Source organism: Sceloporus undulatus, chromosome 3 (assembly GCF_019175285.1).
Source record: "Sceloporus undulatus isolate JIND9_A2432 ecotype Alabama chromosome 3, SceUnd_v1.1, whole genome shotgun sequence".
NCBI lineage: Eukaryota > Metazoa > Chordata > Lepidosauria > Squamata > Phrynosomatidae > Sceloporus > Sceloporus undulatus.
Window position 1 is genome coordinate 222,039,404 of NC_056524.1, and position 115,217 is coordinate 222,154,620.

At 40.4% G+C, this 115,217-nt stretch overlaps 2 protein-coding genes across 2 annotated transcripts; one reads left to right on the forward strand and one right to left on the reverse strand.

Annotated features, from left to right (window-relative positions):
* Positions 1-11,145: 11,145 nt before the first annotated feature.
* On the forward strand, positions 11,146-54,053 carry KY (kyphoscoliosis peptidase). The gene is made up of 11 exons (XM_042456269.1): positions 11,146-11,344; positions 24,232-24,294; positions 27,115-27,162; positions 29,405-29,479; positions 30,722-30,778; positions 36,927-37,009; positions 40,160-40,268; positions 42,017-42,134; positions 47,276-47,464; positions 50,800-50,990; positions 52,308-54,053. Exons 1-11 carry the CDS (start codon positions 11,203-11,205, stop codon positions 53,210-53,212), a joined length of 1,980 nt encoding a protein of 659 aa, XP_042312203.1. The 5' UTR covers positions 11,146-11,202; the 3' UTR covers positions 53,213-54,053.
* A 13,271-nt stretch (positions 54,054-67,324) lies between these two features.
* CEP63 (centrosomal protein 63) lies at positions 67,325-110,941 on the reverse strand. The gene is made up of 14 exons (XM_042458785.1): positions 110,833-110,941; positions 107,751-107,819; positions 103,319-103,496; positions 99,672-99,767; positions 96,006-96,128; positions 91,064-91,177; positions 78,919-79,152; positions 78,300-78,445; positions 76,133-76,247; positions 73,197-73,394; positions 72,268-72,333; positions 69,233-69,438; positions 68,436-68,724; positions 67,325-67,801 (listed from the first exon to the last, which is right to left on the reverse strand). The coding sequence occupies exons 2-14, from the start codon at positions 107,792-107,794 to the stop codon at positions 67,643-67,645; spliced, it is 1,968 nt and encodes a 655-aa protein (XP_042314719.1). The 5' UTR covers positions 107,795-107,819; positions 110,833-110,941; the 3' UTR covers positions 67,325-67,642.
* Positions 110,942-115,217: the final 4,276 nt, after the last annotated feature.

A 115,217-nucleotide genomic window follows, 5' to 3' on the forward strand; every position in this document is an offset into this window, starting at 1 on the left:
CCTTCTTTCTCTCACCTTCCCACCAGGGCCCTCCGTTCTGGTAGTCAAGTTCTGCTGTTCAGCCCAGGATTTCTCTGCCCCAGCCCCGATTCGCCCCTTTCACTTGCTGCCCCTCACTCCTGGAACCTTCTTCTCCCACATGCAAGAGCCATCACTTCTTTAACCAGCTTCAAAATGGAGTTGAAAACCTCCTGTTCAGAGAAGCTTTCCCAGGCATTGCATAATTGTCGCTTACTATTTGATGTTCTTTTGGTGCCTATTTATCAAACCATTTCCTATATTGCTATGGTACTGTAAGTATATGTAATATCCTACTTGAGGTATGTATTTCCCTGGAAGAAAGATTAACCATCCATTATGAAGCCAAGCCCTCCCTCCAGTCCATCTGCCTGGTCCCAGGCCTTGGGACGTAGAGAGGAACTGCTGGATCTCTTACCCTTTCCCTCCACCCACTCCCTTCTCCTTCTGTGTCATGTTCTTTTTAGATTGTAAGCCCAAGGCAGGGAACCATCTAACTAAAAAGATTGTATGTACGCGCTGGTGTAAATTTACAGCGCTCATAAATAAAGGTTAATAATAATAATAATAATAATAATAATAATAATAATAATGAGCTTCAAGTTATATAATCCCCAGTAAATAGGCGATTAGTAAATGAAGCTGTAACACAGCCACATTTCAAAAGAAACACCAGGAAGAAGGGAGAAATTACCCTGTTGTGCAGTGATTTCTTAATTACTGTCTAATTTCTAGAAAACATATCCGGAGGTAGCCGTGTTGGCCATATAGCAAAGTACAATAACATCCAAAAGCCACAAAACAGTGATTCCTTTATTGGACTAACTAAAATGCACAATATGCATATTGCCAGCTTTCAAAGCTCCCCTGGTTTCTTCATCAGGCAAAGGTGTTAAAAATCATACAGAAGAAAGGAAAAAATGACAATAAATGCACAGTGAAAATATCTGAAACTGAGTCTTTCTGATTTACAGAAAGCCCCTCATGCCTGCAGTTTTCTTTGAGGGTTTTCCAAATCATAAGGCAAGATGTTTCTGTTACCAGTCATGATGGCTTATTTAACAAGGAGGATACAGTATGTTGGTCTTTTTTTTTTCTTTTCTTTTCCTTTTGCTCCAAAAGACAAGAGTTTCATAAATTTTTCTTCCAATCCTGCTGGAATTTGAATAATTTAGTTCCTTTGCTCTCACCCAGTCACATACATCAGGATATAAATATGATACCTGTATGTGATGAATTTATTTATTGTGTGTCCTGATAGCCTCCCTCTGCACTCTAATCCATCTCCCTGGGATTTATTACTAGGAATATCAAGCCCCAAAGCAAGATGAAAGATCTTCCTCCTTCTTCATTTAGATGTTGAATTTCTTCTTCAGAATTCAATCTGAATGCCAGAAGGGTAGGATTTCATACCAAATTAGCTTCTTCTACATACAAATTTAATTTGATGTTATAATGAAGGTCTACAGCTGTGATCCTAGGCATAATTACTAAAATGTTAAGTCCTGCTAAACCTGATGATTTCTTACAATACATATATAGGACTGAACTAAGGCTCAAAGTACATGGCATTCCAGTACCTTCCCACTTTGTTTTTGTAGAGACAAAATCAGAATGCATAGCCTGTATACCAGGTCAAGAAAGAAAGGAGAATATTGATAGCCTGTTTAATCCTTCCTCTGATTATTATTAATCTTAAAGTTACCACTCCAAGTTGCTTTTAAGCTCATGTAGGAAGGGAACAGATAGATATAATTTGTTTATACAAAGATTGGGGAGGGGGCATTACATAGGCATAATGTTCTAGTTTGGGAAAGTCTATCTCTAGATCAGTAACATGCACTACATACATGGACATCACCCGGCCAATATAAAAATCAAGTAGACTACATACCTGGAAACACAAGATGGAGAAGCCCCATTCTCTCTGCAAAAATAAGACTAAGAACAGATTATAACAAAGAACAGGAACAAATAATATAAAAAAGTAGAATAAAGCTAAAGAACAACACTACACCAACCATCATGCCAAAATGCAACCTGAAGAGCATCCCCATAGAATTTAAAGATAATGTGAAAAATAGATGTGTACTATTAAGCCTAACCACTCTGTATTGAAGCCAGAGACAAGGGAGACTTTCACATGTGCTCTCATCAATATTGCTTGATTGCATGAAGATTATCAGACACCGTTGTGTGATTTCACAATAATCGCATCATTATCCCATGAATAAAGAGGAATTCTAGCATCACTTTTCATTCATGGGAAAGTCTTGTGAATAAAAAGCGGCAGGAGAATTACTCTTTATTCATGGGATAATGACACGATTATCATGAATCATCTGGTAATCTTCGAGCAATTGTGTGATAGTGACAGTAGCTATGGTCGCATACTTTTGCCCATGTAAAAATTGCCATTATCAGGGAGAAATTCAAAAAGACACTATCTGTAGCCAAAAAGAAAGGGAAACCTCAATGAATGACAGATGAAATGCTTCAAGCAGTTAAGGACAGGTGAGAAGCAAAAGTAAAAAGAAAATAACAGAAATAGAGTCTGAACGCAACTGTTCAAAGACTTGTGGGAAAGGACAAGGAAAATTACTTTAATAATCAATATAAAGAAATAGAAATTGACAACAAAAAAGGAAGAGCAAGAGATCTCTTCCACAAGATCTGAAAAAAATAAAAAGGAAATGGTTCAAAAGATGGGGGATGCTCTACAACCAACAGTGGGACATTAAACTGAAGAACTATATAAAATAGATTAAAGGATGACAAATTTATTCAAGGAAGACCATATGAAGATGAATCTCCAGTTTTAGAAAGTGAAGTGGAAGTTGCACTTGGGAGAAACAGAGCACTTAGGAGAACCAAATCACCAGGAACAGATGGCATACCAATAGAGTTGCTTCAGGCTACAGAGGCAGAATCTACTTTAGTTCTAGTTCTAACTAAAATCTGTAAACATATATAGAAAACAAAACAATGGTCCATAGATTGGAAACACTTGATATATATTCCAGTCCACAAGAAAGGGGACACCAAAGATTTCAGTAATCACAGGACCATTGCATTTCTTCAAGGAAGTTGAATATTAAGAAAACAAAATAATGACTACAGATTATTTACATAACTTTAAAGTAGATGATGAAGACATTTAAATAGTTCAAGATGTTCCATACTGTGGCTCAGCCATTAATCAGAAGGGAGTCAAGAAATCAGAAGCAGACTAGGGAGATTATCACACTTCCTTTTTCACCTGATCTGGGCAAAGGCTGGGAACAGGCTTGAATGGATGAAAATGGGTATTATCACACAGCAAAACATTGCCGATGCCACTGGAAGACTACAAGCCATCCCTCAGCCATGCTTAACCTGCCAATTTTGAAGTATGGAAACTTTCCGTCCTTGCAAAAATGATGAGCTAAGCATGGCTGGGAGACGGCCTGTAGTCTTCCGGTGGCATCGGTGGCATTTCACCCATTCAAATCCCATGTGTAAACTGTAATGGATGCATCATTGGATAATAAGGGAAGTTTTTGTTATTACCTAATGACACATCCATTATAGTTTACGCACAGGGCATGAATGGGAGAAGTGCACAGGGATGTGATAATCTTCCCCCTGATCGTGCTATTTGTCCAAAGGTAACTTCTTGCCCCAGAGATTTTCAAACTCAGTTTGAAGAGCTTCCCTTCATAGTAGCCAAAACTGAGGCACCCCCACAACTGACCAATAACCAATAAAGAATACCTACAGGCTTACTTATAACATCCCTTAGATGCCATTCAGGGTATAGAAATACAACAAAGCAGAAATGCAAAAAGTTCTTATAGTACCTTTGAGACTAACTGTGTGAGAGAGGTTGTAGCATAAGCTTTTGGTCTACTTCCTTGGATGCAAAGCAGAAAGAAACAGATAAAAATATGCTATTTCTTCATAGCATCAGCTTCAATAGAATGGTAGTTAGGTATCATTAGCAAGTATGATTAATGAGCAGACATGAGGAAGTTATAAAAGGCAATTAATTTCCTTTTTAAAAAAACCTGAGAACAAAACACAACACAAACTGGCACAACAAATTTAAACTGGCAATATGGTAAACTAAAAATAGTTCAGAAAGACTTATTATTCCCCCCCAAAAAGGGGGGGGGGGGTGTCCCAGAACAGCTTACAAAAATCAGTACTATGACAGTCTTTGCCCTCAGGCTTACAATTGAAAAGGCATGAAAGGAGGGATAGGAGTGAGGAAGGGGAAGAGCATCATACACCATCTGCTTCTTCTCTCATATCCTCAGGGCAAGAATGATGGTATCAGAGTAGCCCTTCCGGTGGCTGTTGAAGGAAGGAGGAAGCTGGCACTGAGAACTGGATGAAAGTAGCTTACCAAGGTGTATTTATTCCTTTTTCTATCCCTTCAGGGCAGGACAGATGATATCTGAGTAGTCCTTACAGTGGCACTTGGGGGCAAGACTATTTCGTCAGTCTTAAAGACTTTTAAAAGAAAAGACCAGGAAATACATCAGGAGCAAGAAATTGGCTAGACAGGTAGTTCACCTGTTGTATGAATCAGTGAAAGTTTGCTAAATGGGAATGGGGAAACTGCAGATAGATATAGATATGGATATCTCTGATTTAGTGACAAGACATGAAATTTGGGGGCTATATAAACTGGAAACTAATAAGTCACCAGGCTTAGATGGCATATATTCAGGCATTCTTTAAAAATTCAGAAATGGAAGTGTTGATGTCCTAACACAAATATGTAGTTTTTTCCCCTCTAAAATCAGATTTTCTGCTAGAGATAGAACTCACCATAACACATTTTAAAGCTGGTATTTTAGTCAGTCAGTCTGAAATAGGATACCAAAGTGAAAACTGGAGATGACTCCTGTACTTGTGTGTAAGAAGGAATTTCAGCAGGTGTTGCCTCTTACCTGGTTCCCTCTTCTATACAGCCATTGAAGGTATAGGATCCATTTCCAATTTTCACTTTCACAACCCCATAAAATGGTGAGTCCTCACATTTAGCTAGCCAAGTGGTTATTGGATGCTGCAGATTTACCTCTTTGTCATCACAGAAGAAGGTCTGCTCAGGGCCTCATCCCATGATAGTGGCCTGTTGTGTAGCTGCCCTGCTGGTGGTGCTCCTTCAACAGTGGGGACCAAAATGGAATAGTTTGAAGGACTGTTATCCAGGATCATAGACTCCTTTGCTACCCTGTTGGGTCCCCAAATAGAACCAAAACCCATACAACTCTATGAGCTAGCACTGGTAGATAACAAGAGGGGGAAAGAAAAACCCACACTAGTACATCCATCCCAGGCTTATGTGAGCCAGCAAGACTAAGAAAATGGTACCAGCCTACTGTAGAGCTTCATCCACCACCACCAAACAGGACTGCCTGCCCAGGATAGATTAGAAATATAGAACCACAAGCCTTGTGGGGAATAATTGAACATGGTATCTGCAAAGGAAAATCTTCACCAACCTTGGAGAATTTTTCACAGTACCAAAAAGCATGTGAATAAGTAGCAGATGTTATATACTTGGGTTTTCAAAGAGATGTCAAAAGTGGCATGCCGCCGCCGATACTAAGGTTCAGGAGCACACAGTAACTGCAACCCTAGTATGTAACGATGGCGGCATCATGGCAGCATCTTGTCCACATGGGCACTGCCGTGATGACGTAAGCAAAGTGCAGCGTACAGAAGTCATTGTGCGTTGCTTATGTCACTGGTGCACCAATGGTGCATTCATGACGTGCACCAGGCGCAGAGGAATGCCATGTGGTTTGCCTGCTGCAGCGTCCCTCTGGAGTTTAAACAGACACCTCCAGCCCGCCCTTTTGAGTGGTATGTACTGTGCCTAAGTACACCTAGGATTAAAGGCCAGGTTGTTTTATGGATTAGTAACTAGTTAAACAAAAAGAAGACTAGTAAAAAGAATTCTCACAGTATTTTAAACTAAGAAGTGCAGCCTTCCCAAGGATCCGTGTTAGTGCCAGTACTTTTTCATTTACACATAGAAGATCTACAGCAGAGCTATTTATTTATTTATTTATTTATTTATTTCTATGGCGACTTTCTCCCAGAGGGGACCCAAGATAGTTTACAATATAAAAACACATTAAAACAACAAAAATTAAAGACAATTAAAAATTAGCACACTAATTTAAAATTTAAACATACAAAAGTTAAAAAATTAAATGCTCTAAAACAACTCCCCCCTCCCAAAAAAATAAAACAAAACAAAACCAGGCTTGCATGATTTTAAAAAGCCTGCCTGCATAGTGTGGTATTTTCTGAGAAAGACTTGTTTTGTATTTATTCCAAATGCTTAAAATGTAACTATGTGTTTTTTTCTTCTATTGATTCAGCCATGACTCTTTGGAATAGCTGAATGCCTCTTAACCTGGTGTCTCCACTTTGAGCATTCCTCTTGGGTGATACTAGGAAAAAATCTAGAATCTTGATGAAGTCTAGCCTCCTGACAATATTACTCTCTGCCTCTCTGACACACACAAACCCCTATCAAGGTGTGCATTCAAGAGAAGAAATTTCAGGGTTCCTGTGAAACTCCTTTTCTCAAGTCCCACCTGTTTTATTGTTTCATGACTGAGCAATTATTGATTCATAGCACTGGCTACCACCTATTACTTGTCCAAAGTTAGTTTCTTTTGCAGGAAGAACATTTGTTCTCTTTTAGTGTTTTAAAATAGTGATATTGTCTTATTTCACTTCAAAGAAAAATATAATAATGGGAACTAGAAATTAAATTAAGCCTCCATTTACTCATGTGAGGACAGGAACTGGCACCAGAGCAATCAAAGAAGATTCTTCTTAATTAAGAGATAATTCACAATAACTCTCCAACAGAGTACCCATTATGTCCTACCTTATAAAGGGTTGCTCTCCTTCTGAAGAGTTCTAAGAATACACCTATTTAAAAGTCCCCTCTATTTGAAGATCTGTTCAATCCATGTGTGTTTTAAAGATAACAAAAAGGAAGAACAGGGGGGTCTTGATATTTCCCATCAATATTTAACACCTGGGCAGCAAACTGAGCAGGGACGCAAGTCCCCTGTCACAGTCCTCCCACTAGCATGAGATGTTTAGTATTCCTATTCACAGTGGGCTCTTGGCATCTTCGGGGTTTGGTTCCAGAACCCCGCATGGATGCCAAAATCTATGGATGCTCAACTCCCATTATATACAATGGCCTAGTAAAATGGTGTTCCTTATACACGTGTATATAAAATGTCAAAATCAAGGTTTGCTTTTTGGAATTTTGGGATTTATATATAGTTAAATCCTTAGATAAAAAAAATCTGTGGATATGGAGGGTTGATGATTTTAATTAACTCTTTCTAAATGTGCATTCATATATGTGCATGACCACATAAATGTTTTATGTCTTTCTTTGGGCTGAAACAGGGCCCCCAAGCAGCTCTGCATCGCTCCTTTGCTCGCTGGATCAGGGCCGGCATTTTTCCACCCCCAAAAGAAGAGGCAAAATGCCACTCCTATTAGGAACGGAAAAAAGCTGCCCTTGCCACTACAGCAACACTTTTCGGTGTTCCTTTTGGTGTGCAGTGTGTAGTTGCCACGCCACCAAAGCACTGCAATGCTACCCACTGTCTGGTCAGGTGGGCTATGTGATGGCAGCTTGAGGGTGAAGTTAGGGTATATGGCGTGCAGCCACCACACCCCCTCTTCACCCCATGCTGGCTCTTTTGGGCGGTCTATTCAGCCCCTTAGTCCTCTTGCCATCTAGTTTGTTAAAGTATTATCTTTTATTTGGTGATGTGTTGGTAGGCACCCAATTTCTCAGTGAACAGAAAACAAGAAAACAGATAGGATTTATGAACAGGAAACTTTTAACTAACATGGGAAAGGAAATTTGCTGAATAGAATTTACCCATGAGGAACATTAGATATGGGGAGGACATTGTGGGACAATATAACAATATGTTAAGTGCTGTTGGGAATCTTCATTGAAATTTCAGGTCAACAACAGCAAACAAATGCCTCAGAACACTGACAGAATCTAGCACTAACACAACTTCAGCATGCAATGGCAACCGTGAGAAAAGACAAAATCCATACCAGTGAGTATTAGGAAAGGAATTTAAATAAGAATTACACAGACCTGCAAAACTGAGGATCAAAAAAACTTTTTAAAAAATGTATGCTGATTTTATAGCAATTTGATGTTCTAATCTAAACCCAAATGTGGACTCAGATTTGCTCCATCATGTACTTTTTTTTGCAACTTCCTTTGACATTTTTAAGTTGCAATATATTACCAGAGCTGCATATTTCTGCAGTGCAGATGCAGCCTGAAAGAACTTGTCTTGCAAAGAGTAAGAAAAGGTGTAAGTCATCTAACAGATTTTCAAAACACTTTAATTTGCTGATATAAACACACACCAAAATATCCATTCAAAAGCACTACAAGAAATCACACTGGAACATCAGTGTCTACATTTAATCAAAGCTCAGTAACAACTGAATTGACAAAAAATATTGAATTTGTGAAAGAACTGTGTACGATACAATATTTACTCTGCTCTTAAGCTAAAAAGGCATCTAGAGCAACTGACTATAGGGTGACCATCTATTTCCCCAAACTTACAGTCCAACTGAAGATATGAGATACTTCCTGGTGTCGAGGAAGGCCTTTTTGTTTGCAAGATTGAATGTACACCCCCCAAATGTGACCAGGGGCAGATATTTCCAGACCCCATTTTTGAATCATGTATGTCACTGTGATCAAGCTCCAGGTGTTCTCCATCTTATTGTATTGCTTTGTCTATTGTATATAATTCCGAGGGAAAAACTGTTGAGAAGGTTATTGGAAATGAATATCTGATTGGATGGATTATCAGTAAAATATTTACTGTAAGATCAGACTCCACATATTACCAGGTTAATGGCCAATTTTCTGGTGAAGGCAACAAGATTATGTCTTAAATTTTAATAACGATCCTGAAGTTTTATTTTAAATGCATGTTGTTTTTCTATGCCTAATAAAGGTTGACTGACCAACTGACTGACTGGTATGAGATACAATTTAAAAAGAAATGAGAAGGAGGGTGGTTGGAAAGGAGGGATTAAGCATAATACTTACAATGACTAGTTAGATAAAAACTGCCCAGGCAGCCTTCTGGATTAGCTGTTGCTAGTTGACATAGAAAAGCCGAGGTATCAGGGAGCTGTTAGCAACAGCTGGGCCAAGCACAATGGAGGTGTACCTTGCTGTTGTTCTGCCTCTGTTTAGCTCAGGGCAGTGGTGAACAGTTATTTCAAGATAGATTAAGGAAGTACAGTGGACGAACTGGGGGGATACAGGGAATGGAGCATTACCTCCCTGAAGAGGCTGCCTCATTCTGCTTAATTGTAGGATTAGCTCTGATGAAGGATGAAACAGACAAAAACAAATATAAGTATATTTTTGCACAAACATATTTTAATTTACCTTTAACTCCCACCATGGGGTATAATGAAAAGGCCAACGGGGGCTTTCACACTATATAACTATAATACTATTATTCCACTTTAACTGTCGTGATTCCATTCTATGGAATCCTGAGATCTGCAGTTTAGGGAGGACTATTTAGAATTGTTACCCAAAGAGCCCTAGTGCCTTCCCAAAGTACAAACCCCAAGATTTCATAGAATGTAGCCATGAGAGTTAAAGTGGAATCATAGTGGTATATTTGTGTAATGAGAAAGGGTTCTAGGTCTTAATTAGCCTTCAAAGAAAGATAAACAAGCTAGGAACGTTTGAGTGTGACCATGGCTGCTAGTCATGATGGCTGCATGCAAGCTCCAGATTCAGAGGTATTCAACATTTGTTATGTCTCTGACTGAGTCCTAGTTGCTGGGGAGAAATCTGGCTCTTGCTTCCTAGAAGCATACAGAATTGACACATGGAGATTGCTTTTCTCCCAGACTCTATCAGTAGCTGGTGCTTGATAACTCTGGGCTGATAGCATTTAAACCCTTAGTAATCTGTGATCAATCACATGGACTCATATTCAACCACTGAATGAGTGCTGCAAAAGTTTAAAAATTGGAGAGCTGTATTGAGCTGTCCTTCAGCCCACAGGTGTTCCAATCCCTACTGACACCATGAGCCAAACATTGCTCATCTGCCAGCTCAGGCTGTGACAGAATGGAAGCCCAAGATATATTTAGAAAAGATTCTTAAGCCAGCACACTCTGCCCATTACAGTGGCTAACTAAAGTAGGTCACTCATAATTGCTAAACCATGCCTCTTCTGTTTTTCTTGAATCCCATTTGGGAGATTGTACAAAACCATAGACATGGCCACCTTTCCCATGTTCTTTACTGGGATCTCCAAAAAAATTGAATCAAGCATACAGAGTGTAGCAGAAAGGGGAACCTTGTTGGAGAAACAGAATGTGTGTTTTTCACCTGCAAATACATTATTATTATGCTTAGCAACTCCATTGCTTGTCAAAAATAATTGCCCATTTTTTGTCAGATGCCCTAGTGTTTTGAAAAAACATTCATTCACAAACACATCTTCTGTCATTGCTGTCCTTTTTGCTGTTCTTATAATATTTGATTCCACCTCCATCCCCTCCCACCACAGACAAACACGAAGTCTTGTTTTAGGTTTCCACATCGGGTTTGGCAATCAAGAAGAAGTCCTTTTAGGGGCTGTACAAGCTCCACAAAGCAAATTCTCCGAGAGCAACAGTGGTGTTAGCAGGATTTACATGTGGGCAAGGGCTTAATGCTGAAAGGGCAGCCAGAAAGGGAGGGGGTTTCAAAGAGAACATGTTCTGAAACTAGACTCCTCTGTACATTTGTGTGTGCCTCTTTCTGATATGTGTCCCCTTCCTTGGGTTCAGGAAATGGATCCCTGCTGGGATTTCCTTTCAAAGGTGACTTGTAACCTACTCATTAGGGTTGTTTTCTGCACGGCACCTGAAACAGCATCTTTGGCAGGGTCAGCCAAAAGTTTTGTGTGTGTGTGTGTGTGTGTGTGTGTGTGTGTGTGTGTGCGTGTAATTTGGGTGAGGGGAAGCACTTGCTTGTCAAAGGGGGGGGGGAATATCCACGGCACCTGGCAGTGGTAGCAGCAACAGCAACAGTAAGCAGCTACAGGCACTTTGAGAAGAAAGGAAGAAAGGAAAAGCAATGCTCTGATGGGTACTATGGAGTTTAAAAAAGACCCCAGTCCAGTAGCTCTAGAAATGCTTCTTATAGTCCAGCCTGAGAAGAGGAAGACTGTGCAAAGGTTGCAGACAGACAAACAGACGGAGAGCCATGCTTCATGCTCCAGCCAAGGTAAAGAAATCTGTAATGATGGAGTAGTTTAGTTTGCAGGGATGGACAGTATACGCAGACTCAGCAAGTGAACAAGTGTTAAATGGAGCAGGACAAAGGGGGGAAATCAAGGGAATAGGGGCAGCTATTTTTGTACATATCCATTTTGTACATTACCCACAGAGAGAAACAGAGAGAGAATATTTTAACAAAACAGTGACCACTCTTTGTCTTGGTTCACTTTGAAAAATTTTAACATATTTCCTTCCTTCCAACCTTGATAGGGTGAATGCTGTTTCATGAGGCATGCAAAACAGAATGAGAAGGCATCTCTGTGTGGTACCCAGAGAGTAAACCTGTGGAGCAGGACATAGAGAGGAAGCATAACTCAGTGCCTCGTTGTTATAAGGATATGTGTCCAACATTGTTTCATAATGTGAGATTTTGCAGGGTGAGAAACCTCCAAAATGTCATTCAGAAAATGCCCTTAGTCTGCAGGGAGAGCCAGTGAGCAAGTTGGCTGAAATAGACCATAATACCCCCTCTCCATCTGCTGACATCATAAACAAAGAGAAGAAATGTTTGTGTCTGTGTGTCTGAGTGTGTCAATGTATGTGTGTGATTAATACAAGGAATGTTGGACTGAGCCATTTATAACTACAGTGAAGCCAAAAACATGAATCACATTTTGCAGACCAAATACTTCTAGAAGTGACTTAAGTACCTCACTTTCATTGTATTAAAGACAGTGAAAGGCATGACCCTAGCAACATCATTACCACCACCATCAAAGTTTGATTATCTAGTTTTTTAGTACATATATACTCCCATCCTTTTTTCAAGGAGCTCTGGGTAGTACATACAGTTGTTTGCCCTACACACACACACACACACACACACACACACACACACACACACTTCTACTTGCGTAACAAAACTTTGAAGTAGGTTAGTTTGAGAAAGAATGACTGATCTTAATTTCCCCAGCAGCCTGCACAGCTGAGTGCAGATTTGAACCTGAATCTCCCCAGTCCTGGTCTGACACTCTGGTCATTACATCACACCTAAGTATAACTACTAAATGTCTTCTTGCAGTCCTCTGAGCTATCAAAGATGTTAATGCAAATGGCTGAGACTGGAATTTTGTGTGCAAGAGCACCTGGCTTGTCATGAATATTTCTTAATTTTGTCCAGAGGCTCATAGCAAATGTTCTCCAAGTCATTCATATTAAAGAAAATCTGAAGTTTTGCATGCCATACAATAACAGTGTATAATATTATGTATAATGGAGTGTAGAAAAACAGTGTAGATCATCGTCTGGACTCCCAAGGACATAGATGCAGCTCCCCTTCCAAGGTTAACCACAGCAAAGAGAAAGGGTAGCTTTCTTTGATTTTGGCTGGAGAACAGAGAATCCCCTTTTCCATATGCACCACAGCCTTAATGAAGATTACAACATGTGACTATTAATTTAAAAAGCAGCCATAGCTAATGTGATACAAGATGAGAGAAAACATTAATTGCCCCAAAAAACTGAACAATAACATTGTGATTGAAAAGTACTGTACATGTCAGCTCTCAAACTACATACTTGTAAGTCATCTCCTTGGTCTCCATGGGGTCATTCTAGGTAAGGAGGTTACTGACAATTCTTCAACTAAACTCTATACACAGTGGCCATATAATAATCCTACAGGCATAGAGTTTGGTGTGAGTCCTACTAAACGTGAGATGTATGTATGAGCAAACATTCGTAAGACCTTCATTCTACTCTGGTCCTAGTCAAGGGACCATTGTTATTTCTCAAGTGGGACATAAACTATACCTAGTAGTGTCATCCATGTGTATAAACATAATCTGTCTCATTATTCATTTAGCAGGGCACATAAAAGCAAAAGATGAAGGATCCTCCAGCCACCCATGACATACTTCCTTATATATTGTATCCTCCCATGTACCTTTCTCTGCAGCTGATCTCTAACATCAGAAGTAAACACTGGTCATATGAAAGTCTACAGCTTCCCCTGAACAGCTAAAGGCAGCTGTGAAGGATGATGCCTCTGGGCCAGAACTGTGATCTAGGGGAAGAGTTAGACGTTGAAGCTTATCGCACACATTATTTTCCCCGTTATGGGAACGGGATGCTCAGGGCTGCACGCGACCGAGGAAAAACGGATTTTATCGCACAGCAAATCATCCTGAAAATGGCCCCATTCTATCCTTCCCATTCCCATAACGGGGGAAATAATGTGTGCAATAAGCTTCTATGTCTATTAGCCTTGATCAAAACGGGTAAGAGGGAAATGCTTTTACAAGCATACAACATTGGTAGCTTCAAACATGGCTCTTTAACTTAAATATGTAGTTTGGATTAAGCAGAGTATTTCAAGACAGTTGGAGGAATCTTGTTGATGCTCTGTGCTAAGGGATGTAGGAGAGGAAAAGCTATAGATGCTGCAGCCACAAAGGAAAGAATGCACTAGAGAAACATTGGCCCCATTCCCACTGGGCAAAAAAAAGCGTTTTATTTCGCTGCGATTCTGACTTGGATTCTGACTCGAATCTGACCCATCGTTCGCATTAAAAACAGGTGCAAACAGACCCAAATTTTTTTTACTCCTGTTTTCATTCCCATTGGTATTTTCCCTGTAGTAATTTGAAGCGGGTTATTTTGCTCCCCATCCCCATTGCCCTTCCGGGACCTCTTTTTTAAAAAAAATCAGCTTAAGCACTTGACATCACAGCCAGTCAGTCGCTTAGGCGCTTTTCCCCTCTGGGAAAGGAAGGAGGAGCCTCTATTCCCCTCAAATATATTCTCTGGAAGAGAGAAGGAGCCTCTATTTGTCTTAAACCCCTTTGCATCCGAGGCTTTTCTGTGTCTTCCCATAGTTCCTCTGGAAGAGAGAAGGAGCCTCTATTTACCCCAAATCCCTGGAAGAGAGGAGCCTCTATTTACCCTAAACCCCTTTGCCTCCGAGGCTCTTCGGTGTCTCCCCAGACTCCCTCTGGAAGAGAGAAGGAGCGTCTATTCATCCTAAACCCCTTTGCATCCAAGGTTCTTCTGTGTTTCCCCAGACTCCCTCTGGAAGAGAGAAGGAGCCTCTATTTACTCCAAACCCCTTTGCATCCGAGGCTCTTCTGTGTCTTCCCATAGTTCCTCTGGAAGAGAGAGGGAGCCTCTATTTATCCCAAATCCCTTTGCCTCCCCCATTGCTCCCTGGGCTCTCTGGGGGGCGATCAAGCAGGCATGTACTGCAAAGCCCATCTGCTGCTCAGGCAGAGGCAAAAAAAGAAAATAATAATAGTTAAAAATGGTGTTCAATGGCTCTCCTCACACATCGGTCTATGAGTGTGGAGCAGGGCAGGGGGGAGGTTGCAGGGGGCGTAATGTGTTTACTGCATTTGGAGCTCAATCTAGCACGATCGCCTTACCCTGCTTCCCACTCCACCGGGGGAAAGGCTATGCGAACGGGAGAAAATAGCGCCAGCAATGCAGGAAAGAGAACAAACGGGTGACACCCTCAGGCCAGCCCCTTGAGCGCCGCTCCTTCCATCTCCAGGTTCCCGAATCAGACACCCTTTTGTTCCCATTCATTTGCCCCAAATCAGACTAGTGAGGCACAGGAAAACTCGTTAAAAAGCCAGGTTTTTTTTATACCGGTTTATCAACCTATAATTCGGGTTTTTCAGGATAATTTGATTCAGATTCGAATTAAATAATAAAATAATAAAATATTTATTTATAGCCCGCCTTTCCACAGATCAAGGCGGGTTACAGACAGTGCCATTACAAGATAAAAACACAGTAATACAGCAAATATACATTAAAATAACAAAACATCAAATACAATCAAACAATGTAACAATATCCAGCTAGCTTAGGATGTACAACAACAATAACAGTGAGGGGGAAAAAGGGAGGCCACAAAAGAAACAATTAGGGGAAAGCTTGTTGGAACAGGAAGGTTTTTAGCTCCTTCCTGAACCAGTCAAGGGAGGTGGCCGATGGGAATGATATCGGAGCAATGCGGGCGAATGCACGCTCAAATGGAAACGATGCACCCATGATTTGCATCCTGATCCGCCTTATAAGCCAGTGGGAACATGGCCATTGTGTGGAGCTGGCAGATTTTGCCTGCATTTCCTCACCACCACTTCAGGACCCAGAAGAAAGTGCAACTGCTATTATAGTAAACCAAGGGAAATCTGGCTAATTATGTTGTACATTGGACTTAATGGTCACACTAATGATGAGGGGTACTTCAGCAGCTCACCTATTTCAAAACAGAACTTGGAAGGTTACTTTCTAAAGTAACTATTTTTGCAACTTATTACAAATAGCCCCTAAAATTAATTTTGTTCCCATTACCCAAAAAGCAGGTAAAAATTGCTCCTAACACTATTATTACTACCATTTATTTATATAGCACACTGACTGTACATAGCACTTTACAAGTAAAAGAACAACAAAACAGTTTCTTGCCCTCAGGCTCACAATCTAATTAAGACATGCCACAAAAGGAACAGGGTATGACAGTGTGACAATGGATTCAGCCCAGCAGGTACTGCTGTTTCTTCTCTCCCTCTGAGATCACAGAATTGGCAACTGGGATAGAGGGAGGGCCTTTCATCTGCTTCTGGGCCTAGGCCTGATGGAGCTATGCCTACCTCTTCTTCTAACACAACTAATTACTTTTTCATTTCTTAAAATAATAGCATCTTGGATCCCATCTTGGAAAAAAGGTGGTGTATAAATTCAATAAATAAATAACACAGCAAATAGAAGAGTTCTAGGTGTGAACAATGTTCAATGTCTCACTGTCTACAATGCTAGAATTTTTCTTTTGCCTATAATAGCAATGGCTGAGAATGCCTTAAAATTCCTTTAAAAGTAACTTTTAAAGGAACTATAAGATGTTGCTGTGCCAAACTTAACACGGTACTGTTGGCTATATTTCTTGTCAGTCCTTCCTTCCAAGCAAGCCAGACTTAGAAGTTTATTGCACACCTTTTTCCCCCCATTATGGGAACTGAAAGGGGACGTTCAGGGCCACATGCGACTGGGAAAAAACGGATTTTATCGCACAGCAAATAGTCCTCAAAAGGGCCTTGTTACGTCCCCTGGCGCCAAGCCATCCCAATTCAGTGCTGAGGAGCATTAAATGTTCTGGTCGGAAATCTTCCAACCAAAGAAAATGGCACCCCTCAGCACTGAATGGGGACGACTTGGTGCCGGGGGATGGAACGGGGCCCTTTTGAAGACGATTTGCTGTGCAATAAAATCCACTCTTTCCTGGTCACACACGGCCCCAAGTGTCCCCTTCCAGTTCCCATAACGGGGGGAAAAGAGTGTGCAATAAACTTCTTACTGTGTCTGGGTACTACTTTGCTTATTTTGCTGTGTAAGCCCTTCCACTTCAGTCCTAAATTCTGCTTAATAGCATCATGGTAGGGAGAAGAGCTGCTCATAGAGGTGAACAGGGGGTGCAATGCAAATTCAGCCTTCCAAGCAATACTTTTACTCATTAAACTGGACCCCCAGCTCTTACATTCTGTGTGATTTGGGCAGATTTGGGAATAGGAACTGAGAGGAAAATATATTAAAGAAAAGATCCATTCTATGCTGGTTTGTGGATATTGTTTATCACAAAAATGCTTCACTTGCAATATCAAACAATTCCAATGCCCTTTCAGCAAGCTGTTCACTCATCGCTCCCTGTGTTCTGTGCTGGTCAGCTGCAGCAGGGTGGATCAATTAAAGCATGCTAAGCTGTATTTTTGTTGCCAAACAAAGAAGAGTCAGAGCAGTGGGGTGAGGAACCAAACACGGAAGGCAATTTTTTCCCTTGAGCTGACACATTTCAGATGTTACGCTGCAGAGATTTTTATTTTTGTTTTTATTTCTGGACAACTCTTTGATTTTTTCATTCCTATAGGAAGTTATTTAAATTAGCAGTTAGAGAGAGAGAGAGAGCGCAACATGAAAATTTTGGGGGGTGGGGGTAAAGTCTCTTTGAGGAAACAAGTTAAGGTAAAGTTTTAGAGCAGAGCTAGGAAAGAACTGATTTTTCTAGCGACTTGTCAGCTAGTAACTTTTTGCAGTAATGAGCTCTAACAGAATTGGGTGGTGTTTTCCCCCTATAATAGCAACAGCTGTAATTATCTGTTTTTCAGTGGAATGGGAATGGGTTTTCTGCCTGTTACTCATTACTGGGTATGTGTACTGATTCTTCTGAGCCATGAGAACTGGGGAGGGGGGAATGCACTGCAGCCAGGAAGGATTGCTTTGTAATGTCTTTGCCATTTTTCTTGGAATTTTCAAGAAGCAATATCTGAATTAGCCCCTTGGGGGAACCATATAGCATTTTCCTTTATTTTATAATGGCACAGTAGTAACAGTAATGGTAACTCAGCAAGTTACCTTTCTGAACTATGGTAACAGTAATGAGTAATGATCAATAAAGTAATCAAAGTAGTGAGTAATTAATTTCTTTTTAAAGGTATCATACCAAGTTTTATTTTAGAGCAAGCTTTCCAAGCATTTTGATTGTTAGTAAAAGTCTGCCCTCCCCATATGCAGAGGATCCGTATCCCCCTGCATATGGGGGAAAGAGCATATGCTCAAGCCCCATAGAAAATAATGGGACACGTACTAGGGGCAGCACAGGTATGCACCCCATTACTTCTGCTGGGGTTTGCCTTCCACGTAAGCTCAAAGCCACGGAAAGCAAGCCCGCCTATGGGGAGGGCTGACTGTACTCGTATCTATTTGATGAATCATTTATCAATAATCATTTATCATCCACCATCTTGAGGGAGAGAGAGGCAGGCTAGCTTCATCAGGCCTGCCTGGAAGAAGACAAGCCCTCCCTTCATTCTCCATCTTGAGGGAGAGAGAGAGGCAGGCTAGCTCCACCAGGCCTGCCTGGAAGAAGAAAAGACCTCCCTTCATCATCTTGAGGGGGAGAGAGGCAGGCTAGCTCCAGCAGGCCTGCCTGGAAGAAGACAAGCCCTCCCTTCAGCCACCATCTTGAGGGAGAGAGAGGCAGGCTAGCTCCACCAGGCCTGCCTGGAAGAAGACAAGCCCTCCCTTCAGCCACCATCTTGAGGGAGAGAGAGGCAGGCTAGCTCCACCAGGCCTGCCTGGAAGAAGACAAGCCCTCCCTTCATCATCTTGAGGGGGAGAGAGGCAGGCTAGCTCCACTGCTGCTGGAAAGACAAGCCCTCCTTCAGCATCTTTGAGGGGGAGAGAGAGGCAGCTAGCTCCACCACTGCCTGGAAAAGAACAAGCCCTCCCTTCATCATCTTGAGGGAGAGAGAGGCAGGCTACTCCCACAGCCGCCTGCCTGGAAGAAGACAAGCCTCCCTTCACCTCCATCTTGAGGGGAGAGAGGCAGGCTAGCTCCAACCACCGTGCCTGGAAGAAGAAACAAAAGCCTCCCTTCATCCTCCACTTGAGGGAGAGAGAGAGGCAGGCTAGCTCCAAGAAGCCAAGTCCTCCTCCAGTCCATCTGCCTTGGTCCAGGCCTCGGAGGTAGAGAAGAACTGCTGGACCTGATCCCCTTCCCCACCACCACTCCCTTCTCCTTTTGTGTCGTGTCTTTTAAGATTGTAAGCCTGAGGGCAGGGAACCGTCTAATTAAAAAGATTGTATGTACAGCGCTGTGTAAATTTACAGCGCTTTATAAATAAAGGTTAATAATAATAAATTGCATTGCTCTTTGACCCTCTTTTCTTTCATCATTAAGTCTCTGGACTTAATGGGCAAATGATATAGTCTAGGCATACATATGCATTATTAATTCCTTTAATTATTAAATTTCCTTGGTATAATTTTTTCAAAAAGTATACACAGCTCTACCAAGATTTTCCTCCAACTTCATTGAAACTTTCAGTCATGCAAAAGATGAGTGCATTTTTGCTACCCTACTCAAGGAGCACACCTCATAGTCAGCCAAGCATGTAAAATATCTGCTGACTTGAGCTATTTGCAGAGAAATAGCAACAATGACAGAGCTGAGTAATTGGACTGAATTCCTTGATATCCTGGTGTTCTACCAGCTTGGGGCCAAATCAAGGGTGGGAATCATGTGCCCTCCAAATATTGTTGGACTGCCAATGCCAAGCATTCCTCACTTTTTTCCATCCTGCCTAAGGCTGCTGGGACTTTCATTCCAATAAACCTCTAGACTCCTGCATGACTCACACCCTTGAGTTAAATCCATCATTAATCCTGACCCAGAATATATATTATGTATGATATACTTCTAAAATAATAATTAAAAGTATAACTGACTGTTAAAAAAATGGGACCTAAGTTAATTGTGAATAACAAGTCCCATTCACTTCAGTGGATCCACTCTATGTAACTATTGAGTTTCAAAACAGTTTGGTTAGTGTGTTAGTTCATAAGACCAAAATATTCTATAACATTGCTTGTAGATAAGCATTAAATTGATCAATAACACTTTACTGACAAGAAAGATGTCCTTGAAATCAGCTGACTTCAAAACAATTTCAATTACATTTAAAACAAGTTGCTTTGTATATTTATGTTTTAGAGGAGAATTCTCTTGGTTTAGTGAGAGAGCAGGAAATGCCCACCAACAGTACTACCTTTCCTTGATGGTAGGATCACATGCTCCTGTGAGGCATGAGACTATGCTGATAATAGCAGTACTGTTAGTAGGGTTTCCCATGTCACCTAATATTCTTTTCCTTAGGAATCGTTTTATGAATCGTGTGTTGCTTGAGCATTCCTGTTTCTTCCCAGGATCAGTCCTCTCTAATCGCGATGGGTCTGAAAATCTTTGCTGCAATCTTGCAACTTTGCTGGGAAAATGCTTTTTTAATCCTGGCTTAAATCCTGGCGTTTCCCCCATGTGATAAAGTCCTATGATGAAACAATCCAAAATGAAACAAGAGATAATGCCAGAAGATGAAACTTCCAGGTCAGATGGCACTGAACAAGCTACTAGGATACAGCAGAGGTCAAGTACAAGTAACGCTGTGGTTAATGATGCAACTGGACTCAAGCCAAAAGAACTTGAACTGTTGATGGTCTCAAAGGCAAAACAAAACTTTGAAGCTGCACAACAGATATTATAGAACGTAGAATGTGAGGAGCACGAAGCAAGGGAAGCTAGACATAGGGTGCATCTACACCAGCTTCAGGAAAATGTTGACAGCCAGGATCACTTGTCCCCCCTCCCCCTCCCCCGTTTCCTCCCAAAGTGCTGGGCTGCTATCTGAATGTGTCTTCACTTCAGGAGGGAGGAGGAAGAGTGGCCCTGTCTGCTAACACCTTCCCGATCTCAAGCCTGCCAACCAATCTCTTTTTGCCCCACCCCACCACTTGATCTTTGTTCCTGCTGCTCCCCATGGACTGATTTATCTTCCCCCACCACCTGATCTCTCTTCATCCCATTCCCTGCTGGCTAAGCTCTCTTCCCCACCTCACCAAACCAATCTGCAAGCCTTGGGTAGGGCAATAAAAGGAAGGAAGGGGAAGCAGGGCAGAGCAGATCCCGGTGCACCATACCGTGTAGCACCATGCTGGTTATGGAAGCAGAGATGTGATTGATTGCTTCAATACCAGTATGTTTCCATGTGCTTCAAAACATGATTGCTGAGCTGTAGAAGCTGCATGGGATAATCCCCTAAACTAAGACTGTTGTACTTTGGCTATATCATGAGAACACATGACTCACTAGAAAAGTGAATAATGCTTGGTAAGGTGTTTGGTGTTTTTTAAAGAGCAATACTACATCCCAGATGGATCCCTCAATCAAAGAAGCTACAGTTTGGAAGCATTGAGCTGGGTGGTTAATGATAGCATGACTTGAAGGTCTCTCATTCATAGGTTCACAATAAGTCAAAGTCGACTTGATGGCCGTTAACAAGAAAATTCTGCTGAAATACAAGCATGTGTCATATACAAACGATATATATTTTATTTTATTAACTTTTTTTACTCATCCATATTTGTGCAATCAAATGAAAATGATTTCTGTAATCAAGTCATAGCTCTATTTTTAATAATGTATATAACTTTTGTGCTTCAAGTACTTGAAACAAAACAAGTAGGGAACATATTCCAGTTTTAAAATATTTTGTATAAAAATATAAAAGATTTATTGTGAAAATATAAAAATAAATTTACTTAAAATACATACTAATGTATTCCAAAATGAAGTGACTACAATACTATATTATTCTGGCATTTCATATAAAACGGCTCCTCTCATATTTTGTATTTTTACATAAAATATTTTTATAATAAACATAATGTATACACATGCAATATATGTGCATACACACTATCTGAAATGTGACCAGCACTGCCCAGATCTCCATAGATTTTTTCTTAGTAACCTAACTAGTAGTTCCTCAACAGGACAGCCAATGTGGCATAGTGGCTTGAAGGTTAGCCTCATCTCAGAAGGTGGCCCAGCATGAAAATATGGGTCCATACAGTCATCTATAAATGACATTTAACTCTCATATTATCAACAAGCATATTGAAGTTATTATAGTTATCAACAAGTATGGTAAAAACTTCACCTTGGCTGTTTTTGTTGTTGTGTGCCTTCAAGTCATTTCCAAATTATGGGGGCCTTAAGGTGAACATACCATGAGGTTTTCTTGGCAAGCCTTTCTTGGCAAGAGTGGGTTTTGCCGTTGCCTTGTTTGACGCTGAGAGAGTGGGACTTGCCCAAGGTCATCGGATGAGTTTCTGTGGCTGACTGGGGATTCAGCTCCAGATCTAACATTCAAACCACTACACCATGCTGGCTCTTTTCCCTTGTCTTTCTCATGCATTATGCAGCAGGTGGGGTGAGGGATTCTGGTTGCAGTCCTGAAAATAATTAATGTGCCACTGAACTCAGTAGGATTTTATACTAAGTAAATATGCATATCCTAAAAAGTAAAAATATACAAATGAACACTAACATTAGAATCATTCAAGCCATGGTATTCCCCATCGCTATGTAGGGATTTGAAAGCTGGACAGTGAAGAAAGTGGATAAGAAGAATATCAACTCATTTGAGATATAGTACTGGAGAAGAGTGCTGAGGATACCATGAACAGCCAAAAAGACAAACAAATAGGTCCGTGAACAGATCAAGCCTGAAATCTTCTTGGAAGCCAAGGGGTCATTCCCACTATAAAAAGAATCAAATCGCTGATTGAATTAAATGACCCTCATTCCCATTTAAAACCAGTTCCTGTCGCAATGTGATCAAATCTGTCATGATGAAGTGAGGCAAAGGCAAAAGAACCATTTTTTTTCCAGACACTAGCTTAAAAGAGGTTCTTTTGAAAAACGCAATTCCAAAGAGTGTTGAGCAAGTGGGAACGAGAGATTGGAATCGCAGCATTCTGGAGGGGAGAGACTAATGGCAGAGGCGTGTTTATCATCCCTCCCCATTTTTTGGGAGATGTCATTCCTGCATGCCCCACCCAGTGCTGCCTTGTCATTTATTGGTGTGATTTGGGGTACCTTTTTAAAAAATAATAATACAATTAATCGATGAAGTGACAGAATGGTTTAGCAACTACTTGCAAAGGTGCTAAACCACTCTAACACTTCATCGATTAATTTTATTTACAAAAAAGAAAAAAGATGCTCTGTCCTCCTTCCTACAAGCCCTCCCTTTGCAAGGATCCCCGGGTCCCTCATCCTCTTCACATTGAGTCCCAAGCACCCACCCTTTCCTCCCCCAGCCAGTGCTTTCCTCCCCCTCTTCCTTCCTCTTCCTCCTCCTCCTCCTCCTCCTCCTCTCTGGGCCCCACAACAAACTCCAACAGTCTTCCCCCCCCCATCCTCCTCCTCTTCCTCTGGGTTCCATTCCCCGGTGTCTGCACTCCCTCTGCCTGGCCTTGCCTCCATCCTCCTCCTCCTCCTCCTCCTCTACATTTGGGGTGATTCAGGTGGGGGAGGGATGGAGGGAACAGGAGAGCCAGTGGCAGGTGCCATCTCTGCCCTCCGGGGCGCCTCCTCCTCCAACCCACCGTGTTACCAGCCTCCAGCCTGGCACCCACAGAGCAACACACCGCTGCCACTGGAGCACATCCAGACCCTAGAAGAGCTGGCAATGCACGCACTCTGGCGTGGCGAGAGGGGCCAGGCCCAGCAGAGGCAGAGAAAGGGTTCCCCACCTGCTCCCCACCCATGTCCTGAGTCCCATTCAGGGTTCAAATCTTTGCCGAGCCACCCACCTGCCTTGGGCAAGTCACACTCTCTCAGCCTCAGACCCAACCAGGGAAGGAGCCAAGGCAAGCACAGAAGGGGCCATGGGTGGGCCAGGGGAGGGAGAGGAAAGGCCGGGGGAACGGCCAAGGCCAGGCCGGGGAGCAGGTGCCATCAAATGAGGACGAAGGTCCGTGCCAAAAAACAGCGATTCCAAAAGCTCCCCATTCCTATGTGGATGAGGGACCTTTTGGAATCAATTTGGCATAGCAGAGCAGAACCGGATTGAGATTCGGATCTTTCAGTAAGTGGGAATGACTCCCAAGATTATCAAATTTAGGCTGTTGTCATGAGAAGGCGTGAATCATTAGAAAAGTCAATAATGTTAGGAAACGTAGAGCATAGTAGAAAGAGAGGAAAACCACATACCAGATGGATAGACTCAATCAGAGAGGTCACAAGCCTGGATTTGCAGGACCTAAGTGGAGGATAGGGGGTCCTGGATACCCACAGCATTGCCATGAGTCTGGTTTGACTCGAAGGCAGTTAACAACAAACAATATATGCACTGCACTGTATATATGGAACATTCAACTATAAAATCTGCCATCTGCATTCTAAAGCTAGGAATTAGGAGAGATGGTAGCACATGCTATTTTTCTGCAAGCTCAAATGGGTTCTTGGAATTTCATGTTATCATTTATTGTTTATAGGTTTTCAAGGGGATGGCAATGGAAACAATGAACTACAACAATACCACGTAAATGGCATTCATGGTATGTCACTTTCTTCCACCGTTTGACTTTTCATGTGAGAAATGCAATTTATCTTGCACTGCATTCTGATATTACCTAGAAGCAACTATGCTATGTCGAGAGAAAAAGAGTCTGTTGGGTGTGGAAGCATTCTCACCTTGCCCATGTAAACCATACACATTCTCAGTTTGCACAGTTTTTAAGATAGAATGAACTCACAATATTTGAATGCCTGAAGTCTAAATGTTGCCTGTGCTCCCCGGCAGCCAATTCTAAATATAAACTAGAACAAAAACTAAATAATCATAAACAAAACCACTGATAGAGGGATGCTGATAGTTTGATAAAATGGTAACATCTCTACTTCCTTATACCTGGTGGTACCTCTAGCTTTGGTATGCACAGCAATATAATGGTGGTACACTTGAGTATGATGCACACATATTTTTAAAGGAACTAGGAAAGAACAAATACAGTGGTCCCTCCACACTTACTGAGATTGAGGGGTGAAGGACCCCCGTGAATGTGGAAAAACCACAAATAAAAAAACCCAGAATTAATTTTACCTAAGAGAACACGTCTCTAGGAATCTCCATGTCCTCCCATGCAATTCTATGGTCAACATCTGCCAGAAGTGATCCTAGAATCATACTGGAGGACCTACAAATGCCTAGAGAAGTGTTTTCTCTAGGAACTTCTAGATTCTCCAGCATAACTCTATTGTCAACTTCCAGTAGAATTGCACTGGAGGACTTAGAGATTCCTAGAGAGAACATATTAATCAAAATTGCAAATAATCAAATCCGCAAAAGTCATAGCTGCAAACGTGGAGGGCCAACTGTAGTAGCAATAGAGTTCTTTAGGACTGAGAGGAACAACACAGGGACATTTGCAGAGCCAGCCAGTTTTGGACTACAGGCAGAGGGATGGGTCCCAAATCCCCACATAGAGAAGGCCAACCAATATCAGTTATTAGGATTATTATTATGTTTTTTAACATCCCAACTTGAGGCCTTGAACACTATTCTATCATACAGCAAGTCAGGGAGGGGGATCTTTGGCCAGCTAAGTGTTTTGAACTTCAGCTGCATCATTCTTTACAATTGGCCTAGGTCCTAGTTGAGGTTGCTGAGAGCTGAATTGCAAAACACATTGACATCCAAAGATTCCCCACCCCTCAAGATTCTGTTAATCTTAGAGTTATTCTGTTCTTTATTTTATATAAGCTATATTATCCAGGACTCTGGGTGAGATATCATCAGTGTAGAAAGCTTAACAACTGGGTCTGCCACCTCTTAGGTATCTACTGATAATCTCTAGTTGCATAATGAGTTTCCAGAATCTTCATGTACCAAACATGGAGGTGTCAACAAATCAATTTCAGACACTGTCGCTGGATTACTGTACTTGTGAAGTCTGACACTGTGAAGCAGCCAGTGCTCCTGCAGTGTTTCTGAAAGTTATGATGTAACTGCATATTGAGCTGTATTAAACCAGACATGTGGCCATCGCACACATTGCAATGACATCTCATCATTCATGGGTCAGAGCCATGCCTGCTATAAGATATGTGGTACCCAGGAAAGGAAATGCATTTTTGAAATGCTGAAGATTCTCTCTTGTAACCATTGACAAACAAATAAAGGTGCAACTGCTTTGGGAGTTTTGGAAAGGAAAAGTTATATAGATATGTAAAAACGTTTTTTAAAGGTAGTATATTCATTTATGTAGATGGTGTACCACCTACATGAATATGAAAGGTATTAGGTTTATAAACAGACACATATGAGTGGTTTCTTGGACAACCACTTTATTATGAGATGTGGCTTTAAGTTACAAACCAAATAACTTAGAATGTAGACATGACAAGCAACAGAAGTGGGAAATATGGAATACTGTAATAAACTTGAAACAACATCTACGGACAAGGCAGAAATTAATCAGAAGCTTGAGCTCATGAATCCTAAGTACCTATGATAAGAAATACTGTATAGCCATTTAAATGAAACTACATCCCCACAAGAAGCAACCACTTATAATGGTCTATATAAACTATCTCTCTTTGGCATGAATCTTCTTGGCAATTTCAACTAGAATAGACCCACTGGATAAATTGTCAACATTTATGTAAATCTCATTGATTCAGTGGAACAACTATACATGGGACTAACAATAGGATCCAGGTCTTTTGCAGTAGAGTGTGCCTGTGGTAGCCAGTTTGTTGAACAGAATGGTGTTAGCAATCCAAAAAGAAAACTAAATATGAATATTAAAAAAATACAGTAAAGATCTTGCATTTGACATTCAGTTTGCACTGAAAGTTTTGGACATGTTAGCTCCAGCCTCATGTTGTGCTACCAAAATTCAAATGTTCTGTTTTATCAGTCATATTGCAACACCAATACAATAATTTGCAATGAAATTTAGACTTCAAATTTGATTTTTTTTCAAAAATCTTTTTTGCATATTTCCAATTACCGTCTGCTTATGTTGTCAGTACTTACTTCCTCACTCTTCCTTTTACCGCTGAGGTCTTCCACTTCACTCTTGAGTCTTATCAGCTTTGCATACATTCTTAAAAATAAAATTGTAAATCTGAAACTATTTCCTGCATTGCTGCTTAAGTAAAGAAATATATATATATAAAACTGAGGCAGCACAAGGAGTGGGGGAATGGAATATCATAAATGGAAGACATGGCTGGATGTTAGGAGGTCAGGGTATGCTGCAACATTTTGATCCTGGCTCCACTTTTTTATTTCACTGGCTTTCTGTGGGACAGATACAGAAGCCACAGTTTCAAACCTCTGTGTCAATGTAGTGCTTCCTTTTCACCTCCAGGCACTGCAGTTCAGATGCAGCAAGTCATTACTTCCTGTTCAGCCCAAGGTATGTTTCCACTGTTTTATGACTTTAAAAGCATAAATGTATTTTGGAAAATCACCATAGCTCTGTTTGGGCATTATTGGAGTATGCAAGCCTAAGGTTTTTCAGGGGACAATCAGTCTCTGAGGTCGAATAAAATCCAAAAGACATACTGTGAGACTAATCTATGACTGTATAGTGTCATAGGATGAGAGAAGAATGGATGGGGGGAGGACCTCCAGGCCAAACCAGTTTCCAATCCTGCTCAGAAAGGATTGTGATAAAAATTGTTTTCTGAACTTCTGCATTAAAAAGGTTTTAGCTGAACTCAAATAAAGTTTCAATGGCAAAGGCACTATCCCTGGTTTATCCAAGGAGGCCTGAGAAAACCTCATACCTCAAATCCCAAATTCACATTAGCATTTTTGAGATGAGTAGATCTGGGGAGATTCAATGATGCAATACCGAATCAAAGTTCCCACTATGTTTACCCAGATTGTGTGGCAATTTAATCCCGATGAAGTTCACGTTGCCATTTGTATCAATTTAAAATGGAGCCACCATTTTGATCATTCTTGATTTTGTTTGTTTTTAAGTGTCAATCAAATGATGTGCATCTACCTCACACTGTTTGGGGGAATCCTACCCTCCCCCCCTTGTCAGCCTTGGAGGATGGCAATGGCAAGCCCCTCTGAAGAAACCTTGCCAAGAAACCATGTGATAGGTTAACCTTGGGGGGAATCATCTTTCTCAGCCTCGGAGGATGGCAATGGCAAGCCTATCTGAAGAATCCTTACCAAGGAACCCCCAGGGATAGGTTAACTTCAAGGGAAGTCACACTCTCTCAGCCAAGAAACCCCCACATTTATGTGGGGTATAAATGAAATGTGTGAGAGAGCTTTGTTCGCACCAGCTTGGGAGCAGAGTCAGTTGTGGTTCAATTTCTGAGGAACGAGGAAATAACAACCCCTAACCCCCACCCCAACTGATAGGGTTTTTTTAAAAAAAAATGTCAATCAAATCATGTGCACCTTTGTCATACCAATGACACCAGTATTTAAAGGTGCTGACTACTGCGGCTGTGCAATAGAAAAGATGTGCATAAGCTGTCAAAATGGATTAACAGACCGGCACGATACGCCGGCTTGTAGGTGGCATGGGGGCCACCCTATGCCACCCCGAAGCCAGCGTCACACTGCTCACCTGACAAGACAGTGGGCGACATTAGGACATTTCTGTGGCATGGCAATTTGATGCCACACAGCACAAAAACATTGAAGAGCCACTGGTGCAGCAAAAGGGGCAGCTTTTTTCCATCCCAAAAAGGAGTGACATTTTTCCACTTCTTTTGGGGCTGGAAAAATGCCAGATTGGGGCCATAGCATACAGTTGCCATGGCCCCAATCCAGCCTCAAAGGTGCAGCCAGAAGCTGCTCCTTCGGGGTGCTCTGCTTCACCCCAAATGTTTTTTAAAGTGCACCATCTAATGGGATCTTCCTAGGAGAACCCCCTCCCTGGCTTAGGCTAGCAGGGAGAAAGCAAGGGGGTGGGCATGATCCAACCCCTGCACATTCACCCCTCCCTTCTTGTACACCAAATTGAATTGACAGCAAGTTCCCATTGATGGCTGGTTAAAAAAAAAGCCCAATTCTTTTGAAAAGACATGTGGAAATCCCTGTTTCCAAAAGAACTGAGTTAAGGAGGATTCCACCCCCACTAGAAGTCACCATAGGTGAATACAGACATTACATAAGTCCCATGTTGAATTCCAGATATGTTTTTCTAGAATGTCTTCAAACCTGTGCAAGCAGATGTCTGTGTGCTCAAGCAGCTTTCCTGCCTCCTTCCAGCTGCAGTGCCCTTCATTCCATAAAGTCCTGTAATGTAGCATAGGAAGCTGCAGTGGGAGAGGAAAGAAGTGGGGAGGAAATGGGTAGAGGCAGCTTGCATGCCCATAGCTTATTACATCACCAGTTGCTACCACCTGGTTTTCCTGGGTCCACTGTAGTTGTCAGCTTTACAATCCAGACCTTTCCTCATTGACTTGAAGCTTTCCAAGGTATGCAAAGGACTACAATGGAGAAGAATGGATGGAGACTTACATCTTGTACTTGCACTGCAGTGAATACAATGCAACATGTTCGAGGTGCCTTAACGCCCACTGTTGGGGAAAATACAAGATATAAATAGTGCTGGATTGACTCACATACAAAACTACTTTTACCAGGACTGACTAGTTCTTTAAAAAATATCTTGTTTGTTTTAGGAACCCATGTGACAGTAGAGGTACATGCTAGAAATTCCACACCACAGTTATTCAAGAAGCTCTCTTTGGGGAAAAGTATGTAAGATGTTTTATTTTATTTTTTTTACAATTTCAGATTAATTAAATTTTGTTGGGACTGGTGTCTGCTAGTGGTTGAACTATGAATCAGGAGTCCTTCCACCTACTTCTAGTTTGATTCTTGCTTCTGTCACTGCAAACTCTAGGCAACTTTATGGAACACTGCTTTCCTTCAGCCCCTATCCATCTGCAACATGTAGGAAAAATATGCTAACTCTCAGCCTTTGGGTCTTTGAATGTTTTGAGCTTCCACTCCCAGAACTTATGGCCATTTAGCCATTTTTGCTGGGTTTCTAGGAACAGGGCCAGTACATATGGAGAACCAAAGTCTGAGAACCATTGCCTTAAAGGACTTCTGTAAGACTAGATAATACAAAGGAATATGTCAGTGTGCTATGCTAGTGTTAGATGGTTGTTGGGAAAGGGCTTTTTCTGTTATAGCATGATCGCCCAATCCGGATATACAGCTGCAGACAAAACACAAAACTTATTGAATATTCAATAAGCAAAAATCATCTTCATGTGAAACAATACTCAGACACAATTGAGATGCCAGCTTTGAAAAGTTGTGATTGATGGTAAAAGAAGATTGGAATAGAAATCACTGATATATTAATGACAAAATAAATACTTGCACATGATGGAATTCTGTTCCACTCATACTAAACCTGGAAGGGAAAAGTCATGCTAGATATTAATATGATCGCCTCTAGGACAGCTTATTGCTAATAAAATAACAGCTTGCCTTACACAAGGGGTGGGGAAAGTGGGGTCTGTGGATCACATGCAGACCTTTGGGATGTTTTGTGTCCCCCAGGAACCCATTTTCTTGAAAAACACTACAACCCCTCAAACACCCTAGGGTATTTCATATGGGAGGCAATTTTTGCATGTTTGGTAAGGAGGGTCTATTTTATCCCCAGAAGAGGCCTCTTCTCCAAGAGGAAGTGATGCAGAGTTGGCTTCCCAGTCACCTCCTGTTTGAAAAAAGGCTTCCAGGGCCAATAGGGCCAAAAACATGGGTAAATCCCACCTCTGCCCTAGAGGGCATTGGGAGCAAAAGAAAGTTGAGATTTTGTTTTAGAGATGTGGTCCTCCCCAGTCATCTGGATGCATTAATGTTGCCCCGACCCCTAGTAGTTGCCCCTGTTCCTTAGACTCTCTTCCCCTCTTTTTTGGGACTTAATTCATTTTTATCTGTTGATCCACCTAGCTTACATTATTTTCACAATTTCATAGGTTTTCAAGAGAATGGAAAACGGAGAACCCGTCCACCTGGTTTGAAAGACCAGCATGGTAACTACAGAACTGTATTAACATATCTATCCCATTCCAACAATACAGACTGTGTAGGGAAATACAATATTCAAAACCAGAAACATATTTTTAATTATATATATATATATGTGTTACAAACTTTCAGTATATAATGCATATAAAGTATGCATGTATGTGCTTTCAAGTTGTCAGTTGGCTGATGGCAACCCCATGAATTTCATCAGGTTTTCTTAGCCAAGAAATGCTCAGAGGTGATTTTGCTAGTTTCTTCCCTGAAATATATTAGTATATACAATATATAATGACAACATAACAACTAGATACTTGGGAGATTTAACAGTAGATAGCATATGAACTTTTAAAGCACTATGTAAGACCCAAGCCCTGTTGTTAGTCCAAACTAGAAAAAACCCAATAAACCAATGGACACTTCCATCAGTTCCATTGAGTCAAATGGATTCAGTCAACTAAAGCATTCACTAGCAAGAGCTGACACTGACTGTCTCCCACTATCACTGGAAATGAACTAACTGCTGTTATACAGGAGCATGTCCTGGACAAAGCACACCCACGACACCCCGTCCCTTGTCATCTGATTCCATTGCCCAAAATCATAGAGAGAATATGACTCATACACACCAGTATCAAGAAGCAGAATTGTAGTATTTTGCTATGTTATATTTAACTGGATGTTTAAAGTCAGATTACAAAGAAAAGAACAGAAAAGGATTGGGAGAGAGAAAATAAAATTGGTAGAGAAGCACATAGGATACAAACTAGGGCTAGGTATACACATTGATAAAAACTGAGCATAAAATCACATTTTCTTGAAGCTGATGTCTGTAAAACACACATTTATGTGTAGCTGAAGGAGTAATATCTTCTAACTACTGAATGACAGATGGTGAGTATGAAGACACACCCAACTAAAGGTGGTGGCAGGTTTGGGTGTGCAATGCCAGTACCCTGGTGAGAACAAACTGTGATACCCAAAAATGGATCTGAAGCTGAATGTAAAGTTTAAAAGGGGGAAATTTAATTTAAAGGACAAAAATAAAAGGTCTTCTCCTCCCCAGCTCTAAACAAAACATACTTTACAGTTTCAGCTTTCTTCCAGATGACATCTTTCTGGGTTCGATGTAGTTTGCTCTCCTCACTCAATGGAGCTGGTGCAGGGTCTTTCAGCTCCTGAATTTCTCTATTTTCTTGCTGATGGTAACTAATTCGGCTGAGTTGGTAACTAATTCGGCTGAGTTGGTAACTAATTTGGCTGAGTTTGGTAACTAATTTGGCTGAGTGGTGTAAGAAATGCCCTTTCCGGCTGTCTGGGCCTGCTTGCCACCAAAAGACAGCTCTCTGCTTGCTCTCAGCAAAGACTGCTCCCCAACTAAAACTCTAGCTACAGCAGAGCATGCTGGGAAAGGGCAAACCAAACCTGGAAATAATGCAGGGGAAACCTACAGCTCCTCCCACAAACTAATACAATGAACTTTTCTACACTAAAATAATCTATGGCCTGAACCAACACAAAAGAAAATGCAGGGGGAAATTCAATCAGTCCTGGCAGGACATCACAGTGAGTGTTTATCTTTCCAACCTCAGAATACAAGTCTTTTTGCAACAGCAAAAGCACACAAGATCTAACACTGATCCTCAATTAAATTCCATGTCACATAGAAAAAGTGCATGTACAAATGCCAAATATTTTTCTAATACAAATTTAATACATGGTAACACATCCATTCAAAACCTCACACCATAAAGAAACAATGGCCAAGATTCTGCAAGGAGTTTGTCACACGGGAGGAATTTCTCTTAATTTTGAATGAAAAGAAAGGGGGCCAGAACGCATTCACGTGAATTCGAATTGCGTTCGAACTGACTTCCCATTGCCCGAAAATAGCTTGCCATTGCCCGAAATTGTGTGTGATCACCTCTCACGTAATATCATGAAACCCCATGATTGTGTTCGGACCAACTTCCCATGGCCCGAAATTGCATGTGGTGGTATATCACACAATAACATTAAACCCCATGATTGTGTTCAGATTGCCATTGGATTATACTTCCAATTTCCTTTGTTTGGTAAACTCCTATGTGCTGTGTTTCTCTTCTCCATCCCCTCCTCACTCATCACTTAGCCACTACAGGCCCCATTTGACTATTCACTGACTGGTGGAGACCAGGGGAAGAGCATTTGAGAAGGATGTAATATGTCACCATCCTCTGAGCTCCACTGGGGTCCTCTGGATTCTCAGCAGATGATGTAAGCATTCTCTCTCTGGCTACAGGGACACAGCCAAATGCTTCTCTGTTCCCCACCACCACCTTTCAACCAGCCAATGAATGGATGTGGTAGGAGGGCTGTCAGTGTCTAAAGAGCAAGTTGTGGCAGGGAAGAGAGATTTGGTTGTTGCAGAAGAACAAAGAGAATACCAACTTCTACCACCACTACCACAGCAAAAAAGACATACCGTATATACTCATGTATAAGTCAAGGGCAGTTTTTGGATCCAAAATCATGGATTTTGATATGACTCGTGGATAAGTCGAGGGGCAAACACTGGAGGATGTTACAAAAGATCTAAAGAGGGGGGGAACAAAGCACCACTTCCCTCCCTATATCTCATTCTCTGGACCTCTCCCAAGCATCAGTCTCAGCATGGAAAAGGGGAAACAAACCTCAGGGTGCACACACACACACACACACACACACACACACACTCTTCCCCTTACCAAAAGCATCTCCAAGGCACATGGCTTGCGAAAAGGACAGACCCCACTGTCTCTCTGCTTGTCACCCCCAGGACTCCCAAGGCTCATAGCTTACAGAAATGGAGGACAGGCCTTTCTCTCTTTCTGCTTCTCACCCCCAGAACTCCCAAGACTCATGGCTTTCAGAATTAGAGGACAGGGCTTTCTCTCTCTCTCCTTCTCACCCCCAGGACTTCCAGGCAAAACGGGGTACAAGCCTGGGCATACTTTCTTTGTGTTCCTTCTCTCAGCAGCAGCTTGTTAGCAGGAAGGCTGAGAGCCTGGGAAACAGACACACACACACACACACACAGAGGGTGAGAGGAGAGCCGGCACAAGGGCTTCAAACAGGGAGCCGTTACAAGGCTACAGAGGAAGATGGGCACTTCTTTTTTCACAAAATTTATTAGCATTAACTCATTGACCCTTCCATAAGTCTACCCAGGATTTTGGAGTTCATTTTGGGGCATAATTTTTTCGACTTATAGTCGAGTATATATGGTACACAGGTGTATGCTGGATTTATACTTACATGTGTCACTAACAGGATGCTGACCATTATCTATATTACATTGCCAACATTTACATGAAGCAGTCAGTTTTTTTCTGAAAGGGAATCATGATATCCAATATACCTGCAACATCAGTTTTGCTGAACCAAACATAATCTTGGGCTTAAAGAGATTTTAGATATTGAAGCTAGGACAATTGTATACATTTGCACATGTAACCCTTTGTTCACTTGACTCTAACTTCATTAACATCAAATTTAGTGCTTTTCAACAAATATTTGTAAATTTAACATGCTAGTTTTAACAAATATTTTTAAATTAGAACTAAAGATTATTGTTTCCAACACAGTAGGGCTGACAGGATTATTTATTTATTATTTATTTATTGGAGAGACAAGAAGCGAGCTTTAGCTGGAAACAAGCAGAGTGTTTGCAAAAGAATTTTCATGTTGTGTGATAGCTCTCATTAAAGACTGTGACTTCTCCATTTCCTCTACCAATCTGCTTAGCAGAACAGAAGAGGGGAAACGATGTTAGAAGCCTACATGGCTTCCCATCCCGCACAACCAGAGTAGTAATGCAGGCTACTAATACATTTTATACATGTAGAGTATCTTTTGTAGACCTCTTTATAAGGCTACATTACTTATATTACCAGACCTCCTGTTCCTGTCCTTAGTTGCAGTTTTTCATGGTCACAGCTACAGCCATGAATATGGCATGAGTGGAAATCATATGGCCCTTCAGATGTTGTTGGCTCCCACCACTACTTACTATTAAGAATGTTGGTGCAACCTGATGGGAATTGTAGTTCAACATCAACATACTCTCCAACATTTCACAAATGAAAACTGAGACAGGTTCAGCCAGGAAACATCAGCACCTGCCCAAGATGGAGAAAAATATTAATAAGGTAGAAGATGTAAGCAGGGATGCTGCAGCTGTGAATCCCACCCCTGGAATATGAGTATTAGAAGTAATAACCATAGTAGAGATGCAATCTATTATGTCTTGATTAGGAGCAGGGAGTTATATATCATTATTGCCTGATCCCTCCACCACATAGTACCTCTCTTCAGAAAGGAAATTCATTTGCAGTAGGCAAGAATTTTAGCCAAGTGTGCCATTTTTAAGATAGGCCTCCAATTCAGTAACTGAAACTGGGACAGTCACACCTACCTGTGTTGGACTTCTTTAAATATTGCCTTGCTCAAATAAATGCAATGTACCAGTGACCTGGTACACAATTCAAACCACTAATAGCAACAGTGTAGGACTATAAGAGTTATTGTGCATTCTGTTGCTGTAGGGAGCCTTTCCAGTTATAGCCTGACAAAGACTAAAACTGATCACCAATTTGAAGAAACTACCCGGCTCCCAAATGGCAAAAAGTAATTTTCTGAGCTGTATAGAGCAAGAACCTTTTAAGTGTGTAAATCTGCTTTAGTTCTCTTTAGGTCACTGTAATAGCCCTCTTCAGCAAAAGGCCAGATAAACAAACAAGCCTGTTAAAAAGACAGATGCCTTATGCTTGAGTGCTGGTTTGAGACAGACAGATGGCTGCTCAGCACACTCTCTTGTCTCTGGTTGCTCCTTCACTAATCACAGTCAGGAAATGGGGTTGAACCAAGCTGTACAAATTCTGAAGCATGAGCTTCTGGCACTGAGGTTTCTTTCAGTTATGTGCTTGGCTTCTACTCTGTAAGAGAAAGTACAAGGAAGGCTTGTGTGCCACCTGGCTTTAAACTCAAGAATGGTGTGACACCCTTGGAGTCTTATTGCATGAGAAAAGAAATCCAAAATGGAGTGGGGTGTGTAGCAGCTTTCTCTGTGCCTCTCCACAAGATGTTGTAGCACTTCCATTCTCCTTCCTGAATCCTGAGGGAGACAGTTTGACCAACAGATTTTTCCATTGTGACAAAATGTACAACCATCTCCCTTGGAAAGAGAATGAAAATGATATGACATCATGTGGAGAGGCACAGAGGAAGCCGCTTTTCTCCCACTCCATTTCAGATTTCTCTTCTCATGTGATAAGGCTCTTAGTCTATACCAGGACCATCATCATGGTTCCATAAAGACCCATTTGGAAGGCCAGATTATTTAGCTCAGCTGTGCTTCAACTGAGTTGGAACACGTGTGGTCTCTCAGATATTTCTTGGATTACAACTCTCTTCAACCCACCTGGCTAATACTATATGACTGTAATCGATAACATCGGGAGGGCCAAAGCTTCCTCCACCCTGAGCTGACTCACCAGATTGAGGACATACACTGATCATGCCCTAATGAGCAGTCAACGCAAAAGTGATCTCTAGATCTGAACCTTCACAGATTCATCAGGGGATACAGACTTGCTAGAGCAAACCAAATTTTATTTTATTCATTATATTTAACTAATTTTTGTCTAATTTTACATTCAAGTGTCTCAGGATGACATACAAAAAAAATCAATTTAGGACAATTTAGATGTTAATGGCAAAGTGCCAAAAGAGTGTCAGGGTTTTTGCACTTTTTACTACTTGTGTAGAAACAGGCACTTCAGCAAGTGCCAGTTGAGAAGGCATCACAGCAGATGAGATCGGCTTGGTACAAAAGAAGACCAGAATCCTACTCTTTTAACAGTAGTTAGAAGAATAAGAAAGTTCTTGTATGTTGTGCCCCATTATTGTTAGTCTTTACACTGCTATTGGGTTTTTCAGATGATCACTAGAGGGGGGAATGAAATTGTTGTAAACTCACATATGAAAATGTTTTTAATGCAAATCTGATTTAGATTGCTAAGGAAATGGAAGTGTATAAGAGGATGGGATTCCTCCACTTTAACAGTTGTGTAGAGGACATTTCAGCAGCTGCACAGCCTGATCCCTTTGGTTAACCAGATTCATGTTTATTTCCAGCTTATCCATGGGACAAGATGTGCCTGAAATCCATGCCTTTTGACCTGAAACAGTTTGAGAAATTAGATGCATATGCAAAAAAGGTAAATTTGAATACACACACACACACACACACACACACACACACATATATATAAATCAATGCTTCGTGAACTTAAATTGTGTTCCCACTGCTTCTAAAAGTTCTCTGCCAAATATAACTTCCCCTACTGCATAGTGTCAATATAAAAAAAGTCAAACTACTTTGGGGGAAAAATTGTGGCAACTGTCCTTTAGCAAAAATTTGTAACGTGTTGAAGAAACTGGATATTTGCTGCAGAATGTGAGATTTCTACAAAATAGACTCTGTAGTCACCAATTTTTATGTCTTTTTGAAAACTTGCTGAACAAAATTTCAAGTTTAATAACCAAGAGGTCTGTGTAACACCTTCAGACAACCACTTGAATAACATGCACAGTGGAAGTCATTCACTTTTACTATGAGCTTGATCTGTAGCTTCATACATTTTGTATTGAACATATCCTTTCACAGCTGTCTTAATTGTAGCAAAACAACAATTCAGAGTTATTCATAATGCTAAATGTGAATTGGAAACCCAGTCAAAACTGAATTTCCACAGAGATAGAGGCTGCTCAAAAACATTTTAGAGTTATTTAGAGTTATCATTTCTGTCACCCTTCACATATGAAAGGTGACAGGTCTATCTGAAAAGGACAGTCCCCACTATCTGTGGATGTTCTCTGTGTTTAGTGGAACCCTGGAACATTACAGTTCCAACTCAAGTGGAGAACACACTGTCATGTCTGAACAGTCACATTGTGTCTCTACAGTAAGTACGATATATATAGGATGGCAGTCTTAATTTGACAAATACTACTCCCTCTCGATGATGTTTTGCCTTTTTTTATTAAAATTGTAGCTCTTTATCAATCTAGGCTAGTGTTGCTTGTTTTGTTCCAGTTCATAACAACTTATAATTATCTCTTTTGTCCTGGGACTGGAAAGACCAAGGGCAACACATTCTGGCTTTATCCATCAGAATCACTGGGAGTCTGTAGCACCTGGCTCCCAAGAAGAACAATAGTTAAGGGGAGACCAGTCTGGCCCTATTCCAGTGGCCAGAAAAGAAGGTGCTTCTCCGGTGCTTGTTTCTTTTCTTTTTTTGAATTGTTAAAATCCACAAACCACTAATCCTCCCTTCTCCAGGTTTTCCAAGAAATTACTCAGATGTTTTTAATGAGGAAGACTCTTCAAATTTACTTCATGTTAAATGAGATGACAACTTAAGGATCTCCTTAAAACCCTTTCAGAAGCTCAAAACTGTTATCAGAATACTTCTTTCAAAACTTATCTCAAAATTCCTCTGGGGTGTCACTGGTGATGGTATTCCAAAATTAGCCTCCAATTTAGGTAGAACTTTACTGTCAGCACTGATCTTAAACAACTTCCTGAATATTTCAAACAGACACTTGCAATCCAAGATGAAATCTCCTATGACTTCCTGAACTTTGAAACAAATACTTGATTGGTTGGGAAAGGAAACTGTACAGCAATAAAATTTAATCTTTGGCCAGATGGTTGAGCATGTCTGGCTGATGATGACCATACCATGTGAAAGTGAAAACTTAAATAGAATCTAGTTATAGCTAGTTAGTGCCTGTAAATATCCAAAGGTCATTGGCAGAACAGAAGGGAGCAACCTTATCCAGTAGTATCTTTGAAGCTTGTAAAAGATTTCTTCTATTTAAAAACATCATGGCCAAGCTGATGAAAAACATGCCAGCCTTTGCCAACACAGTTCCAGTTTTAACTGTCAGGATCCCTCACCGTTGGCCAGGTTACACAATCAGGCTGATGAGACTTGCAGTCCAAAACATCTGGTGGTGGTTGTTAACTGCTTTCAAGTCAACTTTGACTTATGATGCCCCTGTGAATGAAAGGACTCAAAGTCATCCTTTCATTAAGATTCAGGGCTATGGCTTCCTTGACTGAGTCTTCCCATCTGGAATGTGGTCTTCCCCTTTTCCTACTACCTTCTACCTTATCAAGCATTTTCTTTTCTAGTGAGTCCTGTCTTCTCATGATATGGCCAAAGTACAACAGTCTCCACTTTCCTTTACTTTCTCCAGTAATTGTTCTAAGTATTTGCTATATCCTGCTAGTAGTGTGGTGTCATCTGCATATCTTAAACTGCTGGTGTTCCTTTCTCCAATTTTCATGCCTCTTTCCTCCAGTCTAATCATTGGAAAAATGATTTCCTAGGAAAGGTGGAGGGAAGTAGCAAGAGAGGAAGGCTGCAAGCTAGATAGATGGACTCTGTTTAAGAGGTCACAGGTATGAATTTACAAGAACTATGCAGAACAATGGAGAACAGGGAGTCTTGGAGATGTCTCATCCATGGGGTTGCCATGAGTCAACATTGACTCAAGGGTAGTTATCAACAAGAAAATCCTGTTAGGTATATGATATGTTCAGCATACAAGTTAAATCAATAGGGTGATAAAATGCAGCCTTGCCTGACCACCTTCCCAATTAAAAACCATTCCATTTCTCCATATTCTGTCCTAACAGTAGCCTTTTGTCTTGAGTACAGCTGTACATCAGAACTATCAAATGTTGGGACACACTCATTTCTCTAAGTACGATTCACAGTTAAATGTTGGTGGCGTACTTGCTGCTAAAGGGGAATTTTGATTTGAAAGAAAGTATATAGGAGTATATGCCTTGTTTCAAAGGAATATGGCAATTTTGATGGCACCAAATTACTGGTGAGTTCAGACATGGGCCAAGATGACCCCCACCTTTGAAGTTTCCCACCTTTGCTGGATACTGTGTTTCCTGTGAAACCTAGCAAAAACCTAGCTGAGCAACCCAAAGGTTGTGCCATATGATGGACCCTGAACCATAAGCATGGATTCCTCTGAGTTTTATACAAAGGCAGGAAAAATATGTATAATATATTTATTTATTAAAATAATACTATCCTGCCCTGTATTTTAGGATCTCAGGGTGGATCCAGTAAAATCAACTCAAAACAATTTAAAATAGTTAAAAAGATCTTAAACAGACTAAAAGCTTATTTTTGAGCTTATTTAATAGGTTAAAAGAAGATAATTTAAAACCAGTTAAAATAATTCAAAACCATGCACATGTGCAGAATTATATCTCTAGCCTAAGTGGAGAGCATTGTCTAATTTAAAAACCACCATCTTATTTTCTCTTTACAATGCAGGTGACCACCAAGAGTAGTGTGGAGGAGCTAGTGAAAACCTTGCTCCGTGTAGCACATACTGACCTGGAAAAAGTTAGGGCCATCTGGACATGGATATGCCACCATATAGGTAGGCAGTGAATTCGTGTGCTTTCTGGAACCAGTGGATAATGCTGAATGTTGCTAGCAGGTATTCTAATTCTCAAACTCCAATTTAAACATTATTGTGTGGCTAATACAGTGATGGAGTACAGGAAGAAAAAAGTGCCTCTTAAGACTACAAAATCTGTATTCTAAGAAATAATCAATTTGTTTTGTTTTTACTAGTCTTCCTTTCATCCTTTCCAGAACAGTAATCTCAGTGTCTGTGTTCCTTTCCAGGAACTGTTCATTCTCAGGAATCAACCATGTAAAATACTATGTTCATTCTTAGAAAGCATATACGTAAAACATTATCCTCCTGTTTTGGAGCTCCTCTCACAACATTAATTTGGCATACCTGTGAGAAGAGTGTTGTGCTGTTACATCACAGCAAGCCTGAATGTGTGTCTGTGTGTGTCTGTGTGCGTGAATTTTGTAAAGTTTTATTAGGCAAGGAATACTGAGAAGTAGTTTTTGCCAGTTGCTTATTCTGAAATACAACCTACAACAATCTGGTTTTCATTGGTGGTCTCCTGTCAAAGTACTAACCAGGGCTGACCTGCTTAGCTTTCATGATCAGACAAGATATAAAACTTTTTACGGTGTTTAGGTCCTAAAGCTTGAGAGTACCCTTCAGAAATACTTCACAATAGGCTTGTCATACTGGAGAGTCTGTCCAGTTTCTTGGATTTGTATTAGTATGTATATCTTTTTACTCCTGAAGGGGGGAAAAACAGGAGTAATTTTGGGTGGAAATTGACCCAAAGAGAGAGATCTATTCTTCCACTATTACGGTGGTCAGATTCTCAGCCTACTTTCATTGCATTTGATGAAAAACTGATGGCACACGAAAAGTACATTCAACTCTATGCCAAATCTGGATGCAGCATACAGTTGAACATACTTTTCTTGTGCAATCAGTTGAACAGGTGTATCACTCTCCAAAAATATAGCACTTTGCTGTCACTTTAACTGTCATAATGGTGTCCTGCCAAATTCTGGGATTTGTTGTTTCATGAGATACTTAGAACTCCCTGTCAGAGAGCTCTAGTTCTGTAGTTCAAGGGACTAAACTAGAGGATTGTAAAAGCATCTCATGAAACTACAGAGCCAGTGTGTTGTAGTAGTTTGAGTATTGGACTCAGGAAACCCCTCTGACAAATATTGCCAAGAAAACCCCATCATAGGTTTGCCATAGAGTCACCATAAGTCATAACCAAACTTAAAGGCACACAGCAACAAAATCCATTCTGAGTTATATGGCCTACTGCCTCTGCTGTCTCTATTATTTTGCATCCCTCAGGACTCTCTAGATCTTCTCTGTCTCTGAATCTGTTGGGAAACACAAGCATGTAAATGTACATCAGCTTCATAAGGTGAAACTTTCATTGAATCAACTAACTTCTACTTTAAAATTTAGAAGCTCTTTCCATTCTCTGAACAAATCTTGCCAAGAACCCCTTGGTAGGCTTGCCTTGCCATAAGTGTGTGTGTGTGGGGGGGGAGGATTGAAGGCACACAACAATAACACCAACATATGAGTAGGTTTTAAAAGCAGACATTTATAGAAGAAACATCTTCTGGGTCTTTGAATAAATTTGGTATTGTTATAGGTCTTTGTGGTCCATGATGGATGCAGGTAGCTGAAGTTGTCTTTATGATGCAGTTCAGTTTGTAACTTATCACTTCTTGTTTTACTTCTCACCTGTGTCTGAACTTTCACCTTTGTTCCCCCAGAATATGATGTTGTGGGGTTCTTTAACAAAGAAAAGCTGTCTTTCAAGCCCAAGGATGTCCTTCAGAGTGGCAAGAGTATTTGTGAAGGATACGCTGGGCTTTTTGAACAAATGTGCAGGTAACATTACTTAAGAAATATTTAAACTTACAGGAGGATTACGTTGCCCTGTCCCTGGTGTACCAATTCTGTCTCCATTTACACCAACTAGGATTTGAAACATCATTTTGAAGCTGTACCATTGAATAGCAGAAAGTCCTCAAAAGGTCAATTTGCATTTCTCCCTCCTCCCCATAATTTACTTTGCGCCATCTGCTGAGATTCGCATTGCATTAACATAATGGCAGATGAGTACATGGGGATAATTTAGTTAGAGGAGACTCTATGTTTTTCCTGGAGTATCTGAAGGTTAAAAGAACAACAGTCTCCCCTCGGCAGCCCCCAGTACAAAAAAATAGTGACCAGGAATGCATGTAGAGCTTGGCCACATATTGTGCAAATGGCCCCATGCACTTAATGCAGGAACCCTTTCACCCATGGGATTTGGCTGTGCAACTACTGTTATTAACATCCATCTGACTTTAGTACTGTTACTGTAACTCAAAAAAAAAAAGTAGGGATAAGGAATGTTCCATCTAGTGTAATGAAGGAACAAAGAACAACCGAAGACTTCCATGGCAAAAATCACACCACTCTTTGAAACATCATTAGTGTGACCTTCCCTAAATATGGTAGGAAGAACCAAAGCAATGGAAACAGATATGTGACATTTACGCCAGGCTATACTGGAAACTGGGGGGGGGGGGGGGGGGGGGGGGGAGAGCAGCTGCAGTTGTTTTTAATATGGGAAATTCATAAGAAAAACATTAGAAGAAGGTCTTACAGATATTGTCAGGAATCAGTAAGGACAACTATAACTCCCAACAAATCCCAATTTTTTTTTTTATCAGTCTTGAGAGGGGGGGCTCAGCTCCTTCTGCATTCCAGCCCTATTATCCTATGTTCCCCAACTACAGAGCATTAAGGCTTCAGTTGACAGGAAAGGCAAAGCTTTGCTAAGCCTACAGGCACTGAGGCATTTGACTGTCAGATCATTCCTATTCTGGATAAAAAGCCTTGAGGGTCCCCACATATGGCAACTGTAAAATTAGAATAGGTGATGGCCTGCTGAGAGGATGCTGACCATAATAATGGTCTAGGATTCAAAGACATAACCATGTTAGTCTGGAAAATCAGTAGGCAAAGAGATTTTGTAGCACCAGTATGCAAAGGGATATTGTAGAGATTAACTGAACTAATGAAGCTGGTAACATGAACTTTCTTAGAGGTAAGAAAGTAGACTCAAGTCTATGAAAACTCATACTATTATCATGATATCATGATAATATTGATCAATACTTGCATACTGATAATAATGGTCTGCCATTAAAGTTCTGATGATAAGGATGACAATGCTTATGCACCAAATAGATGCTCTCAGCCATTTAGCAATGCCTTGCTATGCATCTAAATCAGCTGGGAGCAAAAGGTAGATGTGAATCATTTGCAGAGCTGAGCTGAGCTGCAGATTTGAGTCACTTCCAGTAGACTGGCAAGACCTTCTGACTTTCAGTTGTTTAACAGTAGAAACAACAACATTTCTCCCCATCTAAATTAATGAGATAAAGAAGATGTAGAACGGACTCTGAGTTCAATTCAGTGTTGGTGATGAAAACAAATATATAGGCTCCAGTTATACTCAGAAGAACGCTGTTCTTTGCATAGCTGTGGTTGCTAGATCTTGAGGTTTCAGTGGGGAAGAAACGAAAACTTAATAAGATGAGCTTCTGATTTCTGCATGCTTGATCAAGGCAGCTGTCCAATTCTTCTTTGAGCCCAGCTTGCAAAAGCTACTTTTTGGAGAACAACTCCCTGAATTCCTCAGCCAGCATGGCCAACTCTGTTGCTGAGTCATTTGTTAGAGTGAGAAGACAACACAGGCTGGGAAATGCACAGCCTTCTCAATGATGTTGAAGTGTAACTTCTATCAGTCGTGGCCACTATAGCCAATGTTTGAGGGATGATGGGAGTTTTGGTCCAACAGCAACTGGAGGGTCACATGTTCTTCAGTCAGAATTAAGTGTCAGGATATAGTCCATGTTCTGATGCATATAGCTCAGGTACAATTTAGTCTCAGCATTTGAGCTGAGTCCAAGAGCACCGAGACAGGTGTTGGTGTCTCTGCTCTGACAGCTGTTTTCCTTGGCAGGTCTGCAAAGATCTGACTACGTTTGGGAGATGAAGGACATTAATGGAGAATAAAAAACTCTCTGAAGGAATCGAACACTAGAAAACCTCAGCGCCCTCCTCCCATTGCTTCAGTGATTTTTAATACAAAAATAGTCTGGGAAACAAGACACCATTAATCTCCATTGTTGAAGTAAATATTATTATCAATCACCACCACCCCATCTCATTAGAATACATTTTTTAAAATAACACTGAACGTCCAGTTTAGCATACTGAAGCAGGGGTTGCTCTAAATTCCAAAGCCTTGCTGACTTGGGCAGCTGTCTGCACTGGCAACCCCACAATTCACTACAGCAAAGTTAATTGACTAAGGGCAATTCTGACTGGCAAGCAAGCCACCAGCTTGGCAGAGGAACATGGCAACATGCAGGAATGTTTATGTTTCAGGAGTTTAATCAGAAATCAGTGTTGCCTCTCGCATTGACCCAGCCAGAGACATTATGGGAATGATTCCGCCAACCAACCAAGTCACCATTTTCTCTTTCATCAATTATATAGACTTAACTTCTTTCCAGCCTTATACTTTATCACAGGCAGTTATCTCATTTCTCCACATGCCTCACTGAAGTAACTCTCTCCCCTTGTGTGCTTTCCCCAAGTGTTTTGTATTTTTGTTCTTTTCCTCTCAGTTTTATTCACACTGAAATGACCAAAATTGTCTACAGTATTGAAGGGAAGGTCATGCCATTCACATAATACCACTGTAATTTGTACCATTTTTGTAGGCTATTTTCTATTCCCCTTTGAAACACAGGCTAACATCTTATTTGTTTTTAATCATCTCCGTGCATTGAGCAGATGCTTTCACTGAACTGTCTGTAGTGATTGTATCAGTGTCTGCAATCAATTCCAATTGTTTCTTTCAATCCATGTTGCCACAAATTTAATTTCATCTACCATCACGCTATTCAAGTTACTGCCTTGGTTAAGTGCAGAGGGAACTCATCTCATCCCTCTGCTTGCCACTTGTTTCTTATTGATGAGCTGTTACCCATAAAAGGCAGAAACCTGACAGGGCCCTAGCTGTACTGCATAGGATTGTTCATAATTGTTGTCGCTGCTGCTGCTATTTTTAATTTATATTCCACCCTTTTCTTAAACTAAAGTATGCATGGCAGCTTCTAAAGATACCAGTATAATGCAAACAGAGATAAAGTATCACATAAAATACAACTCATTTTAGCAATAACAAACAGCAATATAAATTTTGCTGACCTGCAGTGTGGAGTCCTCCTGTGCTCTTATTCAGTGTCCAGCAGCCATATCCTTTCCCTAGACACTGTTCCATTCAATGTCTTTCCATTATTCCTCTCCAAAAGTCAGTGAGCATTCTGTGACTGCTGGGGATATTCAGTCCTTAATAGAATGTTTTAGATCTTCCCTTCCAAGTGAAAAAAAACTTTTTGTACTTTTGAAAACTTTGGTGCTTTTTGAGCCTACTGGTATTTTGACTACGTATGCCATAGCATTCCAATCTTAACATCATAGAAGAAAAATAATCACAAACTACAAAAGCCAATGCATATAAAATATTTAGTTCGTTAAAGGCAGGCACTGAAAAGGCCCATCATTACTGTCATTACGGGCCTGTTCTAAATTCTGGATCCCATGAGATATATGATTCCCAATCCTGCTTTAAAGCAAGGTTAGGCAACTGTGGCTCCCTAGATGTTTTGGATTGCAACACCAATAATCCTTCATCATTGGCTGTGCTGGTTAAGACTAGTGGGAGCTGTTGCCCAAAAATGTCTAAAGGCCATATTTGTCCACCCTGCTTTGGAAGGTCAAAGCATACACTTAAAATGAGCCCAGAAACAAATTGGTTACCACTCAAGCTTGAGGATATGCTATGTGATATGCTATGAATGCGCAGTTCCCATCAGAATTCTCTCAGGAACAGTTGAGAGTCTAAACTCTGGATCAATGAGAAGTTCTGAACTGTTTTCAATAGCAGCCCCATGAAAACATATTACAATAATCTAACTCAGGGAAGTGATATGTACAAACAATTACACTCTTACAAATGTAGAGAGATCTTGTAGCACCTTTGAGACTAACTGAAAGAAACAAGTTGGCAGCATGAGCTTTCACTGACTTCAGTCTACTTCTTCAGATGCATTTGGAAGAAATGCATCTGAGGAAGTAGACTTTAGTCTATGAAAACTCATGCTGTCAACTTCTTTCTTTCAGTTGGTCTCAAAGGTGCTACAACAAATCTCTTTACATACTGATTCCACAGACTAACATGGCTATATTTTTGAATTCTACTCTTACAAATCTTTGTTCACTGCACTTATATAACTTCCTCAGAGCTGGCCAAGTCTAGAATCCACTCACAGCTACCACTGATCTAGTGGAACTGACTTCTAGAGTTTATGTGCAGAGGGACCGAATCATTACCAGCAGATCCAGCCTAGATTACATTTGTCTGAACAGATAAGGAAAAAGGAATTAGACAAAGTCTGACAAATACAGCGTTACTGATGGACTGGGAGAGGGAAATTACCCGAAGGGGCAGGCACATGGAACTGCTGCCAGGAAGAGGAAACTAAGACCCCTTTTTATCACAGACTTTGAAAGGAAATTGGGCTTCCTGGTTTCCTTTCAGAAAGTAAGGATGCAATTTTCAGGATACTTCAGATATGGAAGCCTTTGACAGCACTTGGAAGATCAACTACAAAATATTTTGCAACCTATTAATAAATCCTCTTTTCCCAAAGGAACACCCTATGGAAGACATAAGATTGAGAACAAAAAGGAAGTTACCTTCAGTAGTGATAATAGTATTACATAAGAATCAGTAGTAATGCAGCAAGATAGCCGTCATTTGGGGTACATTTCATGGAAGTTTGCAATATGCATGAAAGAGTTTAACTTTTTAAAATTTGTGATTTTGGAATAATAGAAAAAAGGTAGAAGCACTTCATTTCCAAAGAGTTGCTTGAGTTGTTTCATGCTTTTCTTACCCTCAGCATCGCAGGAGTACAATGCATGAATTTATCTGGTTACTCTAAAGGCCATGGCTACAGGTCTGAGCAGACCTTGGCAAGAGAGTATGACCATGCCTGGAATGCTGTTTACCTTGATGGACGGTGGCATTTGGTGGACAGCACATGGGGGAGTGGATCCATTGATGACTGTTTCAGCAAATTTACCTTCAGGTACAGTTCCCATCTCCCTCTTCCAATACTTTGGGACACAGAGACAGCTGCATACAGAGGACAGTTCTTTTTATTCATGGCAATAGTCTTCCCAAGATGCAATATTAATATATTTGATTCACTTGCCATTTTTTTTAGCAGTTTACATAATATAGTAATAAATTATCCCCTATCCACTGTCCACCACCCCTGACTACATCCCAGGATTTAAAGTGTAATCAGACAATAATTATCAAACAAAAGACAGCAACAGACCATAACCAATAGCCAAAGAGTGTTCATCATGATTGCCTCCAAAATATCATATGGTTCAATGGTGAGTCACATCTAGAATCTGTATGTGACATGCATGTTATAAATGAATGCCATGTAGACTCAAAAGTGTCTTTAACTATTTTGCCCCTAGTAGGGTAAGTGCCAGTGTGGTGTAGTAGTTTGGGCATTGGACTATGACTCTGGAGAGCAGGGATAGACTCCCCGCTCAGCCATGGAAACCCACTGGGTGAACTTGAGTAAGTCACACTGTCTCAAGAGCAAATCCCCTCTGAACAAATCTTGTCGAGGAAACACCACAATAGTTTCACCTTGTTGTTGTTTGCCTTCAAGTTGTTTCCAACTTATGGTGACTCTAAGGCAAACCTATCATGGTGTTTTCTTGGCAAGATTTGTTCAGAGGAGTTTTGCCATTGTCTTTTCCTGAGCCTGAGAGCATATGACTTGCCCAAGGTCACCCAATGGGTTTCATGGCCAAGCAGGGACTCAAACCATGGTCTCCAGAGTTGTAGTTCAACACTCAAATTGCTATGCCACACTGGTTCACAGGTTTGCCTTAGGGTCGTCATAAGTTGGAAATTACTTGAAGGCACATATCAACAAAGGTGAAGACTGAGTGTCAATTTCTCCAACAACACGAGAGTCCTTATAAGTTCTTCCATGCCTTTATTTTGAAAAACAAATCCATGTCAGGTCATAGATTTTAATGTGTTGTGAAGCATTGTATGGTGCAGTTCCCATCATTAATTCAGCAGAACTGAATGTATTTATCTCACTCTTCCAAGCCATGTGTCATAAAGGCTGAAGTGTAAAGGGGAAAGGCCCATTTTCAAAAGAGATGTGGATCTATAGAAAGTGCTTTTATTTTTTCTGGTGCCAATGTAACAGATGAAAATGTCAGGCTTCCAGTGGCTTTTATAGAAATGAGACAGTTGAGAAGCTTCAGCTTTATAGCCACTAGATCCTGTTGAAAATTACTAATAATGTCACTAGTAATGCATTACTCAGCCAGTGGGTAACTTACATATGGCACCACCCACTGAACATTGAGCGGATATACTAGCATCAAGAAAGAGTGATTTACCCATGTAAATCCTCAACACCACATTAAAAAAATCACTCCTAGTGCTTAGGGATAGGATCTCTTCCTCCCAAGTGTTGCATTTCAAAATGCCAGATTGACAGAAGTATATGAGGCAACCAAATTTAGCATCCTTAGAACTTCCATCAAGCTTTGGGGTTGTTGGTTGCTGTTGTTGTTTGGTTTTTTTAAAAATATTTCTAGTCCTTAAGACTACAAAGGAAGGCTTAGAAGTATGTGCACCTTGGGTAATTGTGCCTTCCATTGGTTCCTGAAGCAAAATTTTAATTATGCAAAGTAAAGCAGGACAGAAAGCATAAGCAAATGTTTTTTTAAATCACTTGGACAGATACAAATACTTGGATTTCATTAGCATCTATTTATTTTATTAAACATACCTATTTCTGCCTAGACTAGAGTCCTCAGGTGATAGGAATCAGTGGTAGGAATCATAATTACTTCAGATGTCATTGAATTGTAGCTTCCAACTCTCTTCATATTTCACTATGCTATCTAGGGCCAACATTTGCCAAGATGTACTTTGCCAAACCCTGTTGTAGAAACTGATCACATTTCACAGGATGACAAAAGAAATTGCATTCTAAGCTGCTTTTCCATTCCATCCTCTGCCTTCTTCTACAGGTTTTCTTCTCTTATTCTTTCCTTGTATGCAAGGACAAGGGAGGAATCTAGCAAAGGTGTGCACACATCCCTTAACTTGTTGACCCCACTTCACTACAGACCTCATAACTGTTTTTCAGTCCTTCTTATCTGAGGTATGATCAAAATGCTGGAGGAAGCATACAACACAACTCTGCTAGCCTCAACCTCCCCAATCACCCTATATAAGCTGGAGGAATGCAACTGAAAATGGGAGTTATGTCCACACATGTAGCCTAGCTCTTTTTGTGCTTTAGAACACTGGAGTTAAAAAATGAATAGAAAGTGTTCCCTGACTCTTCTCTCTGGAACACAACAAAGATGGCTTTCATGCACTAATTCTACACAAAAATAGAATTGTTGTGTCCCTTCAACTTGTTTCTGATTTATGGCGACCCTAAGGTGAACCTATCATGGGGTTTTCTGGGCCTAAGAGTGTGTGATTCACCCAAGGTCAACCAGTGGGTTTCCAAAGGAGTTGAACTCTGGTCTCTACAGTTGTAATCCAGTGTCAAACCACTACAACACACTGATGGTGTACATATAGTCTATTGTGGTTCCATAGAAAACAAGGAATTACTAGGTGAAACTGGAGAGAGAACCCTCCACCATATTCTGGCCTGTAAGCATTGCAGATTAACCCAGAAACTACAGAAGCCATAGTTCAGGGTCTCAGATTATGCCAAGCCACTAAATACAATTCACTAAATCTCAGATTTTACATAATTGTTAAAATTATACAAGGGAGGATTCTATGACATTATTGTATTTAAACATGCTAAATTTGAGCCAGAAGTGTGATGTGGTGGCCCAGAAAGCCAATGCAATTTAGGCTACATCAATAGAAGCATAGTGTTCTGATCAAGGGAAATGGTGTCACTCTATTCTGCTTTGGTTTGACCTTACCTGGAATATTGTGTCCAGTTCTGGGCACCATAGTTTAAAAGGGATGTTGAAAATCTGGGACATGTCCAGAAAAGGCTAACCAAGATGATCAAAGATCTTTAAATATATTTAAATGTCTGAAGAGATATCATGTAGATGTTTATTAAAATGTAAGCACTACATCAGAATTATTCCATGTATAAATTCTACTATACTAAATCACTGACTTTGACTACATAGTCCAGATTCTGTACATCTTTTCCTGTTGCTTTCTAGAACTCCTGTCTGCTTCTGATTGTCCCTTCTTGGAAACAAGGCCCACAAACAGTGAACCTTGCTTCCAAATAAATATGCATAGGATTGCAGCTTCAATGCACCAAAGGTGCTAGGTTGAAAATGGTGCCAATTGCTAGTGACCTCTCCTTTCTTGTTACAGATACAATGAATTTTACTTCCTCACACACCCTGCCCTCTTTATTAATAATCATTTCCCAGACAACAGCAACTGGCAGCTACTCAAACCAATGGTGACACTGGAACAGTTTAAAAGCAACATATTATACAAGAGTGACTTCTACAAGATGGGATTGCTAGCAGCCCATCCACAAACAGAAATTATTCAAACAGGTACAGTCATACAAGTTCTGACCACACGCCAATATTATAAGGAAATGTTAAAAATTTTGGACAGAGGAAAGGAAAACAAAATTAAACAGCAAGTGTTGTGAGTTAGGATTCTGCTTTATTACTTTTAAAATATCATTTCTGTTGTGCAGAGCTGCACAGTTGTTTTAGGCTGTGATAACTTTCACCCTAGGAATCCCAATCTGTGTAAAATCCAAGTGTTCTTCAAGTGTCAGATTTCATGGGATCCTGGAATTATTAGTATCTTCTAGGTTGAATCTGGGCTGTCCCATACTGGTTTATAGATGTATAAGCAGGACTGTTGATGACAGGGTGACTTGGAGGTCTCCCATTCATAGGGTCACCAGTCAGTTTGATGGTAGTTAACAAGACGTTACTTCAGGTCTACTCAGTCCATTCTTAGAGGTTTGTGTTTGTAGTGATTTCTTAGAGTTGTACTAGGACTCATCCAAGTTTTTTCTAACTAGGACATGGTTCACTGAGTTAACCCTATGGTCCCCTTTGAATTTTTAAACAAATTGTCTTAGCATTATAACGCAAATGTATTATTGTGCTGATGCACTGAAGTGCTGCAATTCAAAACAAAAAATGCAAAGAAAAAAAGGGAAAGAAAGAAGGAGAGGAAAAGGGGGGGGTGTTGTTCTGCTATGTTTCAGAATGAAAAAGGAAGTCGTCTGGGATTTGCCAGAAAATGGCCCAGGACAATAGTAATTTTGGATGTTTAATTTTTTAAAAAAAAATCAGAAAAGGGAGGAGATCTAAGATCCAGCGCCTTTTGTGAGTGCATATATGTACATGGGGCTTCAGAATATCCTGAATGGCTGCTCCTTTGAGTGTCTTTCAGAATCAGAACCTAACAGTAGAATGAAGAACCTAATTTGGGGATCTTGTCATTTTAAGTCTCTGCTTTCTTTGAAAACTGACAGCTTCTAAAGAGTTGTCGGCAAAACTGCATGCTGCTTGAGCTGTATCTGAAAGCCACAAAGGCTTTCATCTTTTTTCAGAATGATGAGCAGTGCTATTGCATCTGTAATAAAATAGAAGCAAAAAAGTATCCCAAACTAAAAGCTCCCCACCCTTCAACCCCCTTATTATTTATTCTGAATTTGGAGTTGACAGGCACTTGACAAATTCTAACCAGCCAACCATAATATTCTCCTTTTCACTGCCAAAATGATTGACAATACAGCAGGATATTCAATTCTCTAGGTCATTTTCTACAGGGCTTTTGACTGATTTGTGTTTTTCAGTAAATAGAAGGAAGCATCCTAACCAGCTTTCTTTATTTGCATGCCACAGTAAATGGGAAAGTTGCAATAGATGTGGAGAGCCGTTTCCCAATGCTGTTCATGTTTGAGTTGAAAGGGGAAAAGGAGTATAGCTTGATGATGCTGAAGAGGAATGGAATGAAACTGGAACTCTATCCTCAGAAGACAGGGAATCACAAGCTACAGATCTATGCCAAACCATCAAAAGGCACAGATGAAGTCTACAGCTGTGTGCTAGAATACACCATAGAGTGCACTGCTGTAGACAGGAGCATATGCTTTCCAAATGAGCTCCATCAACCTGTTGGACCCAGCTGGTTCACAGAGAGGCAAGGATTCCTCAAACCTTCACAAAAAGACCCAATTATTCATACCAGCGATGGCCGCTTTGACCTCAGCTTCATCCTCAGTAAAGACTTGAGTGTTCTAGCCTCACTGCATTCAGATGACATAAGCCTCAGTGAGGACATGAGAAGACGGCATATTTTGCAAGTCTGTCAAGGGAATCAGATAGACTTTAAGATCCATCTCCCTCATGCAGGAAACTTTGCTTTCAAAATTTTTGCTAAGAAGAAGTCAGATCCTGGCAATTATAACTATGTCTTCAACTACCTCATCTGTTGCCCAAATGCAGAAGTCAAATGGCCTATGTTCCCCCAGAATTATAGCAAGTGGGCAGAAGGCTATGAGCTGGTGGAGCCTTTAGCTGCACTGCTACCAGCCAACCGCAACATCAAGTTTAAACTCAAGCTTCACAGCATTGCCAAGGCCTTTGTTCAATGTGAAAAAACCTGCCCTTTAACCCTAAGTAAGGATGGTTACTGGGAAGGATCTTGTACCACTTCTGGCTGCACAGAGGTGTATGTGATGGTGCTGGAGAACGCTAACCACAAGTTCTACTCACACATCTTGAAATATGAAGTAGAGGCACAGTAAGAGGCCACTCCTGCTCTTCTCATCTGTCCAAATGAGAGCGACATTTGGCATATTTACAATCCATACAGCACTGAACAGTCTCTTTCACTCTAAATTGGGCAGCTCTTATAAGCAGCAGAAAAACTTCCCTTTGGTTTTCATCAGTATTATGCAATGAGTGAAGTTTATAGGAAATGTAGCTTCCATACCTATGTAAAGAGAAATAAGATGTTCCATATAAACAATTGCAAGCTAGTAATAGTCTAGCACCTAAAAAAGACATTCATGCATATCTTCCCATCCACCCCATTATCTTGGGATGCAGATTTCCCAAGAGGTGATTTCTGAATAACTGTGTTGAACAAAAACATTATTGTAAATCACAAGGGGGCATTCGATAACTCATTCTATACCAGGGAGAGTGGAGGACCATACATTTTCAAGCATCAGTGCAAGAGTAAGTGCAATAACCAAACAAGACAAGTGCTCTTGCAACATGATCATATAAGAGGAATCTTTGAGTGCACTTCATTGTCTTATAAATATGAAACAATACTGCGAAATAAGTTTTTTTACACCATATCTTAATTTCAATTAAATGCTAGTTGTTATCTCATTGGATTGTGGTGCTTTTTAAGTCAATCAAGCTTTAAGTATTTTTACTGAAGGAAAGTGCAATTTAATGTTGTGTAATCTATACAAAAGTTACTTACTCTGGGAAATGTCATGTCATAAAGGGTAACTTGCCTGTAGAGTGAAATGACTACCCTTGAATATGTTACCTGTAGAATAAAATGGGATACCCAAAGATAATCCTGATGACTGCTGTTGCATGAAACATATATACAAAGCTATATTTGAAACAGGTGGCTTATTTACTTAGAGAATCTCTAACTCTGAGTTAAAATGACTGGTATAAAAAAAATCTGTGTTTTTACCAAATCATAAAATAAATTTCTTTAAATAGACGTTACTATGAAATAAACTGCATTTTGGGTTTTTGGGGGTTTTACAAAAATCTCTTATTTAATTAAACATGCAGTGAGTTGACTTGATAGCTCTGGAGGTCTAAAAGGCTATAACATTAATTTTTGATTACACATTTCATATATTCATTGAACAGTATGGATTCAGCCTCAGCCAAAAACAGAAAAGCCCACAGCAATTCATTTTTTCAGAATGCCATTAAAATAGTTTGTTTCACTGCAGTTCTGGCAGGAACGTAGAGCAAGATTTCCTTCTCTTTTGCTGGAATGTCACAAATAGACATCAGTTTGAAATGCTAATACCTTTGATCAAATGCCATATTCCCCAATTTTGTGCTCAGAACATTTTCCATGAGTGCATTGGTAGTCCCCAGGGCCAGATTATCAATGGTTCAGTTGTTGCAATCACTCTAGGCCGCTCACTGCCCAGGGCCCCAGTGCTGAAAAGGCATAATGTGCTTTGTCTTCTACCCCAGTTACTTCTTAAACCTCATGATGTTTCTCTTATCATTAACATTTCTTGTGTTGCTTGAGTAATTGAGTAAAAAGACATGGACAGCGATCCTGCAGTGTGAGACACAATTATGATAGTCTTCCATCCAAACACCCAACCCACCCTTTTTCAGCTGCAGTCCCCTGAACCTGACCATTTCATTGATTGATAGATACTTCTTTGTTGTTGCTCCCACTCTACCAATCTTCCTATAGCATGCAGGATCTTCCAGAGGTCCCTTCAGATGATATCATTGCTCTGCTCTGATGTAGGAAAATAGCTGCGCGCGCACGCGCGCACACACACACACACACACACACACACACACAGAGAGAGAGAGAGAGAGTGCCATCTGGGTAAAGGGAGGGCTGAATTTTGCTTATTGGATGGTTGATAGTGACTTCTGACCTTTGCAATGACTAAAAAGTGAGTGGTGATTGTGTACGTCAGTCAACCTCTTTTAGGCATATAATAACAAAATACATTTACAATAAAACTTCAGGACCGTTATTGAAATTTAAGCCATAATCTTGTTGCCTCCACCAGAAATTTGGCCATTAGACTGGTAATATGCAGGTTCCGATCTTCCAATAAGTATTCCACTGATAACCCATTCAAACAGATACTCACTTCCAATAACCACCTTAACAATTTTTTCCTCGAAATTATATACAATGGACAAAGCAATAAAATATGATGGAGAACATCTGGAGCTTAATCACAGTGACATACACGATTCAAAAATGGAGTCTGCAAATATCTGCCCCTGGTCACATTTGAGGGGTGTATATTCAATCTTGCAAACAAAAAGGCCTTCCTTGACACCAGCAGTGAAAAGGTTTGAAAATAATCTAGCATCCTACCCTGTAAGGGGGGAGATACCAAGCATCTTTGGAGAACACACTCTAGGAGGAGTTGGATATGTCAGTTGATGTTCTCTTTCTGCAAGGCAGACCCTAATAGATTCAAGACACTCCTTTTTGGTTAGTAAAAGGAGATAATCAAAATTTAAACCCACAGAAATTAGTTTATTTTCATACAATTTAGCCCAAATGGCATAGTAAACATCAGATAGTAGGAACCATAAAAGATGGGATCTATTAGGCCTGAAATGTATCTTAAACCAAAACCTATAAGTCATCAATCAGGCTTCAGTTTCAAGAGCATTCAATCCCATTTCTGCATAGAGTCAGATGGTGTACACATGGAGGTATAGAAAATAGTCTCCTGAAAAAAATGTGTCTGCAAACATTCAATCTCCTTATTAAAGGCTGGAATCCAGGTGAATATGCTATAAAGTAATTGTGGTCTTAATTTGGCTTTGTAAGTTTTTAAGACTGCTAGAATATCCTGGTTGCCTTTTTTTAATAAAAAGATTGTGTAACTGCCAACAATCTTTTCCCTGTTTGTATTACTTTATCTCTCTGTTTACTCCACTGCCCGTTAACATGAAAAAGAACACCAAGGTAAACAGACATTTTGACCTGCTCAATTGTTTTGATGACCAACCTTCCACATTCTTGGTACAAATCTCTTAGAAAATACCAATATTTTGGATTTCTCAAAGTTTACCAGTAGGTGAAATTTGTCACAATATTCAAAGAATGTTTTCAAGGCTCTTACCATACCCAACTCAGATATAAAGAGTAATAAAGTATTGTCGGCATATTGGAGTACAAAAAGCAGACGATTTCCCAGTGAAGGTGGGTGAGAATCTACTGTGGCCATAAAGGCAGGTAGATCAACCATAAATAGATTAAACAGATGGGGAGCCAACACATAATTCACTACCAACATGGCACCCATGCAATCAGGATGTTCATTTCAATGAATGCTGAAAATGGTTCACACATAGAGATTTTTGTGTTTTTAATTTATTTATTTTTTGTTCCCACATGGGCACAAAGGTAGCCTAGTTTTGGAACTCCTCCAGGGCACCAACAACTTTAATCCAGACCTGCCAATACTGTTACATAGTTCATATTATAAAGACATGAAGGCAGGATGCTTGCTAGCATTGTTATGGAGAGAGAGAGAGATGTTCAGACCACACACATACCCTTTAAACTGTAGTAGTATACATAGATAACTGCTAGAAATAGTTCAGGAAAAGACTAAGGCCCGTTACACACGGGCCTTAAAGTATGGACTGGGTCCGTATTAGGGTAAGGAAGGGGTGTCCCTTCCGGACAACCCTAACCCTAATACGGACCCAGTCCGTACAAAATGGTGGCGCCATTACGGCATCACAAGCATGCCGCCTCTATATGGGGCGGCACGGATGTGACATCACGCCGCGCCAGGGCGCATAGTGCACCCTTTCCCCGGCCGCAGAAGGAGCTCTGAAACGGAGCTCCTTTTGCCGTTTGCATCGCTGGGCAGCGCATTTACATGGCTGCACCTGCAACGCAGAGGAGAAAGGGGCCAAGCAGCCCCTTTCTCCTCCTCCCCGCCATTGCCGGGTGTCCTTGGGGCTTGAAGCCCCAAGGACACCCCTTTCCAGGCCGCGGGGAAGCGGCCTAAAAAGCGGCAGATCGGGGCCTCGGAGGCTGCCGTTCTGACAGCTGAGGCCCTGATACAGTGGGGAAAGGTGCGAGTGCAGGCCGCCCCAAACGGGCGGTCTGTAACCCGCCCAATACTGCTGCAACCAATTGACTAGCTCTAAATGCAGCCTAGATCATACATACATTTATACATACATAGACATGCAGAACACACACATGCATACATTCCTCCCGCAAAGTTCATCTGGGGATGTAATTTATAATAGGTAGGCAGATAAAATGTAAAACATATTGCAAGATGAGTTTTGCAAAAGGTGTACTGATGACAACATTCATCCAGCAAGGAATTTTTTTTAAAGAGTCAGTAACAGGAAAGGGTTGAGCTTTTGTGGGTTTTTTTTAATGATGTGGGAAGAAAAATTTGGTACTGTCAACACTCACAACTATCCAATAGCTGCCTGTGTCACTTTTATAGATTGTACAACCATATGCCATGCAGCAATTAGGATAGGTATAGTATTTCGCAGGGAGAAGAGCTCGGAAGAAATGCAGTTTCCTAGCAACCCAGGTGTGTTTTAAGTCTTGGGAATGGTAAGAGATGGCAGCAACATAAGCGTTTGCACTGGCCACACAGATAACCTCCCCCAACAATTACCCTTTTATTGCTTCCCCCAAATGATTGTATGGCTAAGTATTAAAAACCATAGGCATTTATTCAAGAAAAGTGTCTAAAAATGGGGCTTTATAGCTTGGAGCAGAAGCAGATACATTTTTAATATATATATTACAGTATACCAGCTACTATCGCAAGATATGTAAGGCAGTTAACATGCCTTTTATCAATGAATACATACCCCAGAAATATGCTGGATAGAACTTAGATCGTCTCTAAATCTAAAATATGCCCACTCCTAAAATGAAGCCCATCACATCACAAAATCTACCCCCACATTTCTTAGTGAGTAAGCTACAAAATGTGTTTTGTGTTCTGAGATGAAATAAACACCCTTTGTTTCTGGCAATATTAAAATGGAAGCGGATCCTAGTTGTTACATCTATTCAATGCCTATGAAACTAGACATAACTATGAATCATTCTCCATGGTCTGTTGTTCTAAATGGAAAAAAAATTCCTGGAAGCTGGTAAATATATCATGTCCCCTAAAATACTTCCAGTCAGAACCCATACCCCATCTTCACTCAAGTTGGGATAGAAATCCAAGCATTGCTTCAGGGTGGACTATCATTAACAATTTTTAAAGCTGCTTTGCCAACAAGACAAGCAAACCTTCCAAAATCCTTATTAGTGCAACAGTATTATTATAGCACACAAAAGTCACAAAACTGTATGCAAGCTATTGAGATATCCAGCTCTTTTCATCTGGTGAAACGATGCAAAAAGAAGATGGTGGAAAGAGGGGCAATCATGGTGTTCTTGAGAGGGAAGGTGGAATGAAGAGTCTAGAGACATTCAAATGAAGGCAGAATTAGAAGTTTTAATTTTCCTTCAATAGCCATTATGGAAGCTGATAGCAAGAAAGGCAGAAAACTATTTTTGAAAATAAAATACTTGGCTGTAAAATCAGACCTTTCTCCACTCTGGCAATTTCAGTGGTAGGAAACAGAGAAACTAGATATATAGTTTTTGTGGGGGTTTTGGGCTATGTGGCCATGTTCTAGAAGAGTTTATTCCTGATGTTTCACCAGCATCTGTGGCTGGCATTTTCAGAAAATGCTGGCATGGAAGAGAGCTGGAGATGGATGGATGGGTGGGTGGGTGGATGGATGGATAGATAGATAGATAGATAGATAGATAGATAGATAGATAGATAGTGTGATCCTGGGTAGGGAGGAGTAATCTCCATGTTAATCTGGGTATTAGATCATTTCTCCCTACCACAGATGCTGGCAAAATGTCAGGAATACACTCTTCTAGAACACGGCCACATAGCCTGAAAAATCCACAAAAAACTATGGATGCCGGCCATGAAAGCCTTCACAAAGTAGATACTCTTGGTATTTTGCTTTTCATTCTCTTTCTTTTCTCAAGTGCTGAACCAGGATAATAACAAGAAACCAAAGTGTTACAATAGACCAAAGCAGTCTAATGTACATAAATTGTCTTGCTAGATCCGAACAAAAATCATCTAGTCCTGCATTCTTTCACTAATGCTGAGTCAGCAAATATCTCTAGGTTTCCATGAAGAAAATGCCAAGGTAAAGGATTTGAAAAAGGAAATAAATCCATTTGAGATATGCTGGAGAAGTGCTGAGGATGCTATGGACAGCAAAAAGAACAAATAGATGGGTCCTAGAGCAGATCAAGCCTGAAATCTCCCTGGAGGCAAAGATGACTAAACTAAGGGTGTTGTACTTTGGTCACATCATGAGAAGACATGACCCATTAGAGAAGACAATAATGTTGGGAAAAGTGGAAGGAATTAGGAAGAGAGGAAAACCACATGTTAGATGGATAGACTCAATTAAGGAGATCACGGGCATGAGTCTGCAGGAACTGGGAAGAGTAGTGGAGGAAAGGGGGTCTTGGAGTTGTCTCATCCATAGGGTTGCCATGAGATCGACTCAAGGGTGGTTAACAACAAAAGGATTTCACCATTAGTCTTCAGTGGCTGCTGTTCAAAGCTGCATTGCTGCTAAACATGGAGGTTCTATTCAAGTTCTCACAGCTAAGGCTTGTACTTAATAAGTTATCTCATCACTTTCTAAAGCTTAGGAGCTGAATTACTGTATCATGTTATAATTAATACTATACATTAATTATGTTGTGCAAGAAATACTTCTTTTTTCCAGTCCTCAACCTGTGTATGTTCTTGTCAACACCATCAGATGGCTTACCAATAAAACCAATATATATATGTATATATAATCACAATCCACTTTTTCCTGACCACTCCATTTTATAGTGTGAAATGCCATTTGCAATAGTGAAGTAACTGTATTACAAATCACGAAGTACATGATTAAAGTCTTGCATCTGACATGAACTTATTAGGTTGCTTGACAAGCCATCCTGTCTCTCAGCCCTATCAGCAATATGGGGAATGATAATAATGACCAGATTACAACATTGTAAGTGCTTTGTGAAGGGATTTCAAAACTCTTAATGCCAAGTGTTACTATTATTATATTAAACACTATCACATCTCTACTGGATCATTAAATTCTTCCCTCCCCCGAAGGTCCTAATGTGTAAGGCTGTTAATTAAAAACATCCATCTAGCTCCCTGCATCCTACTGGAGCAGCAGACTATCAGTTATAGAAGAAGCCAATAAAGCATCTTCAAGAGCAGATTCTCATACAAACACACATCAGTAATTAAACCAGGAGCATGAATCACAGTGGCCAGACTCTCTTCATCCAGAAATGGCTGTTGACAACAAATCCATCTGATGGAAAAACATTTCATGACAACAAACCCACTGGAGTCTGTAATGACAAAGCTGAATCTAGGACTATCCCAAACTGCACACCTGTTCTTTCAGGAGTAAACAACAGAAGAAGTACACATTTTCAAGACATGAGAACCATCTACCCACTGTACCTCCATCTTTTCATTTCAGTTTATTGATGTTCATCCAGCCCATTACTGTTTATAGGCTGTGAAGCTTGTTAGGGAATTGTTTCACAAGATGGAAACCACAGTATTACCCCTCTCCTGCTCTGATCTGTATTGCATTTTATGGAGAAGATGATACTTGGTGCAAGACAGCACCAAGGATTGCAGTGGCAATCTCAGCTGTTACATGTCATCTTCTAAAGGTCTATCTACACTGCAGAAATAAAGCAGTTTCACGGCACTTTAACTGTCATGGGTCTATCCTATGTAATCTTGGGATTTGTAGTCAGGTGAGATATTCAACATGGTCTGTCAGAGAGCTTTGGTGCCTCACCAAACTACAAATTGCATGATTCTGTAGGATAGAGTCATGGCAGTTAAAGGGGTGTCAAACTGCTTTATTTCCACAGTGTGGATACACCCTATGTCTTGAGAGCAGAGTGCTATCAGACATTAGAAACAGTGAAACTTTTTAAATTTTCTCTGAACTCATAGTTTAGACTACTAGCTAAATCTACTAATGCACTACGAACTGGTTTCCAAGCTCTTTTAAAATATATATGTGTGTGTGTGTGTGTGTGTGTGTGTGTAAAATAGAAGGCACATATCTGGCTCAGACTTGCAAGGAAAAAAGGAAACTCTTTGGTGTTATTAAAATGTTCAGTTCAAAGAAAAAAGTTCCCTCCAGCTTCATTAATTATAAAACTGTTAAGGCCAACTGATTATTCCAAAGGGATGTTCAACATTCTCAAGGCATAGATGAAGGCATGGAAACCCTGCAGCCACGGATAAAAGTGCCTCAGAAGTCTGCAGAAGCTTTGTCATCACCCTTCAGGATAAACAACCTTCCTCCACCTCCAAAATATGCATATTTACAGTCTCAACACATATTAGGCCACTCAAGAGAAATCTGAAGATGCAGCTCATGAGCTACACATATCTTCCTATTCATTTATTTAAATTGTCCTTGACCAATCATACCTACTATTTTTGTACCTAATAGAGGAGGGGGAGCAAAGAGCATGAATTCCAGCCTCCATGTGCCAACTGCACATCTCAGATTGCTGCCCATTTTGAATTAGCAGCTTGCCCTGCCAAAATACAAAACTGTCTCAGGTTCTTGGCACCTCCTTTATTACAAACTGCCTTTCTGAGAATGAATCAGTTTCCTCAAAATTAATACAGTAGCACCAATACAGCTGAGAAGTACAGATACAAAAGGTACAGGGAAGAATATTTACTACTGTACCTCTTTTAGATCAGAGATGAATGCAGGCATGCATTATTAAAATACGCAAATACAATTTAAAAAAATTTTAAACGTGTTTCAGTTTAATTTTGGGGTGGGCAGCAATTCAAAATCTAATACTCTTTTTCCCCTCACTCTAGAACTGGCTGATAGTAGATTAGGTTCTTTAGAATAAACTAAGCATTATTCAGATGCCTATGATCATAAAGATCTAGCTGTAGCCTGAAATAAAACAAAAGGTCTCACAAAACATAAAATATACAACCAAATATGGTTTAACCTACAGTAACAATCACTGTACCACTCTGTTCAAACTCAGCTGGGCAGCACACATTAATCTGAATTGCTGTAAAGCCATTGCTCCTGGATTTCCACTCTTGGCACCAAACATGTTTGATACCTTGACCCACAAGAACAGACATCGATGGAATATTGTCAGAAGGTCTAGGTTGTGGCTACTATACTCTCATCACTAATCTCTCACTTCTTTTTCAGTTTTTATCTGGCCTGTCTGCTAGTAACATAAAGATCAATTTTTTGCTCTCTTATTTCAGCTTCATGATGACAAATAATGACAGTATTCTGAATCTACAGACAGAAGAGATCCATAACTATTTGTGTTGAAACTAATTAGCTTACTTGCTGTTCACCGCTATGATCTTTGGAATAGCGGTATATAAATAAAACAAATTATTATTATTAATTAAACTAAAGTTGTATTGCAGCACCTTAAAGGCTAACAAATGTATTACAGCATTAACATCCATGGATTACAGTCTACACATTAGATACAACTCTGGTCCATGAAAGCTTATGTCATAATATATTGGTTTTTAAGGTGCCTGGCTTCCTCTCTGGAAACTGTCTATTGGCCTCTCCCATGAATGATGCATAGCATCAGTGTCTTGCTCAAGGAGAGCTGTATTAGACTCTTTTTCTGTGGCCATCCTGGCTTTCAGGGTGACTCTGTAATGAGTCGTTTCAGGAAATAGCAACATACTTCATTCTTTTAATCCTTCTATAAAAGTAAAGGTAAAGGTAGTCCCTTTGACATGTCTAGTCATAATCAACTGTAGCGGGCGGTGTTCAACTCTTATCACTAAGCCGAAGAGCCAGTATTGTCCATAGACGACTCGGGTGGTCATGTGGCCAGCATGACTGTGTTAGCGCTGGGAAAAATTGAGTCCATACGCAGAAGACTCCCAGCCAGGAAAGCAAATGCCACTGCTGAGTCTGAAAGTAGCTGGAGACAAAAACTCCTACTTCCGAACAGCTTCACTCACGACTGCTAAGGTTCTTCCAAAGAGGCTTTTAATCTTAGTTGCAGAAAAATATTTACAAGCATGATATAGCAATATTTACACCATCCGACATAATGCTCTGCTACCAACCAACATCCACCTAACTCATAGTGTACTAGAGCATTCTTCCTTATATACACAAACAAAGGGTAGGATTCCGATCCAACCTCCTGCTGATGTTTCATCATCTTACTGTCATGTGTGTACAATGACTGCAGTTTTGAACTGTTATAACACAACTCCATGCTCAAGTTTCATCAGCTTCCTCTGAGTCAGCATTTCCCCTCTGTGCATATTGCATGCATCTGAGACATTTTACAGTCTGGGCCAAAACTTCACCTTCAGCCTGCACCCAACGCTGTTACCTTCCCACTGAGAAGCAGTGCCTATTTGTCTACTTGTATTTGCATGCTTTCAAACTGCTAGGTTGCCAGAAGCTGGGACTAGTGACAGGAGCTCACCCCATCATGCAGCACTCAGGCCCCGAACTGCCAACCTTCCAATCTTCTGATCATCAGAATTGGAGTCTTAACCACTAAGCCACCACATCCCTTTTATCGTTCTATACAAATCCTTCTATACAAAATCTAATATGATGTTCTTTCACAAACAGTAAAGTTTTCATTTTGTTGAGGGTGGACAACAACTAGTTTTCAGCCAAATAAAAGGCTGTGTGCACTCTGACAGGCATTATTTACCATCCATATATAACAGCATAAATCAAGACTTAAGTTGTCCTTTTCACATTTCTTCATGCTGAGTTCAATTTCATGTTGTCCATCAATATTAAGTGAAAGTGCTGGCAAAGAGTGGCATGAAGTCATAAAAAGCAAACACAGAAAGACAAACACAAGCAATAGCAAGCTGGAAAAGGGAGTCTATACACACTGTAGCACTTGCATGTTAAGATGGTATGCAATGATTTACTCATGAAGCCAGTGTTTCAATCAAGGCACAAGCCAGGGAGGACAGCTTCCTAAAGTCTGGGGGCCACAAACAACCCTCCCCAGATCTCAGAGGACTGTACTCCTTATACCCTATCCTCAATTTTATTTTTTATTTTTAATAAAGGTTTACATAAAATGCCCCCCCCCCCCCGGCAACTTCTCAAAGGCATGACAGCAATTATATAATGTTAACCCAGGCACAGGAGAGGCCCTTTTCTAAAACAGGCATTTTGATTATTTTAAAAACATTAAATGGAGGTGGTAACCTTCGTAGGCTGCAGAAGGCAACATTTTTCCATCCCTGATTTAAGTAAAGGGCTGCTAGCAATGCCCACCACCCGAACAGCTGATGTATCCTAGGATTTTAGCACCAAGAAACAACAGATACCCTGTACTTGTTCCAGATGAGACAGCCTCAAGTTTACTATCCAGAATGAGAAAAATGAGCATTAACAACAGTATGTATATTGGAGGGGGACACATCAGGTCAACACTTTTCCAAAGGGGGGGGAAATTACTCATTACATGCAGAAGCTTTGTCTAATGTGGAAAATACCATATGATGGGTCATGTGGTAGACCATGCTGCAAAGTAGCAAATGTTTCAAAAAAGGAAAAGTTATAGATTAAGAAACAGATATTTCAAAGATCTGGGCAGTGCAAGTCTGCTAAGTCTCTGTATTTTGAATATTGTTGTTCAAAAGTTAAAAATCTTACTAGTAGTAATTCATGTTGTTACCAATAAGTGCTAGGCAGAAATGATGAGCTGGGAGTATGGAAGGGCACTGTCTGGCTTCTTGATTTTTGCCCAAGGACATATTTTTAAGAACCACTTTCATTGTTTAAATTTTAAGAATTTAAAGGCAGTTTGCAATGACCAGCCTCTTAAACTTGCTCTTATTGCTATGAACAGCTGCTCAGTACTTCATAAGGCAGCTGCTGTCTAAGTAAAATTGCTCTCATGTAAGGGTGTTTACCAGTTACAACCAAGCTCATCCTCAGGACCAACCTATCTTCCATAAGAAAATGCCTCCTTTTTCATGTAATGGCTATTTGGTTGTAATTCATCTCCGACAGCCATGAAAGCAATCCAGTAATAATCCTGCACCACAATGATTAATGCTGTATTTGGTATGCAGGTGAGGCTAACACAGGAAACACTTGCCAACATAATACAAAAACTAGAAGACCAGCAATACTATAAACTTTTAGCAGCAATTGGGAATCCAAAAGAAAAGGCAGACAAAGTACTGGGACTTGCTGTATATACTCATGTATAAGTCTAGAAATTTAGATCAGAAATTTGACCCAAAACATCTGAGGTGACATACCCACAGGTCAATGTACTGTATCTTAACTCTTATTTAAAAGAAGGAACCATCCCCTGGTGAAAAGCAGGGTGAAAAGGTGAAAAGCAAGAGTATAATCTGTCCTGGAGGCACTGAACCCCTTTACTCATCTATCTAGCCATAAGAGTAAACACAAAGAGTTATATCTGCTGGAACTTTGTAAGTTCTTGACATTGTTTTACCTTGCTTTATCTTTTAGATCCTTCGCTATATGCCCCTGGGTTTTACCCTCAACTTATCCACGAGTCATAGCAAAATCCATAATTTTGGCCCCAAAACTTGCCCTCGACTTATGCATGAGATCGACTCATAGTAAGTATATACGGTAATTCTTTTGAGGCTTCTGCCCACAACCAAAGTAAAAAAAATATATTATTGGGACCATATTTGGTAGGTTTCACCTATATGGCACTTGGTTTTTTTCCTGATGCAATAGAGGCTTCTTGAGAAATTCAGTGTTCTTTGCCTAAATAAGGGTGGTCTCACTCAGGACAGAAACATCCTGGATCTCAAGGGAGGTAACTTGTTTTGTTGCTAAAAGTTTTTTTAAAAGTTTTTCCTGGATTTTACAACTTTTTATCTCCCAGAACCCACATGACTAAAGGGAGAAATGGCCTCTGCCTGCATTGATATCCCTCCAGATCATCTTAACTGAAAACAAAAACATCTTGACAAAATATCGTCCTATTACTTTACATCATAATTTTTACATCTTCTCCTTTATGATTTTAGCATGTTAACCTGATAACAAAAACCAGTGGAACGTCAAAAGCTAGCATGATGTATTTTCTCCATTTTTGAGGTGTCCTTTGCTTGTTTCTTTGTTTTTTGCTGTTAAATTTTTATCAAACTGAATCAGGATAAAATATTTTCAGATAGAAACATTCCATTCATATATCCAATACAGACCATTCAATACAGTACAACCGATCTTGACTCCCTGTGTACCTGAGTTCTTAAGACTTGATTTTCTTATTGTTTTTGTCTTCTAATTTATTTACATTTTCTTGTATCTCAATCTGTAATTTTATCTTTATAATTCATAAAATAAATTCATCCTAATTTAACTTCATCCCTTTAATCTATATTACTTCTTCCAACTATTTCTGTAATCTTTTGCAATTGAGGCCTATTGTTTCTTTACATTTTCTTATCTCTTATAACATATAGTTTATACAGTAGTTTAATTTGTTCCATCCACAAATTATCTAATTCTATTGCCTTACATTGATTTTTCATTAATAAATTTAAAATTATATTGTTTTAAACCCAGGGTGTATTTTCTGAGTTAATTTAACCCCACAACGCATTTAATTTTTCCCATTTCTTTTTGTATTGTTGAGTTGATTTCCCATTGATAATCATCCTTAGTTTGTCCACTGATACTAGCTCATTCAGTTTAATTTTCCAATCTTCTATTAAGGGAGCCTTCTTTTTCCCCCCAGTGTTTTGCGTAGATTATGTGTGCAGCCGTAACCATGTACAGTAATACATTTATTTCTTCTTGATTGAAATTGTCTTGTAGTTCATCTGTTTATTAAGAATAAATTTATTGGTTGGCCCCATAAAGTTATCACTGTTTTGTGGATTTGGGGTGTTACTGTATTTCTCACACCAGTTAATCAATAGGTTCTGTGGAATAAACAGTAAACAGTTTTTAAAGGAGAAAGTAATATACCAAAATGGTATAAAACATGTTTTATAGAGATATAAAAAGAGGATAACAGGTATATTTCTCATTTTATTTCTTTACATACATTCATAAAATAAACTTTACATTCTTCATACAGCTGGCAACATCATTCCCTTCTGAAGGTCACTGCATACTCAGAGATTGCCAATAAGGCTTTCTGTAGTAGTGCAATTATTGCTATGTTTCACTCCAAACTTCATTATAATTTCACTATCACTGAAAATTTGAGACAAAGAAAGAGGGAGCCCCCTACCTAGCTCCTCAGGACTCCATGGAAGATAACTACCTCCTGCCCTTTGTTTCAAGCAGCTTAAATTAAGCGAGCTCTCCAGTCCATGGACCTTGAAGCAATGTCACTTTTGGTGTGCAAACTGTTGCACTGTTTTTTCACTCTCCCTTTTCAGTTCCTCAATATGTGCATCTAAGCGTTCCAAGATATGGTGAGATCTTTTTTCTTCTTCTTCCAAAAACTTGGCAGCAATCGCACCAAGGTTTGCGATAGGCAGTGGGCTCTAAAAAGAAAATATATATTGAACAGGACTCTGGAACTAAGAATGTTTCACCTAATTCTGTTTTACTATTAATCAGTGACAAAGAAACACTAGACAACACAAGTTTAAGCTATACTAACAAAAATCTACAAAGCAAAGCATCTTTCAGCATTTAATGCAAATGATGTAAAGCCGAAATGAAAACTATTGCCAATGTAGCTCCAACTAGAATTCATTTTCCCCCCAAACTAAAGTCAAATGCTATTGCTGCATACCAAATGCATAACTGTTGTGTGAATGGCTACATTATCTTCAGGCTTGTGAAAGTAGACAAGACAGGTGGGAGTGGAAGAGAAGGCTGCCAGCTCTATGCTGTCTTTTCTCAATGCATGGCTTTGTGGTAGAGGGGTATCCTCAGAGCCAAATCATTCTGGGAGGGATGGCTGGGATTATTGCCCCAGAGCAGGCAGTTGTCTAAGATATCCCGCCCCTCAATCACCAGGTGTCAAATCAGAGAAGCCATACAGTCATCAATTGAAAGGAGGTTTTGTGGACCTGAATGATGAAAACTTTTCAAACAGGTTACTCAAGTAAAAACACAAATCCTAACATATGTTGATATCAGATGGTACATTCTTTATTTTATTATGCTTACCAGAGGCAAAAATTCATTATCACAGTCGCTTGCTGCATCATACATAAATTTCTTGTTTCCATGTATCAAGGGATCTGATCTCACAAGGGGACTACAGGATATAGATTCCACAGAGTGGCTCCTGGCGATCGGAGGTGACAGTTCAGTAGCTGTACTAGAAAGAGAGACTCTGGCCGACAAGTGTTGCATCTTCTGGATTTCCTCTCCATAGTGCTGAACAGCTTTGTCAAATCTAGCCTGGAGAGCTCGCAGTTCTTCATCATGCTTGCACTGCAGCTCTTGCATTTTTCTGGACAATGACCAGAAACAGCAAATTAGACCATAAAACACAAGCTCTTTTCAAATGCAAATATCAAACAATATCTGGAAAGCCAACATAACAAACTGGCTGTTTTCTGTGGTCTGCACATGTCCCAGGCAAAAATATAAAGACACACTGTCCACAAAAAATTCAAGGGATAAACCTGGTATGGCCACTATCCATACACGTATAAGCTGTATTTCAAGTGCCTCCACCATTTTAAACTATCCATCAGAAGCAAGCATTCCTTTTCAATGAGCCTTCTAATCTGCTTTGACAACCCCAGCAACAGCAAATGAGTATTAAAGCAGACCTCACCTACTGTCAAAGAAAAACAATCAGTGAAATGCTTAGAGATAATAAAGGAATCAAAGTGTTTTAGAATGCATCAGCATTTCTTGGTATTTTAAGCCAGTAGTCCCATAAGCTAAATATCTGTCTAGTTACTGACCTTTCAGAAAGTTGCCTCAGTTTCCAAAGCTAGGTACATTCTTACCTGCTCTCTGTATTCTTTATCTCAATCACTTGATGTTGCATCTCCTGCACAATACTCTCATATTTGTCCTGAGGGATTTGAGATGAGGTTTCCAAAACAGTTCTACTTTCTGCTAGTTCTTTCTGTAGTTGCTGCTTCTCAGACTCCACTTTATTTAGGGCCTTGATATAACTTTCCTGGAGTTCTGCTAAAGGGATGTTTTTTACCTTAATGTCAGAAATGTTTTAGTTAGTAGTGCCTTGTTCTGTTCATAAGTCCAAATCTCCCTAAAATTTGTTCTGTATTGCAGATTGAAGTAGTAAAATTTCCAAGCCTCTTACTAGGAAAAAAATCCCACCAAAGGATAAATCAATCACAAAATTTCTGAACCAGTCCTACATGTAGACAGACTGAACAGATCAAAACCTACAGAGGTACTTCTTCGTTAGTCTCAGTCGGGGGTGAACTTCAAGACTTTTTTGTGATCACTTAAATGTCAGTCACATTAAATGTGTTCCTGCTATAAAGTACACGATTTACACCCAAGACAATGGGATTGCCTGCTTACAGTTGGGTATACCCCAAACTTCCTGACATTCTTTTCATTTGAAAATTGCTGTATGATTAATAATAATTAATAATTTGTTTTATTTATATACCGCTATTCCAAAGATCATAGCGGTGAACAGAAAGTAAGCTAATTAGCAAGTAAGCTAATTTGCCCCCAACAGTCTGGGTACTCATTTTAGCGACCTTGGAAGGATGCAAGCCTGAGTCGAGCTTGGGCCCTTTTGCTGATCTTGAACTCGCAACCTTGTGGTTTTGAGTGAATGGCTGCAGTACAGGCATTTAACCACTGCGCCACCAGGGCTCCTTAATGTATCTGAGAGCTGAAGAGAAAAGCTTAAATAACCAGCTGGGACTGACCCTTCTACAAAAATGAATCTAAAATCCTATTACAAACAAAACCAATCACAAGTAGAAATACTAATCAAAACTTAACCAATGTATGCTCTGAAGCGTTGAGCAAATGCATTCACTTTTGAAGTGCCATGTTTTTAGTCAGGATTCATGGATAAATTTGTAAAGCAATGTAACCCAGCCAGCTAGGCTCTTCCCCATCTCCCTTCCTCGCCTCTTATAATTATCATATATTTTTCACGTTAAGATTTCATAATGCAAAGTCTATGGTCACTGCACCCAAATATGAAACACATGTGGACTATAAAGGAGAACCATAGAGAACACTCCCATACACATGGAGGCTGTTTCAACAAGACTCCCTCCCCCCTCTATCCAGTGACAGAAAGGGCTGATGGATTTGTGAGTTTCCTCCTAGGTCCCCTCACCAGGTGAATAAATGAGCTCTCAAACTAGAAATTCTGCTTAGCCAACTGAATTTCAAAAGTCTAAACAGATCCCATGTTCAAATAATTACTAATGTAGGACAATTCTATCTGCTACAACTATTGTGAAAAAAGTCCTACTAGTTCAGCAATATGAATCCAGGGAAATCCATGTTTATTGAAGTCTAATTGTAACACTGTTCCAATTACTGAGAAAAACTGTTAAGATGCACCTAATCCATGTGATCAAAAATTGTCACCAAGGCTGGACAGTATTTTCATAACAATGTTGCTGGCTACACATGATCTATATCATTGTGTGTAGTAGTTCAACTGAACTGCAGTGTCAATAGGCTCTGCATGCCACTCCTTTTAAAAATATTTCGTTATACTATTCTTCACTAAATTTCAGTAAGATTACTTGCACTGACACCTAGTGGTCAGAGAAAAAGAAAATAATTATATTGCAATCTATCTTTTTTATCCCTAACTTTATTTAGGATGCTTTTGCAACATTTCTTGTTATTGTTGTGTGCCTTTAAATTGTTTCTGACTTATGGCTCCCTTATGGTGAACCTATCATGGGTTTTTCTTGGCAAGATTTGTTCAGAGGAGGTTTGCCATTGTCTTCCCAGACTTCTGACATAGCCACTCTTCAATTTGTTATTTTAAGTATGTTTTAATTATGAATTGTTCAATTGTATTTTTAGGGCGGCGAGATACTGGGATGCGGGACTGTATGTTTAAATCTGTAAGCCGCCCCGGTTGTGTTACACAGAGAGGTGGGATATAAATAATTATTATTGTTGTTGTTGTTGCTGCTGTTGTTATTCCTTGAGGCTGAGAGCATGTGATTTGCCCAAGGTCACCCACTGGATTTCAGGGCCAAGCTGAGAATCAAACCTTGGTCTCCAGAGCCCTAGTCCAGTACTCAAACCATTACCATGCTGGCTTGCATAAACGCAAATACAGTGTGCCCTTGCCTTACACAGGGATCAATTCCGGATCCCTCCACGTAAGGCAAATAACACGTACACTCGAGCCCCATGGAAAATAATGGGGCTCATGCATGATGCAAGCGCTATTCAACTTCTTTCGTGCGGCTTTCAGTGTAAGCTTAAAAGGCACCCGCGTATCACGCGGGCGCACTGTACAGTCAGCCCTCCACATTTGCAGCTTTAATTTCTGTGGATTTGATTATTCATAGAATTGATTAATATGTTCTCTCTAGGAATCTCTAGTTCCTTCAATGCAACTCTATGGTCAACTCACTGGTGGACCTACATATTCCTAGAGAGAGTACTTCTCTAGACATTTATAGGCCATCCAGCACAATTCTATGGTCAACTTCTGGCAGAACTGAAGTACTGGAGAATCTAGAGTTTCCTAAAGAGATGTTGTCTCAGGCAAAAAAAAAAAAAAAACACCAAACAGTGTTTTGTCATTTGCAGTTTTTCCACTTTCACAGGGGTCTTGCAGTCTGAACCCCAGCAAATGTGGAGGGCCCACTGTAATTGCATTTAAATCCCACAAACCCTTGAAATTTAAACACAAACATACAGCAACTTTAACATATCAATTTCAGTAGAAAATTATACCTCATTTCAATTTTATACATTTGCAAGCGTAAATCACAGAAACAAGCATTGTTCAGAGACAACACAGAATACATAGTAATGGAAATATACCCATCCCCATGTTAGACTTTACCTTTTGCAGCATTTCTGAGAGGTGCTGATTTTCTTGTTTGAGCATTTCCAACTGAGCAAGGATAGCCTTGAGTAACAGATTTTTAAAAAGTTATCAATTGATTTTTCTAATCATTAATATAGAACAGATGCAGGGACCATATAGCCCTTTGGATACACAACTCTCTACAAAAGTCTGTGCTGTTTAGCCTGAAAATCAGTCCAAATGTGAAAATCCCAACTTTCATCCCAGCATGTTTTTAACCCTCACAATTGAATGTGAAATATATGTTACTGACAATACCAAGGGGTCTGAATCAAACAAGTAAGCAAGCAAGCAAGCAAACAAAAGTAGTAATGCATCATTTATCTTAATTCCAGGGTTTGCAATCATATACATCAAAACATTTGGACATTAAGGACCGATCGGAACAAAATTTCCAAAGAAAATGGGGAAAAGTAACTAAACTCTGGGTTTAAATCTTAGAGGGAATGAATAGTATTATTTATTATTTGCTGAAACAAAGTTTTTTCTCTCTTTGTTGATTACCTTATAAGAGGAGCTATAAATGGTAAAAGGGCAAAAGAATAATAAGTTAAGCTTTGTACATTGTAAAAACCATTAAATAACTTGGAGCCTAAAAGGCCAAGATCAACAAAGTATGAAAGCAAGTCTTAACTGTATATAGGGAAGGGAATAAGCTATCTCTAGAAAAGGAACTCTGGAGGGTACAGCTATCTCTTTAGTATACTTATTCTTTTCATACATGGGTAATAGAGGGGAAAGTCCGCAAAATGTAGTCAATATTTTTTTAAGTGAGTAAACTGTGTTGTATAAAGAGAAATCAAGTAACATAAATAATGTATTAAAGCTACAGAAGATAATGAGAATTTGAAAATATGTAAGAAATCTTATATTTTTAATAATAATAATAATAGAAATCATTTTACCCTGTGTTCCACTGCCTTTTGCTCTGCTTTTTCAATTTCTGTTCTTAGCTGTTGCTCCAAACCCAAGGTAGACCCACTAGATGAGGCAATTGTGATGTCACGCTGGTGCAGTTCCTTGGTTAGTTGGGTAACCTCCTGTTTCATTCCCTCCAACTCAGAGTTATGGCTTCGTTCCTTATGTAATAGTTGCTCCTTCAGCTGGAGAGGAACATATTTGAATTTGTAAGGTTAACACTTCAATGATGATCAGAAAGGAACTTGGATGTATTTTCATGTAGGCTGATACAAGGCTCTCTGGAAGCCCTTGTCCTCATGACTGGATCCTTCTTTGCAGCAGAATGCATTTAGTGCAAATAACAATAATACTTCCAACTGGCCTTAGTGTACAGATTTTTATCTCCTGCATTATGGGAACGTTGTGGTCAGTTGAATCATTGTTATTCATATGAAATGGCACGTTCACTACTAATGGACTGGCACGCTGACATTTTTAATGTCATATCCTGACATTTTTAACAGAAGCTATATCACCACTATCAGCCTTCCACTAATTTCTGTCAAACAAAAAAGTGCAAATAGACACCATATTGATGAAATGCTCACATTTCTAAAATTCCATGAGTTAGGCACAAAATGAGCACCAGCATTGAAAGAACATACAGTGTGCCTGCGCCATACGCGGGCGCGCCATACACGGGCGCGCCATACGCGGCCTTGAGCATACGTGCTCAAGCCGCGGCACGCGCGCGGGATGGAAGGGGCGGCGCATCCCATTCAACTGAATGGGCGTGCACGCCCGTTGCGCCCTGCGTGTGCCTGCGCCGCCGCGCCGCTGCGCACGAGCACCATTGTTTCCAATGGGGCTCGAGCATAGGCGGAATTCGCCTTACGCGGAGGGATCCAGAACAGATCCCCCGCGTAAGGCGAGGACGGACTGTAATAGGATTCGCTCCTTAAAGTGCACAGAGAAATATTGGTGCAACAGACAATGGCTTTTCAAATTATGCTTGGATTCTGGTAAGTGTGCCATGAGCCCTAAAAATCTTAATACATCAAAGAGTTCTGTGGCACCTTAAAGACTAGCAAAAGGAGATTTTCTGGACCATAGCTTACTTTGTCAGTACAATCATATGTACTCTGTCCATGTCCGGGGCGGGGGGGGGGGGGGAAGATACTGGAAATACTCCATGTATTTGATGAAGTGGCCTACAATCTAGGAAAACAAGGGTTCTATGTATATGATCCTTGATGGCAAGGAAATGAAAGCTCCACTGGTCTAAACAACCTCTTCCTCCCTGGATTTCTACACACCACCTCCTCCATGCTTACTAAGCAAGTTCTATAATCTCTAAGGAAAACCTACCCCATATACTTAGTACATTGCCAGAATACTCCAGAAGAATTTTCAGACTTTAAGAACTGAGGAAAATGAGTACTATTTATAAGCTTTATATTAATAGGAGCTGCAAAGAAAGCAGGATATTTACTGGAGTAGCATTTAGAGTTGTAGCAGAAAAACACAGGCCTGGTTTAGCCATAATGGGCTACTCCAGGAGGTTTGCTGAGAATGAACAAGGAAAGGCTCAATCATTTTGTCCTTCCCCTGTACCTCTACCTACAGAGATGTCTTGTTTCTTCTGCCAGTTTCCTGTGACATCTAGAAACTGGTTTCTGAAATCAGTAGCTTTCATATAAAACTTTCATGTATTCCTTTCACATGTTGAAGTCAAACATGTGAAAGGAAGGGAAGGGAGAGACTGCCTGAACTCATAGCTTGTTGACACGCCAGCAAGCCAGTTTGTTAGTGCAGTTCTGTGCATGAATGAACTCCATCTACATTATCATCATCTTACTTCTCATATTCAGAGGTTATGGTAAGACATATTTTATGTTACCCATGATTTGTTGCTTTAGCCCTGAATTTATGACAGATGGCCCAGAGTTCACAAGTTTTCCCATTTCTAGTTTGTTTCTCTCTGATTCCCCTTTGTCAGTTCACACTTCAGCTTAGGTAGTTGGGGAAACATGTCAGGGATGAGCCATGCCTCTGAGTTTGGACATAATAAAAATGATGGTTTAAAAAACACTCCAGCCCAAACTTGGTGGGCTTTGTGGTTGGGTAACAAAGCATGATTTGTTTGCAGGAAAAGGATTCTGATGGAACAATAGTCCAAACTCCAACAGTCAACCTGGCTTACTGTTATATGCAAATCTGGGCACGGAGTACAAACATTTCTATAAAAAATCAAAGAACTACTAGTATTTCATTCTCCCAAATAATTGTGTCATTGAAATCCTGACCACCTATTTGGCAACAGCATCTGACTTAAAACCCACAAAAGAATTTAAGGGAGTGGAAGAGAAATTTATCACCTATGAAAAAGTAGATATAATTTCTGTTGCTTTATTACTTTCCTTAAACTTGCACCGGTTCAAAAATCTGCTCATGTCTCTTGTGTACAGAACCCCCAAACTATTCAGCTTCTCTAACAGACCTGGTGGGAATTGAAAGAAAAAGCTGTTTCTCTTCTAATGCCAATGCTTAGTTAAAGCCAACCCACAGCTCTTTGTATTCAATTGTTATTCTGGAAAGCTCTAAATTTTGCAGATTTTTAAATACATATATTAAATACAGGAAGTACCTTTAATTTCAGTGGACAATATTTTCGATTGGATGGCAGAGGATTAGAGCCCAAGATACAAAGCATGTCTATGTAATAAATAATAATAATAATAATAATAATAATAATAATAATAATAATATTTCCCGCTTCTCCCTTCGGATCTATCGATGTACTCTTTGGTTCACTTTGTATCTTTAGTAATCCAATGGCATGAACAACCTATATTAAATTTCTGTAACAAATTATTATAGTCATCCAAGTTATTTTAATGAATTGCCATCCATAATACTTATTTTCTCAAGAAGCTCTTACCTTTTCAATTTCTGCCTTGGCCTGGTAGAGGTGTTCTTCAGCCAGTTGCAACTTCTGGCTCTTTTCAGTTAGCTCTTCATCTGGCTGGATGCCCTTTGCTTTTGTAGATTCCAGGCTAGACCCCAATATATATATATATATAGAGAGAGAGAGAGAGAGAGATAGGCAGAGAGTAAAAACAAAATATGTTGTCACCTACTGTAATACTATAATACAGGGCACAAAGAATTTGGCAGCCTTCTGCTGTCCTGTAATTCACATGACCTAAATGAATTTAACAGAGATTCTCCCAGATTGTTATAGAGTTCAATACTGGAGAGGGGAAGGGGATCAGTTACTGTAGCAAGCATACAGGTTACTGTAACAAGCATACATAACTTTTCAATCTAACTAAGGGATAAAAATGCCATATATAATTAACAGCCAGCTATTTAAAAGGAAGGTAATGTTGGCATATCCCAAAATAAATTGCTAAAATTTTTTAAATACTATCTATAGTCATAGTGAACATGCGTATCTTATTTTCTGTGTATTGTTTTCTAAACATAGATACATTTTAAAATGACCATATACCTGGTCTCAAGATGACATATGTCAGCATGATCTAGCTCAGGGGTAGGCAACCTGCGGCCCGCGGGCCGGATGTGGCCCGGTGAGGCCTTGGGACCGGCCCCAGCCCGGTCCTGCCACCGATTGCAGCCGGGGCTTTTGGGGGGGCAATTGTCTATAGAAGCCTCAGAAACATGCATTTATATTAACATTTTTTAAAAAATCAGCAAATTTTTTCGCGTGTCTTCCATTTTTTTTTAAAAAAGTGTCTTCCATTTGAAAATTTTGTCCTACATTTGTCCTGGTTTATTTATATATTTAATTTTTTAAAAAAATCATTTGTTTATTTTTTGGCTTCGGCCCCCCAGTTGTCTGAGGGATAGCAACCCGGCCCCCAGCTCAAAAAGATTGCCTACCCCTGATCTAGCTGCTGATGCATATGTTTCAACTCTGCCTCATCATAGTAGATGCCTTTGGCTCCCTCACTGCTCCGCAACTGTTGTTCCAGTAACCTTTATGAGAACCCAGACCAGGCCCTGAAGGCATTAGTGTCCTGACATCCAGTTTTGTTCTGAGACATAAATATTGGTAAACCTGGTGCAGCTGCAATATTCATCTATCTACTTGGTATTTCCAAAATGCCATATATTTGGCATAAAATAACAATCCACATTGATAGCAATTGTCAATGAAATAATAGCAGTAAACTAACTCACCACTCTTAAAAGAGAATGCAACAACTCAGCCCTTGGCACTGCCTGCAGCTTTGTTTTGGCAATGCTGACAATAGTGTGCTATTGACTTCCTTATTTGATTTATACCCAACTTATCTCCCAAAATGGGACTCAAGGAAACTTGAAAAAATTAGAGAAGTCTTTTACTGAACAGCAATGGTCAGTTGTATTACTGTTTAAAACAAGGTTTAAATGGAATGGACAAACAAGTGACAGTGCTCGGTCTAATTTCTTGTTGCTGGGGGGTGGAGAAGGGCCAGAGGGAAAGGAGGACAGGAAAGGAAAATAAAGTGGGAAGAAAGGTGAAATTGATAGAGCAATGAAAATGGGAGAAGGAGAGCCTTCTGTAAGTGATCAGTTTACCTGAACTCTCTTAGCTTGGGAAAAAGAAATAGAGTCGTAGAAAAAAGAAGGAAAGAAAGGTTAGAAGAAAAATATACTATTGTCCATTTCTGTCTGTAATTCTACCCAAAGCCAGCATGAAGCCTCCCCAAACAGATTACCACCACAAATAAGGTTACCCGCAATCGTTATTGAACAGTAAATTGAACAAAAAATTAGGCACTCAAAAACACTTTGAAAAAAAATGGAATTATTTGTCTCATGTTCCACTGTACTGCAGTTAGAACTATCAGAACAATGTACTCTGAACGAACAATTTAAATCAAGAGAAGTAGGATTAGCAATACTGAGAATAAATAGTTAGTGGTATATAGCATCATATTTTTAAACACTACACTGATTAAATTTAGCAAATGTGTCTGTTATTCTTAATTTAGGATAGAATAGCAAATGCATTACAGCTAGTCCAAGGGTCAGAAGAATATTCAAGTTGCATGCAAAATAGAAATAATCTGGGTAGGTTCAGATGTCAAGAGCCATACCGGAGGAGAGCTTCATTAGAGCACAGCATCTCAGTTAGCTTAGACACCTCTTGCTGTAACTGTTCATTATGAATCTGTAAGCTGTTAACAAAGTCCTCCTGAGACAAAAGAGTGGCCCTGAGTTCCATCTTTTCATCATTTAGAACCTTCAAATGAAGCAGAAGAAATTAATGGTATACAGATGAAATAAATGGGATTAAAATAACTTTACTGTTAAACCAGGTACAGTGAGCCCACGCCATACGCGGGCTTGTTATAGGTTTACGCAGAAGCCACTGGGAGGTTGAGAGAATGGTGTGTGCGTCCGTGGCGCGCACGCCATGCAGCATGCACGAGCCCCATTATATGTAATGGGGCTTGAGCATATGTGCTTTTTGCCTTACGTGGAGGGGGGGGTCCGGAACGGATCCCCCGCATAAGGCAAGAGCAGACTATATTGTGTGTGCATACATGACAGAGGTTAACTTGGAACAACTCCTCCCCATCAGCCATTGTTCCTCCCTTTGCACCAAGAAATTGAGCACAAAGCTGGTAGAAAGCCCATTTAATTAGTGACGTACCAGCCCACTACTATTACAAGATGTACATGATTATGCTTCTAGACAACTCAACCACAGACCTCCAGTGAATGTCGGGAAAGTTTTAGTTCCTCTATGAGTCTTTGTTGTTCCTCCAGAATTGTCTTGTTGGTATCGGTCAAATCGTCTACTTTCATATTCAGCCGCTCCATTTCCAGTTCATTGGAACAGATAGTGTCATTGGCTCTTTCCAGTTTGCTGGTTAAATGATGGATTTCAGATTTGCTTGCCAGTTCAACAGACTCAAACATCTGCTTCCGACTGGACAACTGAGCCTGTAACGCACAGTACACTGACCCTTTGAAAATTAAGCAATATGCTAAAAGAGGAAAAATAAAGCTACACTCTGCACTTCAGACCACCTTAACAACATTTACCATTGTGATAACTAACATTTCTAGAGTTTGTTCCCAATGCAGAAATGAGGAGCCATCACTAAACATTTTTTCTCAAAATCGCCTGAATATATATGTCTGAGGTATATCTTTGGCTATTAATGTTACAATAGAAAATTCCATCCTAGTAGGTCAGCTTTAGAGTGACTTACAGAGGGGGAAAGCTATCACTCCAAGCTTCTGCCATCTGCCACTCAGGACCCATTTCCTTCACAAAGTTCTGAAATCGCAGGGTCACTTCTGGAAGTGATCTGAACAAGAGCCTGATTGAGGGAGCAGTACCTGCTATCCTCCCTGCAGCTGTTTCAGAAATGCCTTCAAAGCAGAACATGACAGAGATGAGGCCCTGACTTCTTCAACAGTTCTGAGCTGGGCAAGTGCCTTGTCTCTGTAGTGCTGGGCTTCATAGACACAGAGCAGATTATCTGGTCAATAACCCACTCCTTCCCTTCAAGAGAGGGGCAATGTTAGTAACGAGAACAACTTTTGGTTACGTGTTAGAATTTGCGAATTCCTGGCCTACCACAGACTTTACTTTTAAATAATCCTACCCACTAAACTGACCCAATAAATGGATTCAAAGAAACTGAGTTTAAAATAAAAGATATGGTGACACAACCACACTGTTCAGCTAGTACAATTTCACATACTCAAATTAGGAGCGCCTTTTAAAACTGGCAGGACCTGTAAGAAGCAGGGGAATTTCACATTCCATATTCCTTAATTGCTATTGCTTCTTCACAAATTTACAGTTTTTCCTCACACTATTCAACTACCAGCTTGACAAGCAAACTGAGAAACACAACATTCCTGGACTTCAGAGGAAGCAATTAAAACTGAACACAGGAGAGAAGGCTGACATGGCTGTGGTAGCCAGTAAGGTAACTTACATCATTTTGGCACAAGTGCACATGGGAACTATTATCAGATTGAGAAAGGGGAGTACATATTACTGGAGGCATGTGGTACACAGGATATGTGTTGCATTTTATTTTTGTCCATGTTTACCGTTGAATATTATACTACTTTATTGAAGAGAAGCATACAGAAATTTGTTAGAGCAACTTTTCCAGTTGCAGCAAAGGCTGCTAAAGGAATTTAGCACTCTGACTGGCAGGATGATCACTGTAATTGAAACAGAGGATGGACAGGTTGCTCACCTGTAACTGTGTTTCTTCAAGTGGTCATCTGCGAATTCACACAAATGGGTTATTCTGCACCTGCGCAGCAATGCTAGGAAACTTCTAGAATCTCTGGGCAGAATGCAAAGTAACTTTCTGCAACTTTTTGGTGGTATCCCCGCCCACCCCTATATAAAGCCCCTAGCTTCCTTCAGTTCCGAATGAGCCGCCACAGCGTGACGGTAACGTCAGCAATAATCATGAGCAGGACACTGAGGGGATGGATGGGCGGGATTTGTGTGAATTCGCAGATGACCACTCGAAGAAACACAGTTACAGGTGAGCAACCTATCCTTCTTCTTCGTGGTTTCTGTGAATCACACAAATGGGTTAGACTGGCTAGCTAAAGTCAAAGGAGGAGGGAGTGTCCAAGCATGTAAATCAATGAAATTTATTGACACAGAATAAACAATATGACCAACATGGCCTTGTCTGTGTAATCAATGCAAACCTGAGAGTAACACTGCCCTCCCAAAGGCTGCTCCCTGCCTATCCCTAGAGTCCAGCCTGTAGTGCCTAACAAATGTCAGTGGCTGGTACCAGGTAGCAGCCCGGCAGACATCCTCGAGGGCAATCCCCATCAAGAAGGCTGAGGATGCTGCCACCGCCCTGGTTGCATGGGCCCGAACCCGTACCGGAGCAGGGACGCCTGCCAGTTCATAACACAAATAAATGGTGTGTTACTTAGAGAATCTTTGAGATGAAACAGGCAGTCCCTTCTTCGCTTCCGAGTAGCAAACAAAGAGTCTATTGGAGAGCCTCGAGCCCGAGGTCCTGTCCAAATAGAATGCCAGTGACCCTCTGACATCTAGTGAGTGCATATGACGCTCCTCATCAGTGGATGGGTTCGGGGCCAGAGTGGGAAGAATAATGTCCTGATTGAGATGAAAGGCTGACACCACCTTAGGCAGGAAAGTGATGTCAGCCCGGAGTACAACCTTGTCCCTGTGGAAGCGGAGATAGGGCTGGTCAGCCCGTAGCGCACACAGTTCACCGGCCCGTCGAGCAGAGATGATGGCTACCAAGAAGGCTGTTTTCCATGTCAACAGCCTCAGGTCCGTCGTAGCCATGGGCTCGAAGGGCTTGGAGGTCAGCTTGGAGAGTACCAATTCTAGGCTCCAAGCTGGGGAAGGAGAAGAGCAAGGCGGGTGAAGGTTATTGAACCCTCGCAGAAATCTCTTCACCAGTGGGTTTCTAAATAAAGAAGGTTTATCTCCAAATGTATAATGGGAGGAGATAGCAGACAAATAACACTTAATAGAATTTAAAGATAGTCCTGCGTTGGCCAGGGACATAAGAAAGCCCAAAATTGTGGAAATAGAAACATGGGATGGTACAATATCCTTCTCGTTAAGGAAGGCGAGAAATTTGTCCCACTTATAATTATAGGCCCTGCGCGTAGAGGGCTTCTGAGCCGCCATTATCACGTCCCGGATATCAGCCGGGAGGGAAACTAACAGCGGATCCTCCAAGCTGCCAATGGGAGAGACTCTATGTCAGGGTGCAGGACCATCCCGTTGTGGAGGGAGAGGAGGTCGGGACAGTAGTCGAGTCGGAGATAAAGTCCTTTGGACAGACGGAGTGGAGTGAACCACGGCTGTCTCGGCCACCACGGGGAGATTAGAATGACGTCGGCTTGGTCCGTCATGATTTTTGACAGCACCCTTATAAACAGGGGAAAGGGGGGAAAGGCATTCAGTAGTCCCTGGCTCCAGTCGAGTTGGAAGGTGTCTCCCCTGGAGCCCAGTCCCCGAGTTCGAGAGCAAAACTCCGAAATGTGAGTGTTATTTGGAGAAGCAAAGAGGTCCAACACTGGGAACCCCCATCGGAGGAAAAGGTTGGCAACCAGCTCTGGATGGAGCCTCCATTCGTGGCAGGTCTTTGGGGATCTGCTCAGTTGGTCTGCTCGGTCATTCTGGTCCCCTGGTAGATGGATGCACTGCAGCAAGATGCTGTGGGCGATGCACCACTCCCAGATGCGGAGGGTGATCTCCAGCAGTGTCTCTGATCTTGTGCCTCCTTGCTTGTTGAGGTAGTACATGGTGGTAGTATTGTCCGTAAGCAATAGTACTACCTTGTTGGCGAGGAGGCAGCAGAAGGCTTTGAGAGTTTTCTCCACTGCGAGCATTTCTAGAGCGTTTATGTGGAGAGAAGTCTCTGTCCGCGACCACTTGTCCTTGATGGTATGGACACCCCATCCTAATAAGGAAGCGTCTGTTGTAAGGGTAATGTCCGGCTGTGGGGGTACGAAGGGCATGACCACGCAGACGTTGTTGAGTTCGAGCCACCAGCGCAAGGATCTCTGGACCTTCCTCGGGATGGTAAGCACCTTTGTTGGAGAGTCTCGTACGGGATCAAAGACGGAGAGGAACCACGACTGAAGAGGCCTGAAACGTAACCTGGCCCAGGGGGTAACGAATGTCGTGGAAGCTAAGTGGCCCATGACGACTTGGACTGTATGTGCCCGGACTTTCCTTCGGGAGAGACAGTCCTTTAGAGAGGAGGTCAAGGCGTGAAATCTTGGGCGCGGAAGGAAGGCCTTCATCTCTTCAGAGTCTAGAGTCATCCCAATGAAGTCCAGTCTCTTCGTTGGGGAGAGATGTGATTTCTGCAAATTGACCCGGAGCCCCAACGCCTCTAGCAATGATAGTGCGAACTGGACGTCCCGCAGCAGCGTCTCTCGGGATGGAGCGGTGAATAGCCAGTCGTCCAAGTAGGGGAAGACGGTTATCCCTTTCTGCCGCAGGTATGCCACCACGGGGGCCATACATTTCGTGAAAACCCTCGGTGCTGTGGAAAGGCCGAATGGCAGAACCTTGTACTGGAAGATGTCGGTCCCAATGTTGAAGGCGAGGAACCGACGGTGACCTTCTCTGATGGAGATATGAAAATAAGCGTCCTTCAAATCTAAAGTGACGAACCAGGAGTCCTTCTGTAACAACGGCAAAATAGAGGCAAGAGTTACCATTCTGAAACGTTTGTAGATAATAAAAGAATTCAACTGGCGTAAGTCCAGGATAGGTCTAAGTCCAGAGTCCCTCTTCGGGACCGTAAAGTATCTTGAGAAGAAGCAGTATCGGGCCCAAGCAGGATTCACGGGCTCGATAGCACCTTTTTCTAAAAGGGAGCGTACTTCGTCGAGAAGGGTGTCCGAGGGTAAGGTGGAATTAATAGCTCCGGTGGGCGGGAGCTGCATGAACTCAAGGGCATAACCCCATCGGACGATGTCCAAAACCCAAGAGTCCGTTGTGATTGAAGCCCAGGTGTTAAAGAAGGGCTTCAATCTGTTGGAAAAGGACGGAGCGAAGTGCGCTGGGGGACTTCAAAACCTACGCTCGCCTTTGCCATCTTTCTTCTTATAGCCCTGCTGGTATCTGGGCTGGGACATCTGGCGTCGATCCGGCTGGGCCGATGGGGACTGGGACGGACGGCTCTGAGGCAGCCTGTCTTGAGGATGAAATTGGCGGTCCTGCTGTTGGGACTGGTGCTGCGAGTGTGGGTACCATGGGCGCTGGCTGCCATATCTCATGCGAGGAGATTTGGAGGATGAGGACATCCCATGCTTCCGTGCGGCCGTCTTCATCCGGTAACGGAAGCTTAACTTCTCATCGGTCTCTCTGTTGATCAGACTGGAATTATCAAAGGGCATATCCTCTATTGCAGACCTGGCCTGTGGAGTAAGGTCCGAGGAGCGCAGCCATGCGTGGCGTCTGAGGGCTATCAAGCCCGACAAGATCTTGGAGGCACAGTCAGTGGAGTGTCTGGCCGAAATGATGTGCTGTTCTCCAATTAGATGAACCTCATTGCGGAGAGCTGTCATGATCTGCTTTTTGTCATCTGGGAGTTCTGCGATGGTCGGGTCCATCTTCTCCATGAGGAGCTGTACATACGCTCCCATGCACGCCGCATAATTAGCGATTTTGATATCCAGCGCAGCAGATGCGTAAAATTTTTTAGCCAGTCCATCAATCTTTTTCCCCTCTTTGTCCACGAGAGAGGAAGCTTGATGGGGAGTAAAGGACGTCTGCGACCCCTCCACTATGGCAGAATTGGGCTTGGGATGATTGAAAAGCCATGACGGGCCCGATGGAGTGACCCTATAAAGGTTTTCTATCTTCCTTGATGTGGAGGAGATAGTGGCAGGAGTGTCCCAGGACCTCTTGGCAATTTTTTCTAGTGATGGGAGAAAGGCCAGAGAAGGAGGAGCAGGAGCGCAGCCGTGGATCCGTCTCTCCACGGGGTCGAGGGCATCATCCTCCGTGTGGGACACCTCCAATTTCAGTCCGTCGGCCATACGGACAACTCTATCGGCAAAGGATCTCACATCGTCAGATGGGGACGGGGCGTCCGGAACCCCAAAGACATAAGGTTGGTCTTCCTTGGGAAATGGAGATGGAGAATGGGATCTGGATGGAGATCTCGAGACGGACCTGCTCAGTTGTCGGCTGGGTGGCAAAAGGTCCCTCTCAGAAGCTGGTCTCCTCATAAACAAGTCATCCGACTTGCGAGTAGTTTCTTGCCGCGGAGAGCGAGGCTTCACCCTGGTCAGGCCCGGACAGTGTTTCCGGAGGTGGGAAGCATCCACAGGCAGGAAGTACTGTCCGGAGTGATGATCATAGACCAAGTCCGGGTAGGTATCAAAGAGGTCTCTATCCGGTAAGTCGCGGTCGTCACGGCCCTGGTCCAAGGCCTCATCCGCCTCGGTACCAAGGGCAGCTCTGTCTCTGCGTAAGGGAGACCGGGCCCGACGGGAACCTTTGGAAGGCAACCTCAATCTGCGGGGCGAAGCAGGCGGGTCGGAATCCGGGATCTCCCCCTCCGATTCAGAGCTATGGTCCAAGGTGACTATTTGGAGGTCCTCATCAGGAATGGACAGATGAGGCGCAAGCAAGACCCTCGGTTCCAGAGGTGGAGGAATGGAGCTTGAAGCCGGAATCGGAGTAGCCACAGTCCTACGGTCCGGAGGCGGAACCGAGACTGTACTTGGCAGGCCCTTTCGCCTAGTCTTCGGGACTGGAGATGCTGATCTAGCCCGCCTGGCCCCTTCATCCTCCTTAGAGGATTTGTGCCTTTTATCCTTGTCTTCCTTGGAGGATTTTTGTTTATCCTCATGTCTCCTTTTCGGAGCCTTTGCCTTCTCGGCATGGGACACAGACGGTGCCTCTTGGGGAGCCGGTTCTCCCGAGGAGGTTGATGGTTGGAAGACCTTCTCGTAAAGGGAGGCCTTCAATTTCTGGTCCCGGTTTTTTAGGGCCTGGGACGTCATGGCCTTACAATGGACACAAGAGCCTGGGATATGGGTCTTCCCCAGGCAAAGGACACACTTATCGTGGCCATCCGACATGGGGATTTTCACCCCACACTTGGAGCATCGCTTAAAGGAGGCCATAACGGCCGGTGAGAGCGGTATCGCGGGGGTCGAGGTCGTTTACCAGTCCAGGTTGAGCTGGGAAAAACACAGTGCGTCTAAATCCAAGGGAAAGTCCGTTTGGAGTGGTCAGTCGGTCAAGCCGGTGGTCAGTATTGCCAGAGATTCAGTCCAAATGGTAGCCGATTGCTAGCGAAGTTCCTCGAGCTGCTTTCGCGGCGGAATGAAGGAACTGTAGGAGAGCGGGCTGCTAGGGGCTTTATATAGGGGTGGGCGGGGATACTGCCAAAAAGTTGCAGAAAGTTACTTTGTATTCTGCCCAGAGATTCTAGAAGTTTCCGAGCATTGCTGCGCAGGCGCAGAATAACCCATTTGTGTGATTCGCAGAGACCACAAAGAAGAAATAATAAACGCCAATGTGAAATCTGCAAAAGTTACAAGCTCAAAATTATTAAATTATTGGAGCAGCATTTCCATTCACTGAACAGGACTTCCTCTTCACCCATCATCCTAAAATCTGATACAAGTCTTATCACTCCTTGGAGCAGGATTGGAGTACTGCAGAGGTAGAATCCATTCAATTAATAGCATCTATTCTGTTGGCCTGTAAACACAATTGGATCTCATCCATCAGATAAGGGGTGCTCTCATCCATCAGATAACTCTTTGGTTATCCATCAGATAACCCTTTGGTTTGCACAACCACCAGCTTTCAAGCTGAGTGTGTAAATCAAGCATACACTGCTTTTAACTATAGATATGCATCTGACAGCTGTAGAATGTTTTCTAGAAATGCTTGTCTTTTGTTTAATAAAATTAATTACTAACATAATAAATATTCTGGAAATCAAAGTGAGCAACTGACATGGGCAAAATATTAATGAAATTTAAAAACAAAAATCTCTAATTAAAAATTATTTTTAAGATTAATTTTTTTAAGACTGCTGGTTCTAAACCAGTACCTGTCATGAGTAATGGAAAGCATAAGGACAAACAAGGTGAAAGTTAATCCAGACAAGAAAGATGCTCATGGTCACTCAAAAGACAGATCAAGGAATAGGGATTCAACCTGTGCTGGATGGGATTACACAGTGATGCATGCCTTAAATACATTGTGTTTGGATGTATTATATATATATATATATATATATATACACACACACACACACACACACACACACACACACACACACACACTGTGGTCCCTTGCCTTACACAGGGATCCATTCCAGACCCCACCGCTTAAGTCAAGTTCTGCCTATGCTCGAGTCCCATTGAGGATAATGGGGCTCATGCACACAGCGACATGGCAGCATGAGTGCCGTGGGTGCGTGTGCCATTCCACATATGACGTGGGTGCACTGTGTGTGTGTGTGTGTGTGTGTGTGTGTTTGCGCATGTGTGTAAATATATATATATGGATGCAGAGTAAGGGATTTTACATGAGGCTGCTTTTGAAGAGTGTTCAGAAAATTCAGCTGGTCTTGGAAAGGCATAGTGAGAAGCAAGCAGAATTGATTTGTTGTACAATTAAGTCAAAATTAACCTAGATTTTAATTATCATTTATTTGATCAGGAACAATAGATAAGGAGGTGGTGTTGGAAGGTCATCTTACAATTATATTCTTATAGACAATTTTTTGAAAGATTTAAATAGGATAAAAATTATTGTTTTGAGATTAACAAGTCTGAATTTGAAGTGCAGTAATGTACAGATTTTGATTTGGAAAAATGTGTAAGCTTCTGTTTAAATGGGACATGGAAGAGAAAAAGAGTTAAAACTGTATGATTAAATGGGAACAGAATTTTGGACATAATATCCATCTAGGACAGAAGGAAAAATATGTGAAATGGATTGAAATTTACACCGTGTTACGATCATAAAGACTGATTATTAAAAAATAGTCTGATCTAGCAGAGATGAGAAAATTGTCTGCCTTGATTAGGGAACAATCCTTGGCAACTTTTTTTGAAAGATTGGAATTCTTTGGTTGACTTTCTGCAGAAAAATTAATATAATTTATTAACTGTACAGTTTGATAATTACAGTTGACTCTCTGTAGCCTCAGATTCCTAATCCACAGATTCAACCATCTACGGCTTGAAAATAATTTTTAAAAATATAAATTTCAAAAAGCGAAACTTGATTTTGCCATTTGCCAATTTACATAAGGGACATCATTTTACACTGCCACTGTGTTTAATGTGACAAGCATCCCCAGATTTTGGTGGCCAGGGGGCGGGGGGGGGGGGGGCGCTGTGGATACCAGTGGATATCCAGTGGATAAGAGCCCATTGTAGTAGGTTTGGCTAAATTGAAGAAATTTACAAAAAAAAATGTAGACAAGTACAATTGTATATATTAAGAGATACAGCTATTGTAAACAAAGGTGGAACTCAGTGTAAACACAGTGGACCTTTGTTGTACGCTGGGGTTTGGTTCCAAGATCCCCCGTGGATAACAAAATCCGTGGATGCTCAAGTCCCATTAAATATAATGGCATAGTAAAATAGTATCCCTTATAAAAATGGAAAATCAAGGTTTGATATTTGAAACTCATACTTTTTAAAAACATTTTCAAACCGTGGATGCTTGAATCCGTGTATAAAAAAATCAGTGTATAAGAAGGGCCAACTGTATTTCTCGTGTTTTCTTTCACTCTTTTTTGTTTTCTTTTCCTGCTTGTTTCTTATATTTTTCTTTGTTTATTTTCTTTTGTTGCTTTTTTTTTGTTTTCATGTTTTTAATGTATTGAAACATCATATTTATAAATAAGAGAGAAAGTTCAGCTGGTCCAGGGAGTTACAGCCAGACTGTTAAACTGAGTTGGCTACAGAGGGTACACAACTCCCTTGTAGCAACAGTTCTATTGCATGTCAATCTGTTTCCATGCACAATTCAAGCTGCGGATTATGACCTACATAGCCCAAGAGGGCTCAGGTCCAAGTTTCTCCTTATTGGTGCCTATACAGCCTGCCTTCCATATCGGTAAGGGATTGGTTCCAGCACTCCCCATGGATACCAAGTTCCACAGATGATCAAGTCTCTTATGTAAAATGGAGACACACAAAGCTGGAGAGAGACTGAAGATATGTGAAATGGTGGGAGGTGTGGATTTGCGTCAAGAACTACTAGTGGACTCCTTCCATTTCACAAATCCTCATGCATTCTCCAGCCTTGCATCTCTCCCCAGCCTTCATTACTTTCATTACTTCTGAATCCACAGCTGGTTGAATCTGTGGATCCAGAGACTTCAGATTCAGAGAGCTAACTGTATATATTTTGAGATCTTCTAGGTATGTCCTTCTCTCTGCCTACCATGCTCACAGGTACCATCTGGTAGGAACACCCAAGAGGGTCTTCTTAGTGGATGCTCCCCATGTTGAACTCTTTCTAGAGAGGCTGGAGTGGTGGCCTCCTTGCTGTCCTTTCATAGGCAGATGAAGACAATCAGTCTTCACCTGCCTACAAAAGGATAGCAGGGAGGCCACCACTCCAGCCTCTCTAGGAAGAGAGGCCTTTATGGGTTAAATGTTCAGAGTGATAGAGTTTTTCCTGTGTTTACATTTGTTTTTGGTTTTTTGGTGGTTATGATTTAAATAGTTTTGGATTTTATTGGTAGTTTAATTATATTTTTAACTTTTGTATAATGTAAACATTTTTAAACTCAGTTTTAACTTTTGTAAGCCACCTTGAGTCCTAAATTGGAAAAGGGTGGGATTTAAACTATTGTTGTTAGCAACAAAAACAACAACAGCAGCACTTTTAAAATGCAGTTTCATACACACTTGAGACATGCTAAATTCACAATGTTAACAGTCTTCAGTGCTGCTATTTTGCTCTTAAAATACATTTCAGGTAAAATAAACGCTATTCCATTTCTTAATGCATTCAAAAGTATTTCAATAAACACATCTACTATGCTTGCTATGCAAAGATTGGAATATGCCTGAACACAACATTTTCACCTTACTACAACTGCCAAATTCAAGAATGGCTGAAGCATTTCACAAAGCAGTGCAAGGATAGCTCTGCTGTTGAAACAACTGTTATGTTCCTGTCCCACAGTTCACTTACAGAAGCATTCATTGGCAAAAATATTTCACCTGCTCTGCCTGGGATGGGGTGACATGAAAAAGGCACAAATGCTCTGTCAGTAAATTTTCTGCCCTACCACTGTTTTACAGCACATAAAATCAAATAAAATCAAATTTAAAATTTGTATTAAGTGTAAGCAAATAAACATGTTAAATTGTATTTTCAGTGATATGGGAAGCGTATTTCCCCTCCCCCAGACCATCCAAGTTAGTGGCATCCAGGGAAATAATCCTTCCAAGTCAACATGGACAGGGCAATTGCATATATACTATTAAATACATTCTATCAAATACCATTTCCTCTTTTGCTGTTGTTATGTCACAGACCGAGTATGCCATCTGAGGCTCCAAGGAAGCCTACTTTCAGGAAGGCAAGCCATTAAGAATACAGGCACAGCTGCAGGATGACATGTGTCTCAAAAAGACTTATGCTTGGCCCAAGCAAATCTGCCAGAATCCACCTTTTACAAAGCTCACATCAGTGTCAGTTTCAATTCCATCACTGCCAATTTCTGCCATGCACAACTTCCACTTGATGGAAACTCTGGAGTCCATTAAATGCAAAGCTTCTAGCAAGAGCTTATCAGCATCTGCTGTGATTGTGTCACAGCAAGCTTCTTCACAGCTGGCACCTAGTCAGTTAAACTAGGTAAGCCACAGCAGCAATAACTCAATGAATGCATTAATTTTTCAGAAACAGCCAAGGCTTTGTTCTGCTTGAAGAGACACAAACAAGAGAGTTATGAATTTATGATTCTTTATCTTGCCACATAAACAATTTATAAGAAATACACCATTTTACAAAATAACTACTTGAATTAAAATAACTTCTTAAAACTCTCGTGCCTAGCAGCTACACAGCCTTGAACAGAATAAAATTTAAAAATTTTATACTATGCAATTTCTTTACAAAAATCATTTTATGACCTTTCCCCTGTTAACACTAAAGAGCAAAGGGGAGAATTTGCTTTCCAAGCACAGAGTGTGTTTTGAGTTCTTTCCCACTTATGTATATATACCGGACAGGATATACTTATTCTGTTGGGAAAATCAAGATTATTTTAGTGGTAGCCTAAACTGTACTACGACCCAGAAGATTTTCATAAATCCTTCCCCCTGCTTTCCAATTATCCATTAACTCTACCTGAATGAGTTCAGACTGCTCAGCCAAAGCCTTCCTCTGAGCTTCCAGTGATGCCACATGCTGTTGGTAGTTTAAGCGGTGCTTCTCCCAGTCTAGAGATTTTTGGCGGAACTCCTGTAAAGAGAATTGCCACTCACAATCCAATCGGTTGAAAGAATAACCTCCATTTCAAATATGTCCATTCTTTTTATTCTAAGATAATGCTTCTATTAAAGGGTGAACTATTTATATGGTATGAAAAGAAACCAGTGTATGTTTCTGTTGCAGGTATTTCACATTTTCCAAATGCTACACATACAATGTTTTGTACCAGAAAAAAATGCAGTATTCCCAACTGGATAATGTATTCATTCCCATTGGAATGCACTGTGTAACATACCAAAGTGCGATGAGTACATTAAATACAGTGGGCCCTTCCCTTACACAGTGGATCCATTCTGGACACACACACACACACACACACACACCACGCGTAAGGGGAATTCCGTGTATGATCAAGCCCTATTCAAAAGAATGGTACTCGTGTCTGCATCACACTGCACTAAAGGAGCACGCCATTACCGCTTCTGGGAGGCGCTGAGCCTTCTTCTGGCACAGCTTTCAGCGTATGCTGAAAGCTGTGTAAGATACACCCACATATGACGCAGGTATAGTTTCTAATACCATTTGTGATGAAGCCGACTTCCAGTGGATAAGTCCCAAAAATATACTTATACCAGCTGATTTTTATGTGATCTACTGAAAATGGCATAATGACTTGGAGTAGCTATTAAATACCTTCTTCCAGGTTCTATTCTTAATTAGAATTCAATTTCCTGATTGCTTCACATGAAATTTAGTACCCAGTATCTCCCTACAAGCTGATATAATGCATTACAATCATTCAAGGGTTGTTTTTTCTCTTTCTCCATCCATCATAGAGAAAGGAGAGAAACAAGTCCCTAAGCAGCATGTATACACTAAAAATAAGCAAAGTTCAAGCCTTTATTTGTGTCAGGACAATGTGGCACACGGGTCTGAAAATGATATGGATGTGGCCACTAGGAGGAACTGGAGCACAGTCCTTCAGGAATTGTCCACCAGCTTTAGGCATAGGCAATCTGACGATCTCAAACGATGAAGAATTTTTTTTGACACTTCAGTCCCACTTAGGGATGATGGTGAGGACACAACACTGTACGAGCAGGATTGAACTTGCTTATTTTTAGTGTATACATGCCGCTAGGACTTTTTTCTTCTACCTTTCTCTATGAATGGAAGAAAGAAGAAAACACTTGGATGAAGGATGTGTACTGCCTATTCACTTGTAGGGAGATACTGGGTACTAAATTACATGTGAAGCAATCAGGAAATTGAATTCTAAATAGGAATAGAATCTGGAAGAAGGTATTTAATAGCATGAGTCCGTATTTGGTGAGATGTGCATCATGGGAAGTGTGATGCAACATGCACAGTAGGTGAAGTCAGACAGCAATGCATCATGGGCAATATTCTGATGCAACAGGTACTGGGTATGAAACCAGCCAGGTTTCATTGGTGGCATGACTGTCACATGGCTGCCAAGACCACCTATATAAGGGAGAAGGTGACTATCTCCATTGTTGGGTTGTTGTGGTCAGTGGTTGGCGAAGCACTTTCTTGGTCTGTATAGTAGTGAGTATTCAAGACGGCTGTCTGATAATCTATAATCTTTGTAATTAGTTTATAACAAAGATTAAAAGCCCTCATGCCGAGTGAAGTCTCACTGTCCGGAGATTAATTTCCTCAAGGTGGGAGCTCCGGGCTGTAGTCTGTGAGTGGGAGGAAATTTGCTGTGCAGCTCAGAGGCCTTGCAGAACCGTCGCTCTTCGCAGACCTTCTTCTAGGAGTCCTGCCTATGTGCATCAACTCTGTGTGTGGTCATAAGGGAAACAGCTCATTTCTCTATGCCCCAACAGTTTATTCATTTGTTTATGTCATTTTCCACTACCATGGACTTTTACCTTTAAATTTCTCTTCTACCAAAAGCAGGAAGGAGTAGGAATGACTTAGCTTTTGGGCTGCCTCAGGGTCATATCAACAAACTAAAAAGGCTTATAAACTACAGATCTACATGCCATCCTGAGCACACCCTGTCCCATGCCCCAAAAACATTACAATCACTTTCTACAGGAGCAGCAAAACTATCCAGCATTGCAAATGCAGAGACCTGCAGCTATGGGTCCTGACTTCCATTTGCTGACAAAGGTCTGCAATATTCTAAGATCCATGGGAAGACTTCCACAAACCACATACAGTAATTAAAAATTTAAACCACTAAAGGGAAAATGATTTAAATAAAGTTTCTCATTTTTTATTTCAACACTATGAGATGTGTTCTTCCCAAATGACTCTTAGGACTTTATCACACAAGGCTATAAAAGCACAATTTTAACAGGACAAAAGTGTCTTTGGCCACTATTTGCCATACAGTATCGTGTTTGTCCTGCTGCTTTCTTGGATTCTATTCATTACTACAGTGCTCTTTGGGCCCAAACAGACAGGCCAAAATAAAGCTGCTTCGGGTCACTTTGGAGGTATGCTATTTAAAGGATATATACATCTTAAAAGCCTAGAAGCTGTGCCAAAGCTGCACTCCAGTCCTTAGAACTGGAGTGTGACTTTGGTGCAGCTTCCGGCCTCTTAGGATGCATGCACCATTTAAACAGCATACCTCCAAAGTGACCTGAAGCAGCTTTATTTTGGCCTGTCTGTTCGGGCCATTTTTCAACAAAGAACAAAACCTGCCAACAGGTTCTCAATCTCACTGCTATTCCAGTATAGCCCTCTTGAGACAGGCCCTCAGCACAGCAGCCACATGGTGTGAGTGGGCGTGATTTTACTCCTCTCTCTCTGATGACTATTGAAGCCACCAATAGTTTCCCAAAGACTGCTGTTGTGAACCCATTCACACAGCAGCCAGATGTACAGCTGTGTGCACAGTCACACACACCAAGCTGGCAGATGTGATTGCTTGTTCTCCTCCCCCCCCCCCCCAAAAAAAAACACATGCAGGGTTGCTGTGTGAAGGTGTGCATAGCAGTCCCATGCTTCAAGAGCAGGGAGCAGAAGCAATCATGGCTGCCAACACCTTCCTGAAACCAATTGCTGTGTGCACATTCACACAGTATCAGGCTTGAGGAGAAAGTTGGCAACCACAATCACTTGTACCCACCCTTTCTCTAAGAAGGTGGGGTTTGGCAGTGCAGGAAACAGATCACATGACCATGGATCACCAAAGCGCTATTGTGGGAAAAATGTAATAAGAAATTATGCCAAAACAGTAACCTTCCATTCTTAAACTAGCATGATTGTGGCAGAAACAGCAGGCTGGTGTAAAAATGTCCTTAGAATAATGAAGGCATGTTTGTTTACAATTAAATAAAGGTAAAGGTAGTCCTTTGACATACATGTCTAGTTGTAAATGACTGTAGGGGGTGGTGCTCATCTCCGTTTCTAAGCTGAAGAGCCAGCATTGTCCAAGGACTACTCAGGTGGATATGTGGCCAGCATGACTGCACCAAATGCTGTTACCTTCCCACTAAAGTGGTACATATCCATCTACTTGTATTTGCATGCTTTTGAACTGCTAGGTTGGCAGAAGCTGGAATCATGCGGCACTCAGGCCTCGAACTCCCAACCTTCTGATCTTCCAAATCTTCATAACCACTTACCCTCCACATCCCTTTTAACAATTAAATAGAGGCTATAAATGCACTATAAGCCAACACTGCAGCCATATCCTTTTTGCAGTACATACATCTGCTTGTTTAATTTTTAAACTTATAGATAAACAATATCTCTTTGACAGTCTCTGTACACATATACATCACTATACAACCAAATAATTTATTTGAATTCTTAAATCAGGTTCTAAAGAATCACAAAACTCATTGAATTAGAGAACACTATATTTTTGGGATTTTTATATTTTTGTTGTTTTTCTGTACTTTCAAGTCATTCTTGACTTATGGTATCAGGTTTTTTTTAGCAAGGTTCTTCAAAGGGGGTTTGCCTTTGCCATCCTGAGGCTGAGAGAGTGTGACCTGCCCAAGGTTACCCAGTGAGTTTTCATGGCCGAGTGGGGATTAAAACCCTAGTCACCAGAGTCAAAGTCCAAAATTCAAACCACTACACCACACTGGCTCTCCAGCTTTATCTATATATCTATATCTATATATCTTAAGAGAGAGACTTGCTATAATTGAAGTCTTAAATTCAAATTATATTATTTTGTTTCAGAATAACACTGCATTTGCTCCTCATGCTATCTATAGAATGACTGTAAATAAAACATACTGAAAAAAATCTTTCCACATTACCACACTACACTCTTATAGTGTTGCTATTCCATTTTTACTGCTCTGACTGCCTCCTGTTGCATTCTGAGGCTTGTAGTTCAGTGAGGCCTAAGAGCTCTCTGGCTGAGAATTCTAAATCCCCCTCCTTAAACTGCAAATCCCAGAATGCAACAGGAGGCAGCCAGAGCAGTTAAAGTGGAATAGCAGCGCTATAAGAGTGCAGTGCAGTAATCTACTTTATCTCAAATCTTTATCACATTCTTTGCTTGCCAATACTTTTAGGTGAGATTTCAAAAAAGTCATGAATGCATATTGGCCGGTTTTGCTAACAAAATATATTGTACCAGTTGAGTTACCATGTTGGATTTGGGAGTAGAGAACACTTTTGTTCAGCAAGGACTTGAAAAAAGAAAATAGTAAGTAGACCTGACTTGCAGAGCAATTCTATACATGACCATTAAGAAATAAACCACCATTAAGTTGAGTGGACTTATTTGTAAGAAAATCTTTCATATTTATAGCTGCAAGCCAATAATTAAGCTTGAGATTTTTCCAATCCAGCCAACTATTTGGGGCTACTAAAGTTTATAAAAGGTAGCCAGAACTGCATTTTATCCACCTACCTCTAATTTCTTGGTCAGGATGCCTACTTCAGAATGATCATTTTCTTGGCTCTTGGAAGACTGCCTGGCTTCTCTCAGTTGTTTCTTCAGCAATTTCTCATAACTCCTCTTTAGTCTGGCTAGCTGCAAACAAAGCAGTTTCTGGTGATTCAAATGTTGAGAGACACTGGCATCCTAGTAACTAAAGCCCCAAATCTACCACTGTGAAAATCAATATTTTACCAATCAAATGCAAAAAATATATGGATATAGCACAAATAATAAAAACTTTTGTTGACTGAATCCCAAATTTAGTAGGTTAATAGATAAAAACAGGTTTTAACCATATTTAATAGGCATCAGTTTAAATATAAATATAATAGACATCAGTTTAAATATAATTCTACATAATATGTTTCTAGTATAGAATTTCTGTATTTTATTTGGAAGTTTAAATGAATTTTAAATATTGATAATAATAACTGAGAGAGAAAAATTATTCTTCCTCAACTGAGAACACCACAACACATAAAGAAGTAAATCTAATATTAATCCTATGAAGTGACCATTTGAAATCAATGAAACTTGCCCAAGACTAACAAGTCCCATTTTTTTCAATGGGTCTACTATGAAATGAACTGATACTGAATTCAGCCCAGAGGCAGACAACATCTGAGAGATCAAAGACCATTTTTGTTCTCATTTAACCTTGGTAGTCTACAAAAGAACTAGATTTTATGAACAGGTAATTGTTACACAGCAACTAGAACTTTCTGAAAACTGCCTTTCAGAGCCTAAAACCGTCCAAGAGGGTGAATTTAATGGTAAATTAAATTAATGACAAACCTTCAAAAGCAATTTGCCATTTTGGAAAGAAAAAAATGAACTAGGGAATCAGAAGGGCTAAAGGGATCCTGGGAATCCATATGCAGGGGGGCACATGCAGTGCTCTCTAGTACTAATATACTTGGAATGCTAATATATTTGTATTATGCAACATAAAGATAAAGGTAGTCCCGTGACATAAATGTCTAGTCGTAACTGACTATAGGGAGCGATGCTCATCTCAGTTTCTAAGCCGAGAGCCAGTGTTGTCCAAGGACTGCTCTAATGCTCATGTGGCCAGCATGACTGCACTGAATGCTGTTACCTTCCCATTGAGGTGGTAGCTATCTCTCTAAATAAAAAGATTGCATGTACAGCGCTGTGTAAATTTACAGCGCTTCATAAATAAAGGTTAATAATAATAATAATAATAATAATAATAATAATAATAATAGCATTTGCATGTTTTCGAACTGCTTGGTTGGCAGTAGCTAGGACTAGTGACAAGAGCTAACCCCATCATGCAGTACTCAGACCTCGAATTGCCAACCTTCCAATCATCAGAACTTAACCATAAAGCCATCACATCCCCCATTATGCAATATACTCTGGTATAATAATGGGGATGTACAGATGGGCAGGAAGGGGCAGTGAGACACCACCCCTTTCTGCTCCACATTGTTGCGCAGTGCCAGCAATGATGTGCTGCAAAAAGGAGCCGTGAAACGTGGTCCCTTTCCACACCACTGCCAAGGTGCTATAAGCACCCTGGAACGGGATGGTGACGTCCCTTGTGTACCACGCCGTTTAGAGGCAGCGCATGAAGCACATCATCAGTGCACGTACTGTCTGAATGCGTGGGCGCCCAAAATGCACGTGTGTCCAACACTCCGCACTCCCTAGCGCTAATTTCGGCCCCAGGCCACTGCAAAGCAGCAGTTTGTATCGGGCCATACTTGGAGACTGCCCTCTTGAACTGTTAACTATTAATCTAGTCTTCAGCCTTTCTGACTGCCCTATGGTGTTGTCATACTAACTACCAGTCTTGCAAAGATCTGCCACTATACTTCAATCATTGAAGTCAAAATCTTTACAAATGCAGTAGGGGCACCTTCTAGAGAAACACCATTACTCATGCTGGAATGAAAAGACTTGTAAAATTATGGATAGATGTTTTCAACTTGCAAGAGCACAAAATTAATATTATTTATGGCCCACTGTAAGCAGGACTTGAACCAACTCTCCAGAGAGAAAAGGTTAATGCATTACTAGTCCCTTATGGCATGTAACTTAAAGCAGCTGACAAGCGAGAAGGAAATAGGACAAAAAGTGAAGGCCAAACATGAATTGCTGTCACAGCATTCAAGACCTTACAATGAAATATCTGCAGTACATCATGACTTTCTGTTTCTTATTCTGTTAATGAAGATTTTTAAAGTCAGATTTAGACTGCAATCCATCTGCAGCACGTACCTAGGAGTAAACCATCATGTTCAAAACAGTGGACTTACTTCCTAGTAATCACGTTCAGATCCTACATGTTTCTATGAATGTTGTATTATCAGGTCAAAGAGGAGAATACGTATTCGTTTCCCCACATAAACAATACACAGAAAACTTCACCAGTATAAGCTATGATTTGGAAGGATTGTGACCCTAAGGAAAAGCATGATTTATGCTTGATCAACAGCTAATAGTTGCCTGATCTGACCTTTTTTCTTTCCACAACCCTGAAGACAAGAGATTTGAAGCTATCAAATGACTTTGCAAAAGCAACTCCACAGCCATTACAATAGCATATTAGCTCCACCAAATAGAAGAGGGGATTGATCTGTGAAGTGTGGCATCTTGTCAGCTGGAAGAGATGACATAATGGACTTAAGACTTCAGGCTAACAACAACAAAGTTTACTAAACCACAGAAGCAACTCTCACAAATACTGAACAAAATTGGTTAACTTACCCTGAAGGAAAACTTGAGTTGCATCCATACTGCAGAAATAATTCAGTTTGACACAACTTTAACTGCCAAGGCCCAATGCAATGGAATTCTAGACACTGTAGTTGGTTCCAGCACCAGAGCTTTGCTCTGGTGCCACAACTAACTACAATTCCCAGAATTCCATCACACTGAGCCATGGCAGTTAGTGTTCTCAGACCAGATTATTTCTGCAGTGTGGATGCAGTCTAAGTTCTAAAGCAGACCATGAAAAGGATAGGTTAAAAAATACCTTTTTTATGAAGTCTAAAAGTGTTGAATTACCCAGCCGCTATAAATGAACTGTATATTCAAAATCCAAGACAGTTTGTGCAACCAAATATTCTATAGCTGGAAGACCTTAAATAGGTTAGCTCTGCAACTCTAAGAGAGTAACAAGAATCCAACTACATTTCCCTAGTAAGTCAACATGTGAACTCTACTCAGCCTTGTTAATAACATTTGCCTTTTGTTTTAATTTAACTTTCCTCTGTATATACAAAATACACAAGTACACCAAACATGGAAAGACTGCAATTGTTTTATCGTCTGTATATGAACCCTCCACTTCAAATAACTAAAGGATATGAGTTCCAGTACAATAATTATATATTAAAGGAATGCTGTTTCCTTAAACCCAGTGCAATGTTACAACCAGCCATTGGAAGTCATTTAAAATAATAGTTTTGAGTTCAACAATTAAATTGGAAAAATTAAAGTATTTTAGGAAGAACTGATGAATGTTGCAAAATGTGTATTACTTCATCTCCAACAAGTTCCCAGTTTAGTAGTATATCATGTTTTAATGCAAACGAAGTGATCATAGACATGGAAATATTTATTAACAAGAAAGGATATATTATCAAAGGCTTGGTGGTGGCTCACCTCCTCCTGGACTTTACTTAACTGTTGCTCATACTCCACAGTCACATCGTGATTCAGCTTTTCCATCCCTTCAAGTCTCTGGCACAACCTCTCAATCTGAAACCCATCAGATCACATTAATTTAGCAATACAGAAAATCCTTACAGCAAAAACTGTATTTACTAGTGAGGGAAAGGACAAAATAATACATTTCTAAAGATTCAAAGTAATCCTATTTGACACAAAAAGACAAGGCATGATTCTCTACACAAGAGATGGGACCCTTTTTCTTTCAAGGGGGACATCTCCTCACAGCTAATCTTTCAGGAGATAATATGGCAAGCCCTTTTCTCTTTCCTCAACACCTTCTTCTCTCTCCAACAGGCTGTTGAAAGAAAGACACCTACTCCTGCCGATATCTAAACTCATCACAGGCTTTGCCCTTTAATTCATTTTTTGTTTCAGTTCTTTGTACTCGCATTTTCTCCTTCTCATCCACCTTATCTCCTTCTGGATTCCGCTATAACTGCATGAAATTAGACCAAGAGTTGCAGGTTATTCACCTCTATCTGTCCCATTATTATTGTCAGTTGCTAATCCTCATTAACAAAGGACCCAGACAGACAGGCCAAAATAAAGCTGCTTCGGGTAATTTTGGAGGTATGCAGTTTAAATGACACACGCATCTTAAGAGGCCATAAGCTGTGCCAAAGCTGTGCTCTAGTTCTTAGGACTGGAGCATGGCTTTGGCGCAGCTTCTAGCCTCTTAAGACGCATGCATCATTTAAACAGCATACCTCCAAAGTGACTCAAAGCATTTTAATTTGGCCTGTCTGTTTGGGCCCGAACTCTAATACAGTGAACACTTCAAATAACTAAAGGATTTGAGTTGCTCCAAATACAATAAAGAATGTAAAAGGTGAATGAGATGAGAGAGTGATTTGATTGATCAATGTGAAAGGGTATGGAGCAAGTCATGATATGCTTTCAGCCTCCTGAGGTAGAGGAATAAAACATTCTTCAAAAGAGAAAAAATGTGTTCTATGAGCGCTCACAATATCAAAAACCATACAACTGGAAAAGTACTAATCTGTGATTACAAATTTGAAAATTAAAGGAAAGGAACAGTTTATGCTCTCCTTCTTGGCCCAAGATACTGCCTCACTTCACAATGTGCAGTTCAGAAGCAAAGGAAGGATGCTGGAACAGGTTTTGACCAACTATAACTCTTCCTGAAAAGCGATAATGAGATTATGCCTCTTTATATTCGAGTAGCATCTATAATCTCTCAGAAATTACCAATGCTCCATTTGGGAGGCAGTCATTACATTTTAAGAAGCCTAATCTTAAAACTATATGAAACTGAGGTTATAGTCTCCTACAAATAAAGAAATATTATGCTAGCATAAGGAACTATAAAAATATTTTCCAGTCTATGCCAACTAGACACAGTGATAAAAATGCAAGATGTTCAAATTGCCTATATCATATCATACCCTAGAAAAAAATAAACTAAACCAGCTTCCACAACCATTATCAGCTATAATGAAAACTCTTGCCCGATTAAATGCTTGGTGATTACCTAGTCCAAATACTGACAATTTGGTGCAAGGCCACTCTATAGAGAAGCTCTCTGCCTTAAGCCTGGTAAATATACAGTAGCAACTATCAGATTATCTGGCTTCAATAATGATGTTCGTTCAGCCTTTTCTGGATGGGACCAAACTTCCCTCAAAAAGGAGCCAGTCCACAGGTTGGGGGGTGATTTTAAGTACAACACCATCCTTGCAGGCCTAAGTGATTCCTTGACAAAAAACACCTTTCCCCCAGTTTTGACAGTATACCAACTGTAACTCTTCCTGTAAAGCAATAGCCAGATTATGCCTATTTATATTCCAGTAACATCTATAATTCATACATGGGACTACTTTTGAGTACTACAGGCAAACTTCAGCCTGCACCAGTACAATGGCAGGACTACTGACTAAGACCAACTAGCCGTTCTGGCTCTCAGAGGCTGTACAGACCAATGTTATACGCTGGCCTCAGGGCAGAGTGGGGGCATGGCATCCACACAACACACACCCGACACTGCCCAGACGCTGCCATCATGCTGTGCACCCAACCACACGGTGGATGGCGTCACGGTGCTCTTTTGGTGCTGCATCCAGAAGACGCAACACCAAAAGGTGTGCCAGAAGGTGCCACTGCAGTGGCAAAGGCGCCCTTTCCACAGCACAAAAAGTAGCCGCTTTTTGCAGCTCCTTTTTGAGTTGTGGAAATGCCAGATTAAGGCCGCAGCATGCAACTGCCGCAGCCTCAATCAGGCACTGAAAGGGGCATCTGCAGGCTGCCCCTTAGGGGTGGTCTGTTCAGCCCGTGAGTCTCTTTCCAAACTTCCAAACAATTAAAAACCTTTAAATGCCAAAATGGCCTGAAATCTGAAGATCTCAAGGAACACCTTCTTCTATGTAAACCTACCTCAGTAATAAGTTTAGAAAGTCCTGCTAGGAGTCCCGCAAACCTTGGAAGCAAAGTAGGTAGGAGCTGTGGTTAGAGTCATTTCTTTGGTGATGCCCTCCAATAAGGAATGCTATCTCTAGGATGGCTTACCTGATGTTAAGCCTGGTGCCACTTTTGAAGCTAGGTAAAGCTTAGAATTTTTATTTTATCTGCTATTATCTACAGGAATAATAGCTCTTTCAGTAACTTTTGCTTAAATTACTTTAAACAAAACTTATCTTTATGGTTTTGGCCTTGGTCTTATTTATTTAGGCTAATATGAACTGAATATGACTTACATTTCTTTTATGCAAATACCAAACTGTATCTAGTGTACACAATTTGTTTTATGTTATTTTTCCTTATAATTACTCTTATTCAAATAAATGAGCTTTGAAAAGTGCTATTATGTAAATTTAGCAATGTTGTGAGGTTGTCACTTTAATCAGGATCAATGTGTATGCTGAAATTTCAGAGAAAGAAAAACATATTTAAGCGGATATGCAAAGATCCAAAGCCCAAAAAGGATGTTTATAACATGAGAAACAAAGGCACAGAAATGCAAAATGTTTGGTTATGGTGAAGAGGTGACCATGTGGATGACAATATGAATAGTGAGGAAATTTTGGAATGTGATGCGTGCAGAGATAAACTGGCTAAGAGCATCCTCAAGATGGGGTGCTAATTAGTTGCTTCCTGGCACACTACACATACTAACACTGGCTAACATTCCACCCTCATGAGAATGCTCTTTGCCAGTTTATCATATCTCCTTTCTGATTCTCAGCCTGAACACACCACATTCAAAAGCTTCCTTCACCATTCAGATGATCATTAACCCACTTTGGCCTTAGGCAACATCTTTCATCCTGCCTTTGTGCCTCAAGACCATAGGTAAAAAACTCGTCACCTCTTCAATATACAAAAAAGTTCTGCATTTCTATCACTATTCATACAGTCTCATTATAAATGTCCTTTCTCAGCACCAGTTCACACCATGCATCTGAGGAAGGAGACCAAGTCTACAAAAATGTATGGATTAACTTCTTTTGCAGAGTTAGTCTCAAAGATGCTACAAGATCCCTTTCCATACTCATATTCCAGACTAACATGACTGTCTTTCTGAATATATGAGCCAAATGAGAACACAAACCCCAAAGAATTACCTCTTTGCATTTCTCATCCAGAATATTCTTGAGAGAAGACAATTCTTGCTCTCGAATATCTAAGCAGGACTCCAGTGCCTGAGTTTGACTTTCCCATTCAGCTTTCTTATGAGCCACCATGATGTCTATTTGCTTCATTAACTCCTGTAGTTCAGCCTCACATGAAGTCAGGAATCCTCTGCAGTCAAGAATGTAGGTTATTCTGACACACGTACACAAGAATAAAGATACAAAGGAAGCAGAGTTTTCTTCCTTACTCTCTCTTTTGTTTACAAAGCAAGACCTCTCCTCAGGCACCCACAAAACTTCTGCAGCCATTCTTCACTTAGATTCCTTAATTTTAAAGGCCAAGAAGTTTGTTTCTTCATCCAAAAAAGTAATGTCAGTATTCAGAAATAGTATGTAAGGGAACAATGTGGTAGCACAATGGACATTCTGTGGATTTGTCACAATATACAAACATGAAATTGAGAAGCCTAGTCACCTGTTCAGAGATCCATCACGGTGTAGTAGTATGAGTGTTGAATTATGACTCTGGAGACCAGGATTTAAATCCCTGCTCAGACCTGGAAACATACTGGGTATCATTGGGCAAGTCACACTTTCTTAGTGGCAGAGGAGGGCAAAGGACAAAACCCCTCTGAACAAATCTTACCATGAAAACCCTGCGACAGGTTCACCTTAGGATCATCATAGATCAGAAATGACTTGAAGGCACAGAACAACATTCAGGACCAGAAACTTTTTCTTTATTGCATGCGGGCGGGCAGCACTCTTAAACAGCAATCAATCATCCTTTCTGCTTGGCTCAAGAGAGAAGGAAACTGCTCTACCGACAGCATGGGGAAATCTGAAAGAGTTGCTATCACAGTACCATACTGACCCGTAAATATGTTGACCCAGGATTTGGGGGTTGATTTTTGAGCATAACTTTTTCACCTTATAGATGAGTATATACAGTAGGTAATTCTGAGATCCCTTCCAAATTCTAAGATTATTATTTCAGTAGTACATCCTTCAGGCTAACAGAGAAATTACTTTTCAATGAACACTCTTAGAATTATTACATTTTAGCTTCTTTAAACTGTAAATTAATTAAATTGCTCACTTGGTAAAATGCACTATTCAGAACAAAAAACTGAGGCTATAAGGCCATAGCAAAGCAAAATGCTGCCAAATATACTGCAGATCTTTAAATAGTTTTTCTTCTTTTCTTACCCCAGCTCTGCAAGTTAAATCAGAAGCATAATGCTTTCAGGGACAGAAGTGTCAGGATACAATTTTTATGACCAACTACATGCAGTTCCTCAGAGGACAGTTTCAGCCTTTTGAACATACTGGATCACCAATACTGTATATAATCAGGATTCTACACCAAGTACAGTATTATGCTTTCAAAGTCAGTGGAAGTTTTCTATTGCATTAATGTCCCAAGTTGAATGCTTATGAACATCAACTGCAAGCAAAATATTTTTATTTTTAAATGCCCTGGGCTTCTCCCTAGACAGAACCGAAGACAGCTTACAGTAATTTAAATTGAGTTAAAATCTATCAGCTTCTTAATTAACTGAAAATATCAGTACTTAAATTAGTATCTAAACGCATGAATACAACTAAACTAAAAGTTTGGAAACATTCACTTCTAAAATACCTGAGCAGATTTTTTTAAATGTTTGTATAAAATCTATACCAAAACAAGTATTTTTACACCAGGGCCAGTATCTGATAGCATATACTATATTGAGCTTATGGAGACTTAGTTCCAGGGCATGTGCAGGGAGGAAATCCAATGCAGTTTCATGTTGCACAATGTTCATGTTCTAAAATTATTTGTGCAAATGACACCATGTTTAGAAACCAAAAGAATGAATGCTGTACCACTGACACAACTGGAAAAGATTTTCTTTAGTACACAGTCCTCTTCTGCTAACTGTATAGTAGGTTTAAACAGAAAACAGAGATTTAATCCATATACCCTGACATGTTCTCAAACAGAACAGCATGAATGACAGCACAAGAGACAGAGGACATTAACCATCTATTATTAAGGGTTGGCTCCCCAGATATTTTATATTCCACTATGGCACAGTTATCAATTAAATTTGCTCAGCATTCTTCTTTGGAAATTTGCAAGATGCTAGACAAGAGCCAATCCTAAGAAATGCAATATGGAGCCCTAGAGAGAAGGTCTTGCTGATCTTTATCCTTTTTAATTTGCCTGTCAAATACAAAAGACTAAAAATAAATGGAAATCAATAGGTTAAGAGATTGAAAATCCTAATTTTCTCTAGAGCATCCACATACTTTGACAACTTGACAACTATTCTGGATGGGAAAAATACTTTTTAAAAAGTTAAATTTATAGTTACAGTCAACTTTTATCCCAGAGGAGCTAAGAACAAACCACAATCACAGGGAGGCCTGTGAGGAGGACAGGGCATGTTTTCTTTTCTTTCTTTCTTTGTTAACACAATTTGTAAACACAATTAAGTGCTTATGCGACAGAATGGTTTAGCACCTTTGCAAGTAGTTGCTAAACCATTCTGTCACTTAAGTGTTTAGTTTTTTTTTTTTTTAAAGGAACCAAACATCACACCAATAATGACAAGACAGCACTTGCGGGGGAGGGGGGAATGACATCTTCCAAAAAATTGGGAGGGATGGTAAACACCCCTCTGCCATCAGTCCCTCCCCTACAGAATGCTGCGATTCCAATCTTTCGCTCCCACTTGCTCCACAAGCTTTGGAATCACGTTTTTTCAAAAGAACTTCTTTTGAGCTGGTGTCTGGAAAAAACGGTTCTTTTGCCTTTGCCTCACTTCATCATGACAAATTCGATCACATCACGACATGAACCGGTTTCAAATGGGAACTAGGGTCATTTAATTCTGATATCTATAGGGGGTCCTAGAACCAAACCCTAATGGATACCAGGGGGCACTGTTTATCTTTGCACTTTAGAATCTTATCTGCTTCTTTCACCATTGCCCTTCCCATTCCTAATCTTCTTCAGATTTCTTGACTACAGTCTCCATTCTGATCTATGATAGAGAAAAAATATAGGAAATCTTTTAAGTGTTTCAAGTTGAATCACTGAATTTATGTAAACCCTTCATGGTTATAATTTTTGTTTTCTTTACATTTAACAGTAAGCCTGCCTTTGCACTTTCTTCTTTAACTTTCCTTAGTAATTGTTCCAGGTCTATGTTGTCTTCTGACAATAGTATGGTGTCATCTCCAGATCTTAGGTAGTTGGGAGTATGACTTACCACTAAGTAATTACTTTTCTTCCAAAATGTAATTATATCATTTATATCAATGATATCAAGTTATGAAAGGACAAACATGTTTCATGTAAACAACAACATATACAGATACATCATGCAAAATACCTATCATTTTGATTTCTAGTTCATTGGTACATGAGAAAGACAATTACATAACAAGGGGGAATGGTAGAAGCTATTTATGGGAAGCTGGACCACCTTCCAATCTCATGAATACATTGGTTAAATCTTTGTATAGTCTTTGGTCCTCTCATGAGGAACATTTGTTTAATAATAAAAAGGCCAGGATACTTTGACAGTCAAATTTGGTCTATATAAGACAACTGAACTCTTACTTACATAGGAAACAGACACACTATCCTATTATGTGCTGCAATCGTTATTGGTAATGCTTGGTATCCACAAAGCCCTCTCATTGTCTCTCCCTACAATATGCACGTTTGAAGCAAAGCACATTACATCTTGGGAGTACCGTAATCTGCCAGTCATCAGAACTACATCATGTAAGAAATATTTCAGAGATCCATAAGGCTGCACACTTAAGCCACTTACTTGGGGTTACTTCAACTAAATATAGTTTGAATAGAATTAGGCTCCATAAATCTCCTTGTAATCAGACCTCACTGATACCAACATCAACTTTTCAAGGTATAGGTTTGCCAACTTTCTCATCAACACTTGCAGGTGTGGCTTTACCAAAATATAAGGTATACATGAAGTGAACGGTACAGCAAAGTATATGATGTAGATGCTGCAAAACACTAAAGAAACTGAGGTGCTACTAAATTATAGTACAAGGCCATAACTAAAACAGTGGGACAGAAATTTAGAAATTAGCTTTATATTATTAAATGGAAGTTCAGGTTCTGGAGAATTTCACATAAGGAGAAGCAGCTTGATAAATACACTTAGAAAGCTGTGGCTACTAGTTATGGCTCCTATCAGAATCGCAATATGAACCTGAGAGTACCCATTTGAAAATGAGTATTATACTTTCACATAATTCCAGAGAAAGACAAGATATGGAAACAGTGAATGTTAAAAGCAAATGTTGGACTCGCTAGAAAAAAGCTGTCATTTTGCTCCTGTGCAATTCCAAATTGTATGCATTTGAATAATATTATTAACAACTAGCTAACACATACCTGCCTTGTCCTTGCTTTCGCATTCTTTCTAGCAATGCCTCCATCCTGAAATCACATCCTTTGGGACAGCTGAGAAAACAAACAAAGCAAAACATTATGCCACAGCAATTCATCACTATGTCCAATTCCATTCTAGGTGGCTGCAGTGTGTGTGAGATGTTTCTGACAACTGAAAAAAAAAGAGGGGCGGAGGGAATATTTGTCACTTCAATAAATCTAGATTGAACAGTTTATAAATACAAAAATAAATCACAACAAGACAAAACAGTTATCATTTACCAAATTCTAGAATTTTGATAGCACTTTAAGCAAGTGTGGACATTATCTTAGATCAAGATGATAAAGGAGATTACTGCAATATTCTAAAATCAGACGTGCAAATTAAATGGGTCTCTTATAAAATAGAAGAAATAGCATTTACTTTGCTACATACGTACACACCCTTGGTGTCAGAACAATAATTATGGAGATGAAAGCATGACCCACCAAGCATGGATGGACTGTCAGATGGATCTACAGTGTCCCCTTGGCTTACACGGGGGATCAGTTCCGGACCCCCCTCCCCCACATAAGCCAAATTGCATGCATGCTCAAGTCCCATTCAAGTAAATGGGGCTTGTGTTTGTGGCGGCGCAGCAGTGCACACATGCCACAGGCGCGTGCCCCATTCATCCGAATGGGACGCGCCGCCCTTTGCGCCCCACACGGCTTTGCACCTAAGTTCAAAGCCACGTATAACAAGGGGTCAACATCAATAAAAGAAGTGGTCAACATCATAAAAGAAATCCATGTAACAAGGGGTCAATATCATAAAAGAAATCCATGTAAAGAATCTGAGATGAATCCACTTTATGTTCCCATCTTAATGGGCTGATTTCATAATGTGGACTAAAGGTCAATGAATATATATATATATATATATATATATATATAAAATGTTATTAAAGGCTCTTTTTTAAGTCAAACGTCTTTTTGGATTATCTCCATTGAAACACACATTTTTCACAAATAACAGAGAAATATGAAAAGAAAAGTGTACAATATACTATACCAGGGGTAGGCAACCTGCGGCCCGCAGGCTGGATGTGGCCCGGTGAGGCCTTGGGACCAGCCCCAGCCCGGTCCTGCCACCGATTGCAGCCGGGGCCTTTGGGGGGGGCAATTGTCTATAGAAGCCTCAGAAACATGCATTTATATTAACATTTTTTAAAAAATCAGCAAATTTTTTCGCGTGTCTTCCATTTTTTTTAAAAAAAGTGTCTTCCATTTGAAAATTTTGTCCTACATTTGTCCTGGTTTATTTATATATTTAATTTTTTTTAAAAATCATTTGTTTATTTTTTGGCTTCGGCCCCCCAGTTGTCTGAGGGATAGCAACCCGGCCCCCAGCTCAAAAAGATTGCCTCCCCCTGTACTATACACATGGGGTTGTTTTTATCCACCCTTAGTCCAGTTATCTTTGCTTCCAGAAAAAAATCTGGTTTGATCTGTTCTAGGATCCATTTGTTTGCCTTCTTGGGCTGCCCACACTCCTCTCCACCACCACATTTCAAATGAACTGATTTTCTTCCTATCTGCTTCCAGCTCTCGCATCCATACATAGCAACAGGGAATACAATGGCTTGTGCGATTCTAACTTTCGTGCTCAGTTGTGTATCTTTACATTTCAGGATATTTTCTACATCTTTCATAGTTTCCCTCCCCATTCTTAGTCTTCTTATGATTTCTTGACCGCAGTCTCCATTCCAATCAACATTTGATCCTAGGTATGAGAACTTTTTTACTATTTCTATTTTTTCATTGTCTCAGTTGAATTTGCGTAAATTCTCCATGGTCATTATCTTTGTTTTCTTTATGTTCAACAATAAGCCTGCCTTTGCACTTTCTACCTTGATTTTTCTTAGTAGTTGCTCTAGGTGTGTGATGTTTTCTGCTAGTAGTATTGTGTCATCTGCATACCTTAGATTGGTGAAATTCTTTCCTCCTATTTTCATTCCACCTTCTGCTGTGCACAAGCCTGCTTTTTGGATAATATATTCTGCATAGAAGTTGAACAGATAGGGTGAAAGGATGCAGCCTTGCCTGACCCGTTCACCAATTGGGAACCATTCAGTTTCTCTGTGTTCTGTTCTGACAGTACCCTCTTGTCCTAAGTACAGATTTCTCATCAGGACTACAGATATGCTGGCACACCCATGTCTTTAAGTGAGTTCCATAGCCTTTCGGAGACATTACAAAAATCCCATGTAACATGGGGGTCAAACAGACTGGCACCCTGGAGTGGCCTCCGCAGTGAACAGACACCACAATCCTGAAGCTGGCTGCTCCCATGGCCCTGAACAAACCACCAGCACAGAGCAGCTTTTTGCTGTTTCTCTGACCAGAAGAAACTGCGTGGCTTCTGACCTCTCTGGGGGCAAGTGTCGTTTGCATACCCTGCTCTCTTCCATGTCCGCCTGTTTCAGGCCAAAGTTTTACTAAAGGTACTCAGGCCTGATATATAAGAGGCTGATTTATGGATACACCTGACCAAGTTTGAGTACCTTCATGTGGGATGCAAGCTTTTATATTCAGAAGTGTGATTTGGACTCGTGTGTATGTGCGCGTTCACACACATACACACACACCCTTAAATCACCTGTCAGCTTATGGTGACCCCCATGAATTTCACAGAGTTTTCTTAGGGAAGGAATACTCAGATGTGGTTTTCCCAGTTCTTTCTTCTGAAATATAGGCTGCAGCACCTGGTATTCGTTGGTGATCTCTCATTCAAGTACAACCAGGGTTCACCATACTTAGCTTCCATGAGCAGACAGGATCTAGTTCCTTCAATTTACCCATCATTAGATATAGGAGCCATCACATAAAACAAAAGTGTATGTGAAGCACTCAGCTCCCTGTCACAGGCCCACTGTGGATGGGTTCTTACAAACCTGCTTGCTCAAGTCTCAGAAAAGCAACTCTTAGGCAGTATGACGCAAGCTGAGTTGCTGTATGGATTGAACATAAATTTGTCATTAATATGCAAATCTAAATATTAAGTAGCAATTGTTTAATAAAGTATCCAAAACTGAAAAGTTACCTGAAAGCTACTTTCCAGTGTATAATACTTAGATAGTCCAAACAAAAGTTTCATTTCTCCAGCTCATTTTTCCACATGTAGTAGTAGCAACAGAGTTTCCTTTCTGTTAAGTCAAAAAAAAAAAAAAAATACAAAGGATTGACTAAACCTGGAGGGCCAAATGATCCTCTCCCAACTTGTACTGTATCATGACCTGTCCTTTGTAATGGCAACACAAGAGAGATAATGATCAACAAATATGCAGCTATTTATTTCCCCTACATCAACTGGAGAGAGCCAGTATGACACAGTGCTTTAAACATTGGACTCCAACTTTGAAGACCAAGGTTTGAATCCCAACTCAGCCATCAAAACTCACTAGGTGAGCTTGGGCAAGTCACACTCTCTAAGTGTGGCAATGGCCTCAGAGGATGGCAATGGCAAACTCTCCCCAAAGAAACATGCCCCCCCCAAAAAAACCTGTGATAGGGTCACCATATCAGAAGTGACTTGAAGGCACACAACACCAACAACAGTGCTTCAATTGGACATGGAATTTTACCCAAAAAAAAATTTTTTGGGTGGTGTAATATTAAGGTACTTGTGGATAAGAGACATATATATGGACAGAAGGGGCTAAAATGTATGCCTCCAAACTGTGCTGCCCATACATCTCCCCATTCTGCCAGAATGAGACTTAATTACCAATGGCAAACCTTGAGTTCTTCCAGAGTAGCAGGCCTTTCATCATATGCACACTAGCTAACAAATAAACATCTCACATTAAGCTATCATGTATTAAAAACTAACAAGCATATTATTCATGAAGAATAAAGAAAAAGATTCACTTGTCAATTTTTTTCAGTTTATCTTTTTTCTGGCCTTCAAACCATACTCTCCCCAAAAAACACTGCAAAGCCACTGCACCCATAATTGTTTGGGCGATCAAAAACTATCACCAAAAGATCAATCACTGCTTCTAGAGGCTTCCAGGGGTGGCAAATGTGCTGAGAATATCCCCCAACCCACCATAGCAAATTCAGCACATAGCCCACCCTAATCTATCTCTTGATCATTCCCATACCATGGATAGGTGCTGAATTAATGACTTGGTTTTCCTACAGGAGTTTAATACTCCTATCAAGAAAAAACACATTAAAAAGGCACTGTACCATTTCAATGGCCATGTAAGTGATTTTGACCCATAAATTAAGAAGCTGATATACATAACAGTGTACCAGTGTATGCCAATATTGACAAGTTAACAGACAAATCATGATCTGTTATGGCTTTGCCTCCACGCACCTCCTCCTCCCCATTGTTGTTGTGTGCATTCAAGTCAATTTTCGACTTATGGTGATCCTAAGGCAAATCTATCACGGGGTTTTCTTGGCAAGATTTATTCAGAGGTTTGCCACTTCCTTCCCTTGAGGCTGAGAGAGTGTGACTTGCCCAAGGTCACCCAGTGGGTTTCATGGCCAAGCTGTGAATCGAACCCAGTGTTGTAGTCCAGTACTCAAACCACTATGCCACCCTCACTCTCCCCTCCTCCCCATTCATGCTGGGAATCCCTCCTCTCTTCTTTTTTTGGGTAACCATAGTTTAATACAATGTTTGATATTGATAAAAATAATTGTTCTCATTAAAGTAGAATTTTTTAAAAGGTGCTTTGGATATGTTTTCCAATTCTTCAGAGAGAAACTCTTTTTTATCGTTGAAATTTTCAGCAAATTATTATTTTTTGCCAAATCAGGAAAAGAGGATATATAGAATGCAAAATGAAAAAGATTGCCTATGAGACACAAACATCATCATGGCAGCCATTCCATGAAGCCTGTTATGTTTCCAACAATATAATGAATTTTAGTATCAGAAATCAGGTCTCAAGTCAATATAATAAAGAAACCTGTGTGCAGATTAGGGACATGGACACCCCAGTGCCATTTTTGTGGCTACTCAAATGTAGACCAATCCCCTAATTTATTAACAAAAAGAAAATTCTTCAAAATGACCCCCTCATTCTCTATGGGGAAATTTTGCCATGCTTTCCCCCACTTTGGGTGAGGGAAAGCTGCATCACATCTACTCATTATTACTTCTTAGTACTGTCACAAAGTGTCTCCTACCTATATTACAGGTAGGCTTCCAACACATAAAAACACACTTTGCAAATCAACCCATACGACCATAGAATCATAGAGTTGGAAGAGACCGCAAGAGCCATCCAGTCCAACCCCCTGCCGTTCAGCCAGGTGTCCCCCATCCTATATCCGTACTACATGAGATACATCCTATACCCGTACTACATGAGCAAGTACATGTTCTGAAAAAATGATATTAATTTTCATACTACTCAAATGTAAGGAAACATATCTAAAACTACAGATACACTGTAGAATTAATGCAGCTTGACACCACTTTAACTGTGTGAATCAATGTCATGTAATTTGCAATTTTGTGAGATATTTAACCCATTTTGACAGCATTCAGGTGCCACAACAAACTAGAAATCCCAGGATTCTAGGATGGAGCCATGACCATTAAAGCAGTGCCAAACTGCATTAATTATGCTAAATGCAGCAGTCTTAGTCTACCCAATCTCTAAATGTCTTTATTGAAAGGAAACAATACTCAGCTCAATGGGAGTTCCTCCAAATCTACATGGAGAGAACTGCTGAGTAGCTTAATTCATTTTTATTAAAGCATAAGCCTTACTTCTGACATGCTATCAGATAAGCATGTTTAGTGTGAAAGCCTGACTCGTTTTTCCAAAACATTTAGTAGCTATTCTAAAAATAATATAAACAAACGACTGTAACGTGGAAGAGGAATGCTGTCACATAAGTCTACTTTAAAGTACAAACTTCATTCTAATGAGCTGCTTAACGTGTCAATATGATGGAATACTTAGTATTCTGCAGGATGGAGCCGTGGCTGTTAAAGTGGTGTCAAAAACTGCATTATACTTATCCCTCCATATTTGCAGCTTTCATATTTGCGGATCTGATTATTCAGGGATTTGATTAATATGTTCTCTCTAGGAATATCTAGGTCCTCCAGTGCAACTCTAGGGTGAACCTTAACTAAAAGTTGCACTGAAAGACCTAGAGAATACTCTACTAGGTATTCGTAGCTCCTCTGGTGCAGCTCTATGGTCAGTATCTGTTGGACGAGGGCCACAGAGTTGGACTGGAGGACCTAGAGATTCCTAGAGATGTGTCCTCTCAGTTATTTGCAGTTTTTCCATATTCACAAGGGTCTTGTGCCCCTAACCCTAGTGAAGATGGAGGGACAAATGTATTTCTACAGTGCAGATGCAACCCATGACAGTGAAACAGTGAAAGTCCCCTGGGATATCACTCCTATCCTTCTAGCTGCTTTTCAAGCTTTAAAGGCATCTCCTTCTAGGCGTTTTTAGAGGGTCGGTCGGCTGCCAATGTAAACAAACTCTTGCTTTTAGGAAGTGCCACATCCTCCCCTATTTATAGAAGGTGCCAGGTCAGCCTAAAACCAACCTGTTTGTATAGTTTATTATTTATTTATTTATTTATTCAATTTCTTTTGCGCCCAACTAGTAGACCCACTATGTAACTCAATAAGTGTATAAATGTTGGGTTTTAGTTTGTTTACTTATTTATTTATACTGCTTTTTTATGCAGGGACCCAAGGCATCTCACAAACAAAAACATTTTAAAAATACTTTACAATATAAGTTTTAAAAGAAGCTTAAAACGTCAAATAAAAATAGTATAAAATGTATAAAATAGTATAAATGTTAAAGACTAGAATAAATGCCCCATAAAACAAACAGCCCACATAAAAGTCACCCCAATGATTATGTATTAAAAACCTGCCTGGATAAAAACGTTTAGTTGCGGCTAAGGTCCAAAACACACTGCACTAATAATCCAGTTTGTGGCCCCTTTAACTGCCCTGGCTGGGTGCTAGGAAATTTTGGGAACTGGAGTTTTTTGTGGTATCAGAGCTCTCCTGACAGAGAAGGCTCAATGCCTCACAAAACTACAGTTCCCAGAATTCCCTAGCACTGAGCCAGAGCAAAACCGATCTCAAGCTGGAATATTTCTGCAGTGTAGACTGATGCCTGGAGTGAACTGGAGCCCACCAAAAAAAAAGAAGTGTCAGAAATGAGACGGGAAATGACTTTGCCTCTATGAATTGCTGCGAGTCTGTCAGCTAAAAGTTATTAAAATGTTATTAATTAATTAATTAATTAATTAAATGCAACAATTCTGATGAGAGGAATTCTGAGATTTTTTATTATAACTATTATTATTATATATTATTATATATACCATATATAAATTATAATAACATATACTATTATAATATATAGCATATAAATATTATATTAATTAATATATAATATATATTAATACAACAATAAT

Excerpts from the sequence above, each read along its gene's own strand:
- CEP63 (XM_042458785.1), bottom strand. The coding sequence starts at position 107,794 with ATGGAGGCATTGCTAGAAAGAATGCGAAAGCAAGGACAAGGCAG. Across the intron at positions 99,768-103,318 it reads TGGATGAGAAATGCAAAGAG|ATTGAGAGGTTGTGCCAGAG; the intron begins GTAATTCTTTGG and ends GATGGGTTTCAG. Across the intron at positions 67,802-68,435 it reads ATAATGAATTTTTGCCTCTG|AGCCCACTGCCTATCGCAAA; the intron begins GTAAGCATAATA and ends TTTTCTTTTTAG.
- KY (XM_042456269.1), top strand. The coding sequence starts at position 11,203 with ATGGGTACTATGGAGTTTAAAAAAGACCCCAGTCCAGTAGCTCTAGAA. Across the intron at positions 27,163-29,404 it reads TACTTCCTGTTCAGCCCAAG|GAACCCATGTGACAGTAGAG; the intron begins GTATGTTTCCAC and ends TGTTTGTTTTAG. Across the intron at positions 29,480-30,721 it reads GAAGCTCTCTTTGGGGAAAA|GTTTTCAAGAGAATGGAAAA; the intron begins GTATGTAAGATG and ends ACAATTTCATAG.